The 144179-nt window shown below is 40.1% G+C and overlaps 2 protein-coding genes across 4 annotated transcripts; one reads left to right on the forward strand and one right to left on the reverse strand.

The window, feature by feature from the left end:
- The first annotated feature begins 12311 nt into the window (after positions 1 to 12311).
- smox (spermine oxidase) lies at positions 12312 to 36767 on the forward strand. Of its 2 annotated transcripts, none has more exons than XM_022206932.2 (7): positions 12312 to 12455; positions 20356 to 20590; positions 22373 to 22599; positions 24437 to 24610; positions 26906 to 27650; positions 32021 to 32181; positions 35456 to 36767. In XM_022206932.2, exons 2-7 carry the CDS (start codon positions 20383 to 20385, stop codon positions 35606 to 35608), a joined length of 1668 nt encoding a protein of 555 aa, XP_022062624.1. In that variant the 5' UTR covers positions 12312 to 12455; positions 20356 to 20382; the 3' UTR covers positions 35609 to 36767. The 2 variants fall into 2 exon arrangements, with proteins under 2 accessions (XP_022062624.1, XP_022062625.1); XM_022206933.2 differs by lacking the exon at positions 12312 to 12455 and adding an exon at positions 12564 to 12849.
- Positions 36768 to 46498: 9731 nt separating this feature from the next.
- On the reverse strand, positions 46499 to 117786 carry fbxo41 (F-box protein 41). 2 transcript variants are annotated; one of them, XM_051945182.1, is made up of 14 exons: positions 117647 to 117786; positions 99840 to 100640; positions 96656 to 96885; positions 76785 to 76992; positions 67835 to 67908; positions 62825 to 63204; positions 58105 to 58343; positions 57870 to 57985; positions 57219 to 57371; positions 54409 to 54504; positions 54172 to 54290; positions 53360 to 53518; positions 53062 to 53177; positions 46499 to 50442 (listed from the first exon to the last, which is right to left on the reverse strand). In XM_051945182.1, exons 2-14 carry the CDS (start codon positions 100386 to 100388, stop codon positions 50380 to 50382), a joined length of 2502 nt encoding a protein of 833 aa, XP_051801142.1. In that variant the 5' UTR covers positions 100389 to 100640; positions 117647 to 117786; the 3' UTR covers positions 46499 to 50379. The 2 variants fall into 2 exon arrangements, with proteins under 2 accessions (XP_051801142.1, XP_051801141.1); XM_051945181.1 differs by lacking the exon at positions 46499 to 50442 and adding an exon at positions 50450 to 51525.
- Positions 117787 to 144179: the final 26393 nt, after the last annotated feature.

The raw sequence follows: 144179 nt of genomic DNA on the forward strand, positions 1-144179 counted from the left end.
AGCCGAGAAGTATAGTTTGTTAAATGCCTGAAGTATGATTTTTATGAAGGCTCATGAGCTTCAGGATGAATGAGAGTCTGTTCCTGTGGTGAACGTTCATTTCAAAAGGAGTTTTGGTTAAAAATACAGAATCTAACTTGAGAGTAAATCAGCCAAATGAAGGCAGCAGAATCAGCAGCTTCAGTGTTGTGATATGGACTGTTTAGCATGTGAGTCAAGCAGCACAGTCCAGTTAAGGAGTCACAGCCTACAAGAAGCTCAGAGACCAGGCAGCTTTACTTTAACAACATATAAAATCTTTAAGATGAATGTAAAACTTTTAGTATCAATGTAAAGAGAGAGAGAGAGATTCATTTTCATGCTGTACCACTATATTAGGTGGAATCATCATCGTGGCAGAAACATCATTATCTCCGACTAAACATTCGTAGTGTGTAAACTTAAAATTTTGGACTTTTTTTCTTTGTTCACAGCCCCTCAGAGTTTTCTATCATGACAAGTACTGTGATGCTCTTTATTCATTTTTATAATATGGTGTTTTTTCATTCTATGTTTAAATGTTGTGTGTGATTTAGATGGCTTGATGAAGATCTCTGTTCTTTTTAAGTTCTACGTACTTTACTTACTTTCTCTTTTTGCTGTTCTGCTCTGGACATTGACTGGTAAAGTTTATTTAACCCTCCTGTTGTCCTCATTTACAGGCACCAAATATATTGTTTCCTTGTCTGAAAAAAAAAGCCAAAAAATTTAGCAAATAAAATCTCCAAATTTCTGAAAATTTGCAAAACCTCCAGGAAGAAAATTCCAATAGCTCCTTAAAAGCGTCCTTAAAAGTTTTATTTAAAAAAAAAACAAATTTGGCAAGAAAATTATTTTAAATATTTTCAAAATATGAGTAAAAATCTTTCAAAAAAAAATCCTAAAAATATCTAAAGTGATTACATATCTAGCAGTAAAACCTCTAATATTTTCTTTAAGAACATTCACAAAAAAAGATTTTTGTGAATGTTCTTAAGAAACATTTTTAACATTTCTTTTTTCCCAGCAAAAAAAAAATGTTCAAAAAATTTCCCAAAAATGTTGAAAATGTGGACATCAGAAGTTTCACTGTGAAAATATCTTTTTGTTTCCCACATTTTAAAACTTTAAACGGGGTGAATTTTGACCCGTGGGACAACACGAGGAGAGCTTTATACATAATTTGCAGAACACTATAATCTATGTCAAGACACTTCAACAATTTTAACTGAAAGAATAAGGGGTTTGTTGGATCTTTATTCATTTATTTTACTAATTATTCTTATGGCTCTTTTCTGTCAAATGAAAATTGACTGGATGTTCTGCCAACATCACATGCAACTTGCACGGCTTCAGCTCCAAACAACATATATTCCTCTTACATAAGTAGGAGTACTTCCTTTCCAGAACGTCCTGCGCTGAACTCTGCAGCGTGCTCTCCGAAGCTCGGTGTTCTTTCAGACTCAAAGAGGACCTTGGAGTCTGACCAAAGCAAGTTACACTATAACAATAAACCTGCCATTAACGACTGCTTCCTGATTGGTCCGTTGCACCCTCCTCACTGTTTCATGGTGGCTCTGGAGGTAATGAGTCACTCTGCAGCATTCACGCAGGTTGCTTGTTGCTGGGAAATGGCTCAAGATCATGAAAGGCAGTTGTAGCCAGCTGACTGACTCCCCTCTTCACTGAGTTCCTGTGCATGCTCCAACTGACCCATCAATGAAAAGCCACTTTCTTCCCCTTCTCTGGTGCGTGGCTATGCAGGAGAGCGAAAGGGAGGTGGGAAAACGATGGACAATACAGTAACCCAATGCTGGCCAGACACACAATGTGAGGTCTCTGTGCCCTGGTGGAGCAACAAACAGAGAGGCCTTTCTCATGATCCAACCGCTTCACCAATCCCACGCCAGCATTCCTCCACACTTTAATTACACAGCAAACACATGCATATTCACGTGCTAATCAAGTCACCTCAGGCCAGCGCACCCTGTAAAATAATAAAGACAGCAAAGGAGCATGTGATCAAAGTGGATCAGTAAAGAGGACATTAATTGTGTGGTGATTAGATAATCGCCTCAATAAAAGACTGGCTGATCGTTTAATCTGTGCTGATGCATCTTACGGGGACCCACAGGGTTTCCTGCTGTGTCTTTACAATTTTAGCTTCACTGGGCACAGCATGATGCCATCCTCCAGCAAAACAACAATCCCATTAACATGCATGTTCTATTTCTAGAGTGAGCGTGGATAACAATGCATATTTCACAGCCACTTCTTGCCCCACCCTGCAATATTTGTTCTTGTGTCATTCTGTTTTGTTAAATCTCACCCTAGTTTGTGTTTATATTATGTGTAGTGTGAAGGATTTGATTTATTCTGTGTAGGAACCCATTTTTCTGGCATCTTCTTTATCTTCATCTTCTTTTTTCTTCTGCCATTTAAGTCCATGGCCGTGACTAAAAATGTGTAGCAAAAAGTTATAATTTTCACACACTGATTGAGAACAGTTCCCGGACTTTTCTTCACCAAGTTTCATGCCTGTGCCTCGACCATTTGAGCGCCATCAGTGGATTGAAGTTGGAGTTTCTTTTGTGCATGTAACTTTTAAATCATACGACTGAGTTTCAAAAAGAATGTAGGGTTCAAGCCACCCTATGAAATACATTTCCTCCTGGATTTTGTTCCATTTTTGATTTGAAGGCAAAGCTGTTGTTTTTCACTAGCCACAAATTATTTCACTCTACACTGAAATTTGTATGGATGAACTTCAGACAAAGCCTCACAAAAAGCAGTCATTTGAATTTTATATCACAGGTCCAGGGCAGCACAGTGGCTTTTTTGGTTAGCACTTTTGCCTTGCAGCAGGAAGATCCCCGGTTTGTGTCCTGACCTTCCTGAGATCTTGGAGTTTGCATGTTCTCCCTGTGCATGCGTGGGTTTTCACCAGGTACTCCACAGGTAAACTGTCCATAGGTGTGAACGCGAGTGTGCTTGTTTGTCTCCATACATAGCCCTGTGATAGACTGGTGACCTGTCTAGGGTGTCCCCTGTCTTCATCCTAAGCCAGCTAGCATAGGTTCCAGACAGATAATCTTTAGACAGCGTCTCCTCAGTGGATCAGTGGTTAGCACTTCTGCCTCACAGCTAGATGTTCTCGTACCTGTGTGGGTGATTCCACAGTCCAAAAACATGCTGAGGCTAACTGGTGATTCTAAATTGTTCATAGTGTGTAGACCTGTGATAGACTGGTTAGGCCCCAGCACCCCTGTGACCCTACAAAGGATTAAGTGGTGTATAGAAGAGCTTTAGACAAATTTTAACTAAAGTTGTCTGATAGATTATTTATTTTTACAACCATTTGCCAGCTACAGCTTGTCCAATCTGGCGCCAAAGTCCCCAGTGAGAAAGTCTCAGCAACACTTTGATGTATTGACACTTAACTTGAAGTATGGATGCCTTTTTAAAGACGTGCTAAAACCTTGTGTCATTTGAGTACTGGGAGTGAAGCAATGAGCAAAAACAACATTTTTTTTGACCTGCAAGTGTTATTGTTGTTGTGGATTCCTTGAAAGATCTAAAAGATTAGACATGGCAAATGGTGGTGTCATCATTTATTTGCATATTTTAGAATGTGCTCATATAAATAACAGCTCATTTGCAATGCTTTGCAGATTCTAAACTAAATATATGTCAGTATAACTTGGAGCATGACCTCATATATCACTTATAGCTAATCTCTGGTCAGTTGACAAACAACTTGCTGTCATGCTTATACCCACGCTCTTAAAATGATCAGATCAAGTTGCCATGGAGACCGTGCCCTGTTGAACTGCTTGGCCTCCTCATCACTGCTTGCAGCTCTATCTGTTGAGAGATGTTGTAAGGACAAATCTGTTATGGCAATTTGGTTCGTGGAAAAGCGACTATAAAAGGTCAGTTGTTATGAAATGAGTGTTAACAGGCTACTTATGAGGATATACTAACATAACTATGCATGGTAAGTGCTTGTATTTCATATACACATTGTATATCAGGTTGGTGCAGTGGACATTTAAGAAACAATTCCATGAGATGCTTCTATTTCCCTCCAAAAGAAGCGTAAAGGAAGCGCTGCCTCCTGCATGTTGACTTATCCCGAATAAATGCAATTCTTTGTTTTATGGTCAATGCCTCGCATTTTATTAAACTTTATCTTCTGAGCAAGCTCCTATTTAAAAAGACAAGAAGCCCTGTTCGTTTGACCTTTTGCATAACGGTTTGTCAGGCTCCTCCTGCTCTGCAATCTAGTCACTGTGTCAGCTTTACAGCAGGTAGTGGAGCAGCAATACTTTGCCCTCACAGGTAACAGTCACCTCCATAGATCCATTTGCTGATCTACAGTATGTATATTACATAAGCTGGATCATCCTGGCTGACTGAGCACCTTTGGCACATAAGGATGTTCAGATAGCATCAGAAAATCCCTTCCCCGGTGTCTTTCCAACACAGAGAGGACTGTGTAAGTTGCTGAGGCTGATAATGCTACGCTAACTTCATCACTTTATGATGTAACAGGTCAACAGTGCAGAGGTGAGTCTGACTCAGACATGTGTGTCACTCTTCATACGTACAAATGAGTGAAAGACTTTAAATGCTTCTGAGCTGTCAATCCACTCTGAAAATCAAAAAAGTGGTGGAGTTGGAATATCAGTTATAGAGAGCGAGGAGATGAGACCCACATATTTAAAACACAATATTGATTCTAAAGCAATCTGACCATTTCACAAACAGTTAGGCAGAAAGCAAACCGCCAACTTGAATGTGTAAGAAAACTGTGACTGTTTAAAATTTAGGCTGACATTAGCCAATGTCTTGAATACAAAACATACTGAGCATCAGCTGCCTGTCGTAAAATCCACTTTTTCCAGCTGGAACCCTGGAGGCTTCTGAACAACAGAACAGCAATTCTCTTTAAGAGGCACTAACTTTGATATTCGCATGTCTTTTCCTGCACCATGATTAATTGTGGTTAAATGGTGTTTTATCACCTTCTAAACTGACAATAAAAGCATTCAAACTTTCGAAGTGGACTATTCAAAATCAGATTAATTTACAAACAAGTAATATTTGTTAGAAATTTTGAATTTCAATGCTGTTGTGAATAAATAAGAAATGATGTCCTGCAGAGCTTGATTGTTCATGATTTACATCTGCCATCTACACTGCCTGTCCAAAAAAAAGTCGCACACTCTAATATTTCATTGGACCACCTTTAGCTCCGAGAACGACACACATCTGCTGTGATCGTTTCAATAAGCTTCTGCAATGTAACAGTATTTATTTCTGTCCAGAGTTGCATTCATTCTCTACCAAGATCTCATATTGATGATGGGAGAGTCGGATCGCTGCACAAAGTCATTCTCAATATCAGCCCCATGAATCCTGGCATCATCATCTTGGAACATGTCCATGCCATCAGGGAAGAAAACCTCCATTGATGTAAAGACCTGGTCATTCAGTATACTCAGGTATCAGCTGACCTCATTCTTTGGGAACATAACGTTGGTGAACCTGACCAACCCCAGATCATAACCCTAACCCCCACATTCTTGTAGGTACTATCCATGATGAGTGCATCACTTCACCTGTCTCTCTTCTTACCCTGATGCACCCATCATTTTGGAACAGGGTAAATCTGGACTCATCAGACCACATGACCTTCTTCCATTGCTCCAGAGTCCAGTCTTTCAGCTCCATAGCAAATTGAAGCCTTTTTTTCTGATTAACCTCGCTGATCAGTGGTTTTCTTGGAGCTACACAGCTGTTTAGTCCCAATCCCTTGAGTTCCCTTCACATGGTGTGTGTGGAAATGTTCTTACTTTCACTATTAATCATAGCCGTGAGTTCTACTGTTGATTTTCTACGATCATCTAAGAGTTTGCTCCGACCACATTTGTTCCTCAAAGATGATGCTTCACCACTATTCTTCAGGTTTTAATAATGTGTTGGACAGTTCTTAAAGTGATTTTAGTAGTTTCAGAAATCTCCTTGGTTGTTTTCTTTGCTTGATGCAGTCCAAAAATTTGACCCTTCTGAGACAGATTAACATCCTTTCTACAACAACATGGTTGTTTAAGAAATGAGAAGCTCCTCACTGCATCAGCTAGGATTAAATAAACTGTTGCAGCTGAAACACATTCAGCACTGCAGTAATTATCCAGTGGAAGGCTCTTACCTATTTGCTTAGTTAAATCTAAGCGGCGACTTTTTTTTTGGACAGGCAGTGCACTATGTTTGTATTAATCAAAGCTCATTATGTCAACAATTTACATTTTATTAGATTTATTTAGTTAGATGCCTCCTACTGGCAAATCATTTCATCTGGTGAAGACTGAGACAGCAAAGAAGAGTTTAGAGGGACTTTGTAATTTTTTTTTTTAAACTGCAGAGGTAAAACAGTGTAAAACAAAAATAATTTCAAAATGTTTAATGTAATGTATATCAGCGGCAGATGAGATTGTAAAGATACTAAGATCATCAATCCAATTCTTTTAGTTAGCAGCTCAACTTTTTAATTAAGTTGTTTAATTGAAATTGTCCCTTTTATTGAATTATTTACCTGTTTAACAAGCAGAAACAAAAGTCTTGTTGAGAAATAACAAATTACTTTGTTTGTTTGGTTTTTGCCTCAAGCGATTCAATATAAAGAAAATATTTTCTCCCTATTCCCAGGGACACACATTACATTTAATTTGCAGTGACAGCAGCATTTGTGTCAACACAAATGTATGGGAAATTGGTCATAAAGCTTGTATTGCCAGTCTTGTCGCGTCCTGCTAATTCATGAGCTTGTGTAACGGCTCTTTAGGGTTTCTTTTGCAGGTTGCATCCTTTTCTGCTGATTATTCAAATGATTGTAAGACAAACTTCCTTCTTGAACAAAGCACAGACAAAGCACAGAACAGGAAGGGAGGCAACCGGCAAGATGAACTTCAGTGATTGTCGGCCGTCGCAGACAAACGTTGATGACATCCGAGAGGTGCACCACGCCACTGAATCACCCACATAACTTCCTGTTGATTTATGGGTCTGGACCTGTGGACAAAACAGCTGAGGGTGGCCTTTTGGGGAAGTTAAAGGGTCAAACCACCAAAACAAACAGCTCCTGCTTCCTGAGGGATTTCCTGCTCAACAACATGAAACAAATCCACCACAGGCAACATCATCAGTTTATAGCTGTGTGTCTTGTCATTGAGGAGACGCCATGAAATACTTTATTTTCTTCCCAGCCATCATCTAAACAATTTCGATAATTTTGTTATTGATAGTTTGTTTATTTTCAATTCTATTTTTGGTTTTGTTTCCTTGCAGGATGGATGAGCAAGATTTTCCTTGTTAATTATGTTAAGCCTTTATGGGGGTAAATGTTCTGTACTTGCCTTTAAAAATGCACTTTAAAATTTGAGAAATAATTAAAAGCCTTTCATTTCATTTACAAATAAGAAAAGCACTTGGAGGGTGCAGTATTCCATCAAGGCTGCTCAGTCATTGCATCATTTGCAACGGATGAAATCTTTAATAAAAAATGACCTTGCACCGAGAACAGGTGTTTTGCATGCGTACGTTGCATATGAATACCGAATTGTGTGACCTGAATATGTAGCAGGCTTCAGAAATTGATAGGACTCAGAAACACCCCCACAATTTCATCAATTGTTCCTTGTATCATAATTGATGGATAAGTTCCAATAAGTCCGCAGTGGTGGATTTGTAGTAGGATTACAATCATGTGATTATCAGCAAGCAGCTGACGTAGTGTTCACTTGTCGTCATGGTTAAAGTGAAGCTGTGCCGCTATCTCACAATGATACAGAAATCTTTAAAAAATTCATGGATCCAGACTATAAGCTGCATCAGTGCCAAAATCTGATCACTTGGTCCTTGTGTCATTTCTGACCTTCCCTGAAAATTTCATCCAAATCCGTTAGTCCGTTTTTCAGTAATGTTGCTAAAAGACAGACAAACAGATGGACAAATATACACCCATCATCACATAACTCCACCATGTTCCTTGGAGGAGTAAGTAAAAATTTATTATGTCTGCACTGAAAATGGAAATAAACAAAAAGGCTTTTTATTGTTCTAGAAGTTTGTGTGTTTTGATTGTGTTTTAACTTTACACAAAGTCAACACCTTTTTATGTTATGTAACTTGATGTCTATTCAGCGTAGTATCTTTGGTGATTCATTGTTTTATGTTTGTTTTAGCTCGTGTCAGCTTGCTGTTTCCACCAGTTTTTTTATATTTCTTACATACACTACCGTTCAGGAGTTGGGGACCATCACTCCTGTGTTCTCATGCTGCACTGTGTTAGATAATGGTGCTGAAAAGCTAACTGATCATTAGAAAACCCTTGTAAAATTATGCTAGCAATAAAAGTGTGAGTTTTCATGGAAAACATGAAATTGTCTGGGTGACCCCAAACTTTTGAACAGTAGCGTATTTTGCGATATGTATAAAGCGCAATCCAAAACAAACAGAGATAACTAACCCAATGGCTTGCAAGACAGTAAGCAATCACCAGTGGTGGAAAGTAACTCAGTATTTTCACTCAAGAAGTTGGGTGCAGTTGTGGATATTTGGGCTAACATGAGAATTTTGTTTTATATGACAGCTTTCAGTTATGAATTACTTTCAAGATCAAGAGTTTATGAACAGCTTATATGTTGCTGTCCAAACTGAGGTGCCTCAGGGCTTTGTCCTTGACCCACTTCTTTACACTGAAATTCCTGTGGTTTTGATGTTTAGTCATAGACAGCAAAAAATAGGTGTGGTGTTCTTCACTTAACCCCTTATTAAAACCCTGAAATGCATCCATAATCACTATAACCATATTACTTGCAGCAGTGAAGAACACCACACCTCCTATTAACCTACTTTTAAAAGTAGGTGTGGTATTCGAGATTTCTGCCAGTGATTCTGATTACCTCCCTATTAAAAACACAAAATGCATCCATGATCACTTTAATGTAATCATATGCACTTAGCCCATGTTTCACTTTGACATGAAAGAGTCTTTATTTAGTAAATTCTTTCCAAAAAAAAAACCCTCAGTATATCGACCACAACCATGTTGGCAAACAATCATTTTCAAATTAAGATCCAAACATCCCTACATTCTGTCACACATTGTTTCCTTCTTTGGATGGGCTGATAAAATCTGAAGGGCACAAGATTGGATTGACTGCCCTACAGACAGGAAAAATAAGAAATACAATAATCTGATTATAGTCACTTACAAAAAGCTTTAGTGTTTTAATTTCCAAACTACCTCACATGCCTTTTAACTTTTAAATGTTGTAAGTACAACACAAGCTCCAGTAGCTCCTCAACCTAGATTGTTCCCTATGAACCAACAAACCTTGTTTTATGCTCCTTTTAAATGAAACAAACTGCAAACCACCCTGGAATTAGCCTCCTTTATGGACAAAGGAATTCTTAAAATGTCAGTATTTGATGCAAAGGGGATGATGTGTAAAAACCCGCATCCACATGTGCTTTTGTGAGAAAAACAACATTCACACCATCATTGCTGTTGCTGCTGTGCTACTCCTGGGTTGCGACACTATTCATTTAACCTTTTCTACATAGTAAACATGTTTTTCTGTGGTGGCAATGACTTTCAAAAGGTAAAAAAAATGAAAAATACCTGGTAAAATATGGAATGAAGAATATTTTTTTAACCGTAAAATCAACAGTATCAATAAATTTCTGAAGAAAATGTTTTTAGTGGTGTTCTGTCATCTAGTCTTACTGTAAAATTAACATTTTTTTTTCTTTTTTGTGTGTGATTAATCGATTAATTGTTGCAGCTCTACTAATAAAGGTGCTGTCCTGTCCAAGAGTAGCTTGAAAAATAAATTAATGTTCGATGAAGATGACAAAATGCCAGTTTTTCATGTATTTTTGCATATTGAGATACATTTGCATGTGTCTTTTTTTTCTAATTTTAAACTGATGCAGCTGTAGTGGCTTTAGGATCCTGTTAAACACCTGAAACTCACACAGGGGCTGATGTGTAAAAACATGCATCCACATGCGCTTTTGTGAGAAAAACAACATTCACACCATCAAACATCAAACATTTCTTTACTGTAACTAAAGAATGTGTTTTCCGTAGTGTTCTGGCAACTAATGTTTTTTTTTCTATGGTAGTAATGAATTTATAAAAGTTAAAAGGACCACAAGGACCTCAACCACTACAAGCCGGTGGCACTGATGAAGACCCTGGAGAGGATGGTCCTTGGTCATCTGCAACCCCTGGTAAGCTCATCATTGGACCCGCTGCAGTTCACCTACCAGCCTGGCATCGGGGTTGATGATGCAGTGATCTACCTCCTGCACAAATGCCTCTCTCACCTGGAGAAGACAAAGAGCACTGTCAGAATCATGTTTTATGATTTCTCCAGTGTCCCACAGGGGACTGTCCTCGCCCCCCTTTCCACCCTCTACACAGCAGACTTCTTCCATCACACCACAAACTGCCATCTTCAGATGTTCTCTGACGACTCCACATTATCATGGATAGAGAGAGGAGGAGGAGTACAGAGAACTCAGCCGGGACTTTGTGGACTGGTGCCTGCTGAACTGCCTCTAGATCAACGCGGTGAAAACCAAGGAATCTAGGGAACGGACATTGCAGACGCCTACAAGTATCTGGGTGTTCACTTTAACACTAAACTGGACTGGACTACTAACACCAACGCACTCTATAAGAAAGGTCAGAGCAGACTCCACCTACTCAGAAAACTGAGGTCGTTTGGGGTGCAGGGAGCACTTCTGAGGACCTTTTCTGATTCTGTGATGGCATCAGTCATCGTGTATGGAGTGGTCTGCTGGAGCAGCAGCATCACGGATGCAGAGAGGAAGAGACTAAACAAATTGGTTAAGAAAGCCAGTTTTGTCCTGGGCTTCCCCCTTGATCCTGTGGAGGTGGTGTTAGACAGGAGGATGATGACAAAGCTGTTGCCTGTCATGGAGGACACCTCCCACCCCCTGCAGGAAACAGTACGATCACTGGGCAGCTCCTTCAGTGACAGACTGCTTCACCCGCGGTGTTTGAAGAAGAAATACCGTAGGTCCTTCCTCCCTGCTGCAGTCAGACTGTACTATCAAGTTCTCAGTAGGTCAGTTCACCCACTTACTATGCAATAAAAATGTGTATAAGAACACTTATAAGTATATAAGTGTTCTTATATACATATAAGTATTCTTATATTCATTTTATATATTTATATTTTATATATTTATATCACGGAAATGTTTCTGTAAATATTGTGTACATTGTGTGCTGCTTTTTCTTTCTATCTATTTAACTGTAAAATCAACTGTATCAAAACAAACATTTCTTTACTGTAACTGAAGAAAATATTTTCTGTGGTGTTCTGACAACTAGTTTTACTGTGAAATTAGCTTTTTTCTTTTTTACAGTGTGATTAATCGACTAATTGTTGCAGCTCTACTAATAAAGGTGCTGTCCTATACAAGAGTGGCTTGAAAAATAAATTAATGTTAGACGAAGATGACAAAATGCCAGTTTTTCATGTATTTCTGTACCTGTACATAGAGATACCTTTACATGTGTGTTTTTTACATTTTAAACTGAGGAAACACCTGAAACTACAGAGGTGTAAAAACATGCATCCACATGTACTTCTGTGAGAAAAGCAACGTTCGCACGATCAAACATCAAACATTTCTTTACTGTAGCTGAAGAAAGTGTTTTCAGTAGTGTTCTGGCAACTAATCTTCCTGTAAAATTAACTTCTTGTTTTTTTTACAGTGTGATTAATCATCTAATTGTTGCAGCTCTACTAATAAATGTGCTCTCCTATCCAAGAGTGGCTTGAAAAATGAATAAATGCAACGAAAATATGACAAAATGTTAGTTTTTCGTAGCATTTCTGTAGATGGAGATAGTTTTACATGTGCTTTTTTGCATTGCAAACTGAGGAAACACCTGAAACTCACACAGGGACCGATGCGTAAAAACGCAAATCTACATGCGCTTCTGTGAGAAAAACAGCATTCACACGGTCCTCGCAGTTGCTGCTCTGCTTACTCCTGGGTTGCCACACTGTTCATTGAACCCTTTCTTCGTGTTGAATGTGTTTTTCTGCGGCAGTAACGACTCCTTCGTGTGTCTGGCAGGTGCGTGTGCATGTGTGAGCGGCCTGTTGCGCAGCAGCTCGGTGACAGCAGCTTGACTCAGTGGAGGGTTGGGTCTTCTCGTCATCTCTGCTCATGTATAATTAATGAGGAGGCAGCGGCCACGGAAAAACTGGCTGCTTCTGGTTTCCAAGCATAAATACAAAGCGGAGCCGGTCTGAGGGGACGAAACGGCACAAAGGAAAGCGGAGAAAATCTGAGGTTTTAAAACTGAAGACCAAGAGAGTCAGGTAAACAGCCGCTCTGCTCCCAACCGGCAGATTTAAGACAATTATTCTGATTACTATTCAGCAGCGGGACGGGTGATGCCCAGTGCGGTGATTTAAATGTTCACCACAATAACGGATTTTTATCGCTGAAAATACAGTTGGAGCCGCTTATCCAGTGCGCGCGCCGCCGCAGCTCCACGTTGTAGCGAATGTCAGCCAGCTGTTGGTGTTGACAAAACAGAAAAACGCTGTATTAAAAGCAACCCGAGGAACAGCACCGCGGGCACAGCAGATCAAATGTTGGTCCCACTGATGCACCGGAGCTCTGGGAGGATTTAAAGGGACAAAGTGCTGAGGATGGAATAAGGCTGATTTATGGTTTTCTTCTTCTGCTGCTTTATTTGTCCGCTTTAAGGTGCGTTTGGGGGGTTTCGCTGCGTTGCCACCTCACATTGTGTTTCCATTGTCAGAGTGAGTCACTAAAGTTGTCTGCTTTGTTTCAAACTGCTGCCACTTTGGCATCACTGCTCTGCTATACGTGGCAGGAAAGGCTTTTACTACACAGCTGTTCCAGGCAGCATATAGACTGAAGCGCATCAGTCAGTGTCTGCCTTTGTTTACTTTCTCTTTTCAGTCAGACTTTTCCTATGTGCTACTCAGAGTTGGTTTGTATCATTGGCACTTTGGTGCTATTATCTAATAACATCATTCTATAACAGTTTAAAAAAAAAAAAAAAAAGATCACTAATGATGATTTAGAACAGCTTCTTGTTGCTTTGTATTCTAATAATTAAATGCCAGGTGTGTTTCTGTTACATTGGTTCCAACCACTTCAAACACTTTTACAACCCCAAACTCCAAAGCTAAATAAAACCATTAGTTTCACTTACAAACACTACATGCAGAAGTTTGGGGTCACTGAAAAATGTGCTTATTTTTGAAAGAAAAGCATTTTTTTGTCCAATGTAGATAACATTAAATTAATCAGAAACACAGTCTAGAATTTGTTAATGTGCTAAATGACTGTTCTAGCTGGATTTTTAATGGAATATCTAAATTGGGGTACATTTCCAGCAACCATCACTCCTGTGTTCTAATGCTACATTGTGTTAGCTAATGGTGTTGAAAGGCTAATTGATGATTAGAAAAGCCTTGTGCTATTATGTTAGCACATGAATAAAAGTGTGAGTTTTCATGGAAAACATGAAATTGTCTGAGTGAACCCAAACGTTTGAACAGTAGTGTAAGTCACTTTATTAGTCACACCTTATTTATTATTAGGGTGATATCAGCTAAAATGGGCCACTTTTTGGTAAATCGCTTGTAGCACTAATAAAAAACAATGTATTCTATTAAAATGTGGTTTTATGGCTAGTAATGGATGTTTTCTTTTAATTTTGTTTTGAAATTATCTAGTAAATAGGATTGTTTAGTTCCTACAGGTCTTGATACATCAGCTGTACCAATTTTTTTACACAAGCAAAGTTCAGGTAAAATGGGCCAGCTGATCAGGTAAAATGGGACGCTTATCAGGTAAGTTGGGCCAGTCGAACTGCAAAGGGATAGTCATCAATTTTTATTGTAAAAAAACTGTCAATATGGCAACATACTGTGTAAGAACAATTTAATAATATCAGGACAATTCATTACATTGTAAATGATTAACTGATCTGCTCATGGCAAATGTATTGAATCCACATGGCACTGTGAACTTGGGTATAAAACACATAAATAATGATTAAAAAAAACAGCTGCAACCTACTAGGTCTACAAATGGGATGAATGCATACACTGAACCTCGATAATATCTAAATCATCAAAATTTCAAAATGTGTGTGTGCTTGGGTAGTTACATATGTCATGGCCTAGGCTACTTAAACCACAAATTTATATACAGTCCTGACAGGTGAAGCCGTCATCATCATAGATGTCGTTCTCTTTGCCACAGCTCTCATGGCACCAGATTGAACACTAGACACTTGATCCATTCCTCTGTTGCCTTTGGGTCGTCTCTTTTCCTCTCACTTGCTTCTTGTTTGCCATACTAACTGCAGATAAAGTCAGTGGATTGTTACTAAAAACACTGATCATCATTATTTTTAGGCAGATGCATCCTTTTCACATAAATGCCTACTCCATTCCCTTCAAAAGTGTACATGTGTGCATGTGTGACTGACAAAAAGGGTGGCCCATTTTAGCTGAAACCAGGGGGCCCAACTTACCTGAATAGGTTCAGCTAAATTGGGCCACTAACAAAAACGTCAATCTTTGAAAAATAATGTCCAAACACCAAACTTTAAGCATTATTTCTGATAGGTGTCATCAAGACAGATATTATACATCAAAAATTTTATATATACACGTTTCTTTAATTGACTTATCATCCTTATAATTTTTATCAGAAATTCTTATGCCAGTCCACTCACCACGCAGTTTTCTGGTGCAGTGTGGATTTGAATCTTATCTCCGCTCACAAAAACAACCACAGACCAATAAAATCTGTTGTTTCATGTTAAGTACAGTTGTGGCAAACATTTGAGACCATTTGCTGTCACTGGCTCTAAAAATCAGAGGGGCTATGACATCCAAAGCTTAAATGGCCCATTTTACCTGATGGCCCAATTTACCTGATATCACCCTATTTATTATTAATATACAAATTAAAGCGAACTTTGAATGCATTTTTCTCTGTCTTTGTCTTCTTTGTTTATTCAGTAGTGGTAGTTTGGTTGTTATAATATGTTTCTGATGATTCTCTAAGTCTGGCACTTTGGCTACTACAAGAGTCTGTCAGTGTGTGTGTGTGTGTGTGTGTGTGTGTGTGTGTGTGTGTGTGTGTGTGTGTGTGTGTGTTGCTTCCACTCCATCATCCCAGCTTGGGAAAATCAGAGCTTGGAGAGAAGCGTGGAATGTCTGGCCTTTGGCAGGAACCCCCCTTTGACTGGGCTGCTTTTTTTTTCTTCATGTAGGGATGTAGAAATGTCTGTTTCCATGCAGAAGCTCACACGGGATGGATAGAGGAAATGCAGATGTGTGTGCGTGCGTGCGTCTGTGTGTGGACACAGCTGGAAAGAGCCGTGTCCACGATTAAAGGACGGAGGGAAGCTGCTAAAGATGCTGGGTGGGAGCTTCCAGACCGGCACTGCTCTTGAAAAGTCCACCAGCAGACGCATTGTGCTGTAGATTGCCATTTCTAGGTCAATAGTAGCCCCCTCCCTCCCTCCTCCATCCTCCATCCTCCCTCCACCCCACCCTCAGCTGCCTATCCACCCTAGGCCGGCCCACACGTTAATCTGCGGTGGCGGTACAGCGTGGAGCGGTGACATGTGGCGGGTGTATTAACCAGCCGTGGTATTACAAGCAACCAGGCAGGGACGCGCAATCTGTCAGAGAGGCCGGCATGTGTGAAGTGATCAAATGCTTTCAATTAATTAGATCCATTTAAATCTACAGAATGAGGTGATTATGAAATGGGCTTTTATTTTGTAGGTAAAGACAGCACATTAATAGCATTAATGTGTGTGAACATGGAATCTTTAAATCTATGGTGTGATGTGGAGTTTTCTCAAGAATACTAGAAGCACACTGCAGGATTTCTTTTATCAAAGTGTGTCCTGACAACAATTTCCATCCTCAGAATTCCATCACAAGCATACAATTGAAAATGTATGTCTAAAATGTATTTATTATACCCTCAAAATGCGCTTGAGTCCTACCTAGGACAAGGAAGTCTTTTATCAGGATGTGGATCATCACAGAGAGGATTTTACTGTGCAGGAAACTCGTGGAGATTCTTCACATAGCCGCTGATAAACAGTTTTATGTGGAGATTGCTTGAGGAAATTTCTGTGCAGCAAAAGCCAAGGAAAACATGTCACCGCATTAAACAATCGTCATTAGTCAACATTACAGAGCAAACAATCCCATCTACCTCCGCATCCTCCTTTTATCAGGGCTCTTGTAACGTCTACATTTGTTGTTTGCCACAAATCCGTGTCCTCCTGCGAGGCTGATCCTTCACAGCTGCGGAGTATAAAAGGACTGCAATCCTGAAAGCATCCGATGACAAGAAACCACATTTGTGCCATCTATTCTTCAACTCCAGCTACTGCAACTGCCCAAAGCTCAATTCAAGACCACACAGTGAATAAGGAAAAACACCACCCAGCAATTACATTTTTCAGGTTTTATGACCGCTATCACTTTAGGTAGCTCTTTTATCCATCTATTATTGTTCCAAAAATAAACACAGAGCACCAACTCCTCCCTTTTCCATCCTTTCAAGCCCAAGAATAAATCTGTTCACGTTGATGTTTCATCAACATTTCAATCTCAGATTCCGGGAATCCGACTGGTGATTAGCGTCATCGTTAACTGCGTTTTCTGTGTGCAGAGATTTATTGCATCAAGCATTCAGGGCCGAGACTCAATTCAGCGGAAGGGAAAGATACAGAAGTGGAAGTGAAACATCGTCGTGTGACACCTAAATAGGGATAAATTGTTGTGGTTTAAGCAGCAGCGTGTTTAAAACTACAACTGCAGATATTTAATTAATTGTGCATGGGGTGGACAAAGGACTCGTTTTATGTTTAGGAATTTAATACATTTTCTGGAAAATTTGTGTGCTTTGCTTAATCGAGAAGTTTCATCACTTTGATGAAAATTCAGCATCGACAAGGAACATTGATTACAAACAGCTGAAAACACCCAGATAAGACAAAATGACGGCTTACACATGGTAGCACTATAGAGTCTCACACAGTACACAGTGTCACAGCACCTCCAGTGTGACAGTTTACTACTTTTGATGGAATCTCCTGCTCAGAGAATCCGTCTGACCTAGATTTAAGATGAGGGTCAAGAGGTCAAGTCAGATGTCACGTGTCAACTGGTGCGGATTAGCAGGTTCAACCCACATCTGTGGTCAACCAACACTCTGGTAGGACGACAAAAAGGGAAGCTGCACAGAAAACGCTGTACATGTCATCACTTCACCAACACATATGTTTTCTTTAAATGCTGGCTTGTGGTTTCCTTTGTCGCACTCTCTCAGCTCTTCCTGATCGTGTGGCTGATGTAGCTGAGTGGCTGGTGTTGACAGCTTGTTTGCAGCACTGTGTCTCAGATGCCAGAGTTGAATCACGGTGAAAAATCAGTGAAGATAGCTCAGCTGGCTGAGCAGGTCACCCATAAATGGGGGCTATAGCTCCAGCACAGCAGCCTGAGTTCGATTCCAGCTCATGGCCCTATGCAGCAGGGCTTTTTCCTCCTGTCCTGTCTGCCTAATTTTGAATAAAATAAAAATCAATGAAGATGGTGATCTCCATTTGTGGCTTGCTTCTTCAATTCTAAGAAATCCCAACATGAATGACCTCATAAAGTCTCAAAAAGTGTGGCTGATGTTTGCCTGATATTTTCTGAATTCTCCCTGCTCTGTGACCTCACGTTGAGGGAAACTCAATGTGTATTTTCTCCATAGCATATTGTGTGCTGCCCACTCTTCGGCGTTGCCGTGGTAACGAAGTGAGGACTATGTGTGCGTGCGACTTGTGCAGCAGCAGGATATGGGTAACCTCAAAAGTGGCGATGCTGTTGCTCACGTATGTCAGGATGGGGAAACATTTCATATCAAAAGTCAGACAATAGTGCTAAATATACACCACAAGACAATAATGCGACTTCATGTCAGCGCTGAGAACATTTTTGTGCAGATTAACAGGAATGTCCTCTGTACAGACGCCCACTGTGTTATACTCAGCTGTCCATACATTCACAGCCAGCAGCCTTGTGTTCAGCAATAACAGGGTCGCCTGTGTGTTCTGTCTTCACTCTGGATCTCAGTGTTTCTGAGCAATTTCAGCATAATTAAAGAGACTGTAATGAGAAGTAATTTTTGTTTGTGTGTAGTCTATAGTCTGGTGAAAATGACAGGGTTTGTCTCAGGCCTTATGCTAAATAAAAAGCACAATGTAAACGTGCCATGGAAAAAAAAACACTCAATGAGGTTAAACACAGTTATGAGCACAGCTGTAAATGTGGGGTTATATTAGGGGGAGTGTCAATAGGCAGCTCTTATCAGCTATAAAAGAGGATTTTGTTGTCAGAACTTAATTACCAACATATGGCAACAAAGCTCTGAAAGAGGCAAGTTTTTCTGTGTTCAGCTACATTTTGCAGCAAAAAAAGTGTCACTTTTGATTTAATTTGTCAAATTTTTATATATTTACCTCCACTCCAGTAGAATGGAGGTCAGTGGCATTTCATTTCTGGTGCACAATAACATTCAGCATTGAAATATGTATTTACAGAAATTCAACAGCAATGTCACTCTACAGAAACAGTGCATGTTTCTCTCCAAACAGCTCCAGTCAAAACCGTTTCAAGCATTTTCCGCTGACGATCCAGACTAATAGGGACATTGTTTGTCACCGAGCACCCACAGTTTTTAATTATGTTATTGTGATTTAGATTCTTTTTTAATCTGGAGTGTATCTCATTCAGAAAAGATAACACAATGTGTTAGCAAGTCATATATCTTACGCAGACCATGTTGTAATCACAAAGCAATATCTTTAAAATGTTGTCTTTTGGGACTGCAGGAGCTACACTACCATTCAAAAGTTTGGGATCACTTAGAAATGTCATGATTTTTGAAAGAAAAGCAGTTTTTGTTCAATGAAGAGAACTTTAAATGAATCAGAAGTGCAGACTAGACATTGTTAATGTGGTAAATGACTATTCGATCTGGAAACAGCCGATTTTTAATAGAATGTCTCCATAGAGGTACAGAGGAACATTTCCAGCAACCATCACTCCTGTGTTCTAATGCTACATTGTGTTAGCTAATGGTGTTGAAAGGCTAATTGATGATGAGAAAACGCTTGTGCAGTTATGTTAGCACATGAAAAAAAGTGTGAGTTTTCATGGAAAACATGAAATTCTCTGTGTGACCCCCAAACTTTTGAACAGTAATGTATGCAGTTTCATCGTAGTATGGAGTATTGTAAATAAAATATATCAGTTCAATTCAGTTGTGTTCAAACAGTCTTTTTACACCTAGTTGATGAGTCTATTTGACAGTACACTACACCAATTAGCTACAACATCAGAGCCATCGACAGCTGAAGTGTACAACCTTTATTTTCTTGTAATAATCCAATGTTTTGCTGGGAAATCTTGTTTCCTGGTGTTCATCTGGAAGTTATCTTGTCATGTACCACCGAACTAAACATTGTTCCAGACCAAGAACACTCCTTTTGGGTAACAACAGTCCCCCATTAAAACGATGTGCTCTGTTACACCCCAAAAACAGCTCAAAAACAGCTTAAGGAACACAACCAAGAGCTCAGGGTACTGACACGGCCTCCAAACTCCCTAAATCCCTATCAAGTGGCTCATCAATGGGATGCTTTGGAACAAGTCCAATCCATCAAGGCCAAAACCAAACCCTGCAACCAACAAGACCTGAAAGATCTGCTAGCTTCCTGATGCTAGCCAGACACCATTGGACACCACTAGAAATCCATCATCTTTGCCCAGACATGGCAGAACTGTTGTGGTTGCATGAGGAAAACCTACGCCGGTGGTTTTAGTGTTGTGGCTTATCGGTGTGTGTTAGATGGCAGCAACAGAGAGAAACTGTGGTAGCTGAAAATAACAACACACAATGTGATGTAGGAGTGTAAGAACATGCGATGTGGCATGCAGCCTTTCATGACTCACTCAGCTTTCTGTCGTGAGTTGCTGAACTCATATTCTAGGTTTGTTCTGTGTCGTTTATGAGTTGTGTAAACTCCAGATTATGTTGACTTTTCCTACACTTCAGATTGTATTCATATTATTGTGTGTGCTTTTCGCCTTCTGTCTCAGTGTTATAATTGTGCCATTTTTAACTCGGGTTATGTCTTTCATTTGCCCTCAGACGCCATTGAAGAAGAGCTTGGACGGCATGCAAAGTTGTGAAATTTCCTCAGACAGCACTGATGATCCTCTTAGTAGCGGCCTACGCAGTCATCGGCAGCCTCGAATAGTAGTGATTGGTGCTGGCTTGGCCGGCCTTGCTGCAACTAAGGTCCTCCTGAAAAACGGCTTCACGGATGTCACTGTCCTAGAGGCGTCAGACCACATCGGCGGGAGAGTTCAGAGTGTCCAGCACGGTGAGACGATGTTTGCCTGAACCTACTGATGGATGACTTTTGAAACTTTTTACACACATTTACAGCGACACACATTAAAGTGGTTAAATCATAAAGTGCTACATGAGATTTCCATTAGACCAAGGGTGTCAGACATGCATCGTTAACTCAGCTGACCTGAAATTCAACAAGTAAATCCTGAGAGTGCTAAAATAACCATCAGCAGAACAGCTTTGGATATACTGTACATGCATTTGTTAAATTAACAGGATACCACTCACATGTCAGTAGGCTACAAAAGAAGCTAACATGTAGCTTAGCTTGACATTCAACCTAGAAACAGTAGCAAACTGTTCCTGTAGATGTATTTCAATAGACAGACAGGAAAGAAGCACTGATTTTCTACTGAACAGCGACAGGAGATTTGCTATTTATCCGTGTAAATCCAGTAACTGAATTGCTCACAGAAAATGTTTTGTTTCTTGATTCTTGCATAAAGATGTATTTTCCAACATCAGTAAAACTGAGTCAAGATTTTTGTACCATACAAACAAACTGTACTCTTGAAAACTACATTTCTTTCAAGCAATAATTTTAAATTTTGTTCGATCAGTACAAAAGCCCCCTTTGACTGCTGACAGAATAACAAAGAATCTTCAGACACAAGTTGAAGCTTTTCTGCAGAAACAATAGTGTCAAAAGCCTCTTTATAGTGCATTTGTTGTTTTTTTTCCCCGTTTTTTTTTTTTTTGCATGAAATCTTATTAACTCTGCTTTGTACTTGTAATATTTCCTGGGAGACCCGTCTAATCAGTCAGTCATGCTTTTATCAGAATTGTTTCCCAAAACAGCCTGAATTCATACACTTTATCAGCTACATCTGCAGTTCTAAGAAAAAATAGGATTTTTTTTACATGCTTAACTCATTTTGGTAGATTTTCATCTAATCAGCTGAACAGCAGGTTTCGACTGAATTCCCTCATGACAAATTCTTTCGACTGACAAGAACTAACAAGCAGAGAACAGTGTCTGCTCCTGACCTCGTACACATAAAGGGGTCACATGTAAAAACACTCTCAACCTGCACTGTGAAGCTTAAACCCATATATCAGGGATAACTCTGTCTGTTATGTAAAAGCATGATTATATACATAGATGTTATGCAGTCGTTGAATCTGTTTTCATTATCTAAATGGCCATAATAAAGCATGCCATTATTCTAAATATAAATGACTCAGTGGTTCTCAGAAACTACAGTGTCTTTAGTGAGCTGAACTCCTTCTTGTACTGTCCAGTTACCTAATACTCACGCAGGCATTATTTACTGTTTCATTCGTGAGATCTTGTGATTCCCAGCATGTCAGCATGGTGGGATATATCACTGCATATTTATAAAGTGGAAGAGGTGACAGCGTTTGTAAATCAAAAACAAGACTGGTCTGTAGCATTTTGGAAAAATGGGTTGTGTATACAAAAATTAACAAGCCCAATTTCATTTTGAGTCGAAACGTTTAAAGACAATGTAATGGTCACTACCTAATGTTAATAAAGATGTTCATGTTTCTGTTTATTGTATTTTGTTGCATTTTATTTTGTGTCCTTGGATGGGAAATTGTCTTCTGAAAAAAGAACAATGATAATGTTGTGCACGTGCTGGCACATGTGAATTGTACCCATCAGTAAAAATCTGATAAAACTTAAAAGGAAAGAATTAATTAAAAAAAAAAAGGAGACATATTGTGGCCAAAGAAATAGATCTTTCCCCAAACATGCACTGATTTTTCTTGTCTTTCTGCTTTACAGGAGCTGCAACTTTGGAGCTTGGAGCTACCTGGATCCATGGTGCCAATGGGAACCCGGTGTACCACCTGGCAGAGGACAACGGGCTGCTGGAACACACCACAGATGGGGAGAGGAGCGTGGGACGCATCAGCCTGTACACCAAGAATGGTGTGGCTCACTACCAGACCAATGTTGGGAAGAGGATCCCCAAGGACCTGGTGGAGGAGTTCAGTGATCTGTACAACGAGGTGAGGGGACGCATGTGCACGCCAACACGGAGCGGCGCACGCATGAATTCACATTTTCACGCACAATCGGATACATTCAGAAATGCTCTGTGTTTAGCTTACATAACATCATGACATGTAAGCTAAATTATGTCACATACTGTAGGCGGTAACCAGATTATATAAAGGCAGTGGTAACTCTTTAACAAGATGGTTCAGCCATTACACACTCTCTCTCCAGCCTGACATCGTTCAACCCAAAAAGTTTACAGATAAGCTCAATATGTCAGGCCGAATTCATAAAAAGACCAAAAGCTCCAGTATATGTCAAAGCAGGGGTGTCAAACATGCGGCCCGCGGGCCAAAAGAGGCCCTCCAGAGCACCCAATCCGTCCGCAAGCGACTTTTTAAAGTGTAAAAATTACAGCAATGACATTAATTGCGGATTGTAAATTTGTAAAACTATAAATTAAAAATAATTTCAAGACCATGACAAGTTGTTTTGATCAGTAAATCAGTAAAATACTAGATTGCTCATTGTTCTTTTGTCGTTTTGTGTTTCATTTTGTTTCTGTTGTTTTCTAGTCTGATTTTTGTCGACTGTCTCATGTTTGTGTCGTTTTGTTTCTCGTTTTTGTCGTTTTGTGGTTCCTTTTTGTCTCTCTCGTGTTTTTTGTTTTATTCTTTCATTTTCTGTTTTGCTTTATTCATTGTTTTGTGTGTTGTTTTGTGAGTTTTTTTGTCTTGCTTGTGTTGTCTTTTTTGTCATTTTGTTTCTGTTCTGTCATTTTTGGTCTTGTTAGTGTCATTTGTGTATTTTTTTGTTTTTGTTCATTTTTGTCTTTTTGTAACCTTTTAATCAAAGTTTTGGTCTCTTTTTTGTTTTGTCTGAGTTTTTGTTGTTTTGTTTTTCACTTTTTTCGTTATGAGTCTCATTCTAGTAATATTTTATCTTGTTTTTGTTGTTTTTGGTCTTTTTTTTAATTTTGTTGTTTTGATCATAAAGTAAAATACTAAATCATTCAGTTCCAGATACCCGTGACTTAAAGGTTTATGCTTTTGTAGACACTCTGTGATCTGCAAGTTGTAATGTGTAAATGACAAACTGAGGTATGATGTTGTTGAAACTGAATTTATTTTTCTTAAATTTCAGGTTGTTCATAATGTTTTGTAAAAAGATAATTCCTTAAATGTGAACATTTTCAGAATGCACTTTTTGGCACTAAAACAAAGGAAAAGTATGGAGTTGTGGTTATTTATAGGTTGTTATGCTGTGATTTTACTGGTCTGACCCAGTTGAGATCAAACTGGGCTGAATGTGGCCTCTGAACTAAAGTGAGTTTGACACCTCTGTGTTAAAGGGTTAAGCTATGACGTCTTCCCAGTCTCTATGACAGCATTATAAAAACGTCTGCAAACTAATATGAAATGATCATCAAAGCATGTTGACTTAAACGAGAAAATCTTCTTCCACTCATTTTTTTCCCTGTTTGCTCTGTACTTCTGGAAGATGGTGTTTTCCTTTTATGTAGGTCACATCTGGAAAAGCAATTACAGAGAGAAGATATAGAACACGCAGAAGGCATTTTGACTTTTTTAACAGTTGTGCATCTTTGTTTTTTGCATCCACGTAGTGGCCTGTGATCAATCTTAGAAATAGATTTTCACACCTTCAGAGGCCATTTATTTTAAATGTGTCAATACTGGTGCTGGTGTTTCTTCATCATGACTTGCCTACACTAAAGTGACCAACCCTGAACTGAGCTAAGCTGGTTTCTTTCAGTTCCCCATTTCACTGTCCTCTGCTTTCTTTACGTCCTTTCTCCTGATTATCCTTTGGCCTGTTTCCCTCCCTTAGGTGTACGAGCTGACTCAGGAGTTCTTCCAGAACGGGAAGCCAGTTTGTGCTGAGAGCCAGAACAGTGTTGGCGTTTTTACACGAGATGTGGTGCGCAAGAGGATCATGTTGGATCCTGACGATTCTGAGAGCATCAAGAAGCTCAAACTGTCCATGCTTCAACAGTACCTCAAGGTGTGTGTGTGTGTGTGTGTGTGTGTGTGTGTGTGTGTGTGTGTGTGTGTGCCCATGTTTTTGCTATATTGTGGGGACCAAATGTCCCCACAACGGTAGGAAAACCGAAAACTATGTCACTTGTGGGGACCTCATTTTGGTCCCCACAAGTTTAAACAGTGTTTTCTTGGCCATGTTGTTGTTACTGAATAAAGTAAAAGTGCAAAAACGTTTCTTTAGGGTTAGCCATTGTTTTGGTTAGGGTTAGGGTTTGGTTAAGGTTAGGGTTAGGGTAAGGGTTAGATATGAATGGGAGTCAATGGTACATCCCCACAATGATAGCAAGACACACACACACGTGTGTGTGCGTGTGTGTGTGTGTGTGTGTGTGTGTGTGTGTGTGTGTGTGTGTGTGTGTGTACTTGTTTCTGCTATTCCGGTGGGGACTTTGACCTGACTATTTGCTATAAAGGTGGGGACTTGTCTTACGGTGGGGACCTAAAATGAGGTCCCCACGGGTGGCAACACCGTTTTCTTGGCCATATTGTTGTTAATAAAAAATGTAAAAGTGCAAAAACGTTTGTTTAGGGTTAGGCATTGATTTGGTGATGGTTAAGGTTAGGGTTAGGGTAAGGGTTAGGAGTTAGATATGAATGGGAGTCAATGGTAAGACCCCACCGGTATAGAAAAACAAACATGCGTGTGTGTGTGTGCGTGTGTGCGCGCGCGTGTGCCATGCTGCATTTATTTTAGTCATCCTGTAGCTTTGTTTTTTTCAATATAAAATAAAAAACAACATGAAACCTTTTGAAGTAACATAAAATTGCTAAAATTCACTCAAAATTTGTCCAAAGCAGCGAGAAATGTTCGAAATGACTCAAAAAATTTACTTCAAAATTTCTTGAAACTCTCTCAAAATTACCCAAAATTTGTTCAGAATTCTAAAAATGAGTAATTATACATAATTTACATGATTTTGGGCAATTTTAAGTCCAATTTTGAGTCTCTGTACATCCTCTGTAGGAAGATGTTTCACTATGCTGAATGTTCTTCCAACAACTTGCTTCTCTGTTCACTGTTTCTGAACTATGCAGCATTTTTTTTCATCCAGATGCTTTTATTTTTCAATATAAAATAAAAAAAGCAACATGAAACCTTTTGAAGTGACATAAAATTGCCCAATAGCAATCAAAATTTGTTCAAAGCAGCAAAAATTGTTTCGAATGAAAAACTCACTTCAAAATTTCTTGAAACTTGCTTAAAATGACCCAAACTTTGTTCAGAATTATAAAATTTCAGTAATTACAGGGCAATTTAAGTAATTTGGGGAAATTTTAGGTCCAATTTTGGGTCTGTGTACATTGTCTGTAGAAAGATATTTCGCGATGTTGAATGTTCTTCCAACAACTTGCTCCTCTGTTCACTGTTTCATAGCCATGTTGGATTTATTTTGTTGATCTCTTTTTGTTCTCATTTGGAGATACAATACATCTGAGAATTAGTTGTGGCTTTTGCCTCATGACTGCCCCTATAAAGACTGGTTTCATGCTGATGTTTGAGAGAATGATGGTGAAAATAGAGTTAGCTGTCAGTGTAATCTAATCTGTTCGCCTGCTGGCAGTAAAAGCCAGGGTTAATTTGACCATAATTAGCTATCAATTACAAACAGATTAGTTTTCTAATTAGATAGTGATTTCGCCTTGATTTTCTTTCCTCCTAACCTATTATCCATGTAGGTTTCCTGTGGCAAATATTTAGGCTTGGGCTTTTTGTTGTATCAAGAGAGAAAAAGAGCAGCTAGTAGGGACGCTAGTGCAACATACACCACTCCTTATCTGAATCAAGTTTTATATCAGTAGCCATTTAAAATGTCCGCCGTATTGTTCTCCCACTGATGCAGAAACACACAGGAAACATGCTGTGAAGTGTAGCAGAGATGCGAGGTTTCACCAGGCAATTTCTATAGTGCTAGCTCACCAGCTAATGAGCCAGAAGCAGCGTCATATTTTGTTTTTCCAGCTCACTACAAGCATGTGTTCAGATTATGTTTGAACCAGTTAAATCACGCTGGGTTTTTTTTTTTCACATCTGCTGCTTCAGAGATGACTTGTTGACATGCCGTATAGAATTTAATGACCGCAGAGAGTTGATTTAGAACGCCAGGGTCGTGTTTGCAAAAGCGAACCAAACATTTGCTTTGGGTGTAACAGCTCATAGGAAGTTTGTGATCCAGTTGATGTGGTTGCGCTCTGTGTATATATTAGCCAGAAATATAACTGACCTGATTCTGTGTGTTGATATGGTTTCATGTTTCAGGTGGAGAGCTGTGAGAGTAGTTCTCCCAGTATGGATGAGGTGTCTCTGAGTGAATTTGGTGAGTGGACAGAGATCCCCGGTGCACATTATGTCATTCCTGAAGGTTTTATGAAGATCGTGCAGCTCCTGGCCCAGGACATCCCCACTCCCACCATCTGCCTTAGCAAACCGGTCCGCCGCATCCACTGGAACTACTCGGCCCAGCATCAGGAGGTGATCGCCAAGATCAGCGACACCAACCAGGACAACAACCACAATGACAACAACCACTGCTGCCAACCTCACAAAGACCGTCTGATCCTGGGCCACCCCATCTACGTGGAGTGCGAGGACGAAGAGTGGATCAAGGCCGACCACGTCATCGTGACAACCTCTCTGGGTGTGCTCAAGCAGAACCACGAGGCCATGTTCTCCCCCTCCCTGCCCGAGGACAAGGTGCTCGCCATCGAGAAGCTGGGCATCAGCACCACCGATAAGATCTTCTTGGAGTTCGAAGAGCCCTTCTGGAGCCCGGAGTGCAACAGCATCCAGTTTGTGTGGGAGGACGAGGCTCAACTGGAGCAGCTGGCCTACCCCGAGGAGCTGTGGTACAAGAAAATCTGCAGCTTCGATGTCCTCTACCCACCTGAGCGCTACGGCCACATGCTGAGCGGCTGGATCTGTGGGCAGGAGGCGCTGTACATGGAGCGCTGCGATGACGAAACGGTGGCTGAGACCTGCACTGACCTGCTGAGGCGCTTTACAGGTCAGAACATCCACCAGACATCCTGTTCACACCATAGACAGTGGATATCTACACAGGAGTTAACCCTTTTGCATCCAAATTCATGTCCCTAATTGCTCTCAAAGAGTTCATTGCAGCAGGGCAAAAAGAAACCATGTGACTTGATCTTTTTTGAATTTATCTCAGATTTAGTCACAGTTACAACCTACATCTAGCTATCCCCAAAGTAATTACTCTTCTTTGAATTACCCAAGAACTCGTTGTAGAGATATATTCAAATCTCTGCAGTTCAACTACTGAACAGTAATATGTCATCAAAGATATAAATAACAAGAAAGAGCAGAACTAAAACTTTCTAAATTAAAATTCGTACATATTTGTTCAGCTGTAAAGGGATCAAATTTCTGCAAAGCAATATCTTTCTTCACCCATTTCACATTCCTGCCTCTTGGTTCAATAAATGACTAAGTCTGTGTCATTTCAAAAATGCACTCCAACTGCATATCAAAATAAACAGCAGAACTTTGTGATTGCTTCTCTGTACGCCAAAGAGTAATGTGGTATTAAAATGATTTCTGTAGGGCTGGCCTTACATCCCACTTTGTCTGAGAAAAACAAACGCACAAACACAAAATAATAGACTTGCTTTTCATTGCAATGATTCAAAAATTGTTAAAAGCACAATTGAGCACAAGTCATCAGTGCGCCAGATGGCAGTGGCAGTCCTAGAGTCTGAGAGGCCCGAAGCAAAATCGCTATTGGGGGACCCTTCATGGGAGTAGGGTCAAGGTGAGGGTGAGGGCATTAGAGGGGCAAACATTGGCCTGATTTGTACATAGATCAGCCACATTAAAACCATCGACAGCTGAAGTATACAACATTGATTTTTAAAATTATATATATATATATATATATATATATATATATATATATATATATATATATATATGAAAAATAATAATTTCCTTATATATTCTTTGATATGAAGGCCAATTAGTGATAAATAAATAAAAATGTGTGTTTGCGAATGATGGAAGCATGTATGGCTAACCCACACAATGATCAAAATTCATGGAATAAAAGCAGAGAAAATACCCTAAAAAAAACTCATTGGGTTACACTTCCTAGTATTTTGTTTTGCCTCTTCAACATCTTAAAAGATATATTTTATTTATAGTTGTGGATTTAGTTCATCCAAAGTAGATGAGAAGACAGTTCTCACATAAATAGTTCAATCATTCATCGTCTTGACTCGTGTAGATTTTATGACAGAAAAAACACCTCCGTTCTCATTACGCTTTCACTCTGAGTGTGAATCTAAAAGCAGCACATTGACCTTGGAAGGCTGAGAAAGACCCTGTCAGCTCCGTGACTCATACAAACCATAACTCGGGGTGGGGCTTTGTGCTCCATAGAAAGGAAATGACATAAGCTTCAGCTGTGATGTAAGCAGCCCTTTGAAAGGAAAACAGGCTGACAGATACTGCAACTGTATGACTCAGGTGTCTGTTTCTAAGCAGAAGGTTGATCGTGCATTGGACAAAGGCAGACTCTTTTACAGTGTGATATTTGATCAGTCCTTACTTTTTCCGGTGACACAAACACAAACGGCATATGTTTTTGTATTAGAAGAAGTTATTCAGCATTGATTGTATGAAGTACATCACTATTTTCACAATGGGGGAAAAACTGAGAGAAACCTGACTCACTGCATCAAGGTGATTGCAATCGATACTGTGAGTCGATTCATTGTTTGCCATTCGACAGGCGATTAGGAAAGAAGCGCAGAGAGAAAACTCTGGTGTTATTACCTGGCGATTGCCTCAGAAATAGGTCACAGTGTGAATACAGAGAGATGAGGTCAGTGGACTTCCTATAGATGCAAATTACACGAAAAGTAAACAAACACACACACACACACACACACACACACACACACACACACACACACACACACACACACACACACACACACACACACACACACACACACACACACACATGTTTGTTTTTCTATACCGGTGGGGACTTACCATTGACTCCCATTCATATCTAACTCCTAACCCATACCCTAACCCTAACCATCACCAAATCAATGCCTAACCCTAAACAAACGTTTTTGCACTTTTACATTTTTTATTAACAACAATATGGCCAAGAAAACGGTGTTGCCACCCGTGGGGACCTCATTTTAGGTCCCCACCGTAAGACAAGTCCCCACCTTTATAGCAAATAGTCAGGTCAAAGTCCCCACCTGTATAGCAGAAACAAGTACACACACACACACACACACACACACACACACACACACACACACACACACACACACACACACGTCTGGTTCTTATATCCACGTGGGGACTTACCATTGACTCCTATTCATATCTAACCCCTAACCCTAACCTTAACCAACACCAAAACAATGCCTAACCCCAAAGAAACTTTTTTGCACTTTTACTTTTTTCAGTAACAACAACATGGCCAAGAAAACACTGTTTCCCCCTGTGGGGACCTCATTTTTGGTCCCCACCGTGACGCGAGTCCCCACCGAGATAGCGTGGAGTCAGGTCAAAGTCCCCACCGGTATAGATAAACACGTACACACACACACGCACACGCACACACACACACACACACACACACACACACACACACACACACACACACACACACACACACACACACACACACACACACACACACACACACACACACACTCCTCATTTAGGTCAGTGTGGTTTATCCCCTCAACTGTTGCTTGATTGCATATAGACTCACTGGTGCCTCTCCGCTCACAGAGGGTCAGAAGTTGATTAGTGTTGGCAGATACGTCCCAGTGAAAGACTTCAACTCACGGCCGCCTCATTCTTGGTTTGATTCTTTAATGTACTCGGGTATTTTCTTGGCTCAGAAGGGTGACTACGCTCGACAACAAGATTAGTCACCGTAAAGTAGTGGTAAAGTAGCAGTAAATCTGTGGTACCCTATTTGTCAGACTTCTGTATCTGTTCTCTGGTATTTCTGGCCATTTCATTTTCAAAAAAAGTCTCTCATGCTTAAGAAAATTAAATCCCAATTAACAAAAGAAGCAATTCTTATTATTTTTGCTCAGCGTTAGGATTTCTTTGGGGGAGGGAGGACATCAAAAATATCCTGGTCGTCTTTCAGCTGTCAGTGTCAGTCTGTCCTAAACTTTTATCTGGAATAAAATATCTCAGTATCATGGAATTGTCCAGTGGAAGAATCTTGCTAACTTTAATTCAGTGCAGTTTTATTTATGTACAGGGGGTCCTTCACTTACATCAGAATTCCATTCGTAATGTGTGACATAATGCAATTTTCACAAGTCAGACCTCACATATTATACATGTCACTCACCTACGCTAACACAGTGGTAATCATAATCGATCATCCGTCGGTGTTTCATCCTTTTCCAAGTGTTTCATTATATCTAATTTCACTTCATGGAGATGGCTTTCCTTTTCTTCGAAGCACTGCCATCAGAAGAATCTGACTTCACTTGAGAGCCATAATGAAGGGCAAAAAGTTTCCAAAAGAGCAACACAAACGAAATAGCATGAATGTAGCACAATCCAATATGGCGTGCAACCAGCGAATGTAAACAAAGCCGCCCAGCCAACTAGTTCCCACGTGAAATTAGTTTTAGCATCACAAACACCATATGTAGGAATGATGGAGCAAGACTTTCTTAGTAAATTTATGGGAGATGGTGACGTAAACACGAAACGCCGTAGGTCGAAAACGTCATACACCGAGAACCTGCTGTAGTACAGAGTCTGAACATAAGTCATCTTTCAGTGCTTAGCATAGTAAGCTACAGACCTTATGAATTATAGAGAACAGACAACCCAACAATTCAAAACTTTAGTGATCTCCCTTCTCATTTTGCTCCACCCAATTTTACCCACATCTTGTGAAATAGCTCAACATCTACTGGTTGGATTGGCCCAAAATGTTGTACAGACGATCATGATTCCTCGATGATGAATCCTAACTACTTTGACCTGCGTGTCTTGTTTTTTAGGGAAAACCTGTGACAATTATTGCAAGTACTGTTGCAAAATTTGATATACACATATTAATATACATTCAAGCTTCTCTTAGCACAGATCAGCTTTGATTTTCTCATTGTTGTCAGCTGTTTTTGTGTGTGTGTGTTCAGCAAATGTAATTAGGCCAACCCGATAAGATGGTAAACATTATATCTGCTAAACATCAGTGTTGTAGCATCGCCGGTGGCATAAAGTTCAAAGCCTTGGCTTATAGAGCTGCTACTGTGGCTGTAGACAATGCTTTTGTTGAGACACCACACTGTCGCATGACTAATGGAACGCTCCTGGAACTCCCACCACTGTTTGTACCGTCCACAGGGAACCCTGACATTCCAAAGCCCCGGCGTGTCCTGCGTTCTTCGTGGGGCAGCAACCCGTACATCCGAGGCTCCTACTCCTTCACCAGGGTCGGATCCAGTGGTGCAGACTGTGAGAGGCTGGCCATGCCGCTGCCTTATGCCAACAGCACCAAGGCTCCAGTAAGACATCCACAAGACAACACGGCTGTGGGGGACACAATAGCAAAGGCTCCTCTGACATTATAGCATATTACAGTTCCAAATTTGTAAAGTTTGATTTGTTCAGAGGTTCCACTCACCTTTGTAGTAACCGTTAACTCCCCTATTACCTTCAAATTTACGAACATCTTTTAACCTTAGGGTCAGTTTGACTCCTTATGTCTTTTTGTTGACTTCCTAAGTAGCCCTTTCAATAAAACAACCATCCACCCACTCCCCTTATACATGCAGAATACCAGAAATTTGCAGATCACAATAAAATCTCACTGACTGAACTAAAATTGGACTGAGATATATATTTTTGGTGTTTCAACGGCTTTATTGTCATTATTTAAAATTACATATTTTCGTTCTGTATAACGTATAATGTAAAACAATTTCTGTTATCAAGAATAGTAACATACATTATGTTCAGTGCCAGGAACAACAATTTCAAAAAGTTCAGGGCCCTAAAGTGTTTAGAAGATTATAAAATTGCATGTTATAATGGCCTCAGTATCATTCAAAACAAGTAAAACTAAATTGTGTAAAATGTTGGCATTTCTTATGTGTTTTATACAGCTAACTGACCCCAAAGAACACTGTTTACAACGTGTACAGGACATTGAACACATACAGTGCATCCAGAAAGTATTCACAGCGTTTCACTTTTTCCACATTTTGTTATGTTACAGCCTTATTCCAAATCGGATTCAATTATTTTTTTCCCTTAAAATTCTACACATAACACCCCATAATGACAAAATGAAAAAAGTTTTTTTGAGAGTCTTGCAAATTTATTAAAAATAAAAAACAAAGAAATTACATGTACATAAGTATTCACAGCCTTTGCCATGAAGCTCTAAATTGAGCTCATGTGCATCCTGTTTCCACTGATCATCCTTGAGACGCTTCTACTGCTTAATTGGAGTCCACCTGTGGCAAATTCAGTTGATTGGACATGATTTGGAAAGGCACACACCTGTCTATATAAGGTTCCACAGTTGGCAGTGCATGTCAGAGCATAAACCAAGCATGAAGTCAAAGGAATTGTCTGTAGACCTCCGAAACAGGATTGTGACGAGGCACAAGTCTGGGGAAGGGTACAGAAAAATTTCTGCTGCTTTGAAGGTCCCAATGAGCACGGTGGCCTCCATCATCCGTAAATGGAAGACATTTGGAACCACCAGGACTCTTCCTAGAGCCGGCCGGCCATCTAAACTGAGCAATCGGGGGAGAAGGGCCTTAGTCAGAGAGGTGACTAAGAACCCCATGGTCACTTTGTCAGAGCTCCAGCGTTCCTCTGTGGAGAGAGGAGAACCTTCCAGAAGGACAACCATCTCTGCAGCAATCCACAAATCAGGCCTGTTTGGTAGAGTGGCCAGACGGAAGCCACTTCTTAGTAAAAGGCACATGGCAGCCCGCCTGGAGTTTGCCAAAAGGCACCTGAAGGACTCTCAGACCATCAGCAAAAAAATTCTCTGGTCTGATGAGACAAAGATTGAACTCTTTGGTGTGAATGCTAGGCGTTTTGTTTGGAGGAAACCAGGCACTGCTCATCACCAGGCCAATACCATCCCTACAGTGAAGCATGGTGGCGGTAGCATCATGCTGTGGGGATGTTTTTCAGCAGCAGGAACTGGGAAACTAGTCAAGATAGAGGGGAAGATGAATGCAGCAATGTACAGAGACATCCTGGATGAAAACCTGCTCCAGAGCGCTCTTGACCTCAAACTGGGGCGGCGGTTCATCTTTCAGCAGGACAACGACCCTAAGCACACAGCCAAGATAGCAAAGAAGTGGCTTCAGGACAACTCTGTGAATGTCCTTGAGTGGCCCAGCCAGAGCCCGGACTTGAATCCAATTGAGCATCTCTGGAGAGATCTGAAAATGGCTGTGCACCGGCGCTCCCCATCCAACTTGATGGAGCTTGAGAGGTGTTGCAAAGAGGAATGGGCAAAACTGCCCAAAGATAGGTGTGCCAAGCTTGTGGCATCATATTCAAAAAGACTTGAGGCTGTAATTGCTGCCAAAGGTGCATCAACAAAGTATTAAGCAAAGGCTGTGAATACTTATGTACATGTGGTCTCTTAGTTTTTTATTTTTAATAAATTTTCAAGAATCTCAAAAAAACTTTTTTCATGTTGTCATTATGGGGTGTTGTGTGTAGAATTTTAAGGGAAAAAATGAATTGAATCCGATTTGGTATAAGACTGTAACATAACAAAATGTGGAAAAGGTAACGCGCTGTGAATACTTTCCGGATGCACTGTATCATCACATTAATTTTATATTCACCTAGTTGTCCCCATTAAATTACAAAGAATCATTAAATATGAAGCAAAAAATGATTTCAATCATTTATTTAGAGACATTGAACATTCAGTGGGGGTCAAATTGACCCCAGAGATAATAGAAGGGTTAAGCCAAATCTATTAGTGTTGTGCTGATTACAGTGTAATTTCTGTTATTCTGTCCTCCTCCTTCTACAGAGTATAGTGCTGTTCACATATGAAAACACTGTGGAAGTTGTTCTTAGACTGTGACCCAAAGTTCTTTTGTTTTAAGCTGTCACACTGTGCAAAAACACAGTTTTTACAATGCAGTTTGAGTTTAGTTTAGGGTGTTTATGATCCACTTTCAGAGAACTTTCTTTTCTTTGGAAGAATGGCTCAAAAGCCAACTAAACACTGATCTATTGTTAATGTGGTGCTAAACAACTGTGTGACTAACATTTCCAGTCATTTTGATTCTGAAAACGTTGCACAGCTGCAGTTCTTTAGCTCCTTTATGGAAAATTATGATGCAACTCCTGCATGTCTCTCCCTCCATACATTTGTTTGTTTACAGTCGTTGCCTGCTCTCAGAGAGCATCTGGCCGGTGCGGCTGTGCAGAGCAAATACAGCTGGTGTCAGGAGGGTAATGAATACTGATTCCAAGCCAGAAGTCTAGACCGCGAAACCCGACGCATTCTGGGTGAAAGGGAGAAGGGGCCTGGGGGGGCGGGGGTGGAGGATTTGTTTGCCCACTTGACACTGCCCAAGGAACGGCATGACCCTTCTGTCAAAACTGAAATCACAAGCCCTCCGGAGAGCAACTGTAGCCTCCCGCGTGTAGAGCGCTAACGAGAGTATCTGCCACGAGAGAGAGCCAAAAATATGTCAGGATGACATTGACGAATGTGGTTATTTTCTCTCAAATCTTTTGTCATTTTCCTCTCCCTTTTCTCCCCCTCTTCCTCCCCTCTTCGCTCAGCCCCTACAGGTCCTGTTTGCAGGAGAGGCCACCCACAGAAAATACTATTCCACTACCCATGGTGCACTGCTGTCAGGACAGAGGGAGGCCACTCGCCTGGCGGAGATGTACCAGGACTTGCACAGAGCGGAAACCACAAAGCCTAATATATAACATACAAAACGAACCTCTCACTAGTGAAGAAATCACACAACCGTTGAGTTGAAGCTTTTTACCTTGATGATTAAGTTATACTTAAAAGCATAGCTCGGGCATTATTACACTGATAACAAATGAGTATTGTTTCTGTTGTACTGTAGATTTGAATCATGAAACATTTTATTTGAGATGTACTGTTCAAAAGTTGCCAATGGTGCTGTCATTTCTTGTCTTTACCATTCTGTCATTATGTTTTTTTTTTAATCAGTAATTTAATGTTTATCATAACAGCATCTGTAATTTAACTTGTTTTTGTAAGTGCCTTCTGTACGTAATGCTATGTTATTTCAAAAATAATGGAAATACTAAACAAAAACAGAGAAAATTTTAACATAATAAAAGTTTTATCATCGTCTAACAATATCAGTTTTCTTGATCCAAAAAAATGCACGACGTCAGATGTTTATCCCCTTCTGTCCACATGAAGATTTTCCAGCTAAGCATGACCACAAGTTTTTCCACACTATCATCGCTTTGGTATCAGAAAATGAGCGCACATGGAAAGAAAGCAAAATGCTCCAAAGCTACTGTAAAAAGCTTTGCCAAAGAGACAGATGGCGTTCAAACAGACCTCAACCACAGTCCTCACGTCTGTTGGATGACACTGTCGCTTCTCTTCATTAGTGACAAACACCGTCAGGGGCTAAAAGAAAAACCTGGGGAAGTTTGAATTAGCAACAACAACACAAAAGACAAGGAAAACAGGTTCAACATAATATATTTCCTCCCTACATTTGCCACCTTTCACCATCATGTGAAAAGCGTTAGAAAAGTTACTTCTAAAATATTTCACTATAAATTACAGAAAACATAGCCTTTATTAGGTTGTCAGTTACATTAATCAAGGTGAGAATTAAAACTGCATCTATCGGTGCAAATGAATGCGACATTTACACAATAAAGAGACTCATGTTTTGTTTTTGTTCAAAGGTTTCCAGACATTGAGTCAAAAGAATTAGTCTTATCCTGATAATATGCATAACAGGGTTGCATGAGGTAGAGTGACACATTCAATGAAAGACAACACTGTCATTGAAATATGACAAATAGAAGAAAGGACATAGCTTTGCTCTTCCCATATTTTTTTTTTAATAAAACTGATGTTAATTCCACAGTTTCATGTGATTCACTGTTTTACCTCTACCAGCTAAAAAAGTTATGCTAACAGGGTTGTTGTGGGACACATGTTCCATGCATAATTATTATAATTTAAGATATCATGTTGACTAAAAAAAATGCTCCCACAATTGCAAGAGACGTCAATGAAAAACAAAAAAAAAGATTTCAATTTCATTCTAACTGTTTTATTTGAGATTCAATTTGGTCATCAGGGGGTGGGACAAAAGAAAAATGTCATTTTAGGGGAAACAGACTTATTTTGTATTTTAAAAAATATTTTCAAACATTCTTTTCTCCTAGTTTTTTTTTAGATTTAGTCTCAGGGCAAGTAAATTGAAACAACAACTGCATGTTTTAGTATTTTGTACATGGATTATTTGAAATTTGATGGGTGGGACGTAAAATGTCCTCTAAATGTCTCCCAACATCAGACAGCATCATTCATCTCCTCTGGCTTCAGAGCAGCTCGTTGTTATCTGCTGCTTGATAATTTGCATTAAAGTTCGTGAGGAACAGTTGATAATCAAAGGATTTTAAAATCAGCTCAGTGGAAGGCCAGTCGGAGCATCAGTCAGGGCTTTGTGCATGCAGCTAATTAACAAAAATGAAAGCTGTATTAGGTTGACTAATATTCAACCTTCCTTCTGTATCCAAGTCAGCTTTCTTTCTTTGTTCAGCAGTTATTATCAAAGCAAATGAAGATGAATGTTTCATACTGTAGAGCAGAAAATAACAAAAACCCACTGATTGGACTTAGTCAAACATCAGTACAGTATTTAAATTGGAACTCAGATTTCCTTGAATTCAGCCCATGAAGGTCTCAGCAGTGTTGAAGGTTTAGATTCTTATAGTAGCAGCACCACACTGTGAAAACACTTGAAGTAAAATCCTGCATTTAAGGTTTCACTCTGGCAAAAGAGAACATTAAATCACCAAATAGAAAAAAATACAGCACCATATGGGCGACATGTGTCCTCATGAGGAACAGCTGAAGTGAAGTCTAACGACAAAATCATTCAAAGCCAGACAAGCAGCGAGGGCACAGAACTGATTCATCGGTTGGACGTCAACCTGCTGCCAGATATAAATATCATGGAGCATCAGATAGAGAACGAATCAAGTTTCAGAGTGAGAATAACATGAAGGCAAAAATCTAATGTGCCAATACTTGGACACCTGCAGGGCCAACAAAGTTCTGATTTTCTTTAAAAAAAAAAAATCTACAGACAAATAGAAAATACTGATATTTCTTTTGTTTGAAATGTTCAGGAAATAAAACACCCGCACACTCATCATTAACCCACAGAGGAGTTGTTGTAGTTCGTCCAGGGATGTCAAACTCATTTTAGTTCAGCCCAATTTCATCTCATTTGAGCTGGACCAGTAAAATCAGAGCATATTAACCTATAAAGAACCCCAACCAACTCCAAATTTCTCCTTTGTTTTAGTGCAAAAAGGTACATTTTGAAAATGTTCACATTTAAGGAATTATTATGAACAAGCTGAAATTTCTTAAGGAAAATAAATTCGGTTTCAACAACATTATGCCTCAGTTTATCATTTACACATTACAACTTACAGATTACAATTTATCTACAAAAAGGCACCAAGACAACAAAAACAACACAAAATATTACAAAAAAAGAGATGCAAAATGGCAAAAATGAGACACAAAGCAGCAAAAGCAAGAAACAAAAGGACAAAAAAATGAGACAAATGACACGAAACAAAAAATTGTGAAAAAAGTGACAGACAAACAGCTCAAACAAGACAAAAAAACACAAAACGACAAAAATGATACACAAAACAACAAATAAAAGAAAACACAAAATGACAAGACAAAAAACACAAGCAAGACAAAAAGGAAACACAATATGGCAAAAAGGAGAAAGAAAACGACAAAACATGAGACAAACAACAAAAGTCAGACAAAAAAAAGAAAAACAACAAAAACAAGACAAAATATTACAAAAAAAAGAGACACAAAATAAAAAAAAACAATGAACAATCTAGTATTTTACAACTTGACATGGTCTAGAAATTATTTTAAATTTATAATTTTACAAATTTCAATTTTCAGTTAATGTCTCCTCTGTAATTTTTACACGTTACAAAGTCGTCCCACGGGTCAGGTTGGATCCTCTGGAGGGCCGATTTTGGCCCACACTCCACACGTTTCTCACCCTTGGGTTCGACTGTAATTAAATAAAATCTGTGTCATTCTCTTTGTAGTTACCTGCACATATAAACATGGACAAACTACACAAAAGCAGGCCTTCACTGAGGACGGACTACAGATCAGTGGCTGTGTTCCAGATCTGTACAACAAACGGATTCTAAGACCATTTTCTAGCATGCAGTGTGTGCTGTTGCATGCTCTATTCACACAATAAAATGTATACTAGGAAAAAAATTGTGGCTCGTGGTAAATTGTCTCCAAATACTCTTCAACAAACAAAAAATAGGCATTAAATCTAAACATGTATTGCTGTCTTATTGTGAAATTTAAAGCAGTTTGATCATTTCATGTCGCTGAAAATGGTAAAGTATCCAGACATCTTTGGATACTAAGCAGTTCATAATGACTACATGTATTCACCAGCAGTGTGCAGTACAGAATTTGAACACAGCACGTGTTAATTTACTGAAAGTGACCTACAGGTTAAACTGCAGACTCAGGAAAATGTTCCAGATTTCATCAGCAGACTTTCTGACTTGTTGCAGCAAGAAAAGCACACGTGAAATTTAAAACACTGGTGTACTGGGAAAAAAATGCTGACCTGGATTGATAAATAATTCAATATATTGATTAATAATAGATGTAGAAACCCAGCAGTTCTGCAGAATTTGACTATCAATGCAGTAAGACTGAGCTGAAAATGCCAAGTGAAGCTCTGGACTGGTTCAAAAATCGCAACATAAATGACACAAAATGTCTTACTTTAGTAATGAAGACTCAAAACTTCCCCCTTTTGCTTTTCTATTGACCAACTCTGTTATAATTTTGTCCTCCCTCCCTGGAGTCTTGTTGTAATCCACAGCAAGATGTAACAAGAGCTTCGTCTCCTTCTGACTCTTAATAATGTCAAGGACAGGAGCAGACAAGCCCACCAACAGATTCACCTCACAGCCAATCGGAGCGCATGTTGCATTTCATAACACACAGATTTGCCATGATACGGTTTTGCAGAGGTTCCATCTGAATAAGGTCACAGCAATTCTTTGTGTTTTTGGCCTTTGAATGAATTTAAGTCCAGTTTTGTGTATAATATTTTATCTGCCTGTGCTTTTTCAGTTAAAAACATCTGCCAGAAACTTCTTCTGAACATGTGGTTGCATTGTAGATATGCAAGTTTTAAAATCAAAATCACAGATTGTGTGTCAGCTGTAAGCCATCGCTTGCCACATTTTCAAATTGTTGACATCTGACTCATTGCAAATATAAAAACGATGATTAATGGAGCTTTAAACGCTCACGTTTTTCACTGAGACAGTGATGAAATCAGCTGGAGACTGTTGTGCATTGCGAGTGCGTGAGGCTGCAAAGCTGAACCTTGTTTTCAGTGGGCAGCAGTACTCACCCTCCTCCTTCATTCAGACAGTAAGAAAGCAGAGAGGGAAACATGGGGACAAAGTTCTGGCAGGAGTCCCGGTGCGGCAGGGGAACACGTGAGGTCGTAGCCGCAGAAGGACTTAACCGTTCAGCTCCAGCGCTCACAATCAGCACAAGGTAAAGTCATCAGCTGGAGAGTTTTACTGTGAAAGATTATTATTACATCTGGAGCAGTTGCTTTCAAGGACTTCTAAAAGAAAATCAGGACTGGACGGTGCTTTCGGGTGGTCCTTGTCTGTTTATAAAGTCATAGAATCATGAGTTTGGAGTGATACAATTGCGCATTTAAATTTAATTAAATAAATGCCTCCTGCTATTATTACTCTGCCAAGGAGGCGGAGTCTCAATGGAGTTATGTGATGATCGGTATTGGTCTGTCTGATTGTCTGTCTGTCTGTTGGCAACATCACTCAAAAACGGACCAGCATATTTATACAAAATTTTCAGGGAAGGTCAAAAATGACACAAGGACCAAATGATTAGATTTTGGCAGTGATGAGGCTTATAGTATGGATCCACAGATTTATTAAAGATTTCTATATCATTGCGAGATGCACAGCGTCACTGTAACCATGACGACACTACATCAGCTGCCTGCTGACCATCACATGATTGTGATCCTACAACAAATCGACCGCTGTGGACTTATCAGGGATTATCCATCAGAAATGATAAAAAGAACAATGGATTAAATTGTGGGACTTTATTTCCAAGTCCCAAGTCCCTTGCTCAACGAAAGGTCATTTTGTTTGAAGGTACATCTATAATAAATGGCCACATTCTATAGTGCCATGATTTCTGCCACAAATTTTTTCAATACTTCATCTGTTGAAAATCATACAATGACTGAGCAGCCTTGGTGGAGTATTGTGCTCTCTGAGTGCTTTTCTTGTTTTAAAAATAATTCAGTGGCATTTTTTAAAGAACACCATAAAGGATCAGTTCATAAGAATTGCAAAAAGAAAAAATATCTTCTTTGTGTTTCCTCACTTTTCATGTTTCATTATATACTGCATTGCTTGGTTTGCAGCTGTCCTTCTTGAAAGATTAATAATAAAGCATTATTGTACTAACACTACTGGTCAAAAGTTTGGGGTCACTCAGAGAATTTCATTTTTTCCATGAAAACTCAAACTTATTTCATGTGTTAACATAATTGCACAACTGTTTTCTAATCATCAATTAGCCTTTCAACACCATTAGCTAACACAATGTAGCATTAGAACACAGGAGTGATGGTTTCTGGAAATGTTCCTCTGTACCCCTATGGAGATATTCCATTAAAGATCAGCTGTTTCCAGCAAGAATAGTAATTTTTCAACGTTAATGTCGAGACTCAGTGGCAGATCTTCCGGGGGGGCTGGTAAGGGGACGGGGGGAGGGGGTCTGATTGTGATCTGATTGGCCAAACCATGTGCCCCCCAAAATGTTGGTTGGAAATTTACATTATTAATAGTACGATTTCCGACACTCAGGAATGCAACTTCATTGTCCAACTGCACCAGAATGCACCAATGACATCAGATTGAGCTTTTGATTTTCTTTCATTTGGATTTGAAGAAGCTTTGAATACGTTTCCTGATGAAGACCAGCAGATTTGTACCTTTGCGGTAAGAAGACTGTGGCCGTTTCTCAGTACGTAACTGTCTGTACTTGCGTTCTCATGTACTCGTGAAACGTCATCATGGAGACTGCGTCGGAGCAGACTAGTGTGCATAGATATGAATCAAGTCAAGAAGGTTTCCTTCTCATTTCTACTCTGAAGCTCACCGTCTCCTGCTCAAACTGCTCACAAATGTTTCTGCTGCTCTAAAGTCTGGTCTCCAGAACTTCCTAAAAACTCTCCAAGTCTCTTCTGCTGCAGGTCGCTTTGTAGAACTGTTACAGAAAACCTCACTACATAGAGGGGCCTCAAGATAGTCGTCCAAATGAAACCGTACAAAAACCAAACTAGCACAACCCAAACGCTAAAGTCTCCTGCAGCCTACCAGAGAACCTCTTTAAACAGAGAATCAGGACAGGAACTCTTACCTTCTGGACAACCAGTGTTGGTTCACAAACAAGAATACAGAATGTGTCTGACCAAAAACCTTTAAAGGCTCACTACAGCCAAGATAAAGACACAACTCAGCTGTACCAAATCCACTAATCACTGCACACCTTAGCACCATGTGCTAACTGTGGCTAAAGAACCACATTTACCAAGACAACTATTCAGTACAAAGCCCTAAAACACACCAAGAAACACAATAAAGACGATTTTACTGCTGGAAGCTGCAAGCCAACGCCTAAAAAACAAACTAAAGCAACGGAGCCAAACCTGGTTCAGTGAAGAGAAGCAGAGGAAATGTTTGACTGTAGCCATAAAGCAGGAAGACACTGAGCTGCTCAGGTGTTCCTGATAACACCAAGCAGCCACCTGGACAGTCAATAGGAACACAGCTTACTGGAAGTCCAGAGGGCTGGCTTAGTGAAGTAAATTTAAAGTTGAAGCAGAAAGTTAACAAGGAAAGTTGAAAACCACCTTCTGATGCCTGAAATCTCTGAGTTTTCACACAAAGAACACCTGAACATGTCAAACTGGTTCCATAGTAGAACCTTCACTGTAAAAACGTCATAGTATGGTGTGTTGCTCAAAAAACATTATGACCCAGCTGTCTAGGGTAACCAAGGAGCAACAAAAACATGACAAACGCTGGTTTCCAGAGGGTTAGGAGGCTATTTATTTGAAAGAGTAAGTTTACAACAACACAACATGTGAGCAGAAAAATCACAAAGTCTGTCTTTAGTTCAGCAGAAAATATTAGTTTTTGTCTTTTTCATTTACCAAACTTTTCAGGAAGTAGATGAAGAATAATTAAAGCTCTCATGTAGAAGTCCAACTTATTTTGGATCCTTGTGGAGAGTTTAGTCTTAGAGTTTGTTAAGCTGATGAGTTTTTAGAGTCACATGGATTGTTTTGACATTTAATAACCGAGTCCTGAAATAAAATTACAGCTGTGGATTTCTGTCATTTATTCTGGACTAAACAAATAACAGCAGCAGAAATCTCAGACTTCATTATGAGGAGTCTGGACTGATGTTTCCACTTGATCATCAAAATATGAAATTTAGGTTGGTTTAAAGGAATATTTCACCTTAAATCTTTGAATGTTGACCTAAAAGGTTGGTTTCAGGAAGTATTCCACCTACAAGGTCCTCACACATCCACCTTAAAGGAATATTCCACCAAAAATCCCTGGACATGCACCTAAAATGTAACCGAGTATTCCATCCAAAATCCTCAAAGAGACCTGAGGGGCTGATTAAAAGGAATATTCCACCTGAACCCTCAACTAGGGCAGTATATGTAGCAGCGACAGCAGAAAGAGGTCCTCTCTGAGCGGAAGAACTGTGTCCGAGTGGCAGCTCCCTTTCTGCTCTTACCTTACTCACTAAACTCAAGTGCCATGGAGGACTCAAGTAGTTGGCGTTTCCTGCTGCAGCCTTCTCTTTATCAGCTTTCTTCCACATCCGATCACCCCCAGCCCGGTTTTTGTTGACCATTTTGACCCTTTTTCCGAGCTTTGACCAATCCAAGAACATGAAGTACATCATCTGCATTGGCGGCATCACCAATGGAGGGAAAACCACCCTCACCATCCACCTGATCAAGAACCTGCCCAACTGCTACGTGGTCCATCAAGATGACTTCTTCAAGCCCAAAGATCAGACTGAAGTTGGTGAAGATGGCTTTAAGCAGTATGATGTCATCACTGCTCTGGACATGGACGCCATGATGAGTACGATCTACACGTGGCTGGAGAACCCGGTGAAGTTTGAGAAGTCTCATGACGTTAATAACACCCTGGACACAGAGATGGTCCTGAAGTCCGACCACAAGGAGGAGGAGGAGACTCACATCCTCATTCACACCTACAGGCCTTTGATGGACGTGCTAAACCAGCGTTACTTTATTTCCATCCTATATGAAGAATGCAAAAAGAGGAGGTGCTCTAGGAAGTAGACGGTGCCAGACAGAGCTGTGCACTATTAAATGACTTAAGAATATGGAATATTGTTACTGTTTATTATTGTTCTCAGGTTTACTGTTAAATGTACAGAGTGCTACTTACTGTATTTTAAAATTTACATTACTACACAGAACATTTCAGATTATTTTACCACAGATCAAGGGTACAGATTGTTGTTCACTGTGTATTGGTAGTACTCATTTTGATTTAGACTGATCAGTATACAGAACCCTATGATGTTTATGGTATACAGCTGAAAACTAGTTGCTAAAAGTACAGAATATTACTTATTATTTTAGGTGTGATAATTGTCAGTAAACATTCAAAGAAGGGGAAATTGGCAGGGTTGTATATAGTGCTGTTCTTGTACAATATTTGTGACTTAATTACCCTCAGGATACTGTCGTTGAGCTTACCAGTTTTACATAACAGGCAGATGCTGCAGGAGATGATGTTCGTAATTCACATAAACAAGGACACAAGTCCATCATAATCTGAATGTTAACAGTTCAAAATGAAAAGGTCATAAACAGCCTTCCTGTGTTGTTAAAGAGCCAAAAACAAACAAGCATGAAGGTCGGTTGCAGCTTTCATTTTTTCTTGTAACTTTTCGGTGGCCCCCCCAAAATATCTGTTGTACCCCCTGTGCCCCCCCACTAAAATTAATCTGGATCTGCCCCTGTTTAGACTGGATTTCTGATTAATGTTATCTTCATTGAAATAAAATGCTTTCTTTCAAAAATAAGGACATTTCTAAGTGACCCCAAACTTTTAAGCAGTAGTGTACTTTATAAGGACTTGCTTTTTTGTTTGTTTGTTTTTAGTAGAAAGCTATTTCATTTTTTTTCTTTTTTTTTTTTTTAAAAACACCTCTTCAGTGAAATTTAAGGGGGAAAAATGGTTTAGGTTCTGAAAAATTTGCTGCCATTGAGAGTTTTAACATTACCAGCATCATAAAAGAAAAATGTCTTATTTTAGTTTGGATTCTCACTGATAGATATTTGAAAAACTGCCACCTAAGGTATGAGAAAATTGAAATTTTTCTAAGCTGAATTGACTGAAAGTTCAGTAATCTTTAAGAAATCACTTCATCAAGATGATGAAGATTACAAACACAAACAGCCTTGTGTTGCTGGTGGTTTTGTAAGTACAGCCCTTGTTATTTCCTTGAAGAGGTGCGTATGCTCACCCTGAACGCAGTTATCAACCAAAGCGACAGCAGCAGTAACCACGTCAGCGCTGCGTCACCTCGCCTGCCTGCTGTTTCACATCACTGCACTTTTCTGCCGTTATTGTTCTTTGTTCTCATGTGTGACTGAACATTCTGGTACATTGACTGCTGCTCTCATATGGAGCCATAGTGCTGACAGTAAGTTTTGGCATTGAAAAATGTTGAATTGAAAGCGAAAATACAAACAATGAAGTTTCAATCTAAGGTGATCTTTTTTCTCCGCCAAGGAAAGCGGCGGAGTAATCCACGGATTTGATAAAGATTTCTTTATTATTGTGAGATAGCGTCATTGTAACTATGGCAGCATTGCGTCAGCTGCCTGCTGATCATCACATGATTGCGATCCTCCTACAAATTGACAGCGGCAGACCACGAAATTCTTTAAAGATTTCATCCATCAGAAATCATATAACGACTGAGCAGCTTTTTCAGAGTACTGCGCTCTCTGACTGCTTTTCTTGTTACTTGGTGGAGCCTCGGTGGAGTTATGTGATGATCGGCATTGGTTTGACGGTTTGTCTGTTAGCAGCACTACTGAAAAACGGATTTGATGAAATTTTCAGGGAAGGTCAGAATTGGCACAAGGACCAAGTGATTAGATTTTGCCAGTGATGCAGCTTATAGTCTGGATCCCCGGATTAGTGAAAGATTCTGTATCATTGCCAAATAGCGGCCTTCTTGCATGTTAGCACTGTCTCACAAGTACGGCGAAACTTACAAATGCCTTTTAAGAATTACATTTAATGAATTATGAAGGAAGAACACGGAATCATGTCCTATTCCTGGATAATCCTCAGACCCGATACTGATACATTTTTAACAGAAAATGAGCATCATCTTTCAACAAAAGTACCCAAAAAATGAGCAGATACAATTTAAAGCAATTTTATTGATGACAACAAATGAGTGAAAATGAGTAGTAAAACATTTCCATCTATTGCAGTCATCGTAGAAGGCTGATCATCTTTTGGGAAAGTGTTTTTTCAGCGACAAGTCATTTTGTCACCGGAGCAAAATGAAATGAAGTTCATGGATCACTGGGCGTACCTGTCAACGGCAGTCATAAAATGAAAAATTACAAAGACAAACTGCACACTTAATTGCCCAGTTAAGTGTTGAGGTAATGTGTAAAATACTGTTCTGATGAATGGGCAGAGTACAATCATTCATACACAAAAGATGCACAGAGGTAACATGAACGTTCAGACACTGTTTTTCTATTGCACACTGTGATCAATTGGTTTAACGGCAACAGAGGACGCTTGATTTGAGGAAAATAAATAGAGAAACAAATGTGACTGAGGAAGCACCTTGGTTCGTAGGTGATGCTTCAGACTTTAAATCAATAAAATAAATTAGACATTAGTCAGGCTGACATTTGGAGATGCAGAAACCGGAGACGGGAGCCACAAAAAATAAAAAATGAGCTTTCTGGCATTCTCAACAAAGGCTCTGTCACACCTTCAGCACGTCGTTTTTCACAATAAAGCAAATGTACCGTTGGTGTGAGGGTGAAATTTACAGTGTGATGCAAAAGTAAAACGACAACAAATACAAGGGTGAGCGTAAGGTCATATTGGCAACCTAAAAAAGCACTTGAATGTAGTTCAATCAGGTTCAACTTCCCAACCGATGCGAGATATGAGAGAGATGGTGTCAGAGAAAAGAGACAAACTGTTCGTCTGTTCACTTGTAGAAGTTCGTAAGTTATCAGCACGTTTCCAAAAATCTTCCTCTCACGGAACCCATCACGTGAGCGAAGAGTTCCTTAATGTTCTTTTGTCTTTGTGCCACATCAGTAGACATCGCCAGACAGAAACTGGATGACTGACGGGCCCGGTAAAAGTGTTCAGGAAAAAAAGTGCATCATATTTTGTCAAATACTGAGAAATAGCGGAACATTAAAAACAACACTCTTATAATAAACATCTGAAATAGCTTTTTTTTTCTCACTAGTGCAACAACAGACTGGATCAAATAAAGAGAAACGTTATTAACCTGCAGGCAATCAAAGCTCTTTAAACATCTAATAATTTTCTTGCCACAGTAGCAGAACAGTTAAGAAGGCAACTTAATGATTGATGCGTGAACACAAACATGCCAACATTATACACGTCGCTCTTTTTTTTTTATAGAAATAAATAGCTGAATTATCATCTTTATCCTCTTCTTAAATAATTTCCATCTCTATATGACTCTGATGCACATTTAATATAAAGTATCTAATACACAACTGCAATTTCAACACTACTGTTATACATAATATAATTCTCTATGTTTACCTTTCATTCAGCTTTGGAGAGAAAACGCTTACAGAATCAAGACCTGTAAACTTCACCTTTTCCACTCAGTAAGTATGACCTTAGTATTATATAACATCAAATGTTGGTCATTTTTTTCTTGATTTTGCTATATATATTTATATATATATATATTTGTTTTTTTACAAACATTATGTACAGAGTAGCTGATAACGAAGGCAGGATTGTCTAAAACTCAAAAATCGACAAGTGCTTTGTGTTTTCTCTATTGTGTCAGCAAAGTTTCTCACAAACCTTTTTCCTTTAAAAGAACTGAGTGGACAATCGGTACCAGTGTAGGGTAATAATATGCAATACTGATAAGAACATGAAGATATGGACATCCACGACTGTTCCGGAACATCATTACCACAATAAGCAGTTACACAAATCCTCATGAAGAGTTTGGTCGACGAAGTAGCGACCGAAACCAGCAGCTAACAGCATCGATTATCAGTGTTTGTTTAAATTTTAGCAAACCCACATGACTAACGCAGAGGCGTGCAGAGGTGAGCAATCTGCTGGAAATGTGTCGCGTGGAAGATGATGTTCTGCCTGATGTGTGATTCATTTTCAAACCAATTATAAAACTGCGAGGAGCTCTGCTTGAACAGCTGCTCCAGTGATTCAGTATTGCACTTTCATGAAGTTTGGGGGGCTTGAGTTAAAAATCAGCGCAGCAGAATGAGAGAAATCTTGACTTTTGGTCCGTGGTATGCATAAAAGTTTTTTAAAAAACACTGGATCCTGCTCCTCTGTTCCACAGGTTTTGTTAGGCCCTGCATGCCTGGTAAACACCCACATCTTTAACGCTCTACACCCACAATTTAAAGCCCAGGATTTCAGTTACGAGCTGAGATTACCACCAGATCCTCCAGAGCCATGGAACATATTATGCAACTGTTTTCACAGTCTGATTAGTAGTTATTATGAAGTAGTTCTGGATGTATAAAATCAGCAAAATGCAGCGCAGATGCGTGTACAGTAAGAGTCACTACTGCATGTATTGCTACTCATACTTTGAGAATTTCTGCAGCGTACACTGAACTGTAGCCAAATCAGTTTCCTAATTTTGAAGGTGACACCAAAGACCTGATCTCTTGGTTCTGCCAAACAGTGAAGGTGATACTTGTTCCATCCTGTAAAGGGTACAAGTGTCACACTAGCTGGGTGTCAGCTATGTAAGTGCATGGAAACACCAGCAGAGGGAGGCAGAGGATGTCAGCTGATGAATATAAATTAGGATTGTACAAGACCTCGGCCAGGACAAGCCCTATAAATAGGAATGGCACAGTTTAGTATGGTAAAGTATGAAATTCAGATGACATAGAAACACTACAACACCTGTAAACACACCTGGAGACTTTGCACTATATGAAACACAACACCTTAAGAGCTGCTCACACTCAAATCCAACTCCAACAATGTTAGTTGAAGCGACCAAACACCTTCCCTCTGCATTCGATAATGGCACATCGGAGAAAACGCTCACTGGAATGAGGACAGACACCGTCACAAATGGCACCAGTAATATCGGATACTGCTCCCTGTTCTCCCAAGACGAACAGGCCCAGAGATACTACAATGATCAAAAACACCGAATCCGGATTTGTGACATGGTTTTTTTGTTCGTATGAGGAAGCAGAGGATGGTAGAAGAGGCAAAATGCATCGCTGTCATGCAGTGTCTAGAAGACTGTGTGCTGCAGGGAGGCTGTCCTGTCTGTCGCTCTCTCCACAACGCCTAGAGCTGCTGCAGCACATTTCTGTTCTGGGTGGAAGCAGTAAGTGTTCACAGTTGCTCATTGTCCGGTGTTCAGCGTGCGGTAGAGCAGGAAAGGCTGAATGAAAGCCATTCAGTGTATTTATTCATTCACTCATCCGCGCAGACACAACACAAAGCTCCTGTTTACCCTTGAATGAGAGAATTGAAGATCTCTCAAGAAACCTGCCAACATTTTATGTACTTCAGATGAAAGTTTGCTTTTTTTGGATGCATTCTTGGCTCTGGTGCTGTGTGAAGCTCCTCTTAGACAGTTGAAATACAGCGCCACCACCTGACTCCAGGCATTTCAAGAAATGGATCTGTGCGACAATTCATTCCACTTGAATGATGAAAGCAAAAGACGACTGAGAAAGAGGATTCTGACAGTTGTTGAGTTTTTAGAGTGTACAGCAGGCCCTTCGTCGTATTACACAGCGCCATCGTGAGTCCAACAGTCGAACTGAAAATAAGGACATGTTGATTTCAAGCTAATTTTCAAGATTTGTACTTCTGGAATATGCACACTGAGCCCCGGTTCTGGTTCATCATAGGGATCTTCTGTTGTTTCTGTTGGTGTTGCAGATGCATTCAACCCCAGGAAGCGGGCTCAAAACAGCTGAGTCTTTTCGATTGACCGGAGCCATGATGGCGCCTCTCCAAGACTTGACGAATCTGCACGAAAGATGTTAGCAGAGACTGTCTGCTTTCACATGGAGGATTTTGGAGAAGCCAGGTCTCTTTTTCAGAGCCTGAAAGAACAAAGAAAAGAGAGATGTCAGCATCTCATTTTCTCTCTGTGGTTTTTTTCTGATTGCCGAATACCTGACAATCTAAGCAACTGTTCAACGTTTGGCGTCACACACAATTTCATGTTTTCCATGAAAACTCACACTTTCATTCATGTGCTACCATTATTGCACAAGGGTTTTCTAATTATCAATTAGCCATTTTAGTTAACAATGTAGCATTAGAACACAGGAGTGATGGCTGCTGGAAATGTTCCTCTGTACCCCTATGGAGATATTCCATTAAAAATCAGTTGTTTCCAGCTAGAATAATCATTTACCACATTAACAATGTCTAGACTGCATTTCTGATAATTCAATGTTATCATCATTGAATGAAATTGCTTTTCTTTCAAAAATAAGGACATTTCGAAGTGACCCCAAACGTTTGACTGGTATTATATATTCTATTTCGAATTACTTTATCATACTTTATTATCTTGATTTTACAGTGTGTACAATAACTAACGCACTGAGTTGCGGCAGCTTAAGGATGACTTGTTTGCTCAATAAGCTGCACCTCTAGAGAACTTTTTTTCAAATTATATTTACCAGCCAGTCAAGATACAGTTACATCCAGACTTGACCTTTGGGATATAAAATGTCATCACCTTATTCTTTCATCCCAATAAACATTTGTATGACATCGATTGGACTGCTGAATTCTTGAGGTAAGACCAAAAACACGTTTTGTGAGGTCACAGTGACTTCATGCACTCATGAGGTGGAACAGACAACCAGAAAACATGATTCCTCAGCCGTCAGCGGCACGGAGGCATAACAACCTGTGATTCAACAGCTTTTAAAGCTCCGTCTGTGGCTGGTTGTAAGGATGAGTGGATCCTCTCACTGTAAGCTTCTGCTTGTGTGAGTTAGCAACAGCACATCAACAAACAAACACCGCTGGGAGTTCAAGGACTGAGTCATGGTTTAAATGGTAGGTAATTGTGACAAAAATAGATGCAGTATATCCACTTAACTACTGGCTTTACTGTCGGTAATGTGTAAACAGCGGTGCAAAACTCCAGGGATACAAGGACATGACGACTAAAAAAAGAAAAAAAATCCATAGTTAATGAAGTTAACTTCACTGTTAGTCATTACCTTCACACATTCAACACTGCACTGGACGGATGGCAGTATAATCAGTAAAACAGTAACCAGAGTGTGAGCTCACTGAAGGCAAAAACAGCATCTTTCTTTCATTCAGGGTTCTAAATGTGCACATAGAATAATACCTGTGTGGTTCAAAATATGGGGAAAGATTCTTATCTGATCCCTAAAGGTTCAGCCTGAGTGTGGCGTTAGAACAAGGGTGTCAAACTCATTGTAGCTCAGGGACCACTCTGATAAAGGAAATGTTAACCAGACAGTACTACTATGGTCAAAAATATGAAACTATAGGGAAGGTAAGGGTGGGAGAATCGAGAAAAATCAACAAACAACAAATTAAGAATAAGTCATAGTTTTTGTTTTACTATTTAGAAACACAAACAGTTGAATTTGAACAAACCCATGCTGTGCTGGCAATACAACTTTAGAATAAATTGTCAACCACATCTAAAGTAGAAAAGACACTCAATTGGAGATGGGACTAGTTTTGCTCTCAAGTGGGCCGGACCAGTTAAATCACAGCATAATACCATATAAATAACCACAACTTCGAATTTTCCCCATTGTTTTAGTGCAAAAAAGTACATTCTGAAGATGTTCACAGTTACTGAACCATCTTCTTACAAAACATTACGAACAGCCTCAAATTTCTGAAGAAAAACGAGAAATTTTAACAATAGTATGCCTCAGTTCATCATTTACACATTACAACTAACAGATCGCAGTGTATTTACAAAGGCGCAAAACATTTATAGTCCCAGGTATCTGGAACTCAACAATATAGTATTTTACTTTATGATCAAAAGACCTAGAAATTATTTTAAACTTAGTTTTACAAATTTACAATTTGCAGTTACTGTGTTCTCTGTAATTTTTACTCTTTCTAAAGTTGTCCCACGAGCCGGTTTTGACCCGCGGGCCATATGTTTGACACCCCTTCATTAGAATAAAGGTTATGGGATTCTGTATGCTTGTTGCTCATGAGAATGTATCTGCAACTTGACTTTGTGTGTTAACCCTCTGGCAGTGTCTGAGCGTTTCTGGTAACATTTTTAGTCACAGTCAACTCCTTTTTCTCTGTAATATAAAGATGAAGTCATACACTTCTATGGAAACAGCACAGCCATGACTACAACTCCAGAGAAATGAAAAATGTATTCTGTGCAATATACAAAGTCATAAAGGCAAAAATCATAAAATAAAAGTAAAGCTGATTTATTTTGATCATTCATTTAACAAGAATTGAGGGAAAAAAAACGAGAAGCAACATTTAGCTGCTTAATCTGTTTAAACACGGACTGCAGTTCAGCCTAGCTCTGCTAAAATCCAGACTTTTTGCTACATGACCACAGTTGCATTGATGAGCACAGGTTTTTATTTGGGGATCTGAGGATTAACTGTGCTGTATGTTTCATCAGCTGAAATATCTGTATGTTAGTCAAAATAAAAAGTGTTTAGAGGTGCTGTTACCTGCAGCTTGTTAACCATCTCATCAAACAATTTTCTAGCTTCGGGGCTGTTGGGGTCCTCAAAGTAGTCTTCTATACCAATCTGAACCACGATGGACTTCAGGTTGCGGCAGACACCTATGTGATTGGAAAGAGAATTTAAAGAGTACAGCTTATCCAGTGTTCTCATATCAAATTAGACGTTAGATATGCACATTTAGGACATAGTAAAAGCACTTTTGATTTCTTTTTGTGTAATATATGTGGCATGTGAAGCATAATGAAGGCACCACTGTGTACAAAGTGGGTTTCATACTCACTGTTGAAGTGTAGCAGGGCTTTCGGGGTGACTGGTGTGGAGGTGAGCACCAGCATCTCGAGGCCCTTCAGACCTTCTCTGCAAACCTCTGCTGCCACCTCCTGGTTGATTTCACTCACATGGTCCAACTCCAGCACCTGCAGGCGCATGCAGTTCCTCGCTGCACAGGTGGGGGAGATAAAGGAGAATTTAGAAATGACACAGAATGTTGAAATGCAGCACATTTTTTTATTTAGCTAGAAATGGAGCAAGAAAAGGAGACATCCGAGAATATGCAATTGGATTCAAACATCAAATATGAGAAAAACATTGATGAAATCGAGGCTGTCTGCAACTATGCATCCATCCATTCTTTACACACCGCTTTATCCTCACTAGGGTCGTGGGGGGGACTGCAGCCTATCCCAGCTGACTCGGGTGAAGGCAGGGGACACCCTGGACAGGATGCCAGTCTGTCACAGGGCTACATATACAGACACACAATCACACTCACATTCACACCTATGGGCAATTTAGAGTAACCAATTAACCTCAGCATATTTTTGGTATGTGGGAGGAAGCCGGGGTACCCGGAGAAAACCCAGGGGGACAGGGAGAACATGCAAACTCCATGCAGAAAGATCCCACGCCCAGGCTGGGACTTGAACTGGATCTTCTTGCTGCAAGGCGAAAGTGCTAACCACTACTCCACTGTGCAGCCCTGTCTGCAACTACAGTTCATGAATTAGTGTGGCAGTAATGTGAATAATGTATTTTCACACTGTAGTTGAAAGTGTTGGAGTTCATCCAAGTACAAGTGGAATTATTTTTTACCCAGTGAGGCCAGTCCTTGAATCCCACATCCAGCTCCTCCCACTCCAAGAGCACGGAGATGCGGCCAGCATCTTCCGATGGTTTGCAGGCATCGGTTACTAAAGCGAGCAGGTTGTTGGCTGAAAGAAACAAACGTTCCCCAAAATGCACATTCATACCTTTGTTAGCAAGGTTATCATAACAGATGATAGTTCGAGTTACTTTAGCAGAGACACTGCATATTTCTGCATTTATTACCATGGATGCAGTGGAGCCACCTGCAGGGAAATGATGTCTCTACAACCTGCTCCAAGGGCCCAGATCACCTCCTGTCCAACTGGATCTGTGGCACTCCTGGAACAAGATAAACATGTGCAATTAACATCCACATTAGATGCAATATGATGTACACCATTGTTTTAAAGTTTGGGGTCACTTAGAAATGTCCTTAATTTTGAAAGAAAAGCCTTTTTGTTCAATAAAGTTAACATTAAATGAATCAGAAACACAGTCTTAACATTGTTAATGTGGTAAATGACTATTCCAGCTGGAAACGGCTGTTTTTTAATGGAATATCTCCATAGAGGTACAGAGAAACATTTCCAGCAACCATCACTCCTATGTTCTAATGCTACATTGTGTTAGCTAATGGTGTTGAAAGACTAATTGATGATTAGAAAACCCTTATGCAGTTATGTTAGCACATGAATAAAAGTGTGAGTTTTCATGGAAAACATGAAATTGTCTGAGTGACCCTAAACGTTTGAACAGTAGTGTACACCAATCAACCACAACATTATGACCACTGACAGGTGAAGTGAATAACATCGATCATCTTGTTGTAATGCAACGTTCTGCTGGGAAACCTTGAGTCCTGACATTCACGTGAATGTTTGACATTTACCCCCCATGAAACCCCTCCACCATCTTTGATGCCAGTTGCCACCCTCAGCAGGACAATGCACCCTGACACACTGCAAAAACTGCTCAGGAGTGGCCCGGGGAGCACGACAGAACTAAGGTGTTCATCCGGGTTCCACACTCTACAGATACAAATCCTACTGAGCATCTGTGGGATGTGTCAGGATAAGCCTGATCTTGGGAGGTTCCACCCTGCAACCCCCTTCCCCATGACACAAGACATCCCCAGAGGTCCATGTGTCCATGCCCCACTGGGTCAGAGGAGTTTCAGCATCATAAAGGAGACCAACACAATACTAGGCAGGTGGTCATAAGATTATGCCTGATCGGTGTATATAAGGTGATTGATAAGAGAGCATTTCTTCACAGAGTGGTCAAGGGATCTCAGTAGGTAAGTAAAGTTAATTCATATACACACGTGGACAAAATTGTTGGTACCCCTCAGTTAAAGAAGGAAAAACCCACAATTCTCACTGAAATCACTTGAAACTCACAAAAGTAACAATAAATAAAAATTTATTGAAAATTAAATAATCAAAATCAGCCATCACTTTTGAATTGTTGATTAACATAATTATTTAAAAAAACAAACTAATGAAATAGGGCTGGACAAAAATGATGGTACCCACAACTTAATATTTTGTTGCACAACCTTTTGAGGCAATCACTGCAATTAAACGATTTCTGTATTTGTCAATGAGCGTTCTGCAGCTGTCAACAGGTATTTTGGCCCACTCCTCATGAGCAAACAGCTCCAGTTGTCTCAGGTTTGATGGGTGTCTTCTCCAAATGGCATGTTTCAGCTCCTTCCACATATGTTCAATGGGATTCAGATCTGGGCTCATAGAAGGCCACTTTAGAATAGTCCAACGCTTTTCTCTCAGCCATTCTTGGGTGTTTTTGGCTGTGTGTTTTGGATCGTTGTCCTGTTGGAAGACCCATGACCTGCGACTGAGACCAAGCTTTCTGACACTAGGCAGCACATTTCTCTCCAGAATACCTTGATAGTCTTCAGATTTCATCTTACCTTGCACACTTTCAAGACACCCTGTGCCAGATGCAGCAAAGCAGCCCCAAAACATTACTGAGCCTCCTCCATGTTTCACCGTAGGGACAGTGTTCTTTTCTTCGTATGCTTGGTTTTTGAGTCTATGAACATAGAGTTGATGTGCCTTACCAAAAAGCTCCAGTTTGGTCTCATCTGTCCAAAGGACATTCTCCCAGAAGCTTTGTGGCTTGTCAACATGCATTTTTGCAAATTCCAGTCTGGCTTTTTTATGAGTTTTTTTCAGCAGTGGTGTCCTCCTTGGTCGTCTCCCATGAAGTCCACTTTGGCTCAAACAACGACGAATGGTGCGATCTGACACTGATGTACCTTGGCCTTGGAGTTCACCTTTAATTTCTTTGGAGGTTGCTCTGGGCTCTTTGGATACAATTCCAACGATCCGTCTCTTCAATTTGTCATCAATTTTCCTCTTGCGGCCACGTCCAGGGAGGTTGGCTACTGTCCCGTGGGTCTTGAACTTCTGAATAATATGAGCCACTGTTGTCACAGGAACTTCAAGCTGTTTAGAGATGGTCTTATAGCCTTTACCTTTAAGATGTTTGTCTATAATTTTTTTTCGGATGTCCTGGGACAATTCTCTCCTTCGCTTTCTGTTGTCCATGTTCAGTGTGGTACATACCTTTTCACCAAACAGCAGGGTGACTACTTGTCTCCCTTTAAATAGGCAGACTGACTGATTATGAGTTTGGAAACACCTGTGATGTCAATTAAATGACACACCTGAGTTAATCATGTCACTCTGGTCAAATAGTTTTCAATCTTTTATAGAGGTACCATCATTTTTGTCCAGGCCTGTTTCATTAGTTTGTTTTTTTTAAATAATTATGTTAATCAACAATTCAAAAGTGATGGCTGTTTTTGATTATTTAATTTTCAATAAATTTTTATTTATTGTTACTTTTGTGAGTTTCAAGTGATTTCAGTGAGAATTGTGGGTTTTTCCTTCTTTAACTGAGGGGTACCAACAATTTTGTCCACGTGTGTAGCATCTTTCACAGCACAGTAGCAAAGTGCTTAACAAAGAAAATCCTCATTAGGCCATGAAATCAACAAAGAGAGAAAACAAAAGTGTGATGTTCACCTGTAGGTTACAGCCTGAAGGGCCCGGCAGTAGCAGCTGGCCAGCCAGAGAGAGCGATCAGTCAGCAGGTTGGGGCAGTGAGAAATCTTCAGTATCAGCAGGTTACTTCCTGTGGCCTTTAACAATGCCTCCAGACCCTCTTCCAGACAGCCACTTCAATAAAAATGGAAAGGATGGTAAATAGACAAGTCATTCTTCTGTCCTTCAGCACTTCAGCTGCGGCAGCACTTCCACCATCATGAGCACATTATCCAAATGTTCCCATAATGTTTGCAGCACTATGTGCAAGAAGCAGCATGCCTCTGTAGCGTCTAAGAGCACCTTCTGTTGTATAATCTGTCTCCTTCACACAAACAACTTTGCTTTTCCCACTCAAATCAAAACCTCTGCTTGTCCTCTTCCAGGAAATGAAGGCTGATATTTTACATGCTGAGCATAATCAGACAGCACAAAAATGTCAGTATTCATCACTCGCGTTCTTCCTGTTGGCTTCCTCTCATCAGTCACTGTTTGTGGAGTCATTCGGCATGTCACTCACTTTGCAAGGCAGTGTGTCGAATGAAGCCAAAACAATACACAGTGCCGTGATGACCACCTCAGAGTGACTAGGCAATAAAAACCTGTGCTGTTTCTACTCTATGTGTGTCTCACCGTGTGCTTTTAAGGTAGTCCTCCTTGGTTTCCTTCTTGCCCCGCTGTCTTGGTTTGAGGTTTTGCAGGATTAGAGAGTGCGTCTGAGTACACCACTGAGACAATGTGCCCAGGAACTAAGAAAAGACACAGAGAGAGAGAAAATATTGTGACAACAATTGCAGTAACTGAACCACATGCTTCTGCTTTGCAAGTCCTCTTGGCAGCAACCTGTATGCAACATCTCCATGTTCACCTTGGAAGAAATGCGAGCGTTCTCTAGCAGCACTCTGGTCCACACTGCCGGGTGACGGGCCACAAACTTCCAGTTGCGGCAGACTTCAGCAGCTCTCAGCAGGGTTTTGGTGTCCAAGTAGGTGAAGATACAGAAGAGAGCTGCACGCATCTTCAGGATCTCTGGGCTGATCACCTCGTTGGATTTGGACGGGCTCTTTTCATGGCGGCAAGGCTTGCTGTAGACCCCTTCAGACCGCCCTGTGGCAAGAAAAGAGCCTTTAAACCCTTTAGCACAGTTATAAAATATGTTTAAGTTACTGCAGTTGAACAGAGATGGATGGATGCATGGATGGATGGATAGATAGATTAAACCTTTACTGATCCTGCAGGAAGGGAATTATTAGTGTTACAGCAGCGAATACAAAAAATAGTGCAAGAAAAGAAAAAGAGCAGCACACAATGCACACAGATATAGTCATTTTCTTCTTCTAAAAGAAATATAAATGTGTACAGAAAAAATTCTGAGAAACTGCACAGTGTTCTTATATACATTTTTGTTGCACAGCTAGTGGGTGAGCTGAACTACTGGGAGCTTGATAGTACAGTCTGACTGCAGCAGGAAGGAAGGACCTGCGGTATTTCTTCTTCAGACACCGCGGGTGAAGCAGTCTCTCACTGAAGGAGCTTCCCAGTGATCTTACTGTTTCCCGCAGGGGGAGGGAGGCGTCCTCCATGATAGACAACAGCTTTGTCATCATCCTCCTGTCTAACACCACCTCCACAAGATCAAGGGGGAAGCCCAGGACAGAGATGGCTTTCTTTACCGGTTTGTTCAGTCTACACTCTCTCAAAATACTCAAAACATGCAGTTGTTGTGCAAATGTACTTTTCCTGAGACCAAATCTAAAAAAGAAAAAAAAAAATAGGAGAAAAGAATGTTTGAAAATGTTTTTAAAATACCAAATAAGTTCTGGAGTTCCCCCTAAAATTACATTTTTCTCTTGTTCCACGCCCCTGATGACCACACTGAATCTCAAACAGAACAGCTAAAATAAAATTTAAATCTCCTTTTTTGGTATTATTTTTTATTTATGCTTCTTGTCATTATGGGAACAAATTTCTGAATATTTCTGAATCTAATAATATTTAAATAATAATCATTATGCATGGAATGTGTGTCCCACAACAACCCTGTTAGCATAACCTTTTTAACTGGTATAAGAAAAAGAAAACAGTGAATCACATGAAACACTGGAATTAAAATCATCATACAGTTTTCCAAAAGAATGGGTAGAGCAAAGCTATGTCCTCTCTTCTATTTTTCATATTTTCATAACATTGTCAGCCTTTATTGAATGTTTCACTCTACCTCACACACCTTGTTATGCATATTATCAGGATGAGACAAATTAATTTGACTTTTTCCATCAGTCAGTCTGTCCTCTTGGTCAGCAGTAACAGCTAGCTAAATATCTAGCTTCTACTGCTGAGAAAAAGCTAACATTAGCATGGATTAGCAACCCTGTTACTGTGATTAGAGTAGGGTTAGCAAACAACAAATAAAACATGGAATAAAAATGGTATCATTGATGTGTAAGCTGAACCAATCAAGCCTTTGATAGTTTATTACCTATTATTGATGAATATCCAGCAGAAAATTGTAAAAGAGAAGGTTTGTTTTTGTCAAAAATTTTGAAGCCCAAATGTCCTCCAATTCTAGAGTGACCATAAACCATTTGTATATACTGTGTTTTCCTGTTTCTTTATTGTCACGGTTATCTTTTATGTTTGCTTTTTGTGAAGCACCTCTAATTGCTCTACTTACTATGATCATTATATGACTTTTGATTATTTTTTTGTTCAATCAAGTGACTAACTCCAAGCTGTCCTTCTAAAGCAATTTTCCTAACAAAATACACATAAATGCCCTTAAACAGTGCTAAATGATATTCTGTCACACGGTGGCGCCAACCTTCAGCAAGACACTAATTGTGATTACATAATTCTCTTTTCTTCTCTTCTTTTCTCTCTGTCCATTGTACCACGTGTCCAATCCGAGCCTGGCTTATTCGTCCCGGCGAGAATGCTCCTGGATGACTCATGTCATCTTTGGCCTTGGAAGGCGTCTGCTCGAAACCATCGGGGCTATGAACCATTGCTTACACTCTCACTCTCTTTTCCTCTATCTCTCTCTCTCACTCTTATTCTCTCACACACATGCCACCTACGCTCAAGATTGCCAAATGAACTAAAAAAGCCAAACTGTGTGTTACATGCTGAGAAAAAAGGGAAAAAAAACCCCTGTGTGCTTGTAGATACATACCATCCAATCAGACCTGGCAGAGATTCTCCCAATAAGGAGAACTACGTCAGAGCAGAGGAATGCCAGTAACATGTTGAGATTTACGTGAGAAAAATCTTTTTACTTAATGGGGGCTGTCATGGCAGTTCATATGAATTTGTCATCGAGCTCTGGCCCATTTTCACTTCATGTTTTTTCCAGACTGCCCGGGCCCACCTGGTATTTAGAAACTCAACAGAAGGCGGAAAAAAAATGGAAGGCTGCAGCAGTGAGTTTAAGGATCTTGGCATGGCGAGAAGTTAACAGAGAAATGCACAATCTGTGGCGGATCGGAATTGTGCAGGGTGTCTAACTTGGCTCAGCACAAAATCGAATATGAGAGAAAGAACTGAGACATTATAATAGACAAATAATGGAGAGACACGCAGAACAAAAAGAGAACAGCACTTGCAGCAATGTATGACTTGTTTTTTTTATCATCTACACTGGTAAACAAAGTGTAAATACCTCAACAACGAGAGGACATTAGCTGGTTAAATCACAATTCTGTTTACTGCAGCGCACTTGTAGAATAAAATACTACCTACTCCATTGTGTAGCAAGTCGTTAGTACTGCTATATGTTATACGCTATTGCTTTTACTTTTTATATATTTCTTCTTTTAAGATGGATTTTATATATTTTTGTATTTGAATTTTATTTCTTTTTTTTATTTTATTGCTGTCTTGCTGGTTTTAATGTTTATGTAAAGCACTTTGAATGACCTTGTGCTGAATTGTGCTGTACAAATAAACTTGCCTTGCCTAATCAATGCGGATAATATTAACAATATTTATCAACCCTAAACTGATCAATTCTTTATATCCGTTTCTGTTAGACCCAAACAAAGCAAAGCTCTTTTAAGTTACTATGCAGCAGAAAGAAGCGACTTCTTGATGTTTTTAAATGTATTCCAACTTTACTGTAGTTTGTTGAATTCACTGCAGCCTAAAACTGAACTGTAAACAAACAATAACTCTATATCTGGTTAAATCCAGCTATTATTATTAATTACTACTGAATTTTGTCTTAATTTTTCACTTCATTTTTCTCCATATTAATGATTTTTATCTTGATATTTTGCTTTCTTAAATAGGATTTTGATGCTTGTGTAACGGTCAGTGGTGCAGCAGTGGATGTGGGTTAAATATATATGTATTAGTCAGATATATTATACCATAGATATATATTATTTTATTGTTCTTTTATTGCTATTATGTTTATTGTTATAATTATGATCACACAAAGTTTGGTCTGTCTCTCAGTTGAGTGGAACCTTCACTGGGGGGGATTTTTGTACCCCACATACACTTTTAGTCACCCTGTCCCGTTCTATGAATTTGTTTTTCCCACTTTACCTCTCCCCTTTTGTTTATGTGTTCCTAGAGCGAGGTAATCGAGATTGTGCTATTGTAATTTGTGTGTTTTAATGTAATACAATTGTACTTAGAAGTTCACTTTCCCATTGTAATATATGCATTTCTGTAGATTTGTGTTCTTTTTTTTGACTGTAAAGGTAGGTGCTCCCTCTTGTACTGCTCATGCATTGAATGTTTCTGCATTCTGCCCTTTTGTTTATGCATTCTGAGAGAGGGAAGTACAAGTCTTGTAATACGGAAGATTTTGTGTCTTATTTAATGACCGTAAAGAACAAAAAAGATCTGTGTCGGCTGAGTAAATACGACACAGAGAAGAGAAGGTTACACTTGCTTTGATTTTGCATTATATAAAGCATTTAGAAATGTGTGTGTTTTAACAATCTGCAGCAGAACTGGAACCTATCCTCTGGTTGTAGACTGAGCTTTGGTCAGTGACACAGCTCCTGCAACGTTACAGCGACTGCAACTCAACCTGACCTAGATCCAAATGCGTCCCTTCTCTTATGGGAGTCATTTTTAAGGGCTTTATCCTGTGAATCCTGGCTCCTATGCGTCTGACCTACTGGCTGAATATTAGGTTGAATAGAGCGTGTGGGACACAGGATGTACACTACCGTTGAATAATTTGGGGTCACCCAGGCAATTTCATGTTTACCATGAAAACTCACACTTTAATTCATGTGTTAGCATAATTTCACAGGGGTTTTCTCATCATCAGTTAACCTTTTAACACCATTAGCTAACACAATGTAGCATTAGAACACAGGAGTGATGGTTGCTGGAAATGTTCCTCTGTACCTCTATGGAGATATTCCATTAAAAATCTGTTGTTTCCAGCTGGAATAGTCATTTATCACATTAACAATATCTAGACTGTATTTGTGATTCATTTACTGTTGTCTTCATTGAAAAAATGCTTTTCTTTCAAAATTAAGGACATTTCTAAGTGACCCCAAAATTTTGAACGATAGCAGGCAGATTCTTCTAAAAATGACCAGTTCCTAAGAACTTGTGTTTACCTGTGTTTGGGCGGTACGCCGCCCTGCTGTGGTGAGGATAAGGTGCGGCAGACTGCTGGACTTCAGCCACAGCTCTCCTCTCCTGCTCCCACATCTCCACTTCAGACTCGGTAGTTCGGGAGCCCACGTCTGAAACATCTCCCTCCTCACCCTCAGTGCTGTTCCTGTAAGGTCGTCGCTGCCAGTTCTGGATCGCCTGTTTGCGAAGACCCCAGTTTCTTGATCCACATCCAGGGGAGCGGTCGTAGCCCCCCTCGCCCAGCCGGCACTGCATGTGATAGTACTGAGCCTCGGGACAGTCCTCCATGGGATGCATCTCAACACTGTCGCTGTCGTAACCTCCAGAACCCTGTGAGACCGACTTGATCCTCCCGGATGCTCTGCAGAAAATGAGAAGAAACTGTGCTAGAAATTATACTGTAGTCTGAATAATAACAATAACAATCAATATTGCTTTCACAATACCACGCAAGTCCAAAGATAACAAAATCCACCTCTAATGTTCGCTAATTTACATATAAAACCTGCCACATACAGTTACCATAAAGTTGCTACCGGCAACTGGTGAAAACTCCAAGAAGTCACAGTGCTGAGCCAAGAAATATTTCTCTTAAACGTTGGAATAACCTTTTCTATAGCATTGCAACGCTACACTTCTTGTTTGTAGCAAATGTAGCACATAGAGTACTTAATACTCTTATTTAATTGTAAATATCAGCACCTGATTTCTTCTACCAGCATGATTTGCACTTTATGTTGCTATCTAAACTCAACAAAAATATAAACGCAGCACTTTTGTTTTTGCTCCCATTTTTTATGAGATGAACTCAAAGATCTAAAACTTTTTCCGCATACACAATATCACCATTTCTCTCAAATATTGTTCACAAATCTGTCTGAATCTGTGATAGTGAGCACTTCTCCTTTGCTGAGATAATCCATCCCACCTCACAGGTGTGCCATATCAAGATGCTGATTAGACACCATGATTAGTGCACAGGTGTGTCTTAGACTGCCCACAATAAAAGGTCACTGAATTTAAATGTGATAATCTGATCTATCCATCCCGTGCATTAAAGTCTTTGACAAAAACACAAAATGTCATCCTGCTTTAAATTTTTTGGTGACATGCTCATGTTTTGTGACTATTTTCTGATTGGCTCAATAAAAACTTTGGTGATTTCTACAAAGAGTTACATCCTTTAAGGTCTGCTGAGGACAACGGCAGTGTTTGCATCTAATGTGACAGAAGCAAAGCGTCGACTCAAACTGGACCACAAATAGTAGCGTACAGTATGACTGACAAGGAAACGTTGCATTTCTCAGGATTTATAGTAGAATGAGGGCGACGTTCGTATATACGAATCAAATCGGCACTTAAAATAACCTCCCATCCAACACAAGTAATGAGCAGTTACAAATATCTGCCTCTCAAAACTAGGCCATTTTTCTTTTTCTCTGTGTTTTTCTTCTCGGTGCTCCCTCGTCCTTTTCTCTGTATAATGAGCAGAGTCAAGCATCTGCATGTAGCACATTAGGTGAAAAATGAAAGAGAATCACTGCTGCTACTGCAGGTTGCACTTATAACTGAGGATGCACAGAAGGTAAAATACATATTTTGCCACAAATATGACTTGAAATAATCTAAAACCAAAACAGCGACAATCTGTTTATGGTTCAAACGTTCTAAACTGAGACAAACCTGAGATTCACTGCAGTCTAATGAGCTCTTGTCAAGCAGATAAACATGAGGGGCTTAATGTTTTGTCAACATTAAGTCAATAGGTAGACATAATGTGCAAGATGAACTGATATGAGCCGATGCTAATCGTGAGAGCTCATGATTAGCAATAGCTAATTAACGATTTCAGAGCGTGCATCCAGAATGCAAAGCAGCATCAGAGAGTAAATATAAAACAAGTTAATAATCAGTGGAAATAACACACTCCCTCCTGTATCATCTTACTTAATGTGTTGCTTATTAATCCATAAATCAATATGAAAAGCCTCAGTTAAGACTCTGAATGTAAGATTTTATATCCTGGTAGTGTCTCGTGTCTCCTGTGTAATATCGCTAGAGTAACTGCAGTACGTCGAAGTTTACAAGTAGAGTTTTTCCTCTTCCAAAACAAGGTAAGAAAGTTAGGTAGTTGAAAAACACACGCCTCACTGACACACAAGTTAGAAAACGTGCAATCATTGAAAATGAACTAAAGATACCTGTGATTTCCAATTAGCCTCATAGCATAAGCGTGGTTATAAAATGACCTAAGAGCATCAGAACAGTTCTAGCAGCAAACACTGTTGCAACACCAATCAGGAGGTACAGAACGAGTCATATTATCACTAATCAGAGCCACAGTGGTTGTCCAGAAATGACACAATGGATAGTGCACTGCATGCAAAATCAAACCCTCACAGCTCAGACGGTGTGAAGGACAGTGAACAATGTCAACCTCTACGGACAGTGTCCAAGCCAAAAAACAAAAAACAAAAAAACAAAACCTTGCTCATCCAGCAAAATAACTGCAAGGTGAAACTTTGCAAAAAAAAAGAAAAAAAGAAAAAAAGCCTGATAAATACTGGGCTGGGAGCAGATTCTTTGATCAGATGAGACCGAGACAAGTTGGACTCCGATGGGATCCAACATGTTTGGTGTGAAACTGTCCGGGAGTACCGCAGTGAATGCACAGTCACGACACTGAGGCACGGCAGTGGGAGTGCGATGATAAGGGGCTGAGTGACTGCAAAAGGTGTTGGGGAGATGACATTTATAGATGTACCATGGATGTCTGTGGATACCAAATACACAATGACTCTCAGTCTGCAGAAGTTTACAGGAATATTCCAATAATCCAGAGAACGCTGCTCAAATCACTCAGAAGTTTCTAAAGAAGAGCAAAAAGTGAAAATTGTGACCTGGCCAAGTATGTTGTCTGACTTGAGCCTTTTTTAAAGAGGAACAGCAACAGAACCCCTACACCAAAAAGGAGACTAAAAAATGTCTCTGAAGAATGACAGAACAAAAAGTAGTTGGACAAACAAAGCGTTAAAAAATGTAAAAGATATGAGTTCCTATTGTGGCTTTTAATGATAAATATAACAAAATATCCTGGTGTTCAATTAATGAATTACTTGAAGATGATACAATTAGAATCATTTGACAAGTGACATTCCATAGCGCTGTACCTACTTCTGTTCTACATACACTATCAATCAAAGTTTTAGAACACCCCAATTTTTCTAGTTTTTAATTGAAATGGAAGTAGTTCAAGTCCAATGAATAGCTTGAAATGATATGGTTCAGTGATTTTCTGCATCGAGGGTCGGTGACTGGGACAGAGTGAGAGGAACCCTGAACCTGAATACCTACCACAGTATTCTGCAGCAACATGCAGTACCCTCTGGTATGTTCCTAGTTGGTCAGAGGTTCATCCTACAGCAACATAATGACCCAAAACATAAGTCTAAGTGATGCCAGAACTACCTTAAGAAAAAAAAAACAAGATGGTAAGCTTGAAAACATGGAGTGGCAGCACTGTCTCAAGACTTAAACCCCATGGAGCTGGTTTGGGATGAAATGGACAGAAGAGTGAAAGCAAAGCAGCCTACAAGAACCACACATTTATGGGAACTTCTGCACGGAGTTGGGAGGAACTTTCTGAAGAATATTTGATTTCCATTGTGGAATGAGGGCGTTCAGCTGTTAAATCTGCCAAAGGAGGCTGCTTTCATTTCAGAGTACAATGAGACATTAACATGCATCATTTCCAATAAAAAAATGGAAAAACTAGTGTGTTCTAAAACTTTTGACTGGTAGCATATGCACAGTATAAATACATAGCTACCATTAAAACACTGAAAATGCAAATAATGTCCCATCTGTCTGACATGTGGTTGCAAAGCTGACGCATTTACACTAACAACACATACGTAAATATGTGGTGAGCTCAGTATCAATAAATCACGAAAACTAAAATTGCACCCTAGGGAAGATGAGCTTCACTGGAACTGGGGACAAAAATAACTTGATCTTTGATGAGGAATCCTTAACAGCCAGAGACAGAAGGCTCAGAGGGTTGTTGTTGGGCTACTCGGTGTGTGTCGTGCCATCAGTGATTCGACGGGGAAGGGCTGACAGGTTCAGTGTGACGTCACAGTGGGAAACATTCACATACCAACTGGGGATGACAACTGTGTTAGTCAGAGTATTATGGCAGGGCCATGTGTCACAAAACTCCAGCAGAGACCCAGAAATACTTCAGTCACACCTCATGGAGTGAGACGTCCAACCTGCATCTCAGTGCGGCAGCTGAGTGAGAGTCTCTGACTCAAAATGGAATGTGTTGCATCGTACACTGCTGTTCTTTTTTTTTATTATTTTCTTGCGACCTGTCCAGGGTGTCCCCTGTCTTCGCCCGAGTCAGCTGGGATATGCTCCAACACCCCCCGCGACCCTAGTGAGGATAAAGCGGTGTATAGAGAATGGATGGATGGAAGTCCTGAAAAGTCTGCAACAGTGGATTTGTGGTAGGAACGCAATCATGGGATCATCAGCAGGTAACTGACGTAGCATTCACTTGTTGACATAGTTAAAGTGATGCTGTGACGCTATCTCACAATGATACAGAAATCTTTAACAAATCCATGGATCTAGACTGTAAGCTGCGTCATTGCCAAAATCTAATCAGTTGGTCCTTGTGTCATTTCTGACCTTCCCTGAAAATTTCATCTAAATCCATTAGTCCGTGTCTGAGTAATGTTGCGAACAGACAGACAGACGAATAGACAGACTAACATACGCAGATTGTTACATAACTCTGCCTCGTTCCTTGACAGAGTAATAATGGAATATGGCCATCACAAGTCTTAAAGTGGTGCCTTCAAATTGCTAGCTTTGGTCAAAAAAGTGTCATGAAGCTCTTTGGGAAAGTAATAGTCGAGAGATGAATAATATTTCAGATTCAAGGTGAAAGGTCTGACATTGTGTCAAGTGTGCTGCTAACCTACCCTGTGCTGGGGGAGGAACGCCTCTCTGACACCTGGTACATTCCCCTTGTGCTCCCAGAGATGCTGGAGTTTCTCTGTAGAGAGAAACCAAGAAAACAAAAAGTCAAAACAGACAGGAAAAAGTGGTAGTATAGTGCTACATTTGCGACGCTGTGTTAGCCAAACCTCATCTCATCCAGCAATAGACATTTACCCCCAAATTGCAATCTACATGGTACCTTTGATGGTTGTGATAGTTTCTACGACAGAAAAAATACACATTTTTAAATCCCGCAAAAAATATGATGAAGACAAGAACGAGAAGCACAAGGAATTGTATACATCATCATCACACAGCTGTCACAGTAACGCAACACTGCTGTAAAATATAATTGTGACAGAAAGCTGGCAAACAAATTCCTACTGGAAAGTGAATAAAATCACATCAAATGAAGCAGCAGCCTATTTTGAAATCAACAGGGGAAAGTTTTCTGAACATAAGAGGCTCTGACAGCTCTGATTTTTGTCAAGTAGAATACAATCGAGCCAAAAGCAGCAACACAACTGCTGTTCTAATTGAAGACAACTGTCGATGGCTCTGTGATTTGGTTTCATTTCATTTCAGAGTATGTACCGTATAACTGAATAAAGCATCTGAGTAAATGATGATCAGTCACAGACAATTAGGCAAGAAGAAGAAGTTTGTTAGGACTGTGGGCGTCACTTTGGATTAAAGACGACACAAAGAAGACAGAATTAAATCACAAAGATACTGAGAGAGCATGAATGCAATAAAAACATGTATTGTCGACATCAAAGGTGTCAAACCCATTTTAGTTTGGGGTCACATTCAGCCCATGTTGATTTTAAGCGGGCAGGACCAGTTAAATTAATTCAATCTCTTTTTTTGTGCAAAAATGTACATTATGGAAATGTTCACATTTAAGGAATTGTCTTTTTATAAAGCATTATAAACAATCTGAAATATCTTAAGAAAAATAAATTCAATTTCAACAACATTGTCCTTCAGTTTGCCATTTATACATTACAACTTACAGATCACAGAATGTCTACAAAGGTACAAAACATGTAGTCACAGATATCTGGAACTGAATGATGTTGTATTTTACCTTATGATCAAAACAACAAAAGTCAGACAAAAAAAAACAACAAAAACATGATAAACGAGAAAAGCACTCGGAGAGCGCATACCTCCGCCATGCCGTTTGTCTGTCCGTCTGTGTGTGTGTCTGTGTGTGTGTGTGTCTGTTTGTCTGTTAACAGCATAACTCAAAAAGTCATGGACGGATTTTCACCAAATTTTTACGGGATGTCCGGAAGAGCACGAGTAAAAATCGATTAGATTTTGGAGGTGATCCGAATCACCGTCTGGATCCAGGAATTTGGATCCAGGCCTAGCGGCCGCCTGACCGCCTGGCGGCCATCTCTCAATTGTCCTTCGACCTTCAAAAAATTCCTGGATCCAGACGGTGATTCGGATCACCTCCAAAATCTAATCGATTGTTACTTTTGCTCTTCCGGACATCCTGTAAAAATTTGGTGAAAATCCGTCCATGACTTTTTGAGTTATGCTGTTAACAGACAAGCAGACACACACACACACAGACACACACACAGACGGACAGACAAACAAACTCCGGTGATTACGTATCCTCCTGGCGGAGGTAAATATTACAAAAGTGAGCCAAAACGACAAAAGAACAATGAGCAATCTAATATTTTATTTTGTGATCAAAACAACATGTCATGGTCTAGAAATTATTTTTAAATTCACAGTTTTACAAATGTACATTTTGCAGTTAATGTTTTCTCTGTAATTTTTACACTTTACAAAGTCGTCCCACGGGCCAGATTGGACCCTCCGGAGGGCCAGTTTTGGCCCGCGGGCCACATGTTTGACACCCCTGCTATAGATTACCATGACATTGAATTTGCTCTACCTTGACATTTGGGGAAGAGTGAGCAAAAGCCTACAAATACCTTCTCTGGGGATCAGTAATTAACACAGCAAATGTCAGGTTATTCCAGCAGCTAGTTTTCAAGACTTTGTCAAGGTTTTAAGTAGACAGTGGTTATTCGCAAATATCAAACAATTTTACAGAACTTTTGCATTGTGTCGTGTCAAAATACTAGGAAGGGCCATAAAAGACAAACTTCATCATCCTCTGTGGAACACGAATGCCTGACTTACAGAGGATTCATATTGTATCAGATTCAGGATTCAAAAACTTTATTGTCATATACACAGCAGGGACACAGTGGTTACCCTGAGCAATCAAACACTTATTTTGTGAGTTCCCTTCAAACAACTGAAATAACACATAAAATAATAACAAAAATAGAATGTAATGAAATAAGAAAATAATATCAAAATTGTTAAAAGAAAATAAATTCTTTGTGCAAATGTTAGCATCTTGTGCCATACTGTCGTATGTGAACAGGTGTTGCTATGTGCAAAGCCAGGAGATATGTGCAAAATACTGCTATTTATAGATATTGCAGGTGAGTCTAAAACGCCATTTAAAGGGGAACTTCGTTTTTTTTCAACCTGGGGTCTGTTTTCATATGTCATTTCATACATGTGAGTGATGGAGAAATGAATTTTCGACATAGCTCCAGTATTTAGCCAGGCAGGCAGCTTAGCAGCTCAGCTAGCAGCTCAGCTAGCAGCTCAGCTAGCGAAAAGTATGGGGCAACTTGCCCCCCCCACGTCAAAGTCCGCCCTAACGTGCTTTTTTTTTTCTACACACTGACCGGCTCGGATAGTCTCAACGAGTGTCCCACAACATACTAGAGATGAGAAGTGAAGGAAAACCTCTACATTACGTGGCGATCGCTATTTGTTGTGGTCTGTATCCAAATCTCGTTACAGCGGACTTTGAGGTGGGGGGGGGGCAAGTTGCCCCATACTTTTCGCTAGCTGAGCTGCTAGCTGAGCTGCCTGCCTGGCTAAATACTGGAGCTATGTCGAAAATTCATTTCTCCATCACTCACATGTATGAAAAGACATGAAAACAGACCCCAGGTTGAAAAAAACCGAAGTTCCCCTTTAAGCCTCTTCATTGGTGGTAATTTGCAGGTTAAGTTTAATCTTGATCCTGATGGTAATAACCTCGAAATCAAGGCCCACGTATATAAGATGGAGTTTTTTGTTTCATTCACACTCAATAGAATGATCTTTCATAAAAAAATTCTAAAATAAATAAGCACTCTTTCCTTTTGAGGGGTAAGGAGCAAGAACACTTCATTCAATCTGTTATTTTGCAGTTATCTTGAAGCTCTTCTCTTCTCTGGTCTCTGTGAACATTTATTTTAAAAAATACATCCAACAGTGATGCTACAGAAAAACACAAAGAAGCAAAATCACGAGCCTCATGAACATCCTGCATCAGGACAGTGCAGCCAGTTAGCAATCAAGCAGTGTTGATTTATTTTGCCAAAGGATCTTGGATGATTCGGACCAACCAATATTTCCATCTGCAAACTGCAAAGAAACTCAGTGTCTTTCCTGCAGTCTGAAGTATTTGGTTGTGTCTCTGAAAGCAGGTGAGAATTTTAAAACGCATTTGTTGTAGGTGTGCGATCGCACTCTCGCTCTGTCTCTCTCTCTCTATTTGAGTGAGAACAAAATCCTTCTAGTCACTCTTTCACACATCACTCAGAGCTGCCTGTGCACTGAAGTGTGCTGTGTGCAGAGTTTGTGCGTTTATTTATGTGTGTGTGTGTGAGTGAAGCGGTGCCAGGTGGAACTCTGTGTACCAGACCGGCGACGTGCCACAGAGCGAAAATGTGCACAAACACAGACACCGTCACTCCTGCTCTGCCTCTCTTTTTCTCTGCTTTACTCACACAGCTTGTTTCTGGCTCAGTGCCAGTGAAAATGGACCACGGAGGAAACAGGCAAACAACATCCGTGGCTCTAATTCCTGGACAGACTGCAGTGAAGGCAGAGCAGGGACACGTTTCCAAGAAATAGATGGAATCAAAGGCATTCATCTGAAGGTAAAACTCCATCTGGTGACTTAAGCTTGGTTAAAACTCAAGTATTTCTCTATTTCTACCCCTTGTCCTCCCCTTTGTTACAAATCCAACATTTGTAAAGCACCACATTCAGTTAATTAAGGCTATATTCCCCTTGTTTCTTGTGAAGAAATGCATTACATTCAGCTTGGAATGAGCTAGAGTGAGAAGGAAACACAGTCATCCATCCCCTCTCTCGCTGTCGGTCCTAAAATACATCAGTGGCTGTGAAACCTGTCTCCTAGGAGATAAGGGCGACCTCGCTGATGCAGTAAAGAGCGATGGAGACTGTGAAGGTGCGTGGTTGGTTGGGTGACATCGCTGGGCTTCCCTTGACAGTGTAACAAGGTGCCAACAAGTGTGCGACTCCACGCTTTCACTTGTCATGTTGATTATTCACAGCGCACACGCATTCAGGCATGAGACTTAGTGGTGTTTAAATCCAAGGAGGGAATGTTTAAATTTAGGCTGAATGTCAGGTCAACCCCAGGTCAAATGGGTTTTCACTATAGCGGAAGGAAATTGGGGATATAATTCTTCTTATAACTCCATTTAAATTCAATTTTAGTGTGCTTCAGTTATTTTGTAACATCACCAAAGAGTGATCGCCACTTATATCCCTCACCGTGACTACATGAAGTCGTCAAGCTGAGGACGCCAACAATGTCTGTGATGCTGATCTGAGGTCAAGATGTTTTATTCGGTTTCGCTGAAATAATGCGCAAAAATGAAACTGAATTTCTCTCAGGCAGATCCACGCAGCTTCATATCCGATTAAAAATCACACTGAAACCTTGAGCGAGAGCAAGAACCGGTTTCCATGGCAGCACACACATTTGTGCAATGTGAAACAGGTCACCTCTTCCTCGAGCAGTGTTGGATAATAATTTGAATAAGTGACATTTTAAGATCAGACACTGTCTGCTATTATTTTTTCTTTTATCATTGTGTAATAAGGCAAACTAAAGAGGGAGAAGTGGCACAGTTCAAATATTAAAGCCTGGAGACAAAGAGCTGAATTTCCAGCTTCCGGAGCAAAAGGCAGCTTTTTATGCTAGAACCCTTTTCTGGTCAGGATGTACTCTGCTGCAGAGCTTTACCGTTCCCAAAGCTTTGATGCTGAATGCTAAACAGACAGAGACCAGGTCTCCTGCTTCACCTTGTCAACACAAGTACAACTCTTGTAATCCTTTTGTGAGCAAGTAGCACTTAATTACAAGACAAAATGATACAGGCATCATTAAATAGGCAGATATGCACTGATCAGCCACAATATTAAAACTAGAGAGAGGTGAAGTAAATATCCTTGATTATCTTGTTACAATAGCCATGGGAGCTGAAGTAGAAGTAGAAAGTGATGTGTTGGAAGCAGGGAAACTGGGCAAGAATAAGGATTTAAGCATCTATGACAAGCCCATGAATTGTGATGACTAGTCAACTGGATTAGAGCATCTAAACAAGAGAAGGTCAGGTCACCCACCTCACACCTTACAGTAGTGTTGACATCTTAGTGCTTGATCATCTGTATTTGCACTAGCACGTCATATTTATACTAGTGTGTTACTAAGTCGTGTTTTTTTCTTTTCATTCTATTTTTATTCTTATTATATTACTTGTCCTTCATTTGTATACATGTTTAGCCCTATTTGTTTTGTTACTTATCTCTAATTTCTTGTTTTTTACTCAGTTTCTTACATCATTGTTGCACTGCCTGCTCTACATGCCCTTTTTAATTGCCACCTGGTGACAAAAAAAGTTGTCTAAATGTGAATCTAATATCACAGGAAACCTTCCGAAGTCTTGTGGGGTCCATTCTTTACCAAATCAGAGCTGTTTTCTCGGCACAAATTTGACTTTCACAATATTAGGCAGATGGTTTTAATGTGGATGCACAGTGATCGGCGGTTAGCACCGTCGCTTTGCAGCTAGAAGATCCCCGGTTTGCGTGCAGGCCTACCTGGGATCTTTCTGCATGGAGTTTGCATGTTCTCCCTGTCCATGCGTGGGTTTTCTCCAGGTTCTCCAGCTTCCTCCTTCCAAAAACATGCTGAGGTTAATTGGTGATTCTAACTTGTTCATTGATTGTCTGTCTCTATGTGTAGTCCTGTAATAGACTGATGACCTGTCCAGCGTGTCCCCTGCCTTCACCCCAAGTTAGCTGGGATAGACTGTAGCGACCCTAATGAGGATTAATGGTGTATAGATAATGGATGGTGTAATGTTGTTGTTGATCTCTGCCCCACACTTCCACTTTGGATAAACCCTACCTACACATACAGCAATCCCACAGTTTTCTCTTGTGCCAACAGTTTGGGCAAGTAAGCATGAAAAAGAAGGTTCATAAAGATAGATTTTACCCATTTTGTTGTGGAAAGCCTTGATTGACCGACACAGAGACTTGGGCAATGATTAATCAAAGGGATACTTTGGTAAGAGTCAAGTGTGAGATCAAAGTAGCAATCCTTCAGATTTACTTAAATACCTTTAGGATAAAAGTCAGTTATCTCATTTCTTTTGAAGCAAAAATGCTGTAAAATCTGAGAGAGCTCCATCAACCCTCTTATTTGGCCAGAAGTAGATCTTATATAACTACAGAATCGAGTGAGGCTTGCACACATCGTCTGTTACGTGTTTGGAATAACTGTACGCAACATCTTTAGTCTTAATAGATTTATGCATTTGTGCATAGGTGTGGACATGTGATCAGACATCACACTCTTTAATCTGCAAGTATCAGTGGTGCAAACTGTAATCGCTTTATATGCATCTGTGCACATTTGTTGTTGTGGCACTGTTTTTTTTCTTATTCTAACACACCTCTGGTTTGGTTTTCTTATTCATCAGCATGTTTTCAATTTTCTATGATTTTGTCCACTTTATAAGGTGGAGTAAGTCTTATCTTTACTTGTAATTTTAGTGAAATTCTTCGATGTTTTGTATAAACAGGACTTGATTTCAGTATTGTACAAAATGTTCTTACTGTTAAATGGAAATAAATCCCTGCTGCCGGGCTACGAATGTATGTGGAAAGCTCAAAAGGCTCAAAATGATCCAAAATGACAGGACAAAAAAAATCAAAATGGCTTAAAATGATTGAAACCTAACATTTTTTTAAATAAAATATTGAGAATGTTGTTTAAAATGACCTCGGAATTTGTCTAAAATGGCTCAAAATTGGTCTAAAGGAAGTTTGGATTTTTCACAGAATGCCTCAAAATTTGTGACAAAATGTCCGAAATTACTGAAACCTGTCGGAAGATTCATTCGGCATGGTGAAGCATTTATTTTTCTAGAGATGATGAGCACAGTGGAGAGAAAACAAAACATGGAAATAGAAAAGCATGTACAAATTGTGGAGACCGAACTGTCACCAGAACAAGTAAAACGAGACACAATATCACAAAAGCAAGACACATAACAGGGATGGCAAGAGAGACTGGGAGGAAAATCAGAGCTCCAGGATCAATAAAAATAAATCTTCTATAAAAGAAGGAATGGTATTATGGTAAAAATATGAATTCCTGTGGTTTTGAAATGAGATATTCAACATCATATGTCAATGTGTCAGGGCTGGGTGTCCACATACTTTGGGGTCCTGTAGTATAATCAGCCAGAATATCATCTTTGTATATAAAGATATGCAAACAGTACATGGTTAACAACAAAGCCTAAATGTTTTACAAACCTTAATCTTATGTTCAGCTTATACTGAGTGATTGAAGCACCTGACAGCTTCAATTTACTGCTGCGTTTCAGAAAGAAAAAAGCCAAGACTAGACAGTAATGTCCGGCTGTCACAACAAATGAGCCAAATGACTTAAAAGACTTCAACTGCCTGTTCACTACACACCTCCAGGCACACTCTCATTATCTCCTGTTCAGCTACAAACCACAAAATCTCTGCCGAATTAAACGCAGACTCCCTTTGCATCCCGTCCCATTTCCCATTTTATTCATCCCATTACAGCTTATTGAACTTCATCTGCTGATGTATGAAAAACAGGCGGCTGCTGCCCTTTAGCTTCACAAAGCAGAGTCGACTTGTTGTCTCAGACATCTTAAAGTCTATTAGGGGTTCGACCTGCGGTGCATTACAGGGACATTACTCAATATAATCAATGCTTATGCAGTATTCAACAGCAAAAAGCTGCTCTGTTAAGGACTGTCATAAAGCTGGACGTTTTATGCAGCCTTGAAGTGGAGCTTTTGGCAGTAAAACTAGAGTTCTAAATAGTAAATTTTATAAGTAATACTGAGAGATAACCAAGTCAAATGCATTTTGAAACAGATTGCATGATCATAAAAGAACATATTTATATTGCTTCGCGTATTCATGCAGTATATTAATGCAATTTCTATGGTAGCAATCTTGTCTTATGACTTTGTTGTCCTAAAATAAAAACCGACCTTGTTTGAAATGCCATCAACAAAATCTATCCATTATCTACACACCGCTTAATCCTCATTAGAGGGTGAAAGCAGGTGACACTCTGGACAGGTCACCAGTCTGTCACAGATCTACACATAGAGACAAACACTCACACTCACATTCACACCTACGGACAGTTTAGAGTTACCAGTTAACCTCAGCATATTTTTGGACTGTGAGGAAAAAACCAAGAACCTGTAGAAAACCCTCGCATGCACAGGTAGAACATGAAAACTCCGTGCAGAAAGATCCCAGGTAGGCGTGGACGCAAACCGCGGATCTTCTAGCTGCAAGGCGACGGTGCTAACCATCAGGCCATCGTCAACTGCACTGACATAAATCAATTTTTTAACTGTGCTAAAGGGTTTAAAGACTCTTTTTTTTGCCACCAATCCACTGTGCGGCCCCATCAACAAAATAAGTAAAAAAAACAACAACGGTGCATAGTACTTTTCGCAGTCTCGTCTGACCGATACAAACAGTGCACTGTAAGACACCAACCTGGCGTCCGTTCCCCTTCGAGGCCTGCAGGCTGCAGCGTCCCAGGCTGCCATTCGGTGTGGTGCCACAGCTGCTGATGATCTGCAGCTGTTTCTCGGCTCGGTCGGCTCGGTCCAGCAGCTCCTCGATAAACTGCTGCAAGCGTACCTTAGCATTGGCCTCACGTGCCGCCGTCTCCTGAAGGAACTGGTCAATCTGGGCGACCTCCCTGAGGGCAGAGTAGAGAGCGGGGAGGTGTATTAAACGGGACATTCTTTAAGGTGGAGGGGATACTTGGTTTCACAAATCAGCTTTAAGAAGACCAGGGAGCAAACCGTAGACCTGCTCAACCTCCCTGAGGACAGAAAGGTCCATGTTCAGCATAGATTATTCTGCATTAGGTCCTTATGTGACTACAGGACACTTACTTCCTCACACCAGCTTCCCTTCCCTTTCTGAATGAGGCTGTACATACCAAAGGGTTGGTGACAGATATATACACAATGAAAAGCACAAAGGGGGAAAGAGTAGAGGAATAGAGGGTGAGAGAGCAGCTGGGTATTTATACCGCAGACACAGCAGGGCCAAGTTCCCAGCATTTGAAGGGACAGTGTGTTACCCGGATACAGAGGCAAACAAACCAGGAATTCAGACAGCGTTAGACGTTGCCTGCAGCCGACTCTGACTATTTTTTTTTTTCTTGCTTTCCCTGCAGCCATTCTGTTCTGTCAACTGAGAAACGCTATATGAATGAATAATCATGCAGGGTCTGGCAATAAATAAATAAAAAAAAACAAATGTTGAGATGTGATTAGTCACATCATATGAGCTGAATAAATTGAATGTTGGATTACATAAGTGGTCCCTAATGTCCAGTATTACTGAGTAGTCTTTGCATGGATGGGAACTGGGTGTCGGTACAAGTCCATATCAGAGGAAAGGAGCTAAATATAATGTAGTGTAGAATATTGCATTGTCAACAGTGGAAAGAAACATAAAATCAACCTCTCTGTTATTTTGGTCAGACATTTTTGAGCACTTGGGGGCAGCGGAGGCAAGTTGAGTACAGAGCATTGGCACATCTCCAGCTGTTAAGCTTTTTATGGGAACTCTTTAGCAAATGCTTGTTTATTTACTCATCTTTTTGTTGAGGAAAAACATAATCATTCATTTGCAGTCATGCTTGTGGTCATTTGTCAATTAGCTCTGGTTTTATGTTTTGTTTTGTTTTTTACCTGTGTGCCATGTGACCAATATTATGTGAGCTTTGAGAGGGAAGATGGACAGAGAAAACTTGCTTTGTAAAGTCAAGAGGAGCTGCAGAATTAGGTGGAAATTCTCTGTATGTTCATCACTATGACACATTTAGTATTGTATGTTAATTACAGCTGCTTTAAGTTGGTCTTTATTTTCCTAAGAACTTCAACTATAACTGGGATTTAAACTATTCTTCTCATTAATTCCATGGGTATATATTTTTTACTGTACAAAGAGGTGGAGCCTTGGCAGAGTTATGTGACAATTAGCGTTGGTTTGTCTGTCTGTCTGTCTGTTAGCATCATTACTCCAAAACGGACTAACAAATTTGGATGAACTTTTCAGGGAAGGTCAGAAATGACACAAGGACCAAGTAATTACATTTTGGCAGTGATGCAGCTTATAGTCTGGATCCATGGATTTGTAAAAGATTTCTGTATCATTATGAGATAGCGTCACTGTAACTATGACAACTAGTGAACACTACATCAGCTGCCTGCTGATGATCACATGATTGTGATCACATGATTGAACTTATCAGGACTTATCCATCAGAAATGATACAAGGAACAATTGAGTAAATTGTGGGGGTGTTTCTGAGTCCCATCAATTCCTGTCACCCGCTGCACGTTTAAGTCATGTGATTTGTATACGTACATAACGTACACATGCATAACACATACCTGTGCTCAGTGCAAGGTAATTTTATTTGTGGGTACATCTATATTAAATGGACACATTCTATGGTGCTGTGATTTCTGACACATGTTTTTTTGCAAGTTTTCAGCCCCTGGAAATGATACAACAACTGACCAGCCTTGGCGAAGTACTGTGCTCTCTGTGTGCTTTTCTTCTTAATCATGTCGCCTCTAAAATGACATTTGAGATGCTGGATCCAGAAAATTCTTCTTTTACTTGACAGACTAACAACTGTCCATTATTTCCTGGAGATCTACTAATAAATTAACTCCCTAAATGTTTCAGAGGGCCTTTCACATTTAGACAATCCCTTTAATATGTGGATGTAGTATCTCATGCTTGTTAAGCTGAATATGTCTTGATCTAAACTTGTAGAACTTCAAAAAGCCCCCAGCATCCTTCAAACCTATTTTGTGTCCATGTTTGACCTCATAAACAGTCCCGGTCTGTCTAAACAATGCAGTCAGGAGAGCTTAACAAGGCAATTCAGCCATCCAGCCTTGAGAAAGCCAAAGGAACCATTAAAATGGTACAGACCATTACTGCAGACACGGAATGGAGGGGACGTAAAATCATTGTCCTTTCAATTTAAATAGCTTTGTGCACATGAAATAAACCAAGTTACTCATCAGGTTTGGTACTTTGCCAAACATCCACTGCTACTAAACATCACACGATCCAGAAACTGTTCCAAAACAACACGCACATTGAGTGTTCTTGAAACGGGGACATTCAGAGATAAAAATAGTTTGGTGTCTGGCACAGTTAACTTTCCTTATCTTCAGGCAAAGATTACAAAAATATGACTCCAAAATTAGGTGGCTGGCTGTAGGGCAGGAATGAAAGCGATATCAAAACTGTGAGTAAATAATCAGTGAATCAGAAAATGATGTTAAAATTAAATGGCTTCTCTAAATGTCGCCATGTGATCGAGCCCGTTTGGAGCCACTTTGTAATTTCTCATAATGTGCGATAACAGGACTGAGCAAACTGAATCATATAAAGTTTGTGTGTGAAGTGGCTAAAAGAGGCCTGTTACTGTACACTGTCTGTACTGCCGGAGAGGACACTCATTGTGGAAATTTACAGAGAAAGCATAAAGAATGTGTGTATTTGCATAAACTGTCTCAGCTCCACACTCCTCCATCCATCACTTCCTCACCACACTGTAAACTCTGACTCTCTACTTCTGCAGAAGGCAAGCGAAGGGGAATTTCAACAACCAGCCAACACATCAGAAGATCACATCATCAGGGATCTCTCAGAGACAAACTGAAGACGCAGGCGAGAAACATATATTCTCGAGAACCTATATTTCTGAAAATACATAACAGACATGTTCGAGAGCAAGAACAAACCTCCAGAGGGCATAGTGGGCCTTTGGGTGGTTCAAAATCCCGGTTAAACTGTTCCATTCCTTGAACCTTAAAGTGGTATTAGCCTATTTGTCATCCACTTGAGGGTAACGAAACCGATGTGGGACCAAAACGCTGATTGCTGTATACAATTGATTTTTACACATTTCTTAATATTCAATCGCAGTTAAAATAATTTGCATTTTATTTGATTAATTCTGCCACTTCAGATAAAAATTTAAAAAATAAAAACAAGAAAAGTACTCAGAGAGCGCAGTACTCCACCAAGGCTGCTCATTCCCCCATATAGCACTGTGAGAAATGCAGTATTTTTATATTAGAAATGCAGCATTTGTATATTAGTTATTGATTATCAGAAATCACGGCAACATAGAATGTGGCCATTTAATATAGATGTACTCACAAACTAAATGACCTTGCGCTGAGCACAGGTGTGTGTTATGCATGTGTACGGTATGTACGGATACCGGATCATGTGACCTAAATATGTAGCGAGCAGCGGGAATTAATGGGACTCAGAAACACCCCCACAATTTAATCAATTGTTCCTTGTATCATTTCAAACTGAGAAGTCCCAATAAGTCTGCAGTGGATTTGTAGTAGGATCACAATCATGTGATCATCAGCAGGTAACTGATGTAGCGTTCACTTGTTGTCATAGTTACAGTGACGCTATCTCATAATGATACAGAAATCTTTAACAAATCCATGGATCCAGATTAGAAGATGCATCACTGCCAAAGTCCTTGTTTCATTTCTGATCGTCCCTAAAAATTTCATCCAAATCCATTTCTTTTTTGAGTAAAGTTGCAAACAGACAGACAGACAAACGTACGTTGATCGATCTTCACATAACTCCGCCGTTCCTTGGCAGTGTAATAATGTAATTCTCGAAAGGTTAGGGTTGGATGATATTTCACAAGGGTCTACTTTCTTTCATCTCTGTTTTATGTTGTAAGTGGAAAATCTGACGAAAATAAAACGGTTTTACAGCCTTTCCCCTTGAAACCGGTGTCACTGAAAATGATACCGTAACATAATGTTTAAAAAAATGTACTGAACAGTGAAGTTGCAGGCCGCTACACCAAAACAACGAGACTGAGAATGACAGTCAGCTGAGAATTTGTCGCCGAGTAGTCGCTTTCACATTATGTGTAGTCAATTGATTTGTTGTTTTTTATTGATTAGTGCAGTTTTAAGCACTCATTATTCACAATCTATTTTTTAAATGTTTGTCTTTTCCTTTATTAAGTATTTTTAAAGAAGCGAGGTCGACTATTTAGGCTTTTCCTCCGAACAACAGACTGATTTCTTTCACATGCATTTCTGTCTTTTTTAATACATTTCAGTGTCTTACATTGCATTTCCCGTTTGTTTTTAATGCATTGCACAAAGCACTCTAAACTGCTTTTCTGTGTTAAATGCGCTGCACAAATATTATTGCCTTGCCTAAAGGAAGGGAAAGAATGAATAACAACCACTGATAAGAATAATGCCTTCTTTGTGCAAGATAAGATTAGCTTTTATATATAATCAGATTTTCATGGAACAGTGACAAGACTTGTGACCGTTGCCCTCATCAAAAACACATGACAAAATGCAGGGGGACATATGCTGGATGTAGGAGCGCTCATGTAAAGACAACATAAATTAGCAAATTGCCTGTGCAGATTATATCATTAAATCATCTTGCTGTATATGATGCATCTAATTACACATAATGATGCCAGGTATCATTAATTTTGATTCAATTATTAGAGCTGTACCTAATGTGAGCACGTAATGCACCTGATGTGTATCACTTAACAATCTGAAGCAGGAGTTTTGCATATCTGAGGTTAATAAATGCAGAAAGCAACGACAGAGTGCTGTTTCAGTGCAGCCTCCAGTACAGCAGCTATCTCAGAGATTTCTAGAAATAGTCATTGTTGAGTTCGCGCTGCATGTTCCCTAAATTAGGCCATTTGTGTTTTGGCATCTGAATTCTGCTGCATCGGTAATTTGTATTAATTAATTATTCAACTGTATCAGAGTTTTGTTTTACTGGAGACAGATAGAGCGATCCCACGAGGAGGAACGTGACGGGCACAGCGCAAGAAAGTCTTTCCCTCTCTTTTGCTGCGGAAAGAAGGGATGCACAGATGTACCCGACCGCCTGGCAATCTGTGGGGAATGGGGAAGGAAGGGAATCAGGTGTGAGACTGAAAGTACAAAACAGATAGCGCAGGGTGGAAAAATAAATATATATTTTTACCAGATGTAACCACATGTAAGTAGAAAGAAGAGAAAGAAAAAAAAGGAGACAGTAAGCTGGTAAAACCTCACGATGAGGACGGAAAGGGCACAAAGAAAAAAAAACACACTGCGGAGGCAAAAAACAACAGACAGCAAACAGAAATCTGCAGTCATGTGGAAGCAGAAGGCACCGGAGGTTTGACAGAAGAGGGGAGGGAAATGGGATGTGGCTGCTTCCTGTTGTCAATCCTAATTTGTCCACACACACACCTCAGTCACAGTGTGACTCACACCTCAGAAGCAACGCCTCAAGGTGACAAACATGCCCGTGTGTTTAGCCGGTCGCTTGGGGAGCTGGAAAGGCAGACCGCCCGCCATCTTTTCTGCATGCAGGTTGTTGGTTTAGGGGCATGATTCAGAAAAAAAAATGACTCAGTGGTGGTTCCACGGTGAACCGACAACATCCACATGACACACGTTTGTGACCCTGTCTTCACAGTTAGCTCACGGTGCCACAAAGGTTTGCCTCCTTTCTATCTTTGTTTTCATGATACACTGAATATCCAGGCTCAGCTTTTACAGCACACAGTTTTAGAGATGTTTTTCAGACTGATCAACACATGAAATATTTATGAATATTCCTTAAAACAAGCCCAGCTTCAAATAATGATATGAATCTGTAAAATTTAAATGTACATCTGGACGTTTTCAGAATAATCTTTCTGTGCTTTCTTGAAGAGATTAGGTTGAGAGGACTGATACCACTCTAATAGCTGTAGTTAGATGGAGCATTGAGTCAGGTAGCTTAGCTTAACATAGAGCCTATAACAGGTAAAAACAAACATTGTGGCTCCCTTTTTGAACTGAAATAGACAAAAAGCTTGGACGCATTCTGTTGCAGTGGAAAAAACAGTGCACAGCACAAAGTGATTTAACAAGTTTGTGTCCCTGTGGACAACAGAAAAGTTAAGAAACTGCAGTTTTGCTGTGTGTGCACTGCTATTACAAAGTAAGGAAGCATTACTGCTGCTGCTGCTGCGTTCGGTTTGGCCAATAATGGGATCCAGTGTTCAGCATTTTCGGATTATCTGTATCATTATTTTTTACCTACTTTCTGATAAAATAAATAAAGTACAATTAAAATTAATACACATTAATAAAAAGACATTTCAATGAAGTTCTGCTTGGGAGTTTGCATTAGTCTAAATGTTAACACAAAGATTTTCATTGTAACTTTGAACATGTACACTAGTAGTCAAAATGTGGACAAACCTTCTCATTCAATGTTTTTCTTCATTTTTACTACTTTCTTCATTGTATACACATAGTGAAGACATGAAAACTATGAAGCAAGATGTATGGAAATATGTAGCAAACAAACAATTGTGAAATAACTCTAAATATGTTTTATATTTTATATTTCTCAAAAAGTCACCCTTTGCTGTGATTACTGCTTTGCAAACCCTTGACATTCTCTCGATGACCTTCATGAGGTAGAACCTGAAATGGTTTTCACTTCACAGGTGTATCTTGTCAAGGTTAATTAGTGGAACTTCTTGCCTTCTTAATGGGGTTGGCACCATCAGTTGTGTTGTGCAGAAGTCAGGTTGGTACACAGTTGACAGATCTATTTGACAACTGTTAGAATCCATATTATGACAAGAACCAATCAGCTAAGTAAAGAGAAACCACAGTCCATCATTACTTTAAGAAATGAAGGTCAGTCAGTACGGAAAACTGCAAAAACTTTGAATGTATCCCCAAGTGCAGTCGCAAAAACCATCAAGAGCTACAACGTAACTGGCTCACATGAGGACTGCCCCAGGAAAGGAAGACCAAGAGTCACCTCTGCTGCTGAGGAGAAGTTCATCCCAGTCACCAGCCTCAGAAATGGAAAGTTAACAGCAGCTCAGATTAGAGCCCAGATAAATGCCACACAGAGTTCTAGTAGCAGACACATCTCTACATCAACTGTTCAGAGGAGACTGACCAATCAGACCTTTATCAAACAGCTGCTAAGAAACCACTACTAAGGAAAAGCAACAAGCAAAAGAGATTTGTTTGGGACAAGAAACACAAAGAATGAACATTAGACCAGTGGAAATCTGTGCTTTGGTCTGATGAGTCCACATTTGAGATCTTTGGTTCTAACCGTAGTGTCTTTGTGAGACAGAAAAGCTGAGAGGATGGTCTCTTTCTGCATGGTTCCCACCGTGAAGCATGGAGGAGGAGGTGTGATGGTGTGGGGGTGCTTTGCTGATGACACTGCTGGGGATTTATTCAAAACTGAAGGAACACTGAACCAGCATGGCTACCACAGCATCCTGCAGAGACATGCTATCCCATCCAGTTTGTGTTTAGTTGGACCATCATTGATTTTTCAACAGGACTAAGAATCTACAATGTAAATAATCATGAAAATAAGGAAAACCATTAAATGAGAAGGTGTTTCCAAACTTTTGACTGGTAGTGTACAAATGTATATATCAGTTCTAGATATCAGTTATCAGCCTCATTGATTACTAATAATCAGTATCAGCTCTGAAAAAACACCTATTGCTGTGAGGCTTGAAATGACTTAAACTGTGTGAATCATAACATAAAGCTTTGTGCTTTCAAACAATACGACAGCAGAATTTTCTCTTGGCACATGTTTGGGCCAGCGAGTGTTAAAGGGGAAATCATGCAACAAATGGAATGTAAAAATGACAGTTCACCATTGGGATAACGTGTTGGCCAGAAAACGAATGACAAAATGTTCATCCGTCACTAATTACTGAACAAACATGAAATGTTTATTTCACATGTAAGCAGCTCAAGAGACTCTCACTACTTAAATCCATCAAATATATCTACCGCTCACCACATGTATCGCATACTGTATAACATATGATTTATTTATCTTGCCCATAACTGCACGGTGATAGTTCCCTCTCAGCACTCTCTAGTATGTTTTTTCTCTGCAGCTGTTGTCAGCAAAGAAAGAGCCATCTGGACACTACTGCTCAGAGAGAGCCGGTGCTTAGCTGGTGAATATAATGAAGCATTTTGAGGCTGGAAAGCCAAATATCTCCCCCTGGAGCAGTTAGAGAGCAAAGATGAAGCTAAAAGAGAGTGGATATTCAAATCACATTCACCAGGTGACCAGAAACGTAGGACTAAATGAATGACAATGTGCTGGATGTGTAAATAAACAACTGTTTGCTAACACACTCACCACATCAAGTTGCCTTGACAATAAACTCATACTGCAAGATTTTGTTTCACTTTGGAGGCATAAAAAACAAGCAATAGCCCTTTTTGTTGCTTTCGTCCACGCATGTCAGTGGAATAAAGGGCAGGCTTACTTGACATGCATTTAAAATCAAATCTCTTGTTTCTTTTTCGCTTGTAAATAAAAATATCAGGCACAGTCCCTTCTTTACTAAACAAATACAAAATAGCTCTGCAAATGTCCACGTGTGCTACTGCACGTGCACAGAGAAATAATCAAACCAGCCATGTTTCATTTTTCTTTCGACACAACAGCCATAACAAACAGTCCAGAGTAGCCGAGACATCCAGCTGTAACAGCATGATTAATAAGGCGTGATCTCCTGAAGTATTCTCTTTAAATGTTAATTACAATCACTGGTCAGCCTCCTTTCACAGTTGTCACCATCTCTGGCCATTAATTCTAAATTATGCCTAATTAATATGTAAGAGCAGAGATGATTGACTGAAAGGCCTGGAAGAGGAAGACAAGGCGGCTGTATGAATACGAGCTTTCTCTGCTTAAACAAAGAACAGCTGCTTGTGTGTCGTTCTGTTTTGACACCTGGATCGAATAGTGTTTTTTTTCCGATGAGACAGATTCGGCGGGCTACATTGTGTCATCATGTCATAATGTCAAACATTTGCGTACATTACACACAAACACACGGACAGGAAAGGCATCATCGTGCAGAGATGCGAGTGGAAACGGACAAGGATTAAAAGATGGGAGAAAGGGGATGATGAAAGAGATTCAGGCTGAAATGTGCTGCCTTTCTCAGAGAAAAAAACAACGCATGACCGGTTTCCTATGAAACCACATATCCAGGTCTTTGCTCAATCGATGAAGGGAAAATAAATATTTTATTTTGGGTCGACCGCTTCTCTACAAATCTAAACTCCCGTTACGATTCACAGATGGTTGAGTCACCCACAGTTCCAACAGAAAGGTAATTATGTGAAGCATTTTAAATGCATGAAAAAAAACTCTGATTCATTATGCAAGAAAAGGCCACCGGAAATTCAGCTCTCAGAATCTCAGTAAACACAAAATGAATCTGTCCTCAAATGCTTGTTTGTAATGATAACAGTGAAGTTTTGTCCTTCTGGATGCAATCGTTCAGAAAAATGGAAGCAGAACTGGAACTAAATTGAGGGAAAATAACAGAAAAGAGGAAATGTAGATTTGGAAGTGTGTAGTAGGGATGATTGCTTTCAATGTTAATCATCATTTTATTGACTAACTGATTCGCTATATCTTATATGATGTTTGAAATCTGTGAAAAGGCCATTGATGACTTCCCTGGGACATATTGAAATAACTTATTTACTCCAGTATTCTATTAACAGGAAAAATGGCAAATTTAACAAGGTGAAACATTAAATGCTTTGGTATTTGTGCTTAAAAATGACATAAATGTTCAATAAATAATTATAAATGCTCCAATTATTCTGAACAAGACAAAGATTTCAACAGCTGCCTTGGGAGAATGAAGCTCCATTTTAGACTACTGCAAGTCATACATGCATCTCAACATACAGTATTAAAAAACAGAGAGCGTACCGTTCAACAGTTTGGGGTCACTTAGAAATGTCCTCATTTTTGAAAGAAGGGCATTTCTGTTCAACGAAGATAGCATTAAATGAATCAGAAATCCAGTATATTCATTGTTAATGTGGTAAATGACTACTCTATCTGGAAACAGCTGATTTTTAATGGAATATCTCCATAGGGGTACAGAGGAACATTTCCAGCAACCATCACTCCTGTGTTCTAATGCTACATTGTGTTAGCTAATGGTGTTGAAAGGCTGATTGGTGATTAGAAAACCCTTGTGCAGTTATGTTGGGACATCAATAAAAGTGAGAGTTTTCATGAAAAACATGAAATTGTCTGGGTAACACCAAACTTTTGAACAGTAGTCAAGATGAATGACATGTCACTAATCCCTTCAACTACACAAAAGTGAAGCCAAAACCTCTCAGAAACTGGTGCTCCCAGCTTATGTCAGTGCCATCACTTGCTATCAGGCTTCGTACTGTAGTGACCAGGTAGCAGAAACCTCTTCAGAAACATCTTGGTTTCACCTGTGGGAAGCTGTCAAGATCTCCATCCTTATAAAGTCTATGATACACCAGCAGCACCCATTCAGCTGAACAACTTGACAAATAGAAAATCCTGACAGCGTTGCCTCCATATCAGGTTTCCACACATAGTGACACGAAACCCTGGAGGATTCCCCAAGAATTTTAAACTCTACTACACTATTACCTGTCTGTCTTTTAGCAGGGAAATATTAAATTGTTGCTTCAACCTTTCATGTCAGTCAGAACAAAATGAGATGAAGAGAGATGTGTCCACCTAAAAACTGGTTGCGCCATCCTTAATGTTTCCATTTTCCTTCCTATTTAAATTGTTTCAACCAACCTCAAGGACACTCGTGTCAGTTTCTTCCATCTAATGATCAACACGAACAGCTCTCTGCTCATAAATCCTGCTCAAACTCAAGACTGATATCCTCCGGATCATCCGTACGCCACAGGCTGATCTATCTATCATGCAGAACCATTCCTTGTTAGAAGCCACTTCATCTCGCTGCTGTAAACCTGAGTGCAGTGTCTGCACACACATTTGGTACACATGGAGCATAATTCTCTCTAAGCTGGCATTACTGCAGCTCTATTGTACATTATAGCCGGAATCTATCTAACTGCAGACATCCAGTCCAATTAAAAGAGCTATATGGACATTTACGGTCACGTATTGTGACACATAAAATGGAGCAGAATTCTGTGAAATGTTCTTGTTGAGACAACATTTTCGAAAACAGTGCAGATTTGTGCATGTGATGCAATACAATGTTTTCTGACATCGAAACCATTTTCTTGCTTACATGACATCCATTCCTCAAACGTTGTTGTTACCCAACTGTTTAGAGATACCTTACTTTAATAAATAAATATCCATCCATCCACTTTCTTCTCCTTATCTTAGATCAGGTCTGAGTGTCCGCAAGCTAAGCAGGGCATTCCAAGCATCTACCTTCCCAGTGAGCCTTTGAGTTCCCAGGGCTGATTATATGTGTAATCCTACCGACAAGGTGTGGGTTTTACCCCAGAAACTCGTCCTTGTAGGACATGCCCAGAAAACCTCCAAAGGAAGTCCAAACCTCATTGGCTCCAGTCAACACAAAGGAACAACGTCTCCGAGTTCCCTCTGGATGTACGAACTACTCACTAAAGCTCAGCAACTCTAAGGAGGAAACTCATTTCAGGCACTTGTATCCACAAACTTATTACTCCGCCAAGGAATGCAGCAGAGTTATGTGATGATTGGTGTACGTTTGTCCATCTGTTTGTCTGTCTGTTGTCTGTTAGCAACACTACTCAAAAACCGAGTTACGGATTAAGGAAGGAAGGAAGGAATTATACATACTATCAGGCCGTCTCCGCCACAGCCGCACACCCCCCGCGGACGGTCTCGTCGGTCCGGCGAGTTTTGCGCTGCACTTTTTTTTTTTTTTTTTTGCCGCGGACCAGTGAGGCAGCAATGTCGGCAGAATTTTAATGAGGCGCTGGCCTATACCAGCGAGGCAGCCCGCCTCGTCGGTTATATGGGAGGGGAAACACTGTTTATAGTCTGGATCCATGGATTTGTTAAAGATTTCTGTATCGTTGCGAGAAAACGACACAACGTCAATGTAACTATGACAACAAGTGAACACTACATCAGCTGCCTGCTGACGATCACATGATTGCAAGTCTACTACAAATCAATCACTGCAGACTTATCAGGACGTATGTCAGAAATGATACAAGGAACAATTGATTCAATTGTGGGAGTGTTTCCAAGTCCCATCAGTTCCCGCTGCCCACTTCATATTTAGGTCACGCTAATCGATGTACATAACGTACACATGCCTGTGCTCAGCGCAAGGTCATTTTTTACTGAAGATTTCATCTGTCAGAAATCATACAATGACCAAGCAGCCTTGGTGGAGTACGGCGCTCTCTGAGTGCTTTTCTTGTTCTTAAGGTCACTACCTCAAATGTATGACCATAGGTGAGGGCTGAAACATAGATTGACTGGTAAATCCAGAGCTTCACCTTCTACACCTTCTACTACAGTTCAGTGCAACGTCTGCATTACTGGTGACGCTGAACCAATCACTTTGTTTACCCCACCCTACATCCTAACTGTGACCCATGAACAAGGTCTTAAGATACTTAAACTCCTTCAACTGGAACAGCAACTAACTCTCCCTGAGAAAACAATCTACCAGTTTTCAGCAGAGAACCACGGACTCAAACATGGATGGGCTAACAAAACTTCACCTGCAAAAAGCAGAGATGCAAACCAGATACCCTCCTCACCTCAGCTGCAGTCTTGAGATCCTCCACATGAATATCACAAATTGGATTTGAAACAAGGGGCAACACCCACCGGAAATATGCTCAAATTTATATTGAAAGAGAATCTAAATTCATTTTTATGTTAAGTGCCAAACCATTTCTTACTGTCCGAACAGTCCACACCCCTAGACTTACTGCAGCTCACATTCCTTCTCCGCCTTCCTTTCATTAGAGAGCCTCCTTAGCTCCTGCCATGCTTCTTTCTCTCAGACACTGCCGTTAATGAGATGAGCTCTGTTTCTGCTCTGACAGCTTCACTTTGCAGTCAAGATTGCTGCTCAGTGAAATAAAGGCTAGGCTTCTGAGGGAGACGCTGTGACAGCGAACAGCAAGACTCCTCCATGTTCTGTGGTGTCTTCAGAGCCTCTAGGTTTCTCATGCTGCAGAAGGCATTCTTGGTTTATCATAGCTGATTGTAGGAATAAATCAAGCCTTGGGGCTGAGGCCTGCTGCAGCAACCGTGTGCTGAATATGATATGAAAACCAGATAGTTCTCTGTTCTCTCTGCTTTTCTACGCAAAGGGTGGACGCAATATTATGAACATGTTGAAAAATACCACAAACGCAACACTGTCGCCATCCCCTGTTGGTACAGATTAAGGTGAGTCCGATTAGGAATGCACTGACCTGGTGCACTGGATGGGGATCAGAACTGATGGCCTTAATATGCAGATCCACCCTTAAAGGTACCAATCCAAAGACAGCACAGTGTTTTGATCATAAAACTGATTGTTTCCACTATCACTTACATTAAATAAGTCTTGGTTTTCTCTTTTTGTGTGAAAAATGAAACTGAGTTCAATCCAGAAAGTCATTCAAGTTTAAAATACTGTACGGTGGACACGTTTTAGGCACTAAACGTTAAGCTGTCTACAAAAATAAATCCATAGTCAGGAATCATATGCACTGTGAGATCAATGCAAATGAAAACATTACGTGCCTGTAAACCTCCAGCCAACCAATTTAACAGTGCTGTCCAGTCACACAAAACTGCACAATAACAGCCACTTATCTGACACAATCTCAGTAACAATGCAACACTGTAAGCCCTGCAAGTTAATTGCTCAGTGACTTTTTATTTCTTGTCACACTATTGAAATGTTCCATCCTACATAAGGTAAAATAATGCATAACCTCCCAAAAAATGTCTCAATGGTCTGGCATTGAACATCTCTGAAAATAGACTCAAAAAACACCCCAATTCATATATATATATGTCTGACAAAGCCTGTTCCTCCAGCGTAACACAATCATAATATTTGTTTCCAAATATAACACTGTGGTTACATGAATACCCATTAGTCTGCTGAATATTTTTTTCAATCATCATCCATTATGTCAAACTCTGTGCAAAATCCCCATCAAAAAGTCCAAGGTGGTGTATTCATATCAATTGTATTGTCTGATTAATACCACAACACCCAAATATATTCAGTACACAGCATATAAAATGCAAAAAAAAAAACTAAACTCAAATTAACATAAAATGAATAGCTTGGACAGTCAACACAAACAATAAACCAGCTATAAAATAGTAGGCAAATCCTTTTCCATCGCCTACTGACTGATTAACCTTTGTTCAGAGTAGCGTGTCCACCCCCGTACACTTACACAACCTAATGCAGCTGGAGCATACAGTGTTATGTCATGCTGTAGGACGTAATTTCCTTAGTGGCGTATTAAACAAATTGAGATGCAATATTAAATATTGCTGAACAGTTAACTACAAATCGTAATAATAATAAGAGATTTATCACAGCAGCTCAATAAACATTATCATATCTCATCAAGCAATCATTAATGGCTAAACAGATTTCAAACGATTTTCAGCATACTTCAGCGACAGACACAAAATGAGGCTGTTTTTCTAATTTGAGTGAATCCGTAACAGGCTGGAATGATGCAGATTACCACCCGAGCATTTCTCCTTTTTCCTCAGGCTCTACTTTCTGCTGATTACAGCTGCTCTCATTTATTCCAGCTGCTATTAAACCACTTAACAGCCATGCTTCGGGGACCCTCTTATTCATTCAGTTTTGACTGCTATAGAGTGGCGTGATGTTTATCATTATGTTTTCTCAGTGACTTTTACACTTTAAACATGTGGTGGGTCTCTTTCTGTGTATTGATGTTTGTGAATGAAACAAAACGCCGCTGCTAAGATAGTTATGAAATCTGAACTGAACAGCTGTACCTGAGGTGTTGAGCATGATTTCAAAATTACATTCAGTTGTTTTAGTGCTGGATAAACGATCAGGTCAGTGTCATATCTTCATGCACACCACTGCAAGCAGCAAAAAAACAGTTCGTAGGAGTTTCTTCTGGTTGCATAGCAACCTACAGTAAGGCAGCTCACATTTTCTTGCATTAGACACAACTGATGTGAACAATGATGTGACTCTACTTCACAGATTTCCACAGAGCCTGTAAAGTCACTAATAGCTCACATTTAAAAACTCAGCAGAGACGGTTAGAGAGACACATTTGAGCCGATAAGTTGCTTTTTCGTCAGTTTAACTACTGCTTAGTCATCAACCCTGCTGAACATTCACTGACTGTGATGCTCTTTTTCCAGCTCAGGCCTACTCTGTATTTTAGTGTCTGAATGAGCTTACTGTTCGACTGCCAGCTTCTCCTCTGAAAGACACAAGAAGTGTGTGTGTGAGACAGCGAGAGGCTAAGCTGCTGACATCAGTAGGAGGGAGTCGCACAGCCCAGGCAGGATTTCTGGTCCACTGTATGACCTTCCCATGTGTGGTATTGCCAGGTTTTGGGATCCATGACCACAGTTAGTGCAACCTTTAACAAGAGAGGGGCGGGACAGCGGAAAAGAAAAGCACACTTGTCTTTCGCTCAGTCAACTCAATGAATCACTGCTATGTGTTAGCCTGTCACAAGATCAGCCGCATCTGCAGATTTAGCTGTCGGTGTCAGGAGGCTATAAAGTGTTGGAAACACAGGATTTTTATTGATAATTAACACGGGCAAGTTGTGACCGGCAAGGACAAAATATGTCTTCACAGCAGCACTGCTAAGTTCCTATTTTGAATTGAAACAGAGGAATGTGTGAGATTTCTGTGCTTTTCTCTGTTTTATGTCGTTGGATATTGAATATCTTTATTGTTAGACTGCTGGTTGCACAAAACAAGCCACAATCCTGTTTTGTCTGCTGTATAATTAATCCACCAAGGAAAGCAGCGGAGTCACATGATGATCAGCATACGTTTGTCTGTCTGTTAACAACGTTACTCAAAAACAGACTAATGGATTTAGATAAAATTTTAAGGGAAGGTCAGAAATGTCACAAAGACCAAGTGATTAGGTTTTGGCAGTGATGCAGCTTATAGTCTGGATCCAAGGATTTGTTAAAAATTTCTGTATCACTGCGAGACAGTATCACAGCGTCACTGTAACCATGACAACAAGTGAACGTTACATCAGCTGCCTGCTGACGATCACGATTGCAATCCTACTAAAAATCCATCGCTGCGGATTTATTGGGACTTATCCACCACAAATGATACAAGGAACAATTGATTAAATTGTGGGGGTGTTTCCAAGTCCCATCAATTCCCGATGCCTGCTACATATTTAGGTCACGCGATTTGGTATCCGTACATAACGTACACATGCATAACACACGCCTGTGCTCAGCGCAATGTAATTTTGTTTGCGGGTACATCTATATTAAATGGCCACATTCTATGTTGCTGTAATTTGTGATCATCAGTAACTAAAAAATAAATTAAAAAAGGCGGCATTTCTGACAATGCCACATGGGGGAATGAGCAGCCTTGGCGGAGTACTGCGATCTCTGAGTGCTTTTCTAGTTTTATTCTGTTTAATTTTGTTGTACTGTTTGATTTTAATAGTTTTATCCCATCCTGATGTTTAACACATAGTCTTGTTGCTGCCTGTCTGATAATATGTACACCACTCTAGTCACCTCAGGTCATCCTAAACATGCAGTATAAATTAATGTGATTTGATTTGATTTGAAGGCCCCAGGAAATTATAAGGATTTTTCACTGTTGTCATTTGATCTAAAAGTATTTTAAGTGTAGTCAACAAAACAATCAGTGACAACAATACCCTGCTAGTTGACGCCCTGCTATTTATAGGCAATGAGCATTAAACAGATTGGCATGTATTAAACTCTTTTTGTATTATCCACATGTCATTTACTGATGCCTCTTCTGACAATAGGTGAACAGCACACACACACACAGGCAGGTACATACAGAGCGCTGATGTGTGCAGCTGTGTGTCTCAGATGAGATTAGAGGCTTTGCAAAGTGCCGTTCTGCTTCTGACCTATTACTGACGTTCAAGCCTGATAAGGAGACCAAAGAGAAGTGATAAAAGCCGAGAAGACGATAGAAAGATGACGCTGGCTGTCCTGACAGATAAAGGCAGAGTTCAGATACTCTTGTTAACACCTGTTGATCAGTGTAATAAAGAAAACTGCTGTCACCAAGCAAAGTGCTTGTTGTTGAGGATGCAGCGGCTGTGAAAGAGCTACAAATTAATCTATGTTAAGTCGCCCTAAAACCTTATCTCGACACCTTTATTGATTATTTGAGAACAAATTCGGATGTTTCAAATAACCGTGTTCTCATTATAAAATCAATCTACTGAATTCTTCTGTCTCCAGAGATTTCCTTTCTTATTATATTACTACTGTGCCTCATAATTCCCTTTTGCAAACACGTGCCATTAATAATGAATATGAGGAAACATTTAATTCCACGCATCTTTTAAAATTTAATCAGTGAGACGGGGAAATGGCAAAATATAATACTGGAGACCCCATTATTTTTATTTATTACTCTTCATTGTAAGGTATTATCATTAAAAGGCATTCTTTGAGCAATGCCTCTAGCGTGTCGCACGAAAAATAGCATCGGGGTTTGGAAGACACAATAAATCACGGTGGGATTAATTTAATTAAAAGCTCTGAAAATCTAGAAAAATAAAGCCTGGTCTTACTCACTCTGTGTGCCATGCTGTGGGGAAGGTCCAGATCATGTTCAGCTCGCTTCAGAGCACTTTGATTTACATCCAGGTGCTCCGTCTATTTACAGCAGCCATACTTTTAACTAGTTTAAGAAGCAGCATGGCAGCTTTGTAAATGGACTGGCAGGATTATGGGAGAGCTGCTACTGTCCAAACCTCCATTCAGCAGTTAAGCAGCCCTCTAGGACACTCTGCATATGAAGACTACATCTGGTGGTAGACAGCTAGACATATAGGTGAGGATGAGTAATAATGTAGTTAATAAAAGGAGGAAGGTCATGCTGCCAGGGCTGCAGCTATCGATTATTTTAGTAATTGAGTATTCTGTCGATTATTCTGGCAATTAAATCTGCGCTTGGCATGCGTGTCACAGCATCAAAAGTGGAAGTGAGCACGTAGTGCAACAGAATGAACCGTCCTGGTGGAACATGGGTGGACATGTTTGTTTTTTTTATGTTGTTATGTTATGTCATGTTATGTTATGTTATGTTATGTTAAATCTTCTTATTACGTAATGTTAAAGTTATGTTAGTATTTTTTTATATTTTTTTTGTTACAAAATTTATGTTTATTATTTGAATTTCTATTTGTCTAGTACAAGAGGGTACTGTAAAATACCGGAGTCAAATTCCTTGTATGTGCTCACATACTTGGCAAATAAAAGTGATTCTGATTCTGATTCTGACATCTGTGGTGTATTGTACATATATTGTAGAGTGCAGGTGTAATGTACATATATAGTATAGTTCAGGGGTATTCAACTAAAAGTAAAACCATGGGAACCGACATGTAATTAGTTGATGATGCAGAAATCGCATAAATGTGTTTTTATGTTTGCTCCATTTAAACTGTTGGTACTGCAGCTGAGCCTTACAGTCATGTGTTCAAATACCTTCAGAAACCTCCTCCCCAGCATTTTCCAACATCTGAACTGCAGGGACTGTCTCAAACCATTTCTGTAACTTTCATAAACTGACAATCTGACATTTGTACCCATTTTTCCTGCCACAAAGATTTGAATTTCTCCCTCAGCTCTCCTTTTTCATTTTTCACATGGCTTTTTCTATCGCTTCCCATACAAACTGTCTGAAAATATGCACTGCTATTCCACCTTTGAATGTGGCTATTTGGAACAGCTTTAAACGCCGACACACAGTCAGACTACACGTCAGATTCTCTTCGAACATAACCCCACCTTCAGGAGCTTTCTGTTATCAGGTAAAGAGAGAAGCTTTTTGTTGCATTTTTTTATCCAAGGATACAGTTTTCCTTGTCAATTAGCAAGTTATTTTACCATGGTTCAGTAGACTAAGATCATCTCAGAGCGATGATGGACTCACCAAACAAACACCGGTTCGCCATCGTCAGAGCACAACACAAACAAGTTAACTTTTTGCTTTGTCCACACACCAGCAGGACATCTGCAGCTCAACCTTCTACTGGTGTCACATCCACATCCCATACTGCATATAAATTAGACACATTAGAGTCATTATATTGCACCAGTAATTAGTTTATGTGCAAAAATAAATTCAGTTTTGTAGTAGGAGGAACCATGCAATGCATATTCTAAATGCCAGATAAAAAAGTTTTCTCACATTAACACAGTGTAGGTCTGTAGTAGAACAGGTGGACTTCACTTACTGCTGTTTGTGGTTCAGCTCTGCCTCCTTGTTCACCAGATCCTGCTTGAGGTTAGCTAGCATTTCCACAGAGACGTCCACCTGCCGAGAAAGCTCCGAGGCCTTGTCCTCCAGGTCTTGTTTCTCTTGGCTCAGCCGCTCGCTCTCCTGCTTGGCCCGCTCCAGCTCGGAGCTCTTCCTCTCCAGCTCTGCCTGCAGACGGCCTACACGGGCCGCTATTTTCTGCTCCACCTACAAGACAAGAAGAATCTGAGCTGCCTAATGTGCCACGATAATCATTATATTGCTTGAAATGCAGCTGATTATGTAAATGGAGTCATTAATTGAGAAAGCAATCAATACATGAATCAACAAAGAGTCGTATCTACAAACATCTTTTCATATTTGTTATCATCATCTTAGAGCATCATTACTTTAAAGATTGTTTTCTCTGGAGGACGTGCTGACAGCCCAGATGGAAATATCAAGATGAAACTTCGAAAGTTATGTGAGCTTGCTTAGCTCTCCAGACTATGTGTTGACAGCTATATGATCACAGACACCATCATTACACCACACTGAAAAACTGGACTGATTTTTAAGGGTAACTGATCTGATTCATCAATGAGCTGATTACTTTTCTCTCTGCTGCCGAGCTCAGAGTTCTCTGAGAGCATCAGGAGGAGCGCTGCTGCAGCTGAATGTCTACCCTAAACAGTAGGGTCATCCAGAAATAGAGGACATTTTACGTCCCACCCATCAAATTACAAATAATCCATGAACAAAATTTTAAAAAATGCAGTTGTTGTGTAAATTTACTTGTCATTAGGGCAAATTAAAAAAGACAAGGTGAAAAGAATGTTTAAAATATTTTTACAAAACCAATTAAGTCTAGAGTTCCTCCTAAAATACCATTTTTCTCTTGTCCCACCCCTCTGATGACCATTAATTAACATCATCAAACAGTTTTCCAAAAGAATGGGTAGAGCAAAGCTATGTCCTCTCTTCTGTTTTATATATTTTTATAACATTGTCTGCCTTGATTGAATGTCTCACTCTACCTCATGTAACCTTGTTATGCATATTATCAGGATAAGACAAATTCTTCTTGCTGTTGCCCATCAGTAAATTTGTCCTCCGGCTAGCTAAATATCTGACTTCTACTCCTGAGAAAGAGCTAAGGGTTAACAAGCAACAAAAAACATGGAAAAACTAGAAAAGCACTCGGAGAGCGCAGACCTCCGGCAGGCCATCTGTCTGTCTGTCTGTTTACAGCATAAGTCAAAAAGTTATGGACGGATTTTCACCAAATTTTTACAGAATGCCCGGAAGAGCAAAAGTAACAATCGATTAGATTTTGATTTCCGACGGATGAAATCTTGAAAAAAATTTGTGACAGAAATTACGATAACATAGAATGTGCCCATTTAATATAAACAAAATGACTTTGGACTGAGCACAGGTGTGTGTTATGCACGTGTACGCGATGTTCGGATACCGAATCACGTGACCTAAATATGTAGCGGGAAGTGATGGGACTCAGAAACACCCCCGCAATTTAATCAATTGTTCCTTGTGTCACTTCCGATGGATAAGTCCTGATAAGTCTGCAATGGTCGGTTTGTAGTATAATCGCAATCGTGATCATCAGCAGGCAGCTGACGTAGCGTTCACTTGTCATAGTTACAGTGACACAGTTCCATTATCTCGCAATGACACAGAAATCTTTCACAAATCCATGGATCCAGACTATAAGCTGCATCAATCGATTAGATTTTGGAGGTGATCCGGATCACCGTCTGGATCCAGGATTTTTTTTGAAGGACTCTGTATGATTGAGAGATGGCCGCCAGGACTCTGTACAATTGAGAGATGGCCGTCCTTCAAAAAAATCCTAGATCCAGACGGTGATCCGGATCACCTCCAAAATCTAATCGATTGTTGCACAGGGAGGCGACATCTGACTGGTCTTTTTACTTCATCTGCCATGGTCTCCCAGCCTGATGTCCTACACGGAGGGATAGAATACAAGTTAAAAATTAAACATTTGTGCAATTTTGATGCAAACTTAAATGAGAATTCACATGAGAAAAAAAAAATGCAACAAAAAATTGTTAACAAGAAAAGTACTCAGAGCTCACACTACTCTGCCAAGGATGCTCAGCCGTATGATTTCCGACGGATGAAATCTTGAAAAAAATTTGTGACAGAAATTACGATAACATAGAATGTGCCCATTTAATATAAACAAAATGACTTTGGACTGAGCACAGGTGTGTGTTATGCACGTGTACGCGATGTTCGGATACCGAATCACGTGACCTAAATATGTAGCGGGAAGTGATGGGACTCAGAAACACCCCCGCAATTTAATCAATTGTTCCTTGTGTCACTTCCGATGGATAAGTCCTGATAAGTCTGCAATGGTCGGTTTGTAGTATAATCGCAATCGTGATCATCAGCAGGCAGCTGACGTAGCGTTCACTTGTCATAGTTACAGTGACACAGTTCCATTATCTCGCAATGACACAGAAATCTTTCACAAATCCATGGATCCAGACTATAAGCTGCATCAATCGATTAGATTTTGGAGGTGATCCGGATCACCGTCTGGATCCAGGATTTTTTTTGAAGGACTCTGTATGATTGAGAGATGGCCGCCAGGACTCTGTACAATTGAGAGATGGCCGTCCTTCAAAAAAATCCTAGATCCAGACGGTGATCCGGATCACCTCCAAAATCTAATCGATTGTTGCTTTTGCTCTTCCGGGCATTCTGTAAAAATTTGGTGAAAATCCGTCCATAACTTTTTGACTTATGCTGTAAACAGACAAACAGACAGACAGACAGACAAACAAACGCCGATGATTACATAACCTCCTGGCGGAGGTAAAAATGGTACCATTGATGTGTAAGCTGAGCCAAACAATCCTTTGACAGTTTATTACCTATTACTGATAAATATGGAGCAGAAAATTGTTAAAGAGAATATCTATTTTTCAAAAAAAATTTTGAAGCCCAAATGTTCTTCAATTTTGGAATGACCCAGTATTTTTCTTTGACTCCACCTGGACAGTGCAATAACCTAACAGCAGAAATCAAACTTTCACTGTGTGCAACTTCACTGAGAGTCAGTGACAACTAATTTGTATGTGTCTTTACATTTGTCTAATAAAGTTGATTCTGATTCTATCAACCACATGTACCTCTTCAGACAGCTTCTCCAGCCTCTCATCCAGCTCTAGCCGTTCAAACGCCCGCGCCTTCAGCCTGGCTAGGCCTTCCTCATAGGCTGCTTCTACTGCACTCGCCGCTACATTTGCTGCCACCGCTACAGCCGTGCTGGGGTTTCCATGGGGACCTGGGTCTGCAGATGTCATGGCTTTCTTCATAAAAATCTCCCCCAGAGGAAACTCCACATTCGGAATATATCGGGCTGCAGTGTTGGAGTTAGCCGGCGTCAAACTCAGGTCGTCCGGACAAGGAAGCTCACGACAGGGGAAACGCCGCTCCTTTAAAGCTGAAGGCCGAAGTGGCTCGAAAGGGTCGTTGTTGTTGGCAGGCGTGAGGAGAGCTCCCTCGGCCACTAGGGGTAGCAGAGCAGCGGCGTCGCACACACTGTTGGATTTGGAGAGGACGTAGAGGGTCTCGTATGTGTGGTTGTACTCCAGGTGGGCACGTAAGGACGACAGGCTTCGGAAGCGCTTGTGCTCCCCGCAGCGAGGACAGCGGTATGGCAGGTCCAGAGAGGCCATTCCGTGCAGTAACTGCCGGAGGAGAGGGGGGCGCTCACGCAGCACAACGGCAGCGCCAGTATGAGGGCACAGAGGTCAAGCACCTGATTGATGGTCCTCTCATGGTGGCAACGGGGCAACTCAGGGGAATCAGCAGGAAGAAGAGAGATCCCATGTGCAATGGAAGAGCCAGGTCAGTCACATGACCGCACAGAGAGGCGACATCCGACTGGTCTTTTCACTTCATCTGCCATGGTCTCCCAGCCTGATGTCCTACACGGAGGGATAGAATACAAGTTAAAAATTAAACATTTGTGCAATTTTAATGCAAACTTAAATGAGAATTCACATGAGAAAAAAAAATGCAACAAAAAATTGTTAACAAGAAAAGTACTCAGAGCTCACACTACTCTGCCAAGGATGCTCAGCCGTATGATTTCCGACGGATGAAATCTTGAAAAAAATTTGTGACAGAAATCACGATAACATAGAATGTGCCCATTTAATATAAACAAAATGACTTTGGACTGAGCACAGGTGTGTGTTATGCACGTGTACGCGATGTTCGGATACCGAATCACGTGACCTAAATATGTAGCGGGAAGTGATGGGACTCAGAAACACCCCCGCAATTTAATCAATTGTTCCTTGTGTCACTTCCGATGGATAAGTCCTGATAAGTCTGCAATGGTCGGTTTGTAGTATAATCGCAATCGTGATCATCAGCAGGCAGCTGACGTAGCGTTCACTTGTCATAGTTACAGTGACACAGTTCCATTATCTCGCAATGACACAGAAATCTTTCACAAATCCATGGATCCAGACTATAAGCTGCATCACTGCCAAAATCCAATCACTTGGTCCTTGTGTCATTTCTGACCTCTGAAAATTTCATCTAATTCTGTTAGCCTGTTTTGGAGCAATGTAGCTAACAGACAGACAGACAAACATGCCAATCATCACATACCTCCGCCGTTCAGTGGCCTAGTAACAAGAGGTAGAGGACAAAAGCTAAGGTACCTCCAAAGTATATATGGGGAAAAGCAATCCCAGCCTTTTTCTACAACAATGTCCATCTTTTCCCTGCAACACATTCAAGTAAATCCTGGCACTGCTTCAGGGGTTTACTGAAGCTTAGTAGTGTTTTTTTATTTGACAATAAAAATATAAAATGAACTCTCAATAAACCAAGTTGCAAACAAAACCAAACCCAGATGAATACTCATTGAAATGCAGCAATCATCCTCATACAGCAGTGAAGAAAAAAAAAGCCTCATATTAGCACGATGATTACCTTTGTAAAAAGTGATTATTGGCTCAAAACATTACCTACAAATTAGAATTTTCTCCTGTTTATTGTGCTAATTAAACCACTGAACAACAACACTGATTGTTAAAAGGATAATTAACTATGACAGATCCACGAGAAAAACTGTCACATTTAACATAAATGGATGAGAGCAAAAGTGCGTTTCATCCAGTTATGCTATAGCAGTCATTCCAGCTGTAATTGAGATTATAATCACAAAGCCTAGATTTCCTCACATCTTCCAGCTGTCTGGACTAAAATCACTCTATGATACACTCGTCTATGAGTTTATTGGTCAGGAAACATGAAACCTTCACTTCACTAAAGGTTAAAAAGGAGACTCCTGCACTTGTGCGCAGAAATACTCAGAGGAAGACTAAGGGAAGAATAGAGAAATGGAAATGGATCCATTAGTGAGAGTGCTTGTTAGTGCCAAGTCTTAAGTCTAAGTGGTCAGACTGGATAATGCTAAGATCTTTACAGAGGGATCTGGTAACCCCCACTCGGAAAAAAAACCCTGCTATCTGTTATCTGAGTTATATCCTCCTCATGCAGTCTTTGTTTCTGCAGTTCCTTGTTTTAACTGCAGCCTTATGCTTCAAACAATACTCTCAAAGAAGGCAAGGAACAGGGGAGTTAATTAAATGCATGCCAAAACTTAAAAACAAAGTAACAAAGCACGCAATTCAACTATTTCCCTACATTCATAAAACAGCAATCTACCAGAAATATCAAAAAATATATACATCTATCATTTCCATCTGCCACTTACATGCCGAGCAGCGCGAACCACAGCAGGAACATTGCATTACTTGTTTATCCAATTATCCAGCACTTGAAACCCCTGGTGAAATAAAAATTCAGCATCCCAGCCAGCATTCAGCATTCAAGCCTCCGCTGGTTCCTCTGCATCAGGTTCTCTAATTAACACGCAGTTCTTCCCCAGTCAGTTTCAGACGCCAGCGCACTGGCAATGAAAAGCTGAGCTCTGTACTGCGGTGAGATGCAGTGATAAGCCACAAGATCAGAACCACCGACGGGCAAAATGAATAACAGTGATCATATTGTTACAGTACAATGTTCTGCTGGGAAAACTTGGGTCTTGGCAATAATGTGGATGGTATTGGCACTTCCCAATGCCAGTAACGTCCCCTTGCAGAACAACGTGCCCTTCCACACTGCAAAAACTGCTCAAGGAACACAACAACAAAGTCAATGTTGTTGACCCGGCCTTCAAAATCCCAAGATTCCAATCTGGTCAAGCATCAGACGCACTACAATAAGTCAGATCGACAGAAAACCAACCCCAGTGCCAATCCAACATCCTGGTTCCAGATACCACCAGAGATCCAGAGTTCATGTCTTGACAGGTCAGACTTGTTTGGGTGGCATAAGGGGTTTAAATGTTGTAGCTGATTGGTATAGATTATTAAGTCAAGATAGTTACCAAGAAATCTGTAACGCCACAAAATTACCTGGATATTTTAGACGTAAAGTTCCTCTATTGATAGAAAAAACGATATCCAAACATTAGATGCGGTATTGGTCTGATTATGGCTGTAATCTACAATTATCTTCCATGACCACACCAACATTATCTACATTATGGTATTTATGGAAGAAACATTTTACATTCGCTGTTCTCAGTTTTACTTAATCTAGATGAGATTCAAGAAAGACCTAGGCCAAGAGGGCAGCTTAAAACCAGTGCTAGAACAATAAATGCAAAATGACTGAGATTCCACAAAATATGCAGTTAAGATTCAATAAAAGAGCAGAGACATTCTTTTAAATGCAAATGATGTAGAAGAGCAGTTTGATTTGTATGTTCCTTTACATTTGTACGAACACGAGTTTTTTCACTAATCCTTTAGGCCCTGCTGAACCCGTCCTACATCATTTTCAGTGTTCTTCAGCCAATTAAAAGAAAATCCTGACTGCCAAGCATTTTTAAATACTGAACATACACTTCTTCCAACAAATACATTACTGCAGTTTGCCATTTTAAAAAATAAAAACTATCAGCACCTCAATGGGTTTTGGATCAAAAACAAGGAGTACCAATGCCCAGAACGTGGATTGCTTTACCGAGCTGTTTCCGCCAAACAATCTGAGTCCACATGGTCTGCATAACAATCGAAGCCCATGTATTAGAGTGCGCACAGTCTGTGTTTTAACATGGGCCATTTGGACTCTTCCAGCTGGGTATAAACGGTAATGTACCCCAATCCAAGACTGGAACTTGAACCAGACCAGAACCTTAAGAGTTTCCCTCTCAGAATGTTCTACAGCAGTTATTAATGAGCAAAGCAGCAGGCATTGAGGGTGCAATGACAAATCACAGATGCAGACCGTTCCTCACAGTGGGCTCATACGCTGGAAATCCCCAGAAGTAACGGAGACTGTTATTAGACGTCTGGTGAGGCTGGATCAGGGAGTGTACTGGCAAGTCGTGCCCACTTATTAAAGAAAGAGGATTTCACAGGCGCAGTCACTACACTGCAGACAGCAGGCTCTCCCATCTGCTAAAAATTACCAAGTGAGGTATTTAAACAGGCAGGAAATGGAAGGAAGTGAGGCTGCTTGGTAGCCACATGTCACATCCTGCCAATGGAGCTTAGTCGAAATATTTCAAAGAGCTGAATTTGACGCTCTATTGTGGACTGTGACTGGTGGATACAAAAAGTTACTGAGACGCACTTCACAAAAAAAACAGCAGCTCTTTACTGTTCTCTCTCTCCGCATTACAGTTCTTTTTCTCTCACAGAAAGCCCTCTAATTGGTTCTCACCATGAGAGAACACCGTCTAACAAACCAGCTGCAATGACCAATCAAAAGGGGCAGGGAAATCCTCAGCGCAGACATCAACTCAGACAATTACAACCTCAGTGCCTGAACATCATTAAAACAAGAGATTCAATATAGATGGTGAGATCTTTGGACCAGAAATAGAAAATGTAAAGACAAGAAAAAAAGGGATAGATTAACAAAAAATCTAGATTTTTATCAAAAACAGTGATTTAACTATAAGCAAACAAGTAGCAGTGTATAAAATAAGTGATCTAAGTGTATGGCATTAGGCTGTGCCTGATATGATGTATGAGAATGAGAAATCTGCCATTTATTTTAAACCAATCTGCTCTACTTCTATAACAATCCGTAACAAAAGTCACATCTTTAACTGGCCGTGTGACCCAACACTGATCAGGTTGTGTGACCAAATATCGATCAGATATACAAATTTTCCTTTCAAATTAAGCAAGAGGGGGAGAAGTGTGGGACTTGATGTCTCATTCTTGTTCCTGCACTGATCAGATCCGCATCTGCAACAAACTCTGAGCCTCATTTGTGTTACAGAACTGCTTTGGGCTGCAAACACAGAAAAGCTCTTTAATAACGATCCCACAGAGCAGCCACCTGGTGCAAATATCACACTGACGGGCAGAGTATTTAGCATTAAGGGGCCCAGTGCATCCACGGTGCTTAGTTGTCCTTGACTGATATTTCTCCAGGGCCGATGGGAGCACAAATATTATTAAAAATCCAAATACTACAACATTTATAAGCAACATTCCTGACTGACTTGACACAACATCAAAAACATCACCCCAGCTGGTCGTTTTATTTCTCTTTCTTGAGTAATCCTGTTGTTCTGTGGATTTCTCATGGAAAGGTGCTTTCTAAAGGGCTTTCTGCTGGGAAACAGTAACAACCTCATTTTTACTGTCCATCAAACCTATAAGGGCTTTCAGACGGTCAAACAAGGCATTAAAAGGCGGCCCAATCAAAGCACATATAGACCTGCAGGAAACAGCGACGGCTTCAATTTGACCATGGTTCTTTGCAACAAGGTCATGAGAGAAAGCGATGGTAACAGGGCTAAATGGCTCTTTACCTACAGCCGTTTACATCGGGGCAGAAGCCTGAAATCTCAGGGTGGTTAATAGTGGAGGCTGGTCTACACACCCACAGTCCATTTTCATCATGAGAAGAAAGGGTTTTCTGCACATAAGGTCTGGAGTTACAGGTGAATAGTTTCAAACAGACGAGATAATAAAGATATAGAAATGTAATGACAAAGAACAAGAATGGAAGGAGGCTGGCAGAAGCAGAAGTGCGAGGAGGCCGCAAGAAGAGGACTGATAGCGACAGTGAAAGTGTTTCACAGCAGAAGAGGTATATAATGTAGCACAGGAGATTTTCACATTGTGAAGAAATAATGTGGAACCAATAGAGCATGGAAAATGAGTTTAATATTCTTTGAGTTTAAAAGGTAACCAGTGCTTTCAGCAGTGCTGATCATTTTGCTGTTCCTGAGTAGCACTGGGCAATAATCCAATGTTGTTATTTTTTAAAGGCACGAGTTTTTGATCAACGGAAGCAACATTTGGATGAGTTTGTTCTTATTTTGTGCACATCAGGAGTGTAACAGAAAATCCACAGTACGATGTGTACTTCAGTTTGGTGTCAAGGTTTAGTATATTTTTGGTGCAGCACAGAGAAGGTTGTAGTCAGTAAAAAGGCAAAAGTGTTTAACTGCCGATGTTCATTAGTTTAACAGTTAAAGCACTCAAATGGTATTATGCAGTCAGTAGTAGAATTCTTGAGAATTTTGTTCAAGGAGTTCAAGTACATGGACGTAAAGAAAAAAAGATGTCTATCTTTCTTTAGATCATAGGATGTACCAGCCGAACCAAAAATATTAGTATGGGACAAATACACTTACCATAGCACCAATAGTGCAACATGCTTTTTTCCAGTGATGATCGCGATCATCAACGTAGGAAGCACCTTGCATGAAACACTCAATGCCAAATAGTGAGTGTGTGTGAATGAGCTCTACTACAAAAAGTGCTTTACAAATGCAGTGGTACTGGTGATACATGTAGATTGCACCCCATCTTTTGCCCAATATCAGCTGAGACAGGCTCCAGCAAGCAACCCATGGCACTCTACTGGACAAAGCAGGTGTAGTTAATGAATAGACGATTAAATGTAGTTCATTAAAAATATTAATGAGTCCTAATCAAGTAGGAATAAGAACCAAATAATAGTTTGGAGATATGCATTACCGTTCAAAAGTTTGGGGTCATCCAGACAATTTCATGTTTTCCATGAAAACTCACACTTTTATTCATGTGCTAACATAACTGCACAAGGGTTTTCTAATCATCAATTAGCCTTTCAGCACCATTAGCTAACACAATGTAGCATTAGAACACAGGAGTGATGGTTGCTGGAAATGTTCCCCTGTACCCCTATGGAGATATTCCATTAGAAATCAGCCATTTCTAGCTAGAATAGTTATTTACCACATTAACAATGTCTAGACTGAATTTCTGGATAATTTAATGTTATCTTTATTGAAAAAATAACGCTTTTCTTTCAAAAATAAGGACATTTCTAAGTGACCGCAAACCTTTGAACAACACTGTAAATATCTGTCTTCCTTCTGCATGTGACTTTTGTGTTTAATTAGATGTACTGTGACACAGCTAGAAATGCCTCTTACAATGTCACCATAGGTGGTTAAATTAAGTAGATTATTACGATTCACAGCTATGCTTCACTGTGTTATAATGGGAGCAAAACAGCAGGTGAGGTGATGCAGTTACAGAGCCAGAGAGTCAGTGTGTGAAAGAGGTCGGGGTGGATGGCTGGGTCAACAAAACACTCGACTTTTATATTTAATCATAGACAATCCATAATTTATACCATGTGTTTAGTATTAGAACTCTGGCAACAAAATTCATCTACTTTAAATCATGATTTTTCACAAAATTCCAGCAAGTAATTTTTGTGCCTAAACCCAACCGAACAGAAGCAAAAAGGACCTGCGCTCTATTACACTCCAGGTGGTACTCTAAAGGGTAGGGACAAACAATCTATACGGTGATTCAATTTGGACGACTTCTCAGGTCACTGGCTAATAGTGTGTGTGCACAGCAGTATTTAAGTGGTTTTAATTAGAATGGATGGGGCACTCTATTGCAGCTCAGCACACAAGAACTCTGACTGTACCTGCTGTCCTGCTGTATCTGTACTGTCAGCGTTTTATCTACCAAAGATCGGAAGACAGAAGCTAACAGCCGTAACATCTGTTTTGATCCGACAGCTTTGCAGATCCATGCTACTGGATATTTAAATATTTTACCCTAATACCCACTGCAAGCTCAGCCATCTCAGTGGGGGATCCCTGTCAGACTCAGCCAACCCAAGGTCTCTCTCTTTTGAAGTTTCTTCACTTTTCTTGAAAGTTTTTCTCGCACCACCCGTGATCAAAAAGTGGAAAATACAAGTAATCTCCATACTGTAATCATTTATTATTATGATTCATTTTCATTTTATTATATCCAAGCATGTTTGTATGTTAAGTTTTACATCTCTGTGTCCCTCGAGGCAAACCTGCCTAAAAGGACTTTGGATAGAAGTTTTCTGCGCAGCTGTTGGAACCATAAACAGAAAGAGAATGAAATTCTCACAATTTAAAAAAAAAAAAAAGCACTCAGAGAGCACAACAGTCCACCAAAGTTGTTCATTCCCACAAATGGCATTTCCAGAGACACAGCATTTTTTTTTAATAGAAATGCAGCATGTGTAATTTTTTGATTTTCCCTGAAAATTTCATTCAAATTTGTTAGTCCATTTTTGAGTAATGTTGCGCACAGACGGAATAACAGACGGACAGACAAGCGTATGCCGATCGTCACATAACTTCGCCAAAGCTCCACTTCCTTTTCAGTAATAAATATTGACTTTAGGGGTTGAGTAGTTTTGCATATATACACCGTTAAAAAGTTTGGGGTCACCCAGACAGTTTCATGTCTTACATGAATACTCACACTTTTATTCATGTGCTAACATAACTGTACAAGGGTTTTCTAATCGGTAGTGTCTACAGAGACGGACCCGTACCCGTAGCCATTTGCCAGACAGATATGGACCCGTACGCGAGTCTCGCGAGTCAAGAAGCTGCTAACCACTGCAAACTGCTGAAAGGTAAGCAAAGGTTAAGGTTAGGGTTAGTGTTAGGGTCAGGTTTAGGGTCCGTACCTGTAGTACCGATGCTACGGGTCCGTACCGCTAGCGTCTACCGGGAGTCACGTGACCAGATCTCGCGTATCTGATTGGCAAATGGCAAGTGCCGTATCCGTAGTCCACAGGCTACGGGTAAGGTCCGTACCTCTAGAAACAACCTTTCTAATCATCAGTTAGCCTTTCAACACCATTAGCAAACACAATGTAGCATTAGAACACAGGAGTGATGGTTGCTGGAAATGTTCCTCTGTACCCCTATGGAGATAGTCCATTAAAAATTAGAATAGTATTTACCAAAAAAAGCTTTTCTTTTAAAAAGGACATTTCTGAGTCACCCCAAACTTTAAAAAAAAACTACAGATTTTCTTTTGAATGTTTCTCTTTGGTTTGTGTTTTGTGTCTGTTCCTCAGAGTACTGTGATTACACGTCACTACGTGTAGTTTCAACAAACCACTGATTATTGGACAGAAGGAGATAATTGGGGAAGATAAGTCAGATTAGTTCAGGATTATCTGAACCAGTCCATCACTGTCACCAATGAGACCTAAGAAACTAAGGAGCATACTGGCATCAGCAGCTTTGTTGATGCTTCACATTTACTACTTTATTCACAGCTGTGTGGCTATCAGCTGACTAACATGGAGTCGTATTCCAGCAGGTGTACAACGACACTTTTCACTGTGCTGCACTGAAACATGCTGCTACAGCTCCATCCACAGGTCCGACATCCTCCTTGTGCGGTATACTTTAGCATTGTTGATTTAGCTCAGATTTAATGCCTCTTCATGTGTTTATTAGAGGGGGGGCATACTTCCAACTGTGTACCCATTTTCCATAAACTGTGATTATGGTCCCTATGAGAGGCTGTAAGTGTCTCTGACTGAACTGTGCTCACTATAATAAACTAATTCATTCAAACTCCTGACATCTGTGTGAAGATACTGGCGTATATTCTGCAGCCACTGCAACGCAAACTCTGCAGCATGTGCATAAAACATCAGCTGGCTGCCATGACAGTTAATGACACGACTGCTAAAGATTCAGCTCTAAATCATCAAACTGGTCTGAATTCATTCATAAATAATTAAAAGTCAGTAGTTCAAACAGAATGCCACTCGGTCTCACACAGCCTTTGTTCAGCAGACTGTTTCTGGATCTCTACCGCACAGCCAGGTGAGATGTGTTCCTGTATTCCTGCGTTCTCTGATAAAGATTTTTTGTGCTTGCAGGTGTGAGGAGGAGAGTGACTCAAGGTGTATCGCAGCCGGTCCTCTGTGAAGCTTCACCCAGAGCTGATGCGGCACTGAACTCAAACTGGCAGCTAGCAATACGCTTAAGCGCTAATAATAACGGGGGTGCCGAGCCTGTATGAGAGGTGTGACACGAGCATCATCCCACACGTCGACGATAGAGCCGTTATCCCTGCTGGCATTTCTCATGTGGAAAATGTGCCCCACCCACTCCTGCATTATTATTCTCACAGTCAATATGATGATAAAACTGAATATCCAAGTAAATACAGAGATAACAGTGTGACAAAACAATTCGCATTGCCCGACCCTGGTTTGTTCTGCATGACATTCAACTATATTAATACTACATGAAGACAAAAGGCTGCACACGTTCAGATAGCGGCTGACATGGATGAGGAGCCGCCACAGCTTGTTCCCTGGACAGGTAACCTCACACTATATAGACTCCTTTATAAACCAAATGAGAGGTTTAGTGAGAGCTTCTAATGCCTTCTAGGCTACATGACCATGTCAAAGTGTGTTAGTCCTGACTGAGCCACGGGAGTCCCATGACAGGGCAATCTCAGCGCCTTGGGCTCCTCACCTGACAGCAAAGGGCAAACATAACCACTTATGGTTGAAAAAGATTCAGGACGCTTTGGTTTTTATACACCCAGTGAGACCGATTTCACTTCGTGCACTGAGATAAAATATTCTCCTCAGAAGCCCGCTTCCTTTACAACATCTGGTTTTGAATATTTGAAGAAAAAAAGACAGATACACCACCAGTCAAAAGTTTGGACACACCTTCTCATTTAGTGGTTTCTCTTTATTTTCATAACTATTTACATTGTAGATTCTCACTGAAGGCATCAAAACTATGAATGAACACACATGTAGCTATGTAGTCAAAAAAAGTGTGAAATAAATGTAAACATGTTTACATGTTTACATGTTTCAGGTTCTACCTCATGAAGCTCACGGAGAGAATGTCAAAAGTGTGTAAAGCAGTAATCAAAGCAAAGGGTGGCTACTTTGAAGAATCTAATACATAAAACATGTTTTGACTTATTTCACACTTTTTTGTGTACTGCATAATTCCATATGTGTTCATTCATAGTTATGATACCTTCAGTGAGAATCTACAATGTAAATAGTCGTGAAAATAAAGAAAAAGCATTAAGTGAGAAGGTGTGTCCAAACTTTTGACTGGTAGTGTGTATAAAATGTAACGTCTACGTAGAATAAAGTACATTAAAAAGCCAGCAAAATAAGACCATATACATTTATCAACAAAGAAGAAGCATTATCCAGTGTATTTGGATCATTTACGTTGTTCTGAGCTGACTAGTGTCTCCTGTTTTTCCGTCTGCATGAACTGGACAGAGAATTATCACCTGCAGGTCCCCTTAGCTATACAGTAAGTTTCAGCTCATTGTTTGCTGTCCTGCCACAGCGTCACGATTTTGGTTCAATCCAATCACTCTCGCATCATTGTGTTCGGCCACAGCAGTCAAAAAAGCTCCATTACAATCTCTTAAGTCAACCTGCTCAGCATCAAACAGAAGACAGTCACAGCAGCAGCAGCTGGAGAGCAGAAGGAGCATTTAGCAGGTACAGAGCCAGATGTTTAACTAAAGGCCAAAAACAGGTGAAGGAGGTGGAACACTGGATTCAGATTCACCAAATGAACAACAATGCGTGTCTTAATGAAGGCAAATGTTGCTCTACAACTGGTGGATGTGTAAACAAAACAAAAAAATCGCTAGAAAAATTCATTGTATGAACTTATTGTTGTGTTCCCAACATGTTTCCACTGATTCCAAACACATCTGTGGGTTTGCAGGTTTAAGTTAAAAGCTGATGCTAAATTTTTAGGCGGGGATTCACTATAAGGCTATAAAACTGAATTTAATTCAATAAAAAGTTGCTTGATAAGTGATACCACTACTGAGCTCACTGCAAAACTGAATACAGTACAATAGTTAATCAATCAATAGTTAAATGTGAGATTAATTGACAACAATATTAGTTTTGTAAAGATAATTTTGGTGGTTGTCTCTGTGTAACATATTATATTGTGGTCTTCATCTTACTATGTGAACTGTCCACAGATGACTCTTGTTGTGAACTGATGCCATATAAATCAAATTTGAATTTAAAACTGAATTGAAAGCTGAATTCTTGGATGCTGCGCCAATCTGAAACTCGGCCTTTCCACTTAACTGAAACATTTTTAATTCTTACTTATTTTGGATGACACAGTGGAGCAGTGGTTAGCTCTGTCACGGCTCAAAGGTTCTGGGTTTGAACCTGCTAGTTTGCTGAAGCTACAGGATGAAGCAGGTAGGTAATGGATTTACTGCCTCTAGTCGCCGGACAGCTGGAAGGAAGCAGCGTCCCATCGTCCCACTTTAACAAGCTGCCACCGAGAGAGTCCATTAAAAGACTAAAATTGATCTTGTGGTTGAATAACTGACTAACACCTCAATGTAATGTACTCCCACTACTGAAGTTTAGTCATTACTTCATTATTGCAAGGGCAAAAGAAGACACCATGTGGGTTTCCTCATGTTACATAACATTGCTGTGATAAGCACCCATTGAAGTAGCATTAATTCTCAGTGTGAGACCCAACAGCAAGAAAGCTAAAACTATACTTCCCTCACTGCAGTGACCAAATGAGTGTCATTATATTGGAGCTCAGCGTTGGCCCTGGGGCCCCGAGGGAGAAATTTGCGGTCGAGCCACTATTGACCCCGATTATACGTGACAGTTTCATTACTCCCTCAGTCAACCAGAAACCAGCCACCAAAGATCTGAGCAAACTCAGTAAACCGATCAATCACTGGCGAGTTTTTAAAAGCAAAACTACCTTAAATTCTCTGGAATCCACCACCTGAAATGTGAATATTTGCTGGCTTCCTGGTTTTCTACCATTATAAAGTCAACATTTGGGAGGACTGCTGACATAGAAAATGAAATAAATAAAATAATATGTTAACTAAGACTTCAAGTGATAAATAATTCTGACATTTTAAGCACTAACCAATCCATTATGAAGCATGTATATGTTATATACAGAAACCACATCGTGTGACCTAAATATGTAGCAGGCGACAGGAATTGATGGGACTCAGAAACACCCCCACAATTTTATCAGTTTTTCCTTGTATCATTTTTGACAGATAAGTCCCGATGAGTTCGCAACGGTGCAGTTGTAGCAGGATCTCAATCATGTGATCGTCAGCAGGCAGCTGACGTAGTGTTCACTTGTTGTCATAGTTACAGTGGCGCTGTGTCACTATCTTGCAATGATACAGAATACTTTAACAAATCCGTGGATCCAGACTATAAGCCACATCACTGCCAAAATCTAATCACTTCGTCCTCGTTTCATTTCTGACCTTCCCTGAAAATTTCATCCAAATCCATTACTCTGTTTTTGAGAAATCTAGCAAACAGACAGACAGACAAATGTACACCAATCATCACATAACCCTGCCGAGGCTCCACCTCCTTTGCAGAGTAATTACAGTCACTGATTTTAGCCTTGCAGTGCACCTTTGACAGCATAACATTTCCCGGTGTTTTCTGTCAGTTAAATTACTCAAAGCACACACAAAAAATGTCAAGAAATTTGATTAAAACAAGACTTTTTAATAGATAAACTCAGTATATTCCAAAATAATCACAATTAGATCATGACACAAGGTCCATGTTGAAGAGTGTTGCCACAAGATGGATTAACCGTCACCATAGTTTGGGCTCTGAGCAATTTGCTCTCTAGGTCTGGTTAGTAATCGAGCCCAGAGCTCAGGACAAGTCAAGGCTGGGACAGTGAGAAAGATGGAGAGAATTACAAATGTGAGCTGATGCAAAGCCTCATTCAGCAGCTCAGCACTGTCTGCTATTGATCCAGGAGGCTGTCCACCGAAACGATTACGTTCAAGCATACATACATCAACAACGCGGGCCAGGAGGGTGTTTTTACACACACTCACTGCACTGGTCCCTGCTGTGTTCATACACACTGTACGCAGACAAACCCATGCACTTACAGCATGAATTCTGTGCTACAGTGTGTGAGACTCTGTTATGTTTCGCTTGTATATTTCCACAGAAACAAACAAAATTGAACGAATCTCGTCTTATTAATGAGAGAATCTCAAAAACTGAATTGATCTTGCAGTTTGCTCAACAGGTAGCAAGATCCATGAATACGTCATACTGAGTGTTTACCTTGCATTTAGTAGCATTAATCTAAGCCACTGCTGCCACTGCAGATAGCTGTGCTCACACATTTGTCACCTCTGCAGAGGTACAGTATCCTCTCCAAACAGAGCTGGATAAGATATTGTACTTTCTCAGTATCTCACACCTTCTTAAAAGAGCACAGAACGTTAGCTTCTTACCATATTTCTGTACATTAAGTCCTCATGATGCTAGTCTAAACAAGATCAGCTTCTATAGAGGACGTCTGAGAGAAATGATGCAGAAAATGTCTTCTGTGATTTGTGGCTGCATTTGAACAGTCTCTGAGGTCCTTTTATTCTCATTAATCCGGAGTCTGTGGTGGAATAATATCCAAGTTCCTGGTAAAGGACCGATGAAATCAGTGGAGATGAAATATGTCCTGTTTCAGCACGGCTGACATGTAGCATGGTGCTACCTAACAAGAATAAATGAGAGAGCATCACATCGGAATTTGATTACATGCCATTATCTCACCGTTTTGAAAACCTTAAAACAGCAAAGGAAAATAGGTAAATGCTGTATGAAAACTACTTCCACATTAGTGTGTTTATTGCATGGATAGTTTTTTGGCAGCGACGAGCTGTCAGAAAAGTTTAAATGCTCCATGCAAGAATCATGAGCCTGATCCCTGATCTCTACGCGATGGTTGGATGAGCAGCATTGTACAGGCAGGCGCAACAATAAGAGCACCGCAGGGAGAAGCCTGAGCCAGCTGTGCACCTACACAGTCTTATTACATACTGAGAGTGAGCCATGCATTAATGATCAGATAAAGCTCAAGGGAGTTAATATAGATCATAGGGATGAAACTCGCTATTGTTCTCATTGTTGATTACTTTCTCGATTAATCAATTGGTCCAGAAAATGGTAAAAAAATGTTGATCAATGTTTCCCAAAGTCCAAGAAACGTCTTTAAGCTTCTTGTTTTGTCAACCACCCAAAGATATTCGGTGCACTGACATAGAAGAGGAAGGAAACCAGAAACAATCAAATTTAAGAGGCTGAAATCTGAGAAAAAGTATTTTCACTTGATGCTTGACAACTGGCCAACTTACTGCTGCAGCTTTATGTGACAACACTGAAATAATAAACACATAAAGCACAGCACTGTGCAAACTACTACAGAGATATGAGAGAAAACTGTGCTTGTTTTGAAGGAAATAAATAGCCAAATTCAATATGTACTCTACTGTTCAACAGTTTGGAGTCACTTAGAAATGTCCTTTTAAAAAAAAAAAAAAGCATTTTTTTTAATTGAAAGAAACAAAAATTAATCAGAATTCCAGTCTATACGTTGTTAATGTGGTAAATGACTATTCTAGCTGGAAACAGATGATTTTTAATGGAATATCTCCATAGAGGTACAGAGGAACATTTCCATCAACCATCACTCCTGTGTTCTAATGCTACATTGTGTTAGCTAATGGTGTTGAAAAGCTAATTGATGATTAGAAAACTCCTGTGCAATAATGCTATCATTTGAAAAAAGTGAGATTTCCTGGGTGACCCCAAACCTTTGAACGGTAATTTACAATAAACATCATGAAAAGAGCGAAACCGGCAATTAAACTATGAAAACTTTCTGACTTCCCCAACATGTTTATGGCTGTAAACCTCAGTCCTTGTTGAAGATCCAACTTCAGAAACATTTAGATGTTCAAACATCCTCTAATTACGTAGTTAGCAAACATCAGGAGCATGTAGGAAGCTGTGGGACATCTCAGTATGAGTGATGATAACCAGTGTGCATAAAAGTGACTCCCAGCAGATTCTGGGATGGATAGATGGATAGAAGTGTAGCAATGCAATGTCGTAGGTTAAGATTATTCCAAAGTTTAAGAGACATGTTTCTTGGCTCAGTACTTGGGAGTTTTTAGCGGCTGCCTGTAGCAACTTTATGGTGACTGTATTTAGCCAAGAAATAGTCCTTAACATTACCTCTGTTAAAACAACAACCTGACATTTTTACACAGGTTTTACGTGTAAATTAGTGAACGCTGGAGGTGGATTTTGTTACCTTTGTACTGCCGTGGTGCTGTGAAAGCAGTATTGATTGCTGTTGTTATTATTCAGACTATAAGTTGTTATTGAATGTAAGGTGTGTTGGACTATCTTATCCCATAGATCTTCACATGTGATCATTGAGAAACCATCTGTCTGCAGTGACATTTACATGACAGCTGGACACTCCAAGCATGCCAACTTAAAAGCTGTCTTGGACCAGTGAATGAAGCTTCCTGACATGAGGTCTGCACACAGGAACATAGAATATGCATGTATGTTGCCAACCTGCTGCAGTGCAGATATAGAACTCAACTCAAGGATTCAATAGTCGTCCTGCACAAACCCAAACATGTCTGTTTTCTGGGTTAATCCCACCGTTATCTCCCTGCTTTGTTTTTCTCAGCATGACTGCTTCAACTTTTGTCACATCTGATTCCTACAAACAGCAGCAGCAGCTCGGAGTTTAAGGAACACTGACTCGGAGATCTCTCATGCACTGTAGTCATATGACAGTTTCCCAAACTCCAGCAGCCTGGCTGTTTGTCAGCGTGATTCCTCACCGCCATGAGAGTTTGAGGTGTCCCCGTGGGAATATTATTATCATTATTAGATCGTGAATATTATCAGTCATGATTTCCTCTGAATGCAAATTGTGCTCAGAGGAACATTAAAAAATCTACACTGTGGGCGCAAGAAGATGATACATCATGATTCTGAAATTGTGCAGCATTCTCTCTCACACACACACATACATATGCACAACTTGCAGCTGTGCGCAGAGCCAGTAAACAGACATTTAACTTGCAATGCCCATCATCCTCCAAACACAGCACCACCAGGTCCAGTGTGCAAACAATCCAGGCCAAACAGGCGGGCCAAAGTCTCCTATAGCTCTGAAAAAGAGCTGCTTCGACCTGACGACTGATAGCCGCTAATGCTGTGTCAGTAAACAAAAAAAAGAAAAACACTGATCCTCATATCTGCAGCGCACATGGATCAATCAGCAGCAGCGGATCATGTGGGTGTGGACGCAAATGTCATCTTCAACATACAGCGATGAGTTGAAGGCACAAACAGGCCGGAGTCGGGTAAATGCACAACGATGCTGGAGGAGAAAATAAAAAAAGGGGGGCGACAACCTGACATGTGTACCCGAGATTTTAGCCCTGTTTTCCCAGCAAGCAGCAGCGGCTGCAGCGGCGGCAGCGGCAGCACTGGCTCATTGCTGGACTGACAGGACGTTGCATAAAATACGGCAAAAAAATAAAAAATAAAATCGCAGCGAGCGGCGTTGAATGAAGCGACAGCTGAAGGAAACATGCACGATCGGAAGAAGAGAGGGGGGTTTAAATGAAAAGGAGGGGACAGGGAGAGAGAGGGAGAGAAAAGGCAAAAAGAAAGAAAGAAAGAAAAGAAAGAAAATGTGCGTCTCACTCACCTCGCAATCTTCTCCCCATTTTTTCCTGCGCTCCAATCAAGGAGCCGCTCCAGCCTTCAGTGACGTCAAGCAGCCAGACTCTGCAGCAGAGAGCGGCAGGCCTGCAGAGGACGAGCAGGAGGGAGGAGAGAGGCAGCACATGCAAATACAGGAAGAAACACCCCTTCCAGCTCCTCATCAGGGGCCAGGATAGTCCATCTACTCGGACAGACGAGTGGACGCATTCATCCTGCAGTCTGTAGAGTCCTGCCAGCTGCCACTTTGCTCTGTGAATGAATGAACACCGAGCAAAAGAGAGTTCAGGTAGTCCTCCACGTGTGACAGATTTTTTACTATGTTGGATCTTGTCAGTCATCCAACTTGTAGAGGTATACTTAAGTAAGAAGCCTCCTCTCCCGTAATTCCTCCTCCTGACCACCACTAGTCAGATTAAATCATTTTATTGGTCTGAGGGATTAAAAATATGCTGTTATATTAAGCATCTCATCTCTGATTTGCTTGTATCATCAACTATGTATACTCAAAATGGTACCTGTGAAATTTGCAATGACATATCAAATATTTTCTGAGTTTTTTTCTTTGTTAAAGGGACCCACTGACCAAACTGTAGAGCTAAACTTGGGTAAGAAGCCTCCCCTCCTTTCCCATAATTTCTATCCTGACCACTAGATAAAGTCAGATAAAAATGGATTTCAGGTATGTTTCAGTTTTATTTTGACAGTAAAAAATGAACATCTTGGTTATTCCATCTGAAATCATCATCTTCTGCTCAAACATCTCTGATTTGCTTGAAAATTCTTCATATCATAAACGATGGATGGAAAAAAATGCTACCTGTGAAATTTATAGTGATATATCAAATACTTTCTGAGCTTTATTCCTGTGCTAAAAGGTGCCCTCTGACCGAACTGTAGAACTAAACTTGGGTAAGAAGCCTCCTCTAGTCCTCTACTTTTCCATCATTGCTCCACTCACCGTGAGGTATAGTCATATAGCATTAAAATCCTTTTACTGGTCTGAGAAAATCAAAAGAAGTGGTTGTCCAGCATGTTTCTGGTATATTTTCACTGTAAAAAAAAAAAAAAAGAGCATCTCGGCAATTCTATCTCAAATCATTGGAGGTCTTCTGCTCACACATCAAACTGACATATCAAATACTTTCTGAGGTCTCTTCCTTTGTTAAAAGGGGTCTGCTGACCAAACTGTAGAGCTAAACTTGGGTAAGAGGCCATAATCTCTATATTGACCACGAGATGAAGTCAGATAAAATCAGCTTATTGAATCAAATGGGTTTCAGCTATGTTTCTGTTATATTTTCACTGTAAAAAAAAAAAAGAGCATCTCGGCTATTCTATCTCAAATTATTGGGACTCTTCTGCTCAAACATCTCTGATTTGCTTTAGAAATGTTCATATCATCAACTATGTATATTCAAAATGGTACCTTTGAAATTTACAATGATATATCAAATACTTTCTGACATTTTTTCCTTGGTTAAAAGTGGGCCCACTGACCAAACTGTGGAGCTAAACTTGGGTAAGAAGCCTCCTTTATTTACCCATAATTCCTCCGCTGATCACGAGATGAAGTCAGATGAAATCCGTTCATTGGTCTGGGGGAATCAAATGGATTTCAGGTATGTTTCTGTTATATTTTGACTGTACAAAAATGAGCATGTGGGTCATTCCATCTCAAACCATTGGGGGTCTTCTGCTCAAACATCTCTGATTTGCTTGATTTTTTTTATACCATCAACTAGGGATATTCAAAAAGGTACCTGTGAAATTTTACAATGCTATATCAATACTACTTTCTGAGGTAATTTTGAGTGTTTGTGTGTGTTAAAACGTGCCCACTTAAAACAAAAACAAGACAAAATATGATCCAAATGACTTAAACGAGACAAAAAGGGACAAAAAAGAAATAAAACAATGAAAAAAAGGACAAACGACACAAGCAAGACAAAAACAAAAACAAAAGGACAAAAACGACACGCAAAACAACGCAAAAAGCAAAACGCAAAATGAGGAAAACACAAGTGAGAAAAAAGGAAATATGAAATGACAAAAATGAGAGAAGACAACAAAAATATGAGACAAATGAAAAAAGTCCAACAAAAAAAGAGACAAAAAAACAGCAAAAACAAGACAAAACATTACAAAAATGAGACAAAATATAGTATTTTATTTTATGATCAAAACAACTTGTCATGGTCTAGAAAGTATTTTAAATTTATAGTTTTACTAATTTACAATTTGCAGTTCGTGTCATCTCTCTAATTTTTACACTTTACAAAGTCGTCCCGCAGATTGGACTCTCTGGAGGGCCGGTTCTGACCAGTACTGTGTTTATATACTTAGCATGTTTACTGTATTCTTATTGCCAATACTGTATCATACTGCATAGACCGAATAAACTATATTCTTTTCTTAAACGTCTTGAATGTTCATACATTTTCCTCACTTACAAGCACTATTATTTATATCTTATTACTGCCTCTCTGCCCATAGAGCTATTCCACTTAGGTGTCTTACATTGTACTGCACGTTTCCTGCTTTTTTTACTGAACTGATTGTGATTTGTCCTCTGCCTTTCCGTTCTACGATAGCTAGTCAGTTCCACTCTCACTGTGAGCACTTGAAAATATAATAGAGTCCTCGGTAATAGTCTCATAATGAACAGCAATGAACTGTTGAAGTCAATTATTTGGCAAAAAATGTTCTCTTTCTACAGCGTCTCCAATCTGAAGATTTGTTGTTTCTTTGGCTCTGACAGTGGCTTAGCCCTTGCGTCTTGAACCTAGAAGATCCCTAGTTCGTGTCTCGGCCTGCCTGGGATCTTTTTGCATGGAGTTTGCAGAGATAGATAGGAAGGATGCAGTAATTCTTCCACCAAGCCACTGTGCAGCCCAGGGCCTTAACCATAATTTTCAAATGAATCCATTAGATTTTGCAGATTTGCGTAATAAATAATATTGTAGGGTCTTAATCTTAACATTTAATGTATTGGAAAGCACTTTGGGTCAACATCTGCTGTTATAAATGTGCTCTATAAATTATGGCGACTTGTCTTTATTGCCTTTGGTTACATTAATTCATTTTCTAAATGGAATGACATTACCACAAATTCACTGACATACAAAACTAGGGGAAAGGGAGTATTCCAGTCGTTCTTGTTGGTTTGATTCACGTCACTGCAAAATATAATGAGGCTGCCGTCTATTAGAGAGCAATGCATGTCATCGGTTCTTGATGGGATAAAACAATGTCTTTGGGTTCTTCACTGTTGCTAAAATAAAAGTTTCAAGATGTCACTTTAAACTTTGGAAAATCGTAATGAACACTTCTTTTGATTTTCTGGTCTTTGACAAATCAAACAACTGATTGATTCATCAAAAATGAACACCTGTGAAAGTAATGATTGCAGTTCTACGGGTATGAGAGATGTGATCATGTCTGAAATTTCATGAAACATGGGATGTTAATTGACTTAAGAAGGAGTTTACATTCAGCTGTTACATACGATTTAAACCTGACAGTCTTCAAGCACTGATTCTGGTACAGCTTTAAGGTTAATGATTACATTTCACTATTTTAGACCAAAACTATATATCAAAATGAACAAAAATAAATAAACCATCACATCATCAAATTAATATCTAGTATAGTCCTGCCATTAGCATGAAGTAGAGCTCAAATCGTGGCTGGCATGTTCCCCACGAGCCTTTCACACTGTTGAGGCGTAATCTGGTCCCATTCTTCTTGAATTAATGGTTTTAATTCTTCTATATTCTTTGGTTTACGCGTTGAAACAGACCTTTTGATAATCCACCACAGATTTTAATGGGGCACATGTCCGGGGATTGAGCTGGCCACTCTCAGACCTGGATACTGAGCTCCTGCAACCAAGTTCTACTGGTCCTGGATGTGTTCAAGGAGCATTTTCTTGTTGAAAGATCCAGTTTTGATCTGAACAGTACATGTGCAGAAGGGAGCATGTGGGTTTGGAGTATTGTACAATACTTGGCAGAGTTCAGTGTGCCATCACAGACAGTGAGATGACCAACACCAGCAGCACTCATGCATCCCGAAACCATGATACTGCCTCCACCATGCTTAGCAGTAGGTACTGTGCATGCTGGAGATAATGCTTCGCCTGGCCTTCTGTGTACCCTCACATTAGCAGGAGGAAGAAAAAGCTGGAAACTGGACTCATCTGACCACTGAATCTTGTTCTTGTGTGCTTGGTCCCAATGGCACTGGGCTAACCTCTGTCTCTCATTGATCAGGGGCTTCTTGACAGCCTTGTAGGACCTTAAGCCATGATCCTAAAGTCGGTCACATAGAGTACAGATGGAACACTGGACACCAGTTTGGTTTGATCACTGCTGCTGAAGCTCCTGTGATGTCATTCAGTGGTTTTCCCTACACATGAGGATCAGGATGTGGTCATTTCTTGCTGGAGGAACCCTTGAGGGCCCAGATCTTGGTTTGTCTTCCAAGCTGTTGGTTCGTCTGTATTTCTACAGAGTGGATCTAACTGCTGAACGACTGCATCTGCACTTCCTGGCTATCTGGTGGCAGCTGTACCCTTCCTGGCTGAGAATCTGTATCTTCAGACGTGTTTCCTGCATTAGGTTCCTTGTTTTAGCCATTTTTATCTCCGAAGATCTTACAAATGTATTGCCTTTATAAAGACATGAAGTATGGCAACAGAAATTGAGTCTTTTAATGAAAAGCACGACCTTCATTAGTGAATCACTGGTACCAAAATGGCCCAATACTTCTCATTTCTTACGTATTTTTATGGACTCAATCAATTTGAAGTTTTTAATGTATTTTTATGATTTGTTTAGTATTTTGGCTGACTGTACTAAAAAGAAATTGTATTTGAAGACCTAAGAATGATTCTTAATGCAATATTTCACAGATGCATGGGGTGTCTGAAAACTTTTTTTTGTCACTGTACATAGTATGTCTGGCAACCTGTTGCAGGTTTAGGATTGAATTCGGTGTTTCTAAAATCCTGGCTCCAGGCCTTTCGTTTTGAGTGGTGCCATTGTACTGGACTAATTGTTGTCACAGTGGTAAACAAACAAAAAAATAATAATCTCAGTCGTGTTAAATCAGCTTACATATGAACTGATACTGTGCTGGATTAGATCAAACACATTTGCTGTAAAGTCCTCTACATTATCATTCTTTTCCACTTGCCATTTCTGCAACTGCAAGGATTTCTTGCAGTAAATTGAAAAATATCAGACGTCAGATATTGTATCACCAGCCGCACGTTGTTTATCTGTTTGTGTGCTAACATGAAGTTAAAGAACACTCTGGATCTTTCTGCGTTGGATGTTTGTGTGTGTGATAGCAGGGGTCATAACTCTTTCTTCTAATCATACAGCAGGTTCTATGTGGTGACAGAAAGGGAAAAAAAATAGAAAAAAAACCCATCTACACCAGTGCTCTGTTCGCCAGCTGATGTTTTGGTCCCATGCGTCACAGCCCAAGGCTGTTTTCTGAACCAGTGGCTTAAAAATAGACTTTTACTTACAGCAACAAGTACTTGCTTTTGTCATTCATGTTACTGCTTTACATTTATTACTTACTACTTATTATGACATAGATTTAATCCTGGTCTTAACTGGATGGTTCTACATGAACGACAAACAGCTTGCCTCACAGTGAACCAAGCCTTAATATGTACTGCACGATACCTGAAACAAAAAATGAGTTATCATTGCATAGATTTAAATCTATCATCCATACATTAGTTTGCCCTGTTTATTCTGTAGAGGGTCATGACTTTCAGATTCAGGAGAAGCAATGTGGATTTCATCCTGACCTGAACAGTGAACCTGCTCTTCACCCTTGCAGAGTTAATGAGTGGGTCATGGGAGTTTGACCATCAAGCCCCCATGGGCTTTGTGGACTTAGAGAGGGCTTAAGACCGTGTCCACCGGTGAACCCTGAGCAAAGCACTGCAGGAGTTTAAGGTACCGGGCCTGTTGCTACAAGCCATCCAGCGCTTGTGCAATCAAAGTGAAAGCTGTGTTCATATGCTCAGCACAGAATCAAACACGTTTCCAGTGACTGTTGGACTCTCTACAGTCAGATTTGGAAACCTTAGCATTGTATTTTTGTTGGAGAATGTAGCTCTGTTAGCTTCATCAGATCATGACTCACCAGTCCATCTCATCCCAAACCATCTGGATCGGGTTTAGATCAGGTGACTGTGGAGGTCAGGTCATCTGATGCAGCACTCCATCACTCTCCTTCTTGGTCAAATAGTCCTTCCACAGCCTGGAGGTGTGTTTGGGGTCATTGTCCTGTTGAAAAATAAAAGCAAACCGGATGGGATGGCATGTCTCTGCAGGATTCTGTGGTAGCCATGCTGGTTCAGTGTTCCTTCAGTTTTGACAACAGTGTCACCAGCAAAGCACCCCCACACCATCACACCTCCTTCTCCATGCTTCCTGGTGGGAACCATGCAGAGACCATCCGTTCACCTTTTCTGTGTCACACAAAGACAGTGGGAGTGGAGCCAAAGATTTCCACTGGTCTAATGTCCATTCCTTGTGTTTCTGGGCCCAAACAAATCTCTACTGCTTGTTGCTTGTTGTGAAGTGAAAACCATTTCAGGGTCTACGTCATGAAGCTCACGGAGAGAAGGTCAAGAGTGTGCAAAGTAGTAATCAAAGCATTTCAATCAGTCTACTCTGCATCGCCCTTGCTATACTTAATATGCTCATCTACCCACTGTTTGAATTTTGCTATCAGCTATATATGTAGTATATGTAATGGCAGAGCCGTACACCATAACAGTAAACTTATGAATCAGTTTCAGTGTTAACTTGTACTGTATTATCTAGCTTATCATGCATATATCCAACTGTGTGTTACATGTTCCTTGTTCCTCACCCTCTCTACCTCTTCTGTCCCTCTAAACCCGCTGGCCAGCGGCAGATGTAGACAGCCGAGTTCTGCTCAAGATTTCTTCCCATTAAAAGAGCGTTTTTTTCTTGCCACTGTTGCCTTAGGGCTTGCTCTGGGGGTTCAGGCACATGGGTTCTGTAAAGTGTCTTGAGAGAATTTGAACTGTAATTGTCACTATATAAATAAAATTGAATTGAATTGAAAGGGTGGCTAATTTGAGGAATCTAAAATATAAAACATGTATTGACTTATTTCATACTTTTTTGTTTACTACATAATTCCATATGTGTTCATTCATAGTTTTCATGCCTTCAGTGAGAATCTACAATGTAAATAGTCACGAACATAAAGAAAAGCCATTAAATGAAAAGGTATGTCCAAACCTTTGATTGGTAGTGTAGTTCTGTTGGCTTTATCAGATCATGACCTTCAGTGCACACAGGGGAAGTTCGGAGCCAAACGTGCAGTGGTCAGGATGAGAGTCAGCACCTCCAAGTCTGAGGCCGTGGTTCTCTGGTGGAAACCGATGGACTGTTCCCTCCGAGTTTGGAGTGAGATGTTAAGTGAAGGAATTTAAGTATCTCAGGATCGTGCTCATAAATTACGGCGAAATAGAGCATGGGATAGAGTGAGGATCGGCATAGCATCAGCAGTAATGTGACCACTGTGTTCGACCATCACTGTAAAGAAGGAGCTGAGCTGAAAGGTGAAGCTCTCAATTAACCAGTTGATCTACGTTTCAGCCTTCACCTCCGGTCATGAACATTGGGTAATGACAGAATAGTGAAAGAAAGAGGTTGCAGATAGGATGGAACTCAGACATCCGGAGGGAGCTCAGAGTAGAGTCGCTCCTTCGTCACGTCCAGAGAACCCAGCAGAGGTGGTTCAGGTATCTGATTAACACGCCTCCTGGGTGACTTCCTTTGGAGGTTCATGTCTAACTGGGAGATAAACCCACAACTCACTAGGAGGGATTACATATCTCATCTGACCTAGGAACGCCATGGGATCCTCCAGGAAGAGCTTGAAAGTACTGCTTGGGGAGAGGGATGTCTGGAATGACCTGCTGAGCCATCTAGCTCCAGATATGCGCATAAATGGATGGATTAGGTTGTTAATTCTTAACAGCACAACGAGACCAGCAACAACCTCGCACCTAATTCCAATTTAGAATCACTGATTAGCCTACCATGCAAGTCGTTGAGCTGCAGGAGGACACCAAAGAACCTGAAGCAAATCAACACAGACAAATGGAAACATGCAAACAAACACTTTGCAGACGGGCCTTGAACTATTTATACAGTGAACGCTACATTAATGGAGGCTATAAAGGCTGTGAAACACACCATCACACGAGGATGTGAAATGGTTGGATATTATTCAGTGTCTGGATGAATATTTGAGGAGTGTGCACAAATGCATTTCCTGATAAACGCTTAAGAAAAGGATTGATTTAACTAAATCACTAAATCTTCAAATGCTGAATTAATACACTTTGGTGAGGAAAATACTGAATGTTTCCTTATATGGTAAAACTTTCTGCTTTAACCAGATGAAGCTGTAGACCTTAAAGTGAATAAACTGCATCATGTTTGATTTTTTTTCTGTCCTTTTTTTAGCTTAAAAATAGCCACAACCAAAAAATGTGTTTGCTTGTGTGAGAGATGGAGAGAGAGAAAGAGCTGCATGATCCCCAGTTCTTCCATTTAGGAGCTTAAGCACCACTTCCTGGTCAAAGATGAGAAGTACACCGACTACAGACTGCCATTTAAAAATACTATTAAATCATATCTATTACCATATAATTTTACATATTTAATGTACACATGTGCATATCAAAATTCAACAGCCTAATGTAATAATTAACTCTTAATCCATAAACATATTTATTGAAACACGATGGTATTTATGTCTGTTCTTTGCTTATCTTCATACTGTTTGATATCAGGTTTATTTATTACGTAAAAATGCTTCGTTTCTTTGTTTAAAAGTACTTGTTTTGAACATTTTTTCAGACGTAGCTGGTAAATTGACCTTCATTTTAGTGAATAATCATGTAAAAATGTTCAGTTATAAAACTCATTGTCATGTATACTGCGACAGATGAAAGAATTACAGTTATGAACACACAGCGGTGTCACAAATACAATGCTGTCCCCTTTAAAAAGAGATAACCCTTTTTATTGTGGTGTTTGATCTCAAGGTGGCAAATCAACTAATTGAAATACATTAAACACAGTCATAACTTTGTTTGTAGTCAACAGTCTTGATAATGTATAAACCTTAGATAAATGTTGAAAATGTGATCAAAGCTTCTGACCTTTTTTCGTCTTCTGTCGTTTTCACTGAATTCATTTAGTCCACTCAACTTTATTCTGAGCAAGTACTCAGAACATTAAGGTGTCAAATGGGCCATAATTCAACACACTCCTGCAGCTGTCAAATTATTCATGCCAAATGTTAACGTTTTCCTCACTAATGTTTCTCACTGATTTTCTCAGTAAAACTTGTAGGAGATCAAACACTCTGTTTCCGTTCGTGGCTGCCGAAAAAGCACTTTAAAGCCTCTGATTCTGTGATAGATATACAAGGACACAATGCAGTAATGTGGCAGGCAGCGTGTTGATACTGTGCACAAACACACTCTATCCGATGATGATGAAACGTCTCTCGCATTTATGAGTAAAAAAAAAAAAAAAAAACTCGGATACTTCAGATGTTTAGATTGTCATTCATCGTGTTGTCAAAGAAAAACTCCGATCCGTCCCAAATTGATTCAACAAGCACGACAACAACCCCAAACATGCAGTCCTACAGAAGTATCCTCAGTGAGGAGTCCTGCAGCAGATGGTATGGCCTCCGCAGAGCCCAGATCTAAACATGATGGAGTCAGTCGGGGATTACATGGAGGACAGAAGACGCTGAGACGGGATGAATCCACAGAACACTGTGACACGTTCTTCAAGATGCTTGAAATAAGCCCAAACAAATCTGCCAAGTCTCTTGAAAAAGTGTGCAAAAAGAAGAACTGCTACTAAAGTTAAAGAGTGGTTTAGCAAATACTGATTTCATTTTGCTGTTTTTTTCCCATTTACAGAACATAGTATAAAGTTATTTGATAAATGTGGTATTACTGGTGGACAAGCAGTGAATCTGCAAAGGCACCCATTGTATCTCTACATTTTTAAAAAAAATGAACCTTCTTACTTTTCTTCATCATCTTTCATTATGTGCCATTGCAGCCAATTGCAGCTCCTAGAAACAGATAGTAAAAGTTGTGTAATTTATCACTGATGGGGGGCAGTCCCCTGAATTCCTGGTTTTTACCACGTCTGTGTCTGTAGCGCCACTGATGGGTTGAAAATGAACGTGCATTTATGGAAGCAACTTGTGTACCTCGTTTCAAAAATGAGATACTGCTGGATTCCTTGGATCAAACAGAAGTTACAGCACCTAATGACAACCTTTCCTGTCACATTGGATTTTATTAAAGTGTTTCAAGAACCAGGGCTGCACAGTGGATTGGTGGTTAGCACTCTCACCTTGCAGCTAGAAGATCCTCGGTTCGTGTCCCGGCCTTCACGAGATCACTCAGCATGGAGTTTAAATGTTCTCCCTGTGTATGCGTGGGTTTTTTCTGGGTGCTCTGGCTTCGTCCCACAGTCCAAAAATATGCTGAGGTTAACTGATAATGCAATAATGTGAATGCAAGTGTAATTGTTTGTCTCTATATGTAGCCCTGTGATACACTGGTGACCTGTCCATGGTGTCTCCTGCCTTCACCATAAGTCTGCTGGGATAGACTTCAGCTCCCCGCGACCCTAATGAGGATTAAGTGGCGATTAGATAATGGATGGATGGATGTTTCTCAAACCATTTTTTTTCTTTCTTTTTTCATTTCGTTATTTTACCAGGCAGGACCAACTGAGAACAATTTCTCATTTACAATGATGACCTGTCAAGAGGCCCTAGCAGTTTTTCCAATCTTGACCAGAACTGGTGCAGGTTGTCTTCATGCAAAAAATTTCACAAAAGTTATTAAATGAAGTTTTGATTTTTGAAAGTGTCAGTCTGTCACATCAAATCAAAATCAGTGACGAAGTGAGATCATATCCCAGCTGTGCTTTGATCAGTCACAAACAAACTTGGAACATTAAGTCAGGAAAATATTTTAAAGAAAGGTGTTTTGGTGTTTGACCACGAGGGGGCGCTGTAACAAGCAAACACATATTTCAACTAATAACTGTTGAATGCTACATGGATTTTTTTATTTTGATATATCATAGCTTAACAGCTGATTAATACCAAATTCGGTGTGCACTCAGCACCTTATCCTGGTCCCAAAAAATTAGAATTTGACCACTGGGGCGGTGCAAGTAGAACAGTTTGTAATGCTGGCCCAATAAAAATGATTGCTTTGTCTGGTTGTATCTAAACATGGGACCTGACAACCTACTATTTTGACCAGCTTTACACTACGATTCAAAAGTTTGGAGGAAATGTCCTTATTTTTGAAAGAAAAGCAGTTTATCAATGAAGATAACGTTCAATTAATCAGAAATACAGTCTTGACATTGTTAATGTGGTAAATGACTATTCTAGCTGATTTTTAATGGAATATCTCCATAGGGGTACAGAGGAACATTTCCAGCAACCATCACTCCTGTGTTCTAATGCTACATTGTGTTAGCTGATGGTGTTGAAAGGCTAACTGATGATTAGAAAACCCTTGTGCAATTATGTTCGCACATGAATGAAAGTGTGAGTTTTCATAGAAAACATGAAATTGTCCGGGTGACCCCAAACTTTTTAATGGTAGTGTATGCGGCTGCGACATTGCATTTAATGAAAACCATTACGGTGAACGTAAACGTTGTCAAACCTTCACTCAATTTTCCACAGATTGTGTTCAAATTCTCACAAAACCTATTAATTATTTATAAAATTATTTATGTTCAAAGCCATTTGTCAGTCAATTTTTTCTTATATTTGGCAGCAAAGCCACCAAACTAGCATTGTGGAGTGAGGATGCCTTCCTCAGGATGTCGAAAAACTAGTCCTTTGACTACTGCAATAAGTAAAAGCAGCTTCTTGCCTTGTAATTGTTGATGTGTTTCCTTTAACAAAAGACAAAAGTGGTTCTTGTGCCAGATGACACTTTGGGAGATCCCAGAGATGACACATAACAAACTGTAGTGTCATCTGAGTTTACTCAGCCACTATTTAGGTTCATTCTGGTAAGTACAGATACCTGCTCATCTGCACTATTTTGAGTTTGCACATTCTGACAGAACCTGACAGATCATCTCCACCTAAGCAGGCGAACGACCAAATCAGGGCGTGACCTGATGTATCACTTACACTCAGTTTTTTATATCTATATAGTTTTTTGGCCAATTGACATAAAACTTGCTATCAGTGCTGACACCCACGCTTTTAACGTGATCAAATCAAGTTGCCATGACAACTGTGCCCTGCTGAACTGGCCCCCTCTTTGCTGCTTGCAGCTATATTTGTTGAAGGAGTCCTCACTTTATTTTTAGTGACCAAAACTTTTGCATGGTACTGTGAGTTAAAGCCTGTACGTTGTCATTGATGGTAACTTTGAAGGTAAATGCATGGTTTTGGTAGACATTCAGTGTGTGTTTTAAGCAGCTGAGAGAGCTCTACTGTACCTTATGTTGGGGATAGCTGGTGCTAAGCTGTTCTATAATCACTATTTAGCAGTGACCAGCTGTATTAAATAACATGGAATGATGACAAAAGACTGAAACCAGTGCAGACTGAGACAAAGATTAAGTGATGATTTTGGTTTTTGACATCAAATTAAGTTGCTTATTATCAAGCTGACTTGGATGTCACTCTCCAGGGACGCTAAGTGAAAAATGTGCAGCAGCATAAGCGGTGGCTCTAATATAAGCCATTAATATCTAAATTAACTATAAAATAAAGTCTGAAGTGTGTGCTTTTTCTGTCTCCGTCTGGCTGTATCCTTTCCTGCATTTCACAGTAACAGCTGACACCTTCAGGCTGTTTCTGAAACATATAACCCTTTCCATAATTAAAAAAAGTAAAAGCCCAAACCTGTTACATCAATCTCTATCCCTCTACGCCCTCTACATGCCGCACTCATCCAGTCATGACAGGGAAAGACTGACACACAAAAGCTTAAAAACTCTCTCCCTCAGGAGATTTTGATAGGATGAATATGATGCTGGGCCGTTTTCTCGTTCTCACGTCAAAAACCATGGCAAATTTAGACCGAACACCTTTATCCATCCCTCCTTATTCATATTTATGAGAAGTGACTGACAAACTCATTGTTGGGTAATTACAGTGTGGTGAACCTTCATTGTCTTTAGATTGGTAGAGACTGAGACATGCTGTGCTTTGGCTTGCTGCACTAATGCAAACCTCTTCCATGTAGATATTATTAGTCACTGTTTGCTTAGCAACCACAACACATGTCTGACATTTTTGTACAATGAAAACGTTTTGCCTGGAGTTTATTTTATTTTGGCTGCTAGAATATTTTTTAAAAAAAAGAAAAAAAGGGAAAAAAAGAGGTGATAAAGGAAAAGAGGACAGCAAGAGAGAGCAGAGGCAAAGTATCTTTTTACTGTTATCATTTTTGTGTGATGCATTAGAATAAGCACGTTGAAGCTATTTAACACTGTTATGGTTAACTAACATGAAATCAGCTCAAGAAACAACATCTACAGAGGCAGTAATGATGAATAAATCATCATGGAAGGCCATCATTTTTTACTTTAAGCTCGAGTGTTATCGTTTTCTTACAAGAAATCAGACTCTCTATCTATCTGACCTCAAGATCAGTTGAGTTCTATAGATCTGTTAGACTAAATGTGCATTTCTTCATCACATCAATAGATCAAGAATATCTCAATAAGAACAGGCAGAATGCAGTTCAGGGTTTAAACAGCAGGGGGCACCAGCAACATGCAAGGATTAACCGATTAAGAACAGTTACTCAGAGAAATATTACTTTTCAGTCATTAGAAAAAGAGAAAATCAAATATTTAAAATGTGTCAAACTGTGTGTGCAGACAAGTGTCTTAATAGAGGTTATTCTCTTTTTATCAGGGTGCTTTACTTCTCAGTTCAAAGCAACACAAGGCTCAAAAAATGCTCTAAATGTTGAATATGTTGACTGCCATACCAGTCCTCTGTAAATGTTGACGAGATAGTTTTACAAGTCAGTGCAGTCACTGATCAGAGACCACACACAGTGTAAAATGACAGCCAGTCTGGCTTCTTCAAGGCACGAGAAATTCTTGCCACATCACTAAGTCAAATGGGCTTTTACTGTCTGTTAACACTCAGTGTAGCACAATGGAACCACGTACAACCCCGTGGGAGCTCGGCCAATATCAATATATCACCTCAAGTGCCAATTATACTCATTAAAGGGATAAAATGTGATGAAACTGCAGGCTAACAGCTTGAAATTCATTATAGCACTCACTGCACAACAATGCAACTCCACTGTAAGGGTACAGTTTATTACCCAGAGATGAAAATGAACAATCTGGAGCAAAAGGCCAAATAGCAGGTAAATACAAAAGGTTTGGAAATCACTTGAGGTAATTTTGGCTAACAGCTATTACTTATATTGGCTCTTAACAATTCGATGAGAGCTGGGAAATGTTGCAGGTCACCTGCTGAGGAATTAAACATCTCCTTTCTCTGCAAATACAAATAAAAGTTTGGAGTTTCTTTCAGGAGCCATAAGATAATGCATTTTTCTTTAAAGTGCCGGACACAGTGCCATCTTTCATGTTCAGTAAAATCACAAGAGCGTTGTCTTCGCTCAGCGCTAAAATTCAGTTGCCAAATTAACATGCAACATACAAGCGATCAAATGAATTCTTGAGACTTGCATGCACTGTCGTCCTGAGATTTACCACTTAATACTTGATAAATAAAATATAGTAGTCACCAGGAGCAGGATATTCAGCAAATGTTGCACATGGTTTATTATTATTAAAGAACACTCTTCAGTGTGCAAACTGCCACAATATTGCCATTTTAATTATCACAGTGCACAACACACATCTTTATAGGAGGGAACACACATAATAGGAGTGTATCAGTCCTACAAATAGAGATCCAGTGACAGGCAGGGGCTGCTCTGTATATGCATCTATAGCCATTGTTAACGTGATTTCTGAATGGACTGGAACACATTAGTGTCCCGATATAGTAATACACTGGTCTTACAGCAGGAATCCATGTATCACAATGACAATGATTATCCAGATCTCTGCATTCTTAGCTTGAGCCATGGATGTTGCCATAGTAACACGAGTATGTCTTATCAAGTACAGCCCTTGTGATTTTTCACTGCAACTTATTTAGGCTGTTCACTGTAGGTATGACAACAGGCTACTGAGTTGTTGCATTCATTTCCATGTTAATAGAGTTACCAGCCATTGTGTGTTAGCTTAACCTCTGATCCCGTCTTGTCAAATTGTTGTCAGCTAATATTAAATTAGGCTAGTAATAGAGGCTTTTTATGTAAATGATGTAAAAATGCTCCAAGACTATAAATAGGCATAATTCAGCCGAGAGCTAATATGATGGTCTGTGTGATATCAAAACATTTTCTCTGAGCTTTAATGATCGGACTGTGAAAAGCCATTTATGATACAGGTGCTGGGGTTGAATGTTAATCTTATTCAACACAATCACAGTATATTTTGGATGTGATGATGGCTCAGCGTGCTCAAAGCAGATTTTGCTCACTGAGAGGCTAACATGTCTCGTTAAAACATTAAAGGTCCTAAGCTCACATAGTGTTTTTTTGAAATCAGACTTTGTGTAAATAAGAGTGAGACCGACGGCTTGAGGTCCAACATCACCAGTCTGGAGACACACGGCACTTTAATCTCTGCAGCATTTTGCTTGCATAGTATAACCACAAAGTGCAGATTTTATTTGAACTTGGAAGTCACTTTGTAGCTCCAATTCGTCACACACTTGCGCTTCCTCCCTCATTGAAAATAATGAGGCTGTTTGATGTGAGACCACTACGGGCCGTAATGAGAGGAGTAGACTGTTCAGGACACATGAAAGCTCTTCAGTCCATTTGGACCATGAGCGGCCATTATGGCGCGGGACCGAGGCACCGTGGAGGTCCGCTGACTTCACGAGGGGGCACAGGATTTAATGATCGAGGCAACAGCTAAATCTGTCACCCTTTTAACATCTCGCGGAAGAAAAGGGGAAAATATTTCAGAGGTGTTAAAGACAGGGGGACCTACAGCATTCAAGAGCGCGGCGGATGAGGCCGCACGAGCAGAAACATGGTCACATCAAACATGACTGCACAGCGACTGTAGGAGATCACAAATGAAGAGAATCAGCTACATAAATTAAAGCCCTTGATTGTACCAGCTCTGCTTCGACTGTTTAAGTGATTGTTCAACTTCAATCATACTTCTGCATTCGTTCATAATGATAATTTCTTTGAGGGTTATTCTTTGTTTGAAAAAAAAAATCACTGTATTCACGACCTGCAAAGTGATGAGTCCATAAATTATCTTTTTTTTTTTTTCCTCCCTCATCCAGAGGCAGGAAACAGCACATCTACCTCTCATCATATCAATCTCTCCTTCCTCTAAAAGACGCCACTGTCAGTAGTTGCCAGAAGAGACACAAACACAGTGAGTGGATGAGTAGGAGGAAGGAGAAGCTGATGGTGATGGAAGGATCAGCATCTCTTCATTTAACTGCAGGACGGTGGAGGAAGAGCCCCGGCTGAGATCGGGTTAAAATTTCTCCAGCTTAAGCTCTGATTTGTCACCTCAGTAGTCACCCCAGTGTCAGGAATATAGTTAATGGTTAGACACGGCGTCCTGCTACTCCCTCACAAAGGAAGGCCTGCCTCAGCCTCAGAGCACTTTGGAGGATGAGGGGCCACGTCGCTAGCCGTCCCCCCAAAGACGCCAGCTCTCCATCAGTTAATAATTAACAGGCAATGTGGCTGCATCCATCTTGACGAGTGACAAGGAGTCTAAATGCACAAATACACAGACGGTGGGAGTCCAATGCTGATGCTGTAAACATATCTTGTTAACAGGAAGCGGACCCTATGCCACAACAGCACTGAGTGACAGAATCACAGATGACTAACAACAACAGCACACTCCTTCGTCCTTCTTCTGTTTTCTAGCAAAGCATTTATGCTGCTAATTCCTCTAAATATACATTCTCTCTATTAATTTTTTTTTGCAGAGAACCTGATTCAGGACAATTACTTGTTGTCAAAAATATATTTGAGTCAAGACAGTTAAATCAGAGGATTTTCAAATGGGAAATAGTGTAAGATTTTAATAACTTAAAGCAGGAATGTCAAACTCATTTTAGTTCAGGGGCCGCATTCAGCCCAATTTGATCTCAAGTGGGCCTCAACAGGAAAATCACAGCATAATAACCTGTAAATAACCACAACTCCAAACGTTTCCTTTGTTTTAGTGCAAAAAAGTGCAAAACATTATGAACAGCCTGAAATTTATTAAGAAAAATAAATTTAATTTCAACAATATTATGTCTGAGTTTATCATTTACACATTACAACTTACAGATCACAGAGTGTCTACAAAGGAACAAAACATTTCGTCACAGGTATCTGGAACTGAATGATACAGTATTTTGCTTTTTGATCAAAATGACAAAAGTCAGACAAAAAGCAACAAAAACAAGACAAAATGTTACATAAATGAAACACAAAATGACAAAAGCGAGAAACAAAATGACAAAACAGTAGACTAACAACACAAGCAAGACACAAAAACACAAAACAACACAAACGATATAACAAAGCAATGAATAAAAGAAAGCACAAAATGAGAAAAACAAGACAAAAAACACAAGCGAGACAAAAAGGAAACGAAACGAGGTACAAAACGACAGAACGTGAGACAAATGACAAAAGTCAGACTAAAAAAGACAAAAATAAGACAAAATGTTACAAAAATCAGACACAAAATGACAAAAAAAGAGCAATCTAGTATTTTACTTCATGATCAAAACACTTGTTCAAGGACTAGAAATTATTCAAAATTTATAGTTTTACAAATTTACAATTTGCAGTTAATGTCTTGTGATTTTTACACTTTACAAAGTCGACTCGAGGACAGGATTAGACCCTCTGATGGGCCGGTTTTGGCCCGCGGGCCGCATGTTTGACACCCCTGCATGAAACTCTTTTCTACTCTTTTACAGTGTGAATTATAATTTAATACATCCTCGCCAAACTGTTCACTTTCTCCATTTCCAGTCCCACTTAGACACACTCTCTCCAAAGAAATGCATGCAGTTCCAAAAACTACTAAATCACATTGTTAATTCACATGCTGATTGCTTACAGCACAAGACAAGGGGATTTGGGGACCTACAGAGAGAGAAAGTGTTTTGATTTTTAAATGTGTACCACTGATCTGACTCATACATATGAAAGCCCCCATTTAAAGAGGCAAAAATCACAGGAGGCGGAAAAAAACACGCGTCTTCAGGTTTCCAACACCCCACAGATTTGAGATCAGAGACGGCTCCTGTCTGATATATGGCTCTTTGGGGCTTGGGAAACATACTGTATCGTATACGCCCCTGTGTGACCCCATGGCTGTTATACACTCAGACAGGGAGAGACGTCACTCTCGGTGCGCTCTCCCCTGGTGAAAGTGACAGTCAATCACCGGCTAAAAGCCACTGGGGGCGGGCAGAGCTGGCCATTATGCACCGTTGGAAAGGGGGGAAGCAGTGAGGAGGGGAGGGAACTGTGGGACGCTACAGCTCTGCTATGCTGCTAACCACAGGCCGGCACTGTGGCTGGTAGGAGCAGGACACACTGAAGGGTCAAGTGCTTTTACATTTTGCTACATTTCGGGGAGAAACATCAGAATTTTTACTGCACTGCATTAAATTAGCAGCTATAGTTTCCCAGTTTGCATGCAAAATAGATGAAAGACTATATGGGTCTTGGATCTTATAAAATTTTGAATAAAGGGTTTTTGCAAATGGGAGGAGATCCACTGATATTTAAATCCACAAGTTATTTTTGCAGTAAAAATTGAACGCAGCTATGCCACGTTTTGTCTTTCTTTTTTTGGACTATTTCTATCCTCGTGCAATTGTTTAATTTTATGATTTATTATTAGCAAACGGATACTTTGCACTACTGATGAAATCCACAGGGGGTGGGAAAATCTACTGCTCGGGATGACATGATTGCAGACATTCTGCTGCAGCTATAAAGACTGATTAAGGCTAAATGAGGAGAATGCCAGTAAGATTCTTCCGCCAGAATCTCAAAGAAACTTTTCATATAGAACAGATTACAACAGACGGTGATTCTCTCCGTACGACTGAGGCTGGCTGTACCTGTGCACAAAGTAATGGTCCTCTTTGTTCTCAGTTAGTCTTCACTAATGGCACCAATCCAGCCAGAATGCAGCGTGTATTAAATGACGGTTGTGGCAGAGGAAGCGAGCCGCTGATGCTCAAGTAGCTACATTTTGCATACATTTCATGGAGCTCCAAAGAGCACACGCTCAATTTCGCTGGTTAATTTAGATGCAGAATACATACCGTAGTTGTGGGCTGGTGTGCACATGCAAATCGTCGCCCCGCTCGATGGGAGGGTGCGCTGTATGTGCAGCCCACTCATTTTTATACTACTAGTCTTTATGTCCCAGCCCAGCCTCCTCTCCCAGTCTCTGATTCCATCTTGGCAATGACAGACATGTATCCACACACACACACACACACACACAGCCGTACACTTCACGTACACTCTCAATCGGCCTCCCTCACTCACTTTCTTTCGCTCACTGAAACACACATGCGCGCAGTTTTCTCAGACTTCGACACGTTCTCTGTGCTTCTCTATGGGTGAGCCATCATTATCTAGAAAGAGTGCCAGTGTTTGGCCACAGTATGCCTCCTTCCCAGCGTTGAACTGAACAGCTGAGACATAGGCTGCTGCTAGTGACACGGCTGTCACAGACATGCCTCATTACTGCTTTTGCAAATGTCAAAGCACTAAAGTAATCATTCACGTCTCTGCCGGACACGTGGCCGTATAGTCATTTATTTTTATGGTAAGAGGGGTCAACAGTTGTGTGTACGTATGATGAGGTTATATAGATAAGTGGATTTACACGTTCTATTGTTTGAGATAGTTTGCCAGATGGCTGCATGCTAATGTGACAGCAGATTTCTGGATATTTGCAACAAGTAATAGCATAGTAGACATTTTTTTATGCAAGCACAAACTTCCTTCAGAGTTATTACTGTCAATCCAGGATGCTTTCAGCCACAGTGGGTTTATATATATATATATATATATATATATATATATATATATGTACCCTGAATTGCTTTCTTCCACACATGTATTTGTGCTGGGCAGTTCATATTCTCAGCTTCGCTTGGGCTGTACTTAAGGCACCATTTTTAGGTGCTCATCACCTCTGACATGCAGCACATTCTGAATGATTTAAGTGCTCACAGTTAGAGGAAGCTGCCACCGGCTGATCGGGTTAACGGTTAACCTCATATCCTGTTGTCACTACAAGCCGCTGTCACAGGCGTCCACAACAGGCTGGAGCACAGCCAGGGTGGCATGGATGGAGGGAGAAAAGCTAATCAGGTCTGTGTTGTTGTAATAACATGATGGACAACATGTTATGCTATTTCCCTTTTTTGTCTTAAAAATGCCCTAAATGTTCAATTTGTCTTTTGTAAATTCCTCATAGACGTGCAATCAGTTATTTTGTGGGGAAAAACTATAAACCAAAAATCCAACATATCAAACCCTTTAACTAGTGAGATACTCTGGCCATGAGAAGTCAGTGTAATGAAAACATATCAACCAAAAATATAGAAACAATATAAGAGTTTAACAGTACACACTACCGTTCAAATGTTTAGGATCACTTAGAAATGTCCTCATTTTTGAAAGAAAAGCAGTTTTTTAAAATTAAGATAACACTAAATGAATCAGAAACACACTCTAGACATTGTTAATGTGATAAATGATTATTCTAGCTGGAAACAGCTGATTTTAATGGAATATCTCCATAGGGGTACAGAGGAACATTTCCAGCAACCATCACTCCTGTGTTCTAATGCTACATTGTGTTAGCTAATGCTGTTGAAAGGCTCATTGATGATTAGAAAATTCTTCTGCAGTTATGTTAGCACATGAATAAAACTGCGAGTTCTTATGGAAAACATGATGTCTGGGTGATCCCAAACTTTTGAATGGTAGTGTATGTTGGAGTGAATTTTGAGAACAGGTGTCACACATCGCAACAGCACTAAAAATAAATGAAATGTTCCTATACAGATCCATCCATTATCTATACAACGCTGAATCCTCATTAGGGTCGCGAAGGGCTGGAGTCTATCCCAGCTGACTCAAGGTGAAGGCAGGGGACACCCTGGACAGGTCACCAGTCTATCAAAGGGCTAAATTAGAGACAAACAATCACACTCACATTCATACCTATGGACAATTTAGAGTTACCAATTCACCTCAACATGTTTGTGGACTGTGGGAGGAAGTCAGCCTAGCCGCGCTAGACAACCCACGGCAACGAATTTAATTCTCTGCCAGGGTGGGTCTAGTTACCCTCCATAAGGTTCGAGGTTGGATGCTCCTAAAACTGGCCGGACCAATCACCATGAAGTGTAGAGTCAGAAGGCGGGTGTAACTAAGTGATGACCGAGGCGCGACGATTCTGACAAACAACCGGAAACAACTAGCCTAGCCGAGCTAGACAACCCACGGCAACGAATTCAATTCTCTGCCAGGGTTGACAACAAAAACGACAACAGTCGTTGAGCTCCATTAGCACCGACTCTGAATAATCTTTCTGTTAACATGTCTGTAATACACTTGAGCTTCACCCATTGACTGTATAAATAAGGCTTCACCGAACTCCCGCATCCTCTGATTTCCAGCGCTCTAGGAGCCTATTTGTTGAGCTGATTGGTTGTATACCTACCCAATTGCTGCAGAGTGATTTGATAGACAACCTTTTAGCCTGACTCCCTCCCTGTCGAGCGTGCCTAGACCCTTGCGTCTTCAGAGCATGGGTCTAGCGCGGCTAGGCTAGGAGGAAGTCGAAGTACCTGGAGAAAACCCATGTTGCACGGGGAGAACATGCAAACCCCATGCAGAACGATTCCAGGCCAGGACATGATGCAGGGATCGTCTAGCTGTGAGGCAACAGTGCTAACCACCAAGCCACTTTACAGATGTATGTATGCAAAATTATTCAACCCCTAAAGCCAATATTTACTTCACCAAGGAGGTGGAGCCTCGGCGGAGTTATATGACAATCAGTGTACGCTTGTCTTTCTGTCTGTCAGCAACATAACTCAAAAATGAATTAATGGATTTGGATGAAATTTTCAGAGAAGCTCAGAAATGACACAGGGACCAATTGATTAGATTTTGGCAGTGATGGGGCTTATAGTCTGGATCCACGGATTTGTTAAAAATGTATGTGTCATTGTGAGATAGCGGCACAGTGTCACTGCAACTATGACTACAAGTGAACACTACGTTAGCTGCCTGCTGTCGATCACGTGATTGCACTTCTACTACAAATCCACCGCTGGCAACTGATCAGGACTTATCCATCCAACATTATACAAGGAACAGTTGATTAAACTGTGGGGGTGTGTCTGAGTCCCATCAATTTTCACCGCCCGCTACATATTTAGGTCACACGATTTGGTATCCATACATAACATACAAATGCATAACACACGCCTGTGCTCAGCGCAAAGTCATTTTGTTTGTGGGTACATCTATATTAAATGCTCACATTCTATATTGCCATGATTTCAACCACAACTATTTTCAAGATTTCAGCTGTCAGAAATGATATAAGGACTGAGCAGCCTTGGTGGACTTCTGTGCTTTTCATGTTAATAATGACATCCTTGCTTTGGTCTTGAAATTTTACCCGGTTTTTCAAGTGGAAAAAAACTTTTCATTTCCTTTGGTGTCTCTGCTGCTGCTTTCTTTAAATTTAAACCAAGAACCTTTGGATTCAGTTTCAGGGACTGAGGTGGCCACTCAAGGACATCTGAGTTATTGAACCAAGGTTCGGCTGATCTGGATGTGTGATTTGGTTTTCTGTTTTCATGGAAAGTCCAGTAGCTAGTAAGATTCAGTTAATGATTTCTTTTCAAAGTTGTTCAGGTATTTCAAACCTGTGACTCTCAATGACCAACTTTATCATTTGCAGCAGCAAAACACCTTTCTTCATGTCACACAGGTCGTACTCTTGATAAACCAAGATCACAGGTGATTCATGGGTCAAGTTCAGGTTCAGAACTCAATAACAACACTAATAGATGTCAACTTTCTTCTGCTTGTCGTTTAAGATGAAGTGCTAGAAGACGTGAAATGTTCTTAAAATCTTCTTCTCTGTCAATACAGCTTCTTTATCAGTGCTCAATAGTTTTGCAACAGTTTGACATAGTAATTAAAACAACAATATTACATAAGGGTTTAATAATCATCATATGGCTCTATAGCAAAAAAAAAAAAAAAACAGTCTGCAACTCCAAAAGATTTCATTACACATTGTTTTTATTGCTAGTATATTTATGTCACTCGGCTGCAGCAAATGTGATTCATAAAAATACTCGAACATCAACCTAAAGTTCTACAGTTTCATTTTACAGGCACTTTTATCCAAAGCGACGTACATCTGAGAGTAGATTCAACACAAGCATGGATCTAATCAGGAGAAAACAACCTGGATAAGAGCCACAAAAGGTATCAAGTAACATTAAAGGGGAACTTCGGTTTTTTTCAACCTGGGGTCTGTTTTCATTTGTCTTTTCATACATATGAGTGATGGAGAAATCAATTTTCGACATAGCTCCAGTATTTAGCCAGGCAGGCAGCTTCGCAGCTCAGCTAGCGAAAAGTATGGGGCAAGTCTGCCCTAACGTGCCTTTTTTTTCCCCACACTGACCGGCTTGGATAGTCTCAATGAAATCGCGCGATAGCTCTATCGCGCGATTTCAGAACGAGATTTGACTTCTAGCGTTCTGAGATTTGGATACAGGGGACAAAAAATAGCGATCGCCAAGTAATGTGGAGGTTTTCGTCACAGTCCTGCTTCTTTTAGCTCTACTTTTGGTGTCCACCAGCTCTCCCTTTAACTGTTAAACACTTAATCTATGTTTACTGGTTAGCTGCTTTCTAGCTGTCTTTGCTTGGTTCTGGGTTGGTGAAGTCCGTGGGTTTTTTTAGACCTTTATCGCAGTAAACAGCTGCCTCCTATGAGACCAGTAAGAGTGAACCAAAACAGCTGTGGGCCTGAAAACCAAAACAGTGGAAAGAAAGATGCCAAAAATGGTCCACTGTGCTGAAGAGAAACTGCATAGTGGAAGGATAAACCTCTGTTCGCTTGTCACTACAACTAAATGCTTTCACATTATACATTTATTGTTAATAAATCTACAAATCATGTGCAAAGCTTAAAAAAAACATTCTGACACAAAATTGAGTAGAAGAATAGATTTACAATCATTTGTGTAAGGAGAAGGGCTGGGATTAGATAAGTTTCGACTTCTTTCCGCTTCTTTTTGACCAAATTATTCATTTTCTTTTGTTAATGTATTCTTTTTGGCATTGAAACATTCAAAATACATTTTCAAGAATCAAATCAATATTCAAATATTGATGAACGCAGCTTTAAAATTATTTATGCCTTATGTTGCAAACTACAACTAAAAGGGCATCCTTCTCACATATTAAACTAAGCTACAAGCATTTAACATGCTGGTATTTCAAGCCTTCATTTCAAAAAGAAATGAATGCATGTCGGGGCACAAAGGTGTTTGTAAGCAGTGAAATTAATATTTCTGTTAAGGCTTCTGGAGGTTCCACTCCAGTGCTGCAGCAGCATTGTGAGGTCTCCAACCTAGAATGTTCCAAGGGCAGCTTTAAATTTTCCTGAGTAATTGAATTGCTGTGAAGTCATTCATCTGGCTATGGTATATTCGCCGCTTTTCAATGACTCCAGGTCCAGCATATACTCCACCTCTGACAGCAATATGTTGTGCGCAGCTTAAAAGTGGTATTGTGGCCTCCTTGACCCCCAGAATTGACTTCTTGTAATTTGTAAAGGGAAAAAAGTTATTCTCTCAGTCTTGAGTCAGTAATATAAATGAAGAATTTTGGAGCAAAAAAGAAAAGAATTAGGCACTTTAAAATGTTTGCATAACGAGCGCCTTCTCATTGCAACGGTTCTCTTCTTCTTAATCACCTGCACTCTCCAGACCACCTACACCCTTCTTCATGATCAGATACAGGACCAACGGGCTGATGCATGATCCGAGGAATTAATCTGCTAAGCCTGATTGCCATTACCGCCATGCGATTATGCACCTTGATTACCGAGCCCACCCCAAGGACCATGACGTGCCCCGGTGCACATTTTAAAGGTGCGCATAAAATTATGTGGTGATTACCCCACAATGGATCAATCCACAAGCGAATGAGACTGTGTGGCCATATGGACCGTCTCAAGTAGGACTGTGATTATTAATAGGCACTTGAGGTGACCTGATAGGCTTCCTGAAGCTTGAACCGCTGAAACTGCCTCTGATCTTTCATATAAGCAAATAAATTCCTTTTTTCATACATTCTGAAAGTCATTATTGGATTATTGTTGTAGAGGTAGAATTGTTTGGAGTTCAAGCATGGATAAAAGGGATGCTGGGCTCTTCAGAGACGACTTGTTCGCTTTCAAAATGGACTTGAGACATTTAATGGCAGCACAGTTACGGATATGCTCAAGTGGATGGTATGCTTTAGTAGCATTTAGATATCAGCATACATCACACAGAAACTCCTGGAGGTCAGCATCTTCTTGTGTATGATGCAAAAAAGAAAATAAAGAACAGATTATGTATAAAAACAAACTTCAGTGTGCCAACGCGAAGACAGAGAAAGCTTGTGCTTACAAGTAATGAACATGTAAGTACATATCATTCTGCAGTGACACTTATCCTCAGAATTTGGTCCCATCTAATCCCTCACTGTCATTTTTCGAGGATTTTCTTATTTAATCCTGAGCCAAAGTACTCATTTGGTACAGCAGATAAATAGTCCCATTGACTTATCCAGAAGCAATCCTGCATCAAGCGATTAATTGGATGAGACAATAAAGAAGTGAAATCACATCTGTTCGTGGTTTTTCTGCCCCTGTTACATATGTTAGTCACACAGACACACTACCTTGAATAACCCTCCTACCCCCCCCCCCCCCCCCCCCCCCCCCCCTTTAGTGCAGCAGTAATAATGGTAACATGTTTGCATTAGTAAAGCCCTGCCAAGGATTTAATGGACTCGATGTGCTGCCGTTCACGGTGGCTCCACATTCTTAGAAAGCATGCTTCTCAGTGGCGGTCATGTGCCCTGCGCTGCACACTGACTTAATGGCTCCAGAATTGTGCATATCTACAGGAGTTTTTTGTCATTTCTTTTTTTTAAAAAACATAAATGTCAGTCAGAAGAAAAAAACTGATTTATGTCT

The sequence above is a fragment of the Acanthochromis polyacanthus genome, chromosome 3 (assembly GCF_021347895.1).
Source record: "Acanthochromis polyacanthus isolate Apoly-LR-REF ecotype Palm Island chromosome 3, KAUST_Apoly_ChrSc, whole genome shotgun sequence".
Taxonomy (NCBI): domain Eukaryota; kingdom Metazoa; phylum Chordata; class Actinopteri; family Pomacentridae; genus Acanthochromis; species Acanthochromis polyacanthus.

What these genes read in the sequence shown, in the direction of transcription:
- smox (XM_022206932.2), top strand. Translation starts at nt 20,383, where the DNA reads ATGCAAAGTTGTGAAATTTCCTCAGACAGCACTGATGATCCTCTTAGT. An exon ending in TCAGTGATCTGTACAACGAG is followed by an intron (nt 22,600 to 24,436) that starts GTGAGGGGACGC and finishes TCCCTCCCTTAG; the next exon opens with GTGTACGAGCTGACTCAGGA. An exon ending in CCTGCTGAGGCGCTTTACAG is followed by an intron (nt 27,651 to 32,020) that starts GTCAGAACATCC and finishes TACCGTCCACAG; the next exon opens with GGAACCCTGACATTCCAAAG.
- fbxo41 (XM_051945181.1), bottom strand. Translation starts at nt 100,388, where the DNA reads ATGGCCTCTCTGGACCTGCCATACCGCTGTCCTCGCTGCGGGGAGCAC. An exon ending in GGCGTACCGCCCAAACACAG is followed by an intron (nt 58,344 to 62,824) that starts GTAAACACAAGT and finishes TTCTTGCCACAG; the next exon opens with GGCGGTCTGAAGGGGTCTAC. An exon ending in TCAAGGACTGGCCTCACTGG is followed by an intron (nt 53,519 to 54,171) that starts GTAAAAAATAAT and finishes CCACCTGTGCAG; the next exon opens with CGAGGAACTGCATGCGCCTG.